Source organism: Excalfactoria chinensis, chromosome 20, assembly GCF_039878825.1.
Source record: "Excalfactoria chinensis isolate bCotChi1 chromosome 20, bCotChi1.hap2, whole genome shotgun sequence".
Lineage (NCBI taxonomy): Eukaryota > Metazoa > Chordata > Aves > Galliformes > Phasianidae > Excalfactoria > Excalfactoria chinensis.
The window spans coordinates 3940738-4060451 of NC_092844.1; the positions used below are offsets into that span (position 1 = coordinate 3940738).

Here is a 119714-nt window from a genome sequence, read left to right on the forward strand (position 1 = left end):
CCCGCTGGGTGATGGGGAGTGGGGGGGGGTTGAGTTGGGGTGTCGGTCAGTCCCATGGGGAGAGCCTGGTGGAGCGGGCAGCCTCCATAGGCTGCTCCTAACCCCCCTCCCACCCCCCAGGACAGATTGGGTTCTATGCACCTTTCCCAGCCCCCCCCCCCCGCTCCGTGCCGGGCCGGTTAGCTATTAACCTGCCGTGAGCCCCCGGGCCGGGGGAGGGCGTGCGCGCAGCTCCCAGCCCCTACAGCGGCGACTCCCCCCCACTCCGCTCCCCTACCCCCCTCTGCCTCCCTTATCAGCAATTCAGATTGCATGCAAATCTCGGGGCTTTCTTCCAGGGGCAAAGCAGGGGACACAGCGTTTCTCCCCGACCGCTGCTTGGGAGTGGGGAGAGAGAGGGAGAGAGGGAGAGATATCTCCTCCTTCTTCTCCACCTCCTCCTCCTCCTCTCGGGATTTTCCTCCCCGCCTCCCTCTCTCTCTCTCTCTCTTTCTTTCCTCCTTTTCACCTCCTGGAACAAAAGTAGCCCTTCTCTCCTCGCTCGGCCCGACCCGCTTTGTGCAGCGGGGACGCGGGGGGCTGCGAGCGATGGGGGGGTCGGGGGCGGCCGCGACCCTGGCGCTGGGTTTAGCGCTGGGGTTGGCCCTGGGCGGGTGGGCGAACTGCCCCGAACGGGAGCTGCAGCGCCGGGAGGAGGAGGCCAACGTGGTGCTTACCGGAACGGTGGAGGAGATCATGAACGTGGATCCCGTGCACCACACCTACTCGTGCAAGGTGAGGGGGTTTGGGCTATGGAGAGAGGGGGGCGGGGGGTTGTGTGGAGGAGGGGGTTTGTCCGTCGTCCTTCTCCCCCCCCCCCCCCCTTTCAATCCCTCCGACGAAGCTCGGGGGAAACTTTGGGCTCGTTCGCGTGCGGGAGCATGTGGTTTTTATTGTCTAAATGAGAGCTTTGGGGTGTAATTAGGTATTTTTAGACTGCGGGAGGCTCGCCCCGGCGCGGCCCCGCCAGCTGTTTCGAGGGGGGGAATCACTCAGGGTTGCTTTTTATGGGCATTTCCCTCCGTTCAGCGATGTGGAGCCCATTCCCAACTTCGTGCTGCGAGAAGGTGCCGGCGTTGGGAACGCGGCTCTCCGGCTGCTGCTGCAGCATCCCGAGTTCCTCCGGCTCCAGCTATTGTTTAACCACGGCTCTGGCCTCTGGCTACGGTTTTCCCCCCCCTCCCCTAAGCTGAGAGTCGGTGAAGTACTGAACAACCTGAAATACCATCCGCCTGCCTGTCAGAAAACGTGCTGCGTGGCTTAACCCTTCCTGGGGCAGAATGCTGCCTGCGAGGACTTGCCGCTGTGCTGCGTGGCTTTGCTCTCACCTCCCGGTCCCCTTTTCCCATCCTTAAACTGCGGTTCCTCCCCGCAGTCAAACCTATGGGGGGGGGGGAGGGGGGGGACTTGTGGGGCGATTCCCAGCTGTTGGGAGAGCTCCGGGCCGGGTTAACTTCAAAACACGGAATTAGCCTTTATTCTAGAGGGGCTCTCAGCTTTAGAAACTAGTTGAAAAGCTTCTCTCTCTGTCCAGCTGGTGCCTGCTGCTCGCTGCTTTGCTTGCACGGCTCTGCCCCTTGCCATGCTGCCGCAGGGGACAATCTGTACTCCTGTAAATCAGCTCACAGCACCTTCCCCCCCCCCCCCACCCTCCCCTCCTCAGGCTTGTTCAGGGACCGTATGTTTGCAAAGTGTCTGGCACATCCTGGGTGCTAGGTGGAAAATGAATAAGCTGCTGCTGTGAGCAGCTTGGGGCGCATATGGCCGGCTGGCTGCAGCCACCTGATGCTGGGCTGCCATGCATGGAGGCAGGAGGTGCTCAGCTGATAGGTTGCTCTCCTGCTCTGGGTCCATAGCAAGGTGTCTGCTTGGTGTGAAGTCCAGGCTTCATCTGGATGTGGGGAAACTGTTCTGCCTGTGCTCCTGTCCTGCTTTTGGGAGTAAAGCAGAAGGCAGGTGGGGGCTGCATGGGGAGAGGATGCTGCTGAGCTCTGTGCTATTCATCCAAGGTTAAGCATAGGGTTTTGTTGGGGTTGCAGCAATGTTGAAAGGCCAGAGCTCAACCCAACCAGCCTGAAAAAGAAACTGAAAGGAGAGAAGCCTTTTGCCAGCCGTGTGAAGGTGCCCATCCCATCGCGGTGGCAGCGCTCACCCGGTCACGCTGTGACGTTTGTGCTTCCCTTAAAGCAGTGGTTCCTCACTTAATGACAGCATTGCTCGTCCCTGTGCCTCGTTCGAATGATGTACTCACAAAGCTTTTTCCTTACGAATGCTCTGAAATGGGATTTGGGGTGGCACGAGGATCTGGCAAGCCGATCAATGGCCATCTCTCCAAGCGGTGTGCCTGGGGAGGACGTCACGCTGCTAACTGTTCTTCAGACCCCGAGGTTGCCTCCAAATACCACCGCTATCTGTTGTCAGGTTCTCCTTTATCTGCACAGGAAACACAAGGGCCAGGCGTGCGCTGGGATCCCACTGGGGCTGGGTGGTCTGTGAGCAGCAGGCGCAGCCCCTTGCAGCGGCATTAGAGCCTTGTTCTTCCTAGTCAAACTCGAAACCCTCCCAGCTCAAGCCTTTGATATACGAAGATAAGCACATTACGACTCGGAGGAGAAATGTGAGGCTAATGTTAGATAAACACCCCCAAAATAGCTACCAGCCATTCAGTTGCTAGCAGAGGAGATTAATAATTTGGAGTTCTGTTAGTCTCCTTTTCCTCCAACTGAAGCTTGCTAATGTGCCCCTTCACCCAGGGATGGGCTTGGCACGGCAGCAGAGCTTTGCTCCTCACTGCAGCCCTTGATATGATGTCTGTGAAGTTTGCTCCTATTTATGGGGCAAGCCTGGGTCCTCCACCTGCTATAGAAAGTGCTGGGGAGGATGTGGGTCCTGTTTGGGACAATGGAGCTTGTATATTGGGGGAGGATGGGTGGATGTGGGATGGGGGGGAGGCAGCCTCAGTGCTCTGTTAGCTCCTGCACAAAGCTGCTCGAGTTCCACCCTTTTGCTTTTGACCCAGGAGTGGCACTTCTCACCTTCCCAGCTTCCCTAGGAGCCCTTAGCTGGCATTTCTTAGCATTCACCTGTGCAGGTGGTCCCATGTCCTGCTGGGGAGATGGACCCCGTGGCTAATCTGCAAATCCTTTGACTCCTTGGTTCTGTCCCACACTCAAAACACACTCGTGCAAAGATCTGCCCGAATAAAGTCTTTGCTGTTCTCTCTCCACCTCCCTGCAGCTGCAAGGAGTCTCGTAAAACAGCCTTAATCCGCTGCTTTATGTGCTTTTTGGTGGGAAGGGTGAACAGGCTGCCATAGGGAAGGGACCTTCTGGAACCCAGCTCCTGCCTCCTCACTTCTCTCTCCCTTTTCTGACCCCCTTCCTTGATGTAGCCAGTGAGTCACTGGTATAACAAGGTCTTAATTGCATGTGATGATGAATGGGATGCCCTACAGGTAACCGCTCGGGCTTTGGTGCCTTCACATCCATTCATTACAGAGGATGAGGCTGCGGAGAGAGCTGGTGGACTCTGATGTTGCTTGCAATGCTGCAGCCTGGCTCTGTGAGCTCTGACTACAACAACCTCGCTAATTAACTCCAATTACCATCTGCTTCACGAGAGGGGCTCGGCTTCAGCCCTTCTTCCCCATAGACCCAGCTGTGAAAGCTCCCGGCTGTATGCAGGAGCCTCGGGGCGTGCTCTCCTCTTGCCTCTCTTTCAGTTTCTTCCTTTCTTTCCCTTTTTGTTTCCTTGGTGTTCCTGGCTTTTTCACCCTGGCTGCTTCTTTCTGCACCTCACCTTGTTGCAGCCTGAGCGTGCCCTGCGGCTGCTGCGGAGGAAGAGGAGGTGGGGCTGGGAGGAAGGTGTCTTGACTTGACTGTGGGGCGAAGAGCAACCACTGGGAGCTGAGCTGCTGTGGGCAGGCAGGAGGGGAGAGAGTGGCTTGCAAGCAAAGCTGTGCTCCCAGCACCCTGCATCACCTGGGGTGCTGTCATTGCAGGTGTCCCTGCAAGGGTTTCTTGGAGGTGTGCAATACAGTGACCCTTCTGCTCCTTGCCTTCTTTGTACGGTTGCTCTCTTCAAGTGCATGCCTGCATGTCTCCTCTGGAGAGAGGCTGGAGAGCCTCCTTAGCACGCAGCACCTCCCCTGCCCCGTGTCTGGCATGCTGTGCTGGGCTGAAGTGCTCTCTGGGCAGCTAAGGAATGCGGGGCCCAGGGATGCATGGATGGGAGGTGGTGGCTGTTACAGCATGCTACGAGCACCTGAGGCTTTCCTCCCCATTGGGAATGAATGGGGTCACATCTCTTGGTTGTTACATCAACCTTTTCCTGGTCAGGCACTGGCACAGGCTGCCAGGCCATGGTGTGGAGTTACTGTCCCTGGAGGTGTTCAGCAGATGTGGCACTGAGGGATGTGGTCAGTGGGCACAGTGGGGTGGGTTGGACTGTTTGATCTTAGTGGTCTTTTCCAGTCTTAATGGTCCTGTGACTTTCACATAGCACGTTATCTGTGATGTCCCTCAAGGGTTTGCTGGGAAGCAGCAGCTTATCTGGAGCCCTGATAAGGGAGGGGTATTGATACAGCCAGCCCTAAGGGAAGGGAACGGGCCAGCTCATGGTATCCTTTGTGCTGGGGTCCTTGGGTGTGTTTGCACTGAGTGGGGGGGGGGAGAAGGTGGGAAGAAGCTGGAGAACCCATGAGGGAGCCCTTGGGTGATGGAAAGGGTGATGCACTGGGTGTGATTTGGGCAGAAATAAGGTGTGCTTTAGCCTTGTCTACATATTGATGACGTTGGCTCTGCTGGAAGACTCAGCCAGCCTGAGTTGCCCCAGAGCATCCCATGGTGGCATGGTAAAAACCAACCAAGGAGGTGCCAGCTGTCCCTGGTTGTGTCCAAGGCGAGATCTCAAATGTTCTTTCTCCTTCTTCTTCAAGGTGAGAGTGTGGCGTTACCTGAAGGGCAAAGACATCGTCACCCACGAGATCCTCTTGGATGGTGGCAACAAAGTGGTCATCGGTGGCTTCGGGGACCCCTTAATCTGTGACAACCAAGTGTCTACTGGGGACACACGGATTTTCTTTGTCAACCCTGCCCCGCAGTACATGTGGCCTGCCCACCGCAACGAGCTGATGCTCAACTCCAGCCTGATGCGGATCACGCTGCGTAACCTGGAGGAGGTGGAGCACTGCGTGGAAGGTGAGGCTCTGCTGCAACCCCCAGCTGATGGGTCACGGTGCTGCTGGTGGCCATGTGGGTTGGCTGTGCTTTTTCTTGTTGAATCAGAGAATTCTTGGGTTGGAAGGGACCCTAAGAGGTCATCGGGTCCAACTCGTTGCCTTTGGGGTGTTGTGTGGTGTTGGCCTTGTTGCCAGAAGTTGATTCATGTTGCTTTAGCTCCAGATGAAATGTAGGTTATTGGTGTCCTTTGCAAAGGGATGTGAGGAGCCATCTGAGTTCTCCTGGGGCTGAAGCAAGGTCTCCTTGCTGCTTCCATGGTGAAGCCAAGTCATGGGCAAGCTGAGCAATCTGGGGTGTGAGTTGTACTTTGGAATTGTTGCTGTGTAGAATAAGGCTTTCATGGAGAGGGCATGCCCAACAACAGGAAAACACCTCTGCACCATCCCAACATCTGTTGGCTTATTGCTTCCTCCCCTTGTGCTCATCCTGTTCCAGCAATGAGCTCTGGGCTTCGAGGGGGAACAGAGTGCCCCAAAAGCCCTTTGGGGTCCGAGCACGTCCTGCAAGCAGATGAGTAAACAAGGGAAGGAATGCAGGAATTCTGCACGGACAACAAATAAACACAGGCAGGCTCCCTCCTCCTCTCGGGATGTGCAGAGCAGAGGCCATAACCCCTTCCTCCAGCTGTGAATGCATACAGAGGTGAACGACCGAGCTGGGGCTGGGAAGGAGCTGTTTCAGCAGAGGGGCTCTGAGAGGCACCGTCTCAAGTGGCTTTTGCAAGTGGTTGATATGCTGAGGGCTGTCTAGCTAGAGATGCATTTAGTGTTGCACTTAAAAGGCATCAGCTCTAGTGGAGGGAGTGGGAAGAGAAAGGAGAGCGTGTGTGTGGTGTGTTTTGTTGGCTTTTCTTTTTTGTTTAAACCTGAGCAAACTTTGGGAAGAATTCTGCCCTCACCTTGCTGTCTGTGTTCTTTGGCACGCTCTCTTTGCACACACTTGCATGCACGCCATGCTGGGCTGGCTGAGTTCGGTGCTTCCCATTTCTGTTGAAGGATGTTGTCCCTTCAGGCCCCTGGAAGATAAATGATCTGATTTCTCCTCTTAGTATATAAACTTCAACGCCAAATTTATCTGGGACCCGTGCCTGCTTCCTCCTTCTGTGGGGGAAGGCTCTGAGTTGCTCTGCATTGACGTAGTGCTGGTTGCATCCCCATCATGGAGACGCATCCCTCAGCCCTTCTTGTTGGATGCAGAGCTGCCCATTCCCCGCAGCCATGCAGGTGTCCCAGTGTTGGTGCTTCATGCTATGAGCGATGTGTCTGTCTGTAGCACGTCCTCTGATGCAACACCTTAGGAAGAATTTGCTCCATGACCTGTTGTGTCAGAGCTGGGCTTGTTTGAACTTTCTCCTTGCTGTGTGCCGAAATGACCGGTCCATGGCGTGAGAGGTGGGTTTGTTTTTCCTCCCTGTAATGTTGACAAACTGACCTAATGACAGGCCGAAATACCTCCTGGGAGTCCCCTTCTCTCTGAAGATGGCTTGACGTTTTGCTTCCTTTAATTAAGGATGATGGCTCAGTTGGGATGCTGTGGTAAGGGGATGGGTGAGGGCTGAACCACGGCCTATGGGCGTCTCACCATGCATGGTGAACCCAGTGCCCCAGCATGGTGGAGATCTGCTCAAAGTGCTTGTAGGAAGGGGCAATCCCAAAGCAACCTGGAGCTATTCATGGCTCAGGTTGGTCAAGATGAGAGGAGAGGCAGCAACTCTTGTGTATCAGTGCCTCAATGAAGCCACCATTCTGGTCATACCCATTCTCCAAGTCTTGGTCATTGTATGGGTGCCAACATCATGGCTGTAGACAGATCAACCCTTGCAATAACTTGGTTTTCTATAAGCTGTACCCAAACCTGTGACCCCTCTTGGTTTGTGAAAGTGATTCTTGACTTGATAGGTACAAAACCAGCCATGAGAACCTGTTCCCGTCACCCTGGGAACCATCTCAGAGCTCTCAAGCTGAGGATTTTAGCTCTGAGACTTGTTTCCCATCAACTCCCTATAGGAAGGTTCAAAGCAATGCTACTCTTGAGTCGAAAAAACAAACCTTGGAGTGCTTTTGCAGAAAGAATTGGAGGAATGGCAGCAGCTGAATGGAAAAAAACATGAATGTTTTGAGATTCTTCATCTCCTGTTGCTCCAGCCTGGAAAAATCTTTGAGATCAAAATCTTTCCTTAAGCTTAAAAAAAAGGGGAGTTCAAACTGGGCCACCTCTGGGCTGCAGCTCAAGTTGGAGTTAAGGCATTGCCGTATTGTGTGTTGCTTGTAATGCAGCTCCGCGTTGAGAAAATGAACATTGGTGTGCATGGTGTGGGAGGGGCAGCGCTGACTCCACGCTGAGCTGTCTGGGTGGAAGGAAGTGCAGATTAAAGTTGTGTTAGGGCCCTGGTTAATGAGAACCCAGGGCTGCTTTTAAATAGCGCCTTGCTCGCGGCACGGTTTGCATGAGCCTGGGTGCAATTGCCCCAGTGAGGATTGTTTTGTTTGGAGCTCTGGGTGGACCTTGAACCTCCTGGGAAAAGCCATGTGTGACGCACTGTGGGGTGGAAGCTGATAGCCTTGGGCACGGGGAGCCCACGTGGATGCAGGAGGACGTCCCATTGGTGGCACTGAATCCTCATTCCAGCCAGCACATGGACGAGAAACTCCTTGCCTTGTGCCTCAGATGTGAGAAAGGGTGCACAGAGTGGGGTTTTGTTGAGCATTGTGGTTGGGATGGATCCATTTCTCATGGTGAGGCAGCCCATTGGTGATGCTGGGCCTCCCAATGTTTGCCATCCCAGCAGTGGGCAATGCTGGGCCTCCCAATGGGTAACATCCCACCGATGGGCAATGCTGGCCCTTCCAATGGGAGATATCCCAACTCTGGTGACCCTCAGCATGTCCTATGTCCCACCTGGTTGTCCCAGTGCTGTTGTGTGATGTCTATGGGTTCATCCCTCTGTTTCCTCCCCTCCATGCAGATGCCTGTAATCACAGTAGCTGCTCTGGCACACGTTCAGGATGCAGTGTGCTGCAGATGCTCCATATGTTTAAAAGCGTCACTTAGCTCTTATTAAAATCCATATTACAGCCAGTCCAGAACTCTCCTGGCTTTTCATCTCTTTGGCAACCCCGTTAATTACTCTCATTCAAGAGCTGCATCCAGCCTCAGCTCGCCCATGTTTTCACCCTGTGATAACTTGATTTTGCTTTCCTTCCCCTCTTTGTTCCTGCAATACACTTGTGCTTTATGGAGTGGAATCCCACCGTGGTCTGGGGGGGACTCATAGCCTGCATGGAATTCTTCTCCTCTCTTCCAGCCCTCTTCTCTCCATGGCAATCCTCACAGTTGCTGCCCTTCTCCTTCACTTTATTCTATGCTCAGAGGTTTCTATTGGGCTGGGCAGCGGGGCTGCCTTGAAAGCCCCTCTCAAAGCATCGCTGCCCACTCCGTTTTGTCATCTTCCTGCTTGCTCCTATTCTGCCCTCCCTTTCTTTTTTAGCTCTGTGCAGAACTGAGACGTTTTGTTCTTGTAAAGCAACCCATGCAAAATTCCCTTTTCAGGCTCCTTCCAGGGGCTGTAAGCAGTGCGCAGTGGGGAGCTGCTGGCACAGCTCTGCCTTAGGTGATGCAGGCTGTGGTCGCTTCCCATGCTCTGGTCTCATTGCAACCCTTCCCCACCCTGTGCCTATTTCTTTTCAATGCATCCCTGGCACTGTTTGTGTGAGGAGAGGGAGCTGGGGAGGCTCAGTGTGTGGGTTTGTGCTTTTTATTTCCCCCTCCTCTCTTCTTGGTTCTGTTTTGAATTGAAGATAATGAGAACAGCATCAACACCTCTGTCTCGGGGCAAAGAAGTTCGCCAGCAGCTGTAAGAGTGCAAGAAACAGAGAGGGGGGAGAACACAGTGCTGTAAAACAGTGGGGCCTCTCCTGTCCCCTCTCCTTGGGATGCAGCAAGGGGTCAGCAGGATGGGCTGAGCCCTGATGATGGGAACATACGGAGCACGATGTCGTCCCCGTGCTTAAGAACAGGGAGCAGCTCCCCTCCTCTGATTGCATGGTAGTAATGCGAAACATCCCTTGGGTTTATGGCAGTAGCTGAGGGAGTCGATTTGTTTAGCAAATTCCTATGGAATTTTAATCTGGTGTGGGAGGCTACTGCTCTGGGAAGGCTCCGGCCCCGATCTGAGCACGTCCTGCTGCATTGCTCTGCGGGTGTCTGGGCAGCAGCACAGCCTGCATCTCCCAATCTGCACTTTGGGCTCTGGCTGTGTGCTCCTGGTGCTGTGCCATGGCTTGGAGTGGTTTGCTGCTCCTTACAGCTGGGAGCAGTCCTCTTGGATCCAAGCAAACAGCCCCTCCTGCACTTCCAGCTCCCCGGAATCACTTTTATTTTGATGAGCAAAAAGAAAATGGGGCTCGAGTGCTTTCGATGATTTATACCTAATTTCAGCTACTTTCAGTCTGGCTGCAGCACAGCCTTCCAAAGGCTTTTATTTGCTCCTAATTCATACTCCCTGTGAGTCCTGCATCTGCCTGGCTCCTGCTCATCCACCTTGCAGACCATGGCAAGCCTTAACCAGCGTGATGGGGTGGGCCCTGTTGCTTCTTCCCACCTCTTCTATGCTTCTATTCTACTTTTTCCTCCCCATTTTTCTCCCTGGATGTGGAGGCTGGGAGCAAACTCCACTCCCCAGAGGATGCAGTGCTGTCCTGATGGGCTCTGAGTGTTCTTTTGCTCCCTGATGTTGGAGCGCTGCTCTCTGGCTTTCAGGGATGTTAATTAGCTGATGTGAGCAGAGGGCTGGCTGTGCCACAGCCTCGTTGATTTGTGGGTGATAACCAATTAAAGCATGGGGAATGGAGATGCTGAGGAGCCAATCTCTCTCAGTTAGAGCGAGTTCACACCTCCAAGCATCAATCCTGCAGTGCAGCTCATCCCTTCTGGTGCTCAGGTGCAGTACCAAGCTGTCCTGCAGCACCCTGGTACTCCCAGCACTCTGCATCCCCAGGCAGCAGAGCAGCATCCCTAGGGCTGTGGGTTTAGGCACGGCGCTGCTTGCCAGCCCCATCCTCCTGCCAAGCTGCGATTGCCTTGGCTTTGGCACTGCATTCTGTGGCCAAGAAGAGCCCTATCTCTCTCTCGTCTCTGGGAGAAGACAACCCATGCTCTGGGGCCTTGAATGCAGGTACCTCTGTTAAACCAAGGGATGGCTGCTCTACTGGGGAAGCATCAGTGTGTAGGGTGGGATAGAAGAGATCAGGGTGGGCACCCTGAATGCCTTCCTGCTTGCACCTCCTCACCCTGCTGTGGGCTGCTTGCAATCCATTGGGCTGATCCTGCAGTTGATCACGGGCTGCAGGGAGCGTTTCTTCTACCAATGGGTGTTGTCAAAACACTTCCAGAGCTGTACTTTGCAGAAGGTGACCCAGGGTTACCTTTCGGTGTTGGGAACTGTGCTTCCCCAGGTGAGCAATCTCCCCCCAGATTTAATAAACAGCCCCAATTTGCATGGCTCAGGGAGCAGCTGGCAGGGGTGGGTACGGGCACTGACATTGAATCAGTGCTTTGGAGCTGCCAGCTTTGTGCTGTATCAGGATGGCAAAGCATGGAAGCTGCCCCAGGGCGCTGTGAGGAATGGGTCTTTCTGTGCCCCTTCCTATGGCACCTCTGTCCCAAAGCTGTCCCCTTGTCCCCTGTGTGTCTCCCCCCCTTGCCTTACACCTTTCTGCTCAATAAACCTTAATCCTCTCCCAGCCCTGGGCGGGTGGCCAGGGCCTGCATTCCGCTCATAGCTCAGCCAGGTACACCCGGATAAGCTGCTGAGTGCGGGGGGAGAAGCATAGGGATGGGGGCTTGGGAGCATGTGGGGTCACTGCCATGGGTTTGTGGTGCTGGGGGGCAGTGTTAGCATGGGGTGGTGGCTGTGGGTCCTCTGCTGGGTCCTTGCAGAGCTCAGTCTTCATGGTGGGGGTCTTGGGGCAAAACCACATCCTCAACTCTTGGATGCTGGGGGCGAGCTGGTGGCTTGACCCTATAGTGGTTTCTGATGCTGTAGGGTCAGAACTGGGTTCTTGGTTGTTGTCTATGCAAATGGTGTCAGTTGGGCTGTAGGAGCAATTTGGGTTTGGCGAGAGGCTGCATTTAGGGCAGCTGTGCTCTCGGGGAGTTATTTCTCTGCTTAATGTATCCATCTCCTGCTTCTCGCAGCCTCCCTTGTAGCTCTGGGCTGCCTGTTTATGCAGCAATAAAATCCCTGAGCAAATTGTTTGAACTGATGCTGTTTATCTAAGAGATAAAGTGGGATCAGCAGCAGCGCCTGGCAGTGGTGCAGGGAGGCTCAGCCCTAGGGAGCAGCTCCAGCCCCATGAAGGTGAGCATCCCGTCCCCGCTATTCCCAGCACCGCTGCATTCCTGGGCAATGAGGTTGACTGAAAGCAATGGCAAGGGGACACTTTGTCACTCGATGACGTAGCCCTGGCTAGGGAGAGACCTCTCCCCATAGGTTGCATCAGTCTCCGGGGCGTGTTCCTGTGCCCTTTGGGTAAGTCCCCATCCTGGGTGCCAAATTCCTGCATGGGGGATGCTTGGGATGGGGGAGGGAAATGTCTGCTCTCTGTATGGGGACACTGAAGTTTGGAGTGCTGGTGTGCAGACCAGGGGGAGGTGTGCTTGTGTTGGAGGCTCAGCCCTTGGTCAGCTCTGCCTCTCCTTAAACATCTGCTGTGGGCAGCAGGACGTGACCCAGGCAGACCTTGGTCTTCCAGCCTCATTCCCTAAGGCTTGCAAGGGGAAATTAAGCAGCAGCACCCACATTTGCATGCTCCAGGTTTGGTGAGAGGTGGGCACAAAGCTGGGTTCTTGCACCAGAGCTGCAAATATCCCCTTTTGGGATATCCTGGTGTGCAATGGGGAGTGCAACAGCTGCACAGCTGCCTGTGCTTGCAAGCTTCCTCCTTGCAGGGTGGGTGAATGGCTTCCCCAGTGCAGGGCTAGGCAGGCTGCTGTGCTGCACTAACTTGCCCAAGAAGCTGCTTTATTATTATTATTATTCATTTTTCCTGTTGTTTTTTCCTTCCCTTTTCCCCCTTTCAGTTGTGCCTGTGCTGCCCGGTGCCACTGGCCGTAGGTGCAGTGGTTGGGTAGGGTAAGGCCAGTTGCAAGGCCCTTTGTCAAAGCAGGTGGAGAGGTGTTGGGAAGCTTCATTCCTGCAAAGGAATTGGGGAGGGAAGGGCCAAATAGCAAGCGTGCATCTGTGCCTGGTCTCCTATTAGCTATCAGTTAGCTTTCACTGCCAGCCCTGCTCTGTCTCTGCCAATACGTCCCCCCCAGAAGCATGAGCTGTACCTTGAGCTATTGCTTAGTTGCAACACTCCTTTTTGGCCAAGACAGGAGCCACCAACGCGTGGTGCAGAGCTGGAGATCAGAGCCAAACCCTTTGCTGCCAGCTGTGGGGTTGCATTCTGCTTGATAGGTGCACAGCGCCCCAGGGCTGCTGGGTGCTCAGTTAAGGGAAGGGCCGTCCTGCCAAGAGGACAAGGCAGAATGCAGCAGGAGGATGGATTGCTTGGACCCCAACCTGGGTGGGGAGAGGGGGAGACATGAGGAATGCACGCAGGGCAAGTGCAGCTCCTCCTTCTCCTCTGTGTGTGCTGTATGCTTTCCATTTTGCAACCTGCCATGGCACGCGCCGTGGTCAGGTGGCTGCCGTGCGGCGGAGCTCTGCCAGGCTGGAATGCCAGCAATGCATCCCCGTGTGCATCAGGAGCTCTCGGACACCGCTGGAGCATGTCTGGGAGGGTGGGGAAGGGCCATGCAGGCAGCAGCTCTCCATGAGGGTGTGGGGAAGGCTGCTGGGGAGCAGCTGCCCGCCCTGCTGCACTGCTTGTGGGAACTTGCGCTGGGGTTGCAAAGCGCTCAGGCTTTGCAGTGGGGAAGGGTGGGGGGTTCCCAAGCAGGATTGCAGCAGTGCAGTGGAAAATTCAGCTCTGCTGTCCTGATTCTGCTGGTTTAGAGTTCCTTCTCCTTGTAGCTTGTGTGATAAGGTTTGAATCTCTTTCTAGTGTTATTTTCCACTGACAACCAGGTTGGGATGGCACCATGCACAGCGCCGTGCTGCTCCATAGGGAAGCAAGTGGTACAGCTGGGATGTTTTGCCTTGAAGGATGCTAAGGGATGCTCCATGTCCCTGGGGGCATTTCATTGCAAGCAGCACGATGCCAGCTCTGCTCACAGCTCATCCTCATAGGGCTGCACTGCTGGGACTGAATCTTTGGAGGTTTGGCAGCTCAGATGCTCGCCCTGTGATGGATGCAGTGTTGGTGGTACCTTCTATGTGTGCTCCCTGGGTGTTGTGGTTGCTGCTGGGAGATGGAGCCCAGCGTTTTCAGCTCCTGTGCTGGTTTGTTGTTGCTTCTGCTTTGTGGAAACCATGTGAGCAGTGGTGCTGGTTTCAAACTGGGGCAGCCTGTCCCACCCATCTGTAACGTGCTGGTGTGGTGCCATAAAGGGCAGTAGTGGAAAACATCATCTGTAATGTGCTGATTCCATGGACCCCATGCGATCCCTTCCATGGGTATGAAATGCTTTCCCTCTTTATCTCCCGGATGTATCCTGGCGTGAAGTTTGTTGCTTTTCTTTTATCTCCCATAGTCCATCTTAGGTGTGGAGATGCCCAGTGGAACATCAAAGCTTCTCCCACCCGTTTCTATGGGGAAGTACACATCAGAGCTGAGCCCAGGTGGGAGCTCCCAGCATCTCTGTCCTGCTCCAAACACAGCCAGCAGTGCTGGATGCAGGCAGACAGTGGCTGATGTGCTTCATGCTCATGAGAAACCTTGCTCGCTGCACTCAGGGTTGCTGGCTGGAACCCAGTTCCCAGGCACCGAAACAGGAGGGAATCTAAAGAAACCCAGGCTGGGATTGTTTTTCTAGACTGATAATTCCTCCCAGACAGCTCTGTCAGACTCTTAGCCAGCTGGACTTGCACTTTCTTTGCTCAAGGGAATTACTTTTAAGCTGCACAGCACTGCTGGAAGTACAGCCGGGCTGCAAGCGGTGCTTCTGCAACCTCCCTGCAGATCTATATGTTGGTGGCAGGGATATGCAGTTGGGTGCTCTGCTTGCAACATCTGCATTGAGATACAGAAAGAGCAGGGCGGGATGGTGGGAGAAAATGTGCCATACCCAGCCCAGGCGTGGGAACCTTTGGAACAGTCCCCGGAAATCCCATATACTCCTGCAGGCGGATGACGGGAAGCAGCAGCGTGGGCTGCAGTTCTGCCCTGTGAACCCAAGCAGTGAGTGCAGCCCTTGGGGAGCCCCCAGCCACTGTCACAATAAGGGAAAGTATTGCTCCAGGCTCCTTCAGGGTCCGGCTCCTTCACGCCTGTGTACTCAGATTCTCCCTACTCCATCCTGCATGCTTGGTGACCCCGTGGCAGCTGATGTTTACAGGAGGACAGGGTTGAAAGGAGCTGGCACTTGCTTGAAGCCTGCCTTGGATTAAAGGCTTTCCCTTCATGCTGAATCTGGCGTGTCTTATGTGTTAGCATGGTGCATTTTTGCCTTAGGAGAGGGGCTGGAAACTGGCCATTGGAATGCTGTCCTGTGAGAGGAGCTGTGCCCATGGACATCATTGAATCTATGATTAGTGCTATAGCAGCTCTGAGTCTAATAGGGTGATGGGAGAAGTGGGCATCTCTTGGTTCCGCAGTGTGGGAGTTTGGGAGCTGCCTGCTGAATACGTGGGTTCTGCGTGGTTCTTAATGACCATAAGGGATGGATAATTAGCTCTGTGAGCCCGTTATGACCGCGTCTTCAACCCATGGGTGCCTCGCAGGGGGTGGTGGAAGCTTCACACCCATCCTGGTGCCAACTCTGCTGCTGAGCTCATGGCAGCCCCCCCAGTTCAGACAGATGGTCTGCAACGCGCCGGGGGTGTCAGCACACAGCAGTCATTGTTTGCAGGCAGCAAGCTGCCTACGTGCGAATCAACACCCAAAATTCAACGGAGTTTGTACAGATGGAGCGCTGGGAATCCATCAGCAATGCAAGGATGTGCACAGAAGGGGATGGCTCCAATTGAGGACCTGCTGGTGCCGAGCCGTGCGGTCCTGCAGCTCTTGGCTTAGTGGGATGCTCTGTGCCTGCAGCTCACCCAGCACGCCGGTGGCCGTGTGCCCTGCCTTGGCCGAGCAGAGAGGGATGCATTCCTCTGCCCTGACTTCAAAGCTTGTTGCTGCATATACAGAGCCCAGCCGCCTTGGCAACCCCGGGCGGGTGGCAGCAGCTGCCTGCTGCAGCTCCATTGGGCACTCGCTGCCCTTTTGGCTGTGCCCATTTCATCCCCACCATGGCACGCACCCCTCTTCCTGCAGCCTGCTGCCCCAGATCCCTTTGTTTCTACCCACTTGGATGTCTCTCAGCATCCTCAGGGTTGCAGTGCCCCGCTGTGATTTCTCCCCTGGTTTAAGCAGTGTGATCTCAGGGCTGTGTGCTGGAGACCCTGCTGGAGAGCTTAGGATTTTCCAGCCCTGGCTGCTCAGCCCAGCCTTTTCTGAGCCATCCAGGTGACTTAGCCCCATGCTGGGAGTGGTGCTGCAGCTCTATTAGGAGATTAAAGCGTGCCATTAGGAAATGAGAGTGCTGCAGCATGGGCTGCTTGCTGGCTGCCAGCCCCTCCAGTTGGCTGCAGGGTCGACCCTCCCTTGGATCTCCTGAGCTCTCCCACCTGATCCCAGCCCTTAGCATGGGATTCTTGCCACAGTCATGGAGTTCTCTATGGGGAATTGTGGGTGCATCCCAGGGAGCTGAGCAGAAGTGATGCCATGGGGTTTGCAGAGGAAAAGGAAAGTGGAAAGCATTGCCCTTCAGTCCTGGCAGGGCTCCTGCTAAATGCCTCTGGGGGTTTCTTGGGCAGATGAATGCTTCCTTTCCCCTTGCAGCTTCATGCTGTGGCCCAACTGCTTCCTTGCCACCAGCTGTGTTGTTTGCATGGGTTGTGGTGGGCATCTCCCTGGGAAATAGATACAGAAGTGCTCCAGCCTCCCACCAGCAGCGGGGTTTTTGCTTTGCTTTGCTCTCACCAACTGCTTTTGCTCTGTTTTCTTTTGCATGTGCTGCCCTCCTCTCCCCCGTGGCTTCTGGATTATTCATTACTAGGTAAGAACAGCATTTATCTCTGTTCTCGGACTGAAAGTGGGGAAGGGGAGGCCGGGCCACACAGGGATGCTTTGTGTGATGGTGTGCTTGCAAAAGACAGGTCCCATTGGTTTGCTCCTCCTGGTCTGGGAGGTGGTGGCAGTGGGTGATCTCCTCTGGTGCAATACAGGTTGCTATTTCAGCATCTCCATTCAAGTGAGTTTTCTTTAGCCAGAAAGAAGGGAGTTAAATGCTGAGACCAGAGGCAGCTGCGTGTGCTGTCTGCCCAACGTGGGACTCCGGCAATGACAACTCTCCGAAGGGAGAGGGAATGAATTTTAATGCCGTCTTGAAAGACTTTAAATTTTCATGTTAACTTCAATTATTCAGGACAGTCTTGAAAACGACTTGAAAGAAAAGGAGGTTGAAGGGGGGGGGGGCGGGGGGTTGGAAAGTGGCCGGTTTGATGCATAAATATCTATCTATCTATATATTTAGATTAACTGATTGGCACTTTGTAGTAGAATACTGGCATCTTAAAGGCTGTGCTGTTGGCTATTGCACCTGACAGCAGTGCTGAAGAGGAGGGCTACCAGAATGAATGATGTACTGCCTAGAGCTACAATAAGAGCCCAGTGGGACGCAGTGCTGTGTTTGCAGCCTGTGTTGTGTTGCACCTGCTGGGCTGCATGGGGTGCTGCGAGCTGCCTGCTGCACCAGCAAAGAGATGGCCCCCAGTTGATGCAATGCCTTTGCTGGCAGCAGGAGGACAGGTGGCACTCAGCAGGCATCCCTCCACGTGGGGACATTGGTGCAGATGTCCCCAGCTCTAGCAGCTGGCACAGGGTGCTGTGCAACAGCCTGAAATCCTGCACTGGGTGCCCAGAGCATCCCCAGCTCCCAATGCTCTCTTGGCAGGGGATGCTGAGCATCTCTGAGCAAGCAGCTTGGAACAAGCTCTTTGCCCTGCTGCCTTTCTCCCTCTTGCTAAACCCAGGGCATCTGTCTGCCTTTCTATGCCTGCTCCCCAGCAGGCTGATGCCTTGCCTCCCTCCCTTTGAGGGTGCCCCACTGGTGCAGAGGGGCTGCGCGGCACAAATGCGCCTTTTATTCCCTGCTGTCGAGAGCTGCCAGCTCTGGCTGCCGGCCCAGAAAGCTGCGCTGCTTCAGAACATAAGCAGCCTATTGTCTCAGTCCTGGAGACGGAGATCCGAGCTCTGCTGGGGCCGGGAGGGAGCCAGGCTGCAGGAAGGAGCCTAAGGAAGGAGGGAGGGAAGTTTGTAGGGTCTGGTGTGCTCATCTGCCCTGAAATAAGGTGCCAGCTCCTTTGAATCACTGGGATGCCGGGGTTAGTTTCACTCCCTCGTCAAGCAGATCCTTTTGTGTTGTAGAGGATGGAAAGCAGATGGAAGGGTGGTCTTGCAGTGAGGGTCACCTCCAGGTGTACCCATTGGGACTGCAGGGACAGAGCAGCGGCAGCCAGCTGAGGGTTGTGCGCCTGCAGCATCCCCCTGTGCACAGCTCTGTCTCCTCGCTGGGATGGAAGAACAAATGCGAGAGCATGCAAGGATGCTGCCCTTGGCTTTGTGTCATCGTGTGTTCAGCCCTGTGACCCAGGGATAAAAGCACTCCCTGGGCAGCTTTAGGGGTGAGGAAGGAGGGATGGCCGCACTCTTCCCTTGGTGCTGCTTCCCAAACCATTTGGCTGCAAGGGGTGGTAGATGGAGAGTTTTTTTTGCCTAATCCACTGCAGCAGCTTGGACTGAATAAACTTCTACAGGCTTCAATGAAAATGTTAGTGTAGCCGAGGCTCTGCCCTCACTGTTTTTTCCTCTCCCCTCTCCCTACGGTGCCCAACACACGGCTGCTTCTGAATAGCGCGCTCGGTGGTGGCACGAAGGGGAAACCTCAAATCCTTGCAAAGCAATTACAGCTAATGAGACACTTCCTACACATCTGGTTTCAATTCTGGCTGTGTGTCGGGGACTGTTCTTCCCAGCTCGGGCAGTGGGGAAGGTGAGAAAGCTTCTGCTGCCCTCCTGCCCTGGTGCCACTCTTATCTCTCATGCCAAGATGAGACAATTAACGCTTCTGGGTGTTCTCCTGCCCAGGTGGCACCTGTCCTGCCCATCCCCTGCCCCACTGCTGGGTTTGGGCTTGGTACCAGCCCTGGAGCTCATCCAGAGATCCCACGCTGGCCTTACATCAATGGGGGGAAGCCAAGAGAAAGGGCTTCATCTCCACTGGCTGACCATTCAAATCGGGTCTTTGTTTGCATGCAGATCTGTGTGGATCATGGGCCCCTCTGGCTGCTGTTTTTGGCAGCGGAGCGCCTTGTTATCTCACTGCAGAGTGTGGCCTTGGAGCAGGATGCAGAGGAACAGTAGGGAGGGTCAGGGAGAGAGGGATTTCAGGAAGTCTGTGTCGCTTTTATGCTCTGAGCAGCAGGAAGGTGGCGTGGGAACCCTTGGCTGGTTTCCTTGGGAATGAGGCAGCACGACGTGGGCTCACCGGAGCCAGCACCACGTTGGTGGCTTCCTGGGATCCACCAGTGGCATGGCAATGCTCTGGGATGGGCATTGGTAAAGCAATAGGAGATGAGTTGTTGGAATGCACTTGAAAATTGGCTCTGCTTTGTTCCAGGTCTGGCTGCATGTTGGTCTGTGCTCTTTGGGTGCAGCATCAGCACCCGGTGTTGCCCCTTTCCAGAACTTGGGTACATTCCCCTGCTCATTCTGCGTGGGGAAACTTTCCAGAGCCAAGTGCCTGACCTTGGAACACAGCCTCCCACCCTCCCTTCCTTTCTGGTTTATTTAATATCGAGTGAAACAAACATGTTTTCCCCTTTTGATGCTAACAGCTGCTAAGCTTTGCCGCAAAATAACGAAGGGGAAATGAAAGCACGGTGGATTTAGTTGAGTTGGAAGGGCAGGCTGGGCCTTGGGGCTCCTTGTCTCAATCACACTTTGTTTCTAACTAAGGTGAAGACATGTGCCTTGGGGTGGGATTCAGACCCAGAGCAGCCCCTGCACCTCTGGTCCCAGTACCCCAATGGTGGCCCCAATGGTGGCCCCAATGGTGGCCCCAATGGTGGCCCCAATGGTGGCCCCAATGGTGGCCCCAATGGTGCCCCAATGGTGCCCCAATGCACCTCTTCCATGTTTTCTCTCCCAATCATCTCAGACAAATCCCTGCTCATCAGAAGCGTCCCAGAATGTGCAACACCCAACAGCCATCTGTGCTGTCAACTCTTCTTTCCCTTGGCAATGACAGTGGCCAACTTGAATCCCCTTTAAATACAACAGATAGACAGCTCTGTGGCAACCCCAGCCCAGCTCATCTCGAGGTTCCTATACCCAAATACTCCAGGGTCTGTTCCCTTCCACCACACTATCCAGGAGCACAGAAGAGCTTCCAAGTGCTGGGGATGGCACAGCCCCTGTCATTTGAATTGGGAGCCAGGGAAGGAAGCGCAGCAGCCAGGCGCTGATGTTTCATCTCCACCAGGGCCAGCCATAGAGCTTTGGCTTTCATTTCTGCCTCTGGTTTTTTCTGGTTGTTGTTCTTTAATAAATCAAAATCCCAAAATAACCACGCTGCCATGGGATATTTTTAAGCTGTTTTTTCCCCCCCCTTCTTCCTTTCTTCCCTGCATCAGCTCTGAACCGAGCAGGTTCCCGGTTGCCAATGGAAAAGGCTACACGTCACTTCCTTGGCATGGGGCCTTCTCCAGCCTTCAATGCTCACTTTGTCTTTTTTTTTTCCCCCCTCATAGTCTAGATGAGCTGTCAGGGCTCTTTGCAGGGTCACATTACTCATGTCCCACAGCTCATTGTGGGAGTTGATGCTGACGCTGCATTGGGGAGCCCTACAGGTTGGGATGAGCAGAGCTTTGGGGTTGTGTTGCTCATTGGGAGATTCCCCTCATCCTGGTGGGATGCAGACCTGCCAAGGAGACCTTTTTGTGCTCTGGTTTCCTGCAGTTCATGCCCAGGTGATGCGTTTAGGTAGGAGGAATCAGTACAGTGGTGTATGATGTGCTCCTTCAAAGTGAATGGGAAGCAGCAGGTCCTTGGTAGATGCATGGGGATGTTGGGGCGGCCTCCAGGCTGAGCTCCTGAATGCTTCCAAAGCATGACTTTGGTTTTGGATAATGTTTTGGAATACTGACAAGGCAATCTTACTGCTGCTTGCTGCCTTCTGGGTCTTTGGCTGCACTCGTTGCCCTCTGCAGGACCTTTGTTAGCCATTGCGTGCTGCGATGCCAATGGTTATCACTCAGAGCTGACATCTTCCCATGCTGCAGGATGAGGTGGGACTTGTGCACCCCATGGGAAAATGCCCCTGCTGCATGGCACCTTCTCTGTCTGCTTCCTCTGTGCAACACGGGGCTGCAGGGCCAGGAGTGCCCCTGCTAGGGGGGCAGGAGGAGGGGTCTGGGGGCAACTGGGTGAGCTGTCTGTTCTCTTGTTCTAACTGTTGTTCTCTCCTTTTTCTCTTCCCCTCGCTTTCTAAAGAACATAGGAAGCTTCTTGCTGGTAAGTGGTGGTGTGTCATGCAAAAAAAAAACCAACCCCAAACCATTTATTCTTCTTCCCATCCACTGTTGAACTCACTGATTAGTCCCCATCATATTTCCATCCACTCAGGACATGCTGGAGCAATAGGGCCCTTCCAGAGGTGGAGGCAGCAAACCCATCCCCATGGCTTGCTGGCTGCACTCACCTCAGGGGCATCTATTGCCATTAGATCACAGTTTGAAGAGCTGCCTTCCCAGGGCTGTTATTACTGTCACTATCCTCTCAGCCTGATGCTGGTGGGCTCAGCTGGATTGCCACTGTCCTTGCCAAACAAACTGTGATCTAAGGCCACCTCTCACCTAGTGCCTGTCTTAGTCCTGCTCCATCTTCAGCCCTTCATTGCCTTCCTGGGGAGGGGTGGGACGTGGGGTGGGATGGAGCACGGGCTCCATATAAAACACACTGAAGGGGGAATGGAGGGATATATAAGAGAGCTGCTTGCTCCTGGCCTGGACCCTGGGCCTCTCTGAGAGCAGCATAGCTGATATCAGTGCTAGCTGAGCCAACAGCATCCCCTGCCGGCGTCCTGCTCCTTAGCTGTAAGATGCTGCTGGTGGTGAGGGGATAAAGGGCTTCCTTAGGTGCTCCCTTCAGGCTCCTGGGCAGGATTTAGAGCATCCCAAGTTGGAAAGGACCCATTAAGGATCATCGAGTCCAGCTCTGATGGCTTTGCTCACGTGGCTGCTTCTTGCTGGCAGGATGTGTTTCCCCACTGATTGGTCTGTGAGGTTATTGAGCTGATCCTTTGCCTCGCTGTGTTGCTGTAGGATCATCCTGGCAGCCCATGGCTTGGGCACATGTACTCTTTTGGGGGGGTAAAAAACTGTCTGGACCAGAGAGTGGTGGTGAATAGAACTGCATCCAGCTGGTGGCCAGTTACTAATGGTGTTCCCCAGGGGTTGGTAGTGGGCCCAGTCCTGATTAATAGCTTTATGACAGTCTGGTTAAAGGGATCGAGTGCACCCTCAGTAAGTTTGCTGATGACACCAAGTTGGGTGGGTGTATTGATCTGCCTGAGGGTAGGAAGGCTTTACACAGGGACCTGGACAGGCTGCATTGCTGGGCTGAGGGACGTGGTTAGTGAGCATGATGGGGATGGGTAATCTTAGAGGTCTTTTCCAACCTGGCAGGTTCTGTGTTCCCTTCCATGCCATAATGCAGTGAGTGGCCCCAACGCAGTGTTTGCAGCCTGGCTGGAGCTCCTCACATCTGAATGTTTGAAGTGAGAGCAGCAGATGGCAGTGTGAGACCACAGGAGAAGCAGGCTGGGCTACGCTGTGTTGTGTTGGGGATGTTCGATGGGTGCGAATGGAGCTGGTTTTGGGGTGAGCTTCCAGACCTTTGTCCTGTCTTAGGCTTAGGGCAGGAGTGCTGCATCCTTGGGGTAATGGGGATGCCAAGAGAGGGATGGGCTTGAGGGTCTTTGTCTCATCAGTTGGCTTCAGCCCTGCTCTGTAGCCCTTGTCCTGCAGCAGGGAATTATCCTGGCAGCCCAACGAGCCAAAGGATAAGCAGTGTGACCTGGGGCTGCCACAGGTCCCCGGGCACAGCTGTGGGCATCTGCATGAATTTAACATCAAACTGCACCACCTCCCTCCATGGGTTGATTTTGGTTTGCTGTGTGACCACTTTGGGGCAGCAGCCTCATTCTTATAGCAGCGCACGGATCGCTTTGTGTGCAACTCTTGTTTTTAAAGCATTGCCTTTCTATGTATTTGCTTTTAATTAAGAGGGGTGGCAGAGGCATCAAACCCATTCACTGCTGCATAGTGGGACAAGGTAGATGAAGCATGGGCTCCATGCTGGGACTTTGGGACAGCAGAGGAGCAAGCTCCTGCCTACATGGAAGGGTGTGCATGGATGGGACTTGCACACAGCCAGCTTAGAGAGTGGCTGTGACCCTCTCTCTCCCCCCATCTCCCATTGGCAGGGTTTTAAAGCTCTTTACTTCCAGGCAGTGCTCAGCAGGAGTCGAGCTGGGTCCTGCCAAGTGTTAAATGAAATAATTAAAATCCCCACTTTCTCCCCCTCCTTCTCCTCTCGCTGTAATGCTGGTAATTAGCCTGTAAAACTGCAGGAGGGGATGGGGAAGGGAGAAACGTGTAAGCACCTCCTGCGGGCTCCCTCCTCCTCCTCCTCCCCAGGAGGGAGTGCGAAATGGCTCTCTAGGCACTGGGTGCTGTCACATAAATCCCAATTAGCTCCCTGCCAAACAGGATTAGTGAGAAGGGAGCCAGGTGGGGAATCAGCCTGGCAGCAGCAGGAGCTGGTGGGGGGGGGTTCTGCAGGGGGGCCTCTGTGTGGATGGACAGATTGACAGCTGTCAGTCCCACCCCCGGAGCATCACTGTGTTTTGGGCTCAGGTTGGTATGTTGCGTTTGGTAAAGGAGAAATGAAGAGGCAAAGGGAATGAAATGGGTGTCTGCTGGTGGTGTTTCATCCCAGTTGAGGTTGGTGTCCTGCAAAATGCATGCGTGCCTTCCCATATCTGTGGGACGTCTATGGACTATGATGCGCTGACCCAAGATACAGCCCATATCTGCAGCTATGGGCTTGGGGACCCCACCCCATCCAGCCCCTTCTGTCTATCAGCTGCATGCTGGTAGCAGCTGTGACATCCTGGTTGTGAAAGCCCAGGAAGAAATCCATTAACAGCACCAGCCTTTCCAGTGGCTGGTGACCACACGGAGGCCTTAATGTGTCGAATGCTTTCATTTGGAGATATGGGGATGGAAAAAAGGATGGATGTGCACAAAGATCATGTTTTCTTCCCTGTAATAGAGGAGTAGCATCTGTGAGCATCTTGTGAGCCAGGTTTGGGGAGCATGAGGTGGTTTGTCACCACAGTGGTTCTTCTGTATTCCCTCTGTCTGGTCCTTCATGGTTCCCAAAGCATGAAGGGTGTGCGTTGGGGGTAACAAACAAAACTGATGGCCCACGTGGAACTGGCAAATGCGATTTATCCCCAGTGCAGGTGGCTCCTCTGACCGTAAAACCTCATCTGAAATACACAGAGGGCAAAGGTGTGGGTGTTGTGCTCTTTGAGGATGCAGTGGGCTGGAGCTGGAACCTGCCTCCCCCAGGACATGCACAGGGAGCTCCTGCAGAGCTGCCCCTACAAGTGGCCCCCAATGGCCGGGGTAGTAGGAGGGGGGTCCCAGTCTTGCAGCCCCTGGAAGAAAGGGAAGACTGTGCCAGGCTGATTTGCATGTGTAAACATGCATCAGGGGGATGCAAATGGCCTCGCTTTGCTTTGGGGATTTTTGTTTTCTTCTTTATGGGAAGCCAAGCGTTGCTGGGGCTATGGGGGAGGAAGGGGGAACTGAGTTCCCAGTGGGACCCTGACCCAAGGCCATGGGCTGGGCATTGCCATGCTGCAGGCTCCGGGCACCTGCGTGTGTGGGAGATGCAGAAGGATGCCAAGGCTGGGTCAAGGACTTGGTCACCTACCTGGTGGTGACCAATAGGAGGAGAGGGCCGGAGCACTCCTCACCTCCAGAAATTCCCAGGGAGAATTTTCTGCTCCCATAGGGCAGCATTTTACCCTATGGCGTGGGTTTCTTCCTTACCTCCCCAGCTCCGAGCGTGTCAGGAGGTGTAATTACACCTCGTTCTCTCTTTCTAATATGTATCTTAAAAACGGTTGGTATGTATTTTTCCTTGTTGGTTTTCCTGTTCCGCTCCGTTTGGCTCCTGGGGGTCCTGGCCCAGGCGGGCGGAGCGGGGAGGGGGGCTCGGGCAGAGGCTCTGCCGGGGGAGGCATAATGAGTTTTGACAGTGCAGTCCCCGCCTCTCCCAACATCTTTAGTTCACGAATGAAAAGGCGAAGGGGGGTGGGGGGAAGAGGCGGAGGAGAGGGATTTTTTTTTCCCCTTCCCGTGCTCTCCCGAGGGAGCGGGGCGAGGAGGACCCCGCGCTCCGGATCTCGTCGGGATGCTGGCGGGGATGCTCGCAGGTGGCTACGGCGCGGGGATGAGGGGCGAGGAGCCGAGCTGAGCTCCCGCTGCCTTTGTGCTGCTCCTCGAGCGCTGGGGCAGAGCGCTGCCCGCTGCCTTTGTTCACAGCCGTTCCTGCTCCCATCACGGGCACGGGAGAAGCGGACGACCCGGCGTCCTTCCTCATCCTCCTTTCTCATCCCTATTGTCGGCAGCCGTCTCTCTCCGGAGGGACCGGGACACCGGAGCGGAGCGAGGCGGAGAAACTTCGGGGCGTGGGGCAGGCGGGGACACGCAGTTGCTTGGCTTTTTTTCTTTCTCCTCCTTTTTCCCTTGTCGTTTTATTGTCTCGTGCCGCTCAGCCCTCTGACCGCACGCGGGTGGATGAGGGCTGAGCGCTGTCACATCGCAAGCATCGCTCCCACTGTGGCTCTCTTGATGCCCGGCTCGGCGAAGGACGGGGATCGCTTTGGGACAGACTGGAATGTCACAGCAGTGTGAGAAGGGGAGCTGGCCCATCCCGGCCACCACGCAGGTGACAGCTGCCGACGTGCTCCCTGCTGGCGAAGTGACAGCTCGAGGAGGGGGACGAGCGAGGCTGTGGCCCCTTATTGCTGGCCCGAGGGCTGGGAGGGTGCCGGAGAGCTGGCGAGGCGGCGGGGGAGAGCTGCACACCAACAGATCGGGGATGGATTTGGATTTGAGGTCGCTGTGAGAGAGGCTGCAGCCTGCGGGGGTCCTCCCCAGCCTTGTCTGCGAGGTACGAGATTGGGAGGATTCATCCTAAGGAGCTGTGGCTGCAGGAGGTGTGAGGAGCGTGGAGGGAGCAGCTGCGTTCCCGGAGCCATTGGGAGGACGTGGAGGCTGAGAGTGGGGTCCCATGCTGGTCCCCTTCCTGCTGCCCCTCTGTCAGCCCTGCTCACAGGCACTGGAAGGTGGGAGTGCTACGGTGGCCCACCAGCATACTTATCACCATTCTGGTGGGCTTGGAGGCAGGAGTTGAGCTCTCAGCACTTTTACTCGTGGTTTCTTTGCCCATTCCCTACTGGCACGCACGGATTGATGTCTCCCTGACTGGAAGGGGCATTGCTGAGCACGGGGCTGTGGGGGTCTCTCCGGAGCAAACTCGGACCCACGATGGCAGATGTGGGGATGAACTCTTGGTCCTGAAGGTGCCACCAACCTCCTGTTCCCTTGAAGATGGGAACCTCTGGGAAAACTGGTGTCTTGCTGCTGCTGAAAAAAGGGGAACGGAAAGCATCCGTGTGAGCCTTGTGACCGCTCTGCTTTGGATGGGTCACCAGCAGGTTGAACTTTGAGCACAGCATGACGGCTTGTCAGTACCCCATGGCACCGGGAGCCTTGGAGCGGGACCGGCTGTACCAGCACAAGGTCTCCTTGGTGGTGCGTTACTTCATGATCCCGTGCAACATCTGTCTCATCCTCCTGGCCACTTCCACGCTGGGATTTGCTGTGCTGCTCTTCCTCAATAACTGTAGGTGCCCCCCGGCCGTGTGGGAGGAGCAGGGCAGGGGAGGGGAAGGAGAAGCAGGAGGAGGCTGGGGAGAGGTGGAAGCCCTTTCTTGGTGCTCAGGCTGCCGGTCCACTTCTGGTGTGGCTGAGCGCATTGAACACAGCCACGTGTTGCTGGCTGCTCTGTGGCCTCATCCTTGCATGGATGCTCACCTGCCTTTCTCTAGGTATGCTCCATGCAATGGTGTCATTGATCTCCTTGATGCTGGAATGCACCTGAAGGGAGGAAAGCCTTGAGAGGGCAGGCAGGTCCTCCAGCTTTGGGATGCACAGCTTCCCCGGGTGTGTGTGCTTGGGCAACTGGTAAAAGATGTGAATGCAATGCAAAAGTACTGCCCAGAGTAGGGCAGAGGCAATGGGAATGGGAATGCTTGGGCAGTAAGAAAGCAGCGTGTACCCTCTGCTGCCATGGGTGCATTGCTTACTAGGTGGCAGCTTGACACTGGCTTTGGGCTGCTCCTGAGTGAAACACTTCTGCTTTTCCAAATGCAAAGGACTGGCTGATGGCAGGGCTGTGCCTCACAGTCCTATCCATGGGATATTCTGTCTGCCTGTGTTCCTTTGTCCCTTCTGGGCTCCCCTGGTGCTGTCCCTTTCCCAAGCAATGGACCACATAGCGGGGTTTACACTGCAGCCATAGCCAAATGGCACAGAGGAGGGCTGCAGCCAGAGATGCTCAGTGGTGCCAGCAGGAGGGCCAGGCTCCTGCAGCTGCTCCTGCTGCTCACTGCAGGTGCTCCATGACCCCAAATCCACCAGGGAGAGAAGCTATGGGGGAGGACGAGTGTGTGCAATAACACTGCTGATAGCTCCTTGTTTTCTTTCTTTGCAGACAAGCCCAATAGTTATTTTACCCAGACCCCGCCGACCCCTCGAGATGGTAAGTACACCCCTGCTTCCTGCAGCTCGGTTCCCATGAAGGCAAATAGCTGGAGCCTACTCTGACCCAGTGATCTATTTTGTGATCTATCTGTACTCAGAGCAGAGCAGCTCGCTGCTTGCCCTCCCTGGGGATGCATTTATCCCCGGGTAAGGAGGGAGGGCAGAGCCTCTGCCCTTCTGCTGCTTGTGTGATGCGTTCTGGAAGTGGGGAAGGGCTGGAGGAGCAGATGGGGTCTCTGCTGTGCTCTGGCAGCGTTGCTGATTCGTCTGCTGAGGTTGCAGGGACTGGAGAAAGGGACCTTAGAAAGCAGCAGTGCTGAGTTCAGCGGCTGTGCTGGGTGGAAAAGGAACTGGGAAGGTGGAGGTGCAAGGAGCAAAAAGTAAAGCAAGTGGCACATGTACCTGTGGCGTGTGGGCCATGCCAGATCCACACATTAGTAGAACTGTGCTTTCTGGCAGTCAATGGGTTTAAAAGCTGCTGGCAGGCAAGCATGTGCTCGGATAATGTCATCATATGAGCTGTGTTTTCTTTGAAAATCAGGCTTCAACTGCCCTGCTTTCTGCTGGCAGGCTCCTTCCCCAGCCACCTTCCCCATCCTCCCTCATCTCATGTGCACAGAGAAGAACCCAGCAGAAAAACTGCAGCCAATTAATAACAACGTTTGTTTCTTTCTTTCCATCTCTGATGGGGGGTGGGGGAAGGAGGCGGGGGTGAAACGGATGCTAGATAAAATGTGATTAATCTATAATTGGACCAGAGAAGATATCTAAAGCAAAAAATAAAAACGAACGTAGGTGTAACTCTTAGCTTAGGGCTCCAAAATATGAGCAGCCCTGCCCATCCAGATGACATACACCCAAAGATCTCTGGTCCCCATGGGAGATGGAAAAGTACCACGGTTGGTGCTGCGCCAGGCAAGGTGCCTCCTCCTGCTGCTGCAAACACCTCCCACAGCCCCCCAGGGCAGCACTGCTTGGGCAGGTGCAGCACAGGGTGGGCTGCACCTTTCTGCACCCTCTGGAGCGAGATGAAGCGAGAGGGGAGGATTCAGTTGGTGTTCTTCCAGCGTCTGTGATGGGTGGTTGGAGCTCTGTTTGTTTGCAGCATCCTTTGGTGGAGTTGCATGCAGGAGATGCGGAGGTTTGTGTTGTTTGCTCTGCTCGCACCGTGCCCATGCAAGATCTGCTCCTGTTCCAGTGAGGAATGAGATGGAGCTGTTCTACTGAGCAGCCCTTGTAGATGGGAGAGCTGTGATGGCTTGCTTGGGTTGCCATCTCTTGTTGATAGTTGTGCTTATGGTACTGACCAGCTGTGGGAAAGGCTTAGGTCCCATCCCTGTAGGGCTTGGATACATCCCAGAGTTTGGAGAGGGTTGAACACCCATTCTGTTTTGGCGACTGAGGATGGAGTGATGTTGGTGCAACCTGCCAGGCCTAGGAGCAGCTCTTGATGCTTATTTATGGATGCATAAAAGCAGCAGTGACGCATTAGATGAGGATGTAAATATAGAGTTTGCAGAGCAAAGCTTGACTGGCCCCAGACATGGGGCTAAGCAGGGAAGTGCTGGTGCAGGTGGCTTTCTGTACCCTGGATATTGCCTTCTTCTGGCTCTGGAGAACAGATGTTGGGAAATAATTGCTTTTGGGCTTGGAAGTCGCATTAGGTGTTCACCTCCCCTTGATTACTCTTCATCACTGCCCCTTTCCAATGCTCAGCCCCTTTTTCCATGAGGTCCCTTCCTTATGTTCAGTCTAAACTGCCCTGCTGCAGCTTGAGACTGCTTCCTCATGTCCTATCACTTGTCACCTAGTGTCACCTCCACTGGAGCACCCTGGTGCAGGTGGGAGGCTGTGAAAGGAGGAGAGGTGGGGAGAGCCTTGGCTGTGGGCTGGCTTTGCTTTGCCCTAAGGAAGGGTCAGGCTTTGGGATAAAGCCTTGAGCACCTCTTTTCTCAGAGCCAGGTGGCTCTCCAGGCAGCTCTGCACCTGCTCAAGGGGAGAGGGGAGGAGATGCTCAGCTAGCCTGGGAGACAAGCCATACAAATATAACTTAAAATATAACAGTCTCTTCAATCCTATTCCCTTTGTGCCTGGCAGCACTGGAACACCCTGCTGGTTTTGGCTGCTCATCCTAGCCTAGTCCTTTTTTGACAGGAGCCAGTGTGAGACTTGGATCCTGCAAAATGAATTGGCAGTGGGGCTGATCCCAGCTGGGAGAAGGGAAAGGTCTTCCATCCTCGGTGTGATGGGGAGTAGGGAGAGGTTCGTGCCCCATGTTGGAGCATTGGTGCTCTTTACCTGCTCGGTGTGGAGGAGATGGAAGGGATGGGAAGAGAAGAGCTGAACCATCCCTTTGGAACAGCAGGGCTCTGCTGGTGGCTGAGCCAATTCAGAGCGGTGCAGGGTTGCTTTGGAGAGAGGAGAGAAGCTAAACATAGCTCTTCAAAAAAGCTGAGCAGTAGATAAGGTAGCAGCAGTTATTAGACACCACTTTTGATCTCTTGAGAGCATTTTCCTCTCCATTTACAGTGAGGTTTGAGCTTTCTCTTGGGGATCAATTTATGTGCTTTCATGTTATGTGGCTTAAGTGTTAGAGGAGAAGTAGATAGGGGACCTGCAAAGGTGTTCCCACTTTTCCTTGCATCAGGTCCTTGATAAGATTGCAGTCCTTGAGCCTTACTTACCTTGTTGCCCCCACATCCGTGCCCCATGTCTCTCAAGATACAGCATTTAGCCTTGGAGCCTTGTGACAAAGCAGCAGCACTGCAAAGGGCTTTATCTTTTCTTCCCGTTGGTCGTGCTGTGCTGAAGTTGTTGCATGAAGCTTGCATCACTACAAGCTTCCAAGTTAGCAAACACAGCCAGGCTCTGCGCTTTGCAAGTGCTTGTGCTGACCAGTGAATGCTGCTTTTGTAGGAGCGTGTCCTGAGGTCACGGTGGCACAGTGCAAGCCTTACTGTTTTGGTGATGGAGAGCTGTTTGCCAAGAGCAGGAGCTGCAGGTGTACAGGGGGATGCTTGTGGGCAGCCAGCTAAATGCCACACATGGGGTATGGCTGAGCTCCTGGCAGCCAGCATGAGCAAACCTTGCAGAAAGGCTTTGCTGGAGCCTGCAGCCTTGGGAAAGGGCAGCAAAGGGCAGTGTGCTGTGTTGGCCTGTCAGCATGGATGGGGATGGGCTATGGACCTGCTGCAGCTGGGGAGGAGCTGAGTTCCCTGAGGGCACCCAACTGTCTGCTCCTCATCTCCCTGCTTTGTAAACACCCTGCTCTGCAGTACACAGCTGGTGGGAGAAGCTTGGAATGGGAGCATCCCAGCCGGGTGCACACCCACTGCCATCAGGCTTTGGGTTTTGCTGCTGTGCTGGGGCAGAGCCTGCTCCCCAGGGGAGCTGATGTGCTCTCAGTGCATTGGGTCAGGCAGAACAACGCTGCTGGGGCTCCTTCCTATCCCACTCCCCTCTCTGATGAATCCTCCCAATGATTTGGAGCCGTGACATCTTGCTCTGAGCCACTGTCACAGCGGGGCTCTGACAGATTAATGAGAGAGCCTTTTAAGATGGTGTTTGATTCGCAAGAGCAGCTTTGATGTCTCAAAGCCCAAGGAGGTGATGCTTTCACCTCCCCCTGCCCTGCCCGCCCCCGGCACCACCTTCACCTTGCTCACCACCGCCTCCAGCACAGGATTTTGCTTTCAGATCTTCCAAACAATCAGCTTTTCCTCATCTTAATTACAGAAACACGAGGGCAGCCCTGCTCTGCCTTAGGGGCTGGGTTGTGTGCTCCAGGTAGAGCAGGGGCTGAGATGCTTTGCTCAGATTAGGGTTTTTGGAAGGGAGAAGTGCTTCAAGGGGCTCTCCATGGCTATGACTGGGGAAGGCTGGAGCTGCTGGGGTTGTTAGCTATAAGCATCACAGACATTCCCAAACAGGGTGGGTGATGCTGCCATCCAGCCTCATTTCAGAGGCCAGCCTGGCCGGGTGAAGCATGGCTGTACCAATTCTAGGTGGTGTGAGTGTTGTCATGCCGTGGTGATGGGGCAGGCGGCTCCCACTGTCTCGTCGAGCAACTAATTAATATTGATGGCAAAGAGGGTGGGCCCGGAGCAGGCGATGCGCGTAGACAGGCCTCGGCGGGAGCGCAGGCCTCGCGCGTCTCCATGGCAACGCGCATCAGGCTCATGCAGAATTCATGTCGGCCGTGCTGTCCTGATGCACTGCTGCTCCTCGGCCTGATGGTCCAGATTGAGAAGAGCCTCCAGGAGCACCAAGTCCTACCAGCAGCCTGGCTTGCTGAGTGCCATCGCTGAGCCGCATCCTTTTGTGCCACATCTATGTGTCTGAAAAGCCTCAGGGACGGGGACTGCACCACTTGCCTTGGGTAGACCATTCCAAGGCTCAGCCATCCTCTTCATGATGAAATTTCTTCATCCTTAACCTTTCCGTGAAGAAATTCACACGTCCTTATCCTTTCCGTGGAGAAATTTGCTCATCTGTACTATTTTGTGAAGGAATTTGCATGCCTGCTCCCGTGAAGAAAGGCCCGCCAATGGACCTTCCCGTCCTTGGGGACGAGGATGTGTTTCTTCACTTTAATAACAATGATCATAGATATAATGCGGATGCTTTGGGCTTATTAGGTAGAGCTTTTCACCTCGAGATCTCAAAGCATTTGACAAAGCCAGCTTGTTGTTTATCCCTACTGCTTATATTGAGCTGTTTACCTATTAACATCGGGGACCTGGTGGTTGCTATCATTCAGGGGTTTTTTTGCATATCGGTGAGCCAAAGCATATTCCTTTAGTGAGCTGGGGCATGGGCTGTGTGATTTCCCACTCTTACTCCTCTCACATCGGTTATGGTCACGCTTCTTGCATCCTCCCAGATAAAATTAGAGAGGTGCTTAGGAAGGAGGAGGCTGCCTCTGAATCTCAGTCTGTTCCACCTCCCTGCGTCTGGCAGGGGAATTAAGGCACTCGGGTTTTATTCTGATGGGTTCTGAGCTCGTATCATCCGAAGGCACCGCGGTGTGGGGTGGCTGAGGTTTAAATCTGTCTGCTGGGAACAAATAGGCTTCCTCACTGGTAGCACTGGTGGTGATTAGAAGTGATAGGAACTTAAACAGCCAATTTGCCTGTCACAATTTGTTTCTGGTTTGAAGTGTTTGTGTGTCTTGCTTTGCTTTTTGGCCTGATTAGTGATGCAGGGTCCTTATCCCGTGTGTGCCTGGCTGCCCATGGTGTGCACTGATGGAACTCGCTGGGGATAAGAATGGGAATTTACCTATGATATTTATCTATGATATGCTCTGCAAAACCCGTGGTCTGGGTCCAGGGGAAGGGGCCTCTTTGTGCTTGGGTGCTTTTCTGCTTTGCATACCCAGCACCACAGGGAGGGGACAGAGGAGACACCACTTGTCCTACTGCTCCTATTCCTTGCTTACCATCCTCCCATGCACCCTCTAATCTCAGAGCTCAACAGGCTTATCAGCAGTTGTAAGAACGGAAGAGGGAGAGAAAGAGCAGCAATGAAAGAGCAGGAGAGACTATCCAGAGCGCTTCGTAAAAGTGATAAATTGCTTTTAGATATTGGGCAGGAGAGAAAGAGAGTTCTTTTTTATTTGATGATATTAGTCTCTTAGTGGCGCATTGTTGCTGTGCATATGAGCTCGAAATCTCAAGGCAGTCCAAGGCAAACGCCCGGGAATTGAAGTGTAAATGAGCCACTGTCGAGCTCATTTTATTTTGCCTTTTATGATTTCTTGTTCTGCCATTATGTAGGTCAATCTCTATCTCTAATGTACGCTGTGTACGCGGTGGTGAGGCACACAGCCTGCCCTGCACTGGCAGAAAGCTCCAGCATCTCTTGCTCCCTCAGTCTCACCTGCGTCAGCTGAGTTTGGGGACATCCGTCCTGCCCATTCCTCCCCTGAATGTAAAATGTACATTCCTTCCTACATTAGCAATTCAGATGCTGAACTGGTGTGTGCTGGCTGCTCTGATTAGTGGATGTGATAAAGAGATTCGCACATCTCCTCCTGGAGGGCCTCCAGCCACGTGATTTGGCTGCTTTGCATAAATGACAAGGAATAAAGCAGCGTGTGCGGGACGACCTGTCCCACGCGGGGATGGTTCCTTGATTCTCCTTTCTCCTACCAGTTGGCAAGGTGACATCTGAACATGGCATCCTCCCCCTCCCTGTGCCATCATCCTCTACTGCTGCAGTCCCCCAAGCCAGGCTCTGTCCCCTATCTTGGGTGTCCCGTGGCTCAGGTGTCCCCTATATCTATCCCCAGCCTGCCGAGGGATGCTGTGTGGGTTTGGGGCTGTGTGTGAGCGCAGCCCCACCGACCCCTCCCAAGCCTCCTGTGTCTGCAAGAAGACAGCTTGCCCTGTGGTGGTGGCTCCTGTCTGCGGCTCCGACTATTCCACCTACAGCAACGAGTGTGAGCTGGAGAAAGCCCAGTGCAACCAGCAGAGGCGGATCAAGGTCATCAGCAAGGGACCATGCGGTGAGCACAAACCAGGGCTGCATCCCCTCCTGCAGAAGGCGAGGGGTCTGCGTGGATCTGCAAGGATAGGGGCTCTCCTTCAGATCCCACAGCATCATCTGGGGCTGGTGACGCTCTGAGGACAGAGCTGATGGGAAGGGACAAGGAGAGAACCGAACCACCAGCAGTGCTTAATAATAAGCAGGCAGGCTGATGGCCTGAGGGCTTTGTGGAGATGCAGGGCAGACCCGGGGGAGCAGCCCCCTCTCATCTATCTCCACTTCCCCACCATGACTCAGCCCTGCGGCTGCAAGCACAGGCAGGATGGGCTGATGAAAGCCCTTCCCCAGCCTGGCATTCACCAGCTGGGAGCAAGGAGCTGTGTAAATGAGACCCAGTCTCCTCATCTCAGAGTAAATTAACTTGACCTTTCTCGCATGCAGTGCGCTGGCTTGCAATAAATCTGCACCCGGCTCCCCTGCTGGGGCTCTCAGCAGAGTGGGGAGAGCGCCGAGTGACTTATTTAAAATAATCATCATAAAAAAGTGACAAATTAAGAAGGGGGAAAAAAAAAGAAAAAGAAAAAGCTGGCAAATACACCATAACCCTCCTCTGTCGGAGAGGAAATTGCTCCTTAAGTTCTTCCTCTAATTACAGCTTGCAGGAGGTGCCTTAAGGACCCTCGTTCTGCTTAAAGAGATGCTGGCAGTGAGGAGCTGGGGGTGCAGCCAAGCAGTGGGGGAGCTCCCCTTCCCCGTGCACTGTGGTTAAGGCTGAGTTTTGCACACTCTGAGTTGGATGCAACTGGCTGCTTCAGCGCTAGGAGTGGATGGGAGCACTCACCGAAGCCAAGGGCAGGATGGTGCTGGGTCACTGCTGCTGGTGAAGGCAACGCTTTCACTCTGCACCCTCTCCTCAGGCTCCAAGGACCCCTGTGCAGAGGTGACATGCAGCTTTGGCAGCACGTGCGTCCGTTCTGCAGACGGCCAGACGGCCAGGTGTGTTTGCCCTGCATCCTGCAGCGGTGTGGCTGAGAGCATCGTCTGCGGCAGCGACGGCAAGGACTACCGCAGTGAGTGTGACCTCAACAAGCACGCCTGTGACAAGCAGGAGAACGTCTTCAAGAAGTTCGATGGAGCCTGCGGTGAGTGCCTTGGTCCATACTGGGTGTTGCATGGCAAGCGTTTCTTGCATTGGGAGAGGGGAGGGCAGGTGAAAATGGGAGGGGTTGGGGGGAAAAGCTCAGCCGCTCTGAGGTTGTCTTGTGATGGCGGTGGATGCTTGTAATTAAAAGCAACTGTATTCATTAGGAAAGCCATGAGATCAGCCAGGACACGTGCCAGGCCCCTGTTTGTCCGTAGAGGTGGGAGTGTGCTTGGGAAGGCTGCAGAGCTAGAAGAGCATGAGCATTCACTCAGCCCCAAGCAGGGTGAGATGGGCACAGGTCAGGAGCATCACATTGGATGCTCCTCTTTTCTAGGGCAGAGGGGAGGCTTTGGGCCTCACAAATATCTGAAATACTATCATCGTGCAGTCCCCAGGATGATGTCTGTGTAGCTCCCCATCCCACTGTGTTGTCTCATCTCCTCAGCCAGCCCACATCCCTCACTTACCTACGGCATTTTAGATCCACACAAAGCATTCCGGTGTTTTTGATGGGTTTGTAGAGGTCTCAGCAGGGGTTACACATCCCTGCTGTGATTCAGAGCAGCAACGAGCCCTGGCAGCATTTGCCAGAAGGAAAACAGGAGATGGATAGGGCAGGTCCTACGGGAGCTCCTTCATTTCCATGATTGCTGCACGTGCTGAGATAGGCGAAGCAAAAGGAGGCTTCATCTGCAACCCTGTCCACTGCAGCCTCTTCCAGGAGGGTATGGCATCCTTCCTTCCCTTTGTCAGCCTGGGACTCTGATAAATGCAGGGATTTCAGATAGCAGGATTAAAGAGTGGAAATGCTTGGAAAAATAAAATGCTGCCCCTATCTGATGGTTGCCTTGGAAAGGGCAAGCAGCTCTGCAACATGAACTCCTACATATGTCGGTCCTAAAGGGGGGAACCAGATAGTGACACAAGGAGTGGGACGGGGTGGTTTGGAAGCACTGCCAAGGCAAGATATGAGCTGACCCTGTTCTCCTTCTCCCTTCACTCTGCGTAGACCCCTGTAAGGGCATCCTCAACGACATGAACCGTGTGTGCCGGGTGAATCCCCGCACCCGCCGCGTGGAGCTGCTCTCCCGCCCCGAGAACTGTCCCTCAAAGCGGGAGCCGGTGTGCGGTGACGATGGGGTGACTTACACCAATGAGTGTGTAATGGGGCGCACGGGGGCCATCCGTGGACTGGAGATCCAGAAGGTGCGCTCTGGGCAGTGCCAGCACCAAGGTGAGTACCTCTTAATTTACTCTAAGCTTTCATAAAGGAGAGCATCCCTTTTCTGACGGGGATGTCACGCATTTCTCTTCTCCTTTCCCAGATAAATGCAAGGATGAATGCAAGTTCAATGCTGTCTGCCTGAACCGCCGTGGTACAGCACGTTGCTCCTGCGACCGCATCACTTGTGATGGCACCTACCGGCCTGTCTGTGCCCGCGACAGCCGCACCTACAGCAACGACTGCGAGCGGCAGAAAGCCGAGTGCCACCAGAAAGCTGCCATCCCAGTGAAGCACAATGGACCCTGTGGTAAGCCTGCACCTCTCCTCCTCTTGCACCCAGCCTGTGTCCGTCCCATGCAGGCTCAGCTGGGAAGCCCGCAGGTAAGTGGCGGTTGGGTTCCCACTTTGCAGCAAGCCTCAGGGTCTCCTCAATTTTACAGCCAACCGAGTGTCTGCTCCTTGTGCCCTTTTTCCTTCCTGCAGTCAACAGTCTAATGTATGTCTGTGTCTTGTCTCTGTCTGACGTTCTCGCTAAAGTGGGGAGGAACCATCTGTGTTGAGCATATGACATATCTGAGATGCCCACCATCTCCTCTCCGTCGCCTCTCATTCCACTCCCAGGGTAGTGCCAGCCCCTGCTCCTGCCATGCTTCCCTTCCATGCCCACCTCTCTCAGCTCCAGGTCCTCCAGCAGGAACGCTCTCCCGAGGACTCGCCGTGGCTTTGTCTCATCTCTTGGAGAAGCTTTTATATGTGCTAGAAGGTGGTCTTTAGGATGTTGGGAACATTCCATCTTAAAATGATTGCATGGCACGTGAAGAAAGTTGAACGCGGTCATTGAATTGAGTTTGAAGGACCGGTTGTTTCAGCTTGGATTTGTTTTTACTGGTGGCATAGAACCGTGTCCCGTTTTAAGCTGAAGTTTTATATGGTGTTGGGTGCTTCAAACCTTCTGAAATGCTTGGAAATTCAGCCCGGTGTGTTGGGTTGGTTTTTGTGCTCCTGTCTTAGGTTTTAATCCTGCCAGGCTCAGCTGCTGGAAAATCGTTTGTCAGGCTCCCAAAATCACACTTAATATAATGACAACTGTTATTTTTAATCACCCACTTCAGTGTGCTTCTGGCTGCTGGATGATTACGAGTCAGATCCCCGAGTCCTTTCTGGGCAGGAAAAGCACTTCTCAGTCCTTCACCTCCTGCGTCCCTGGAAGCTGCTGGGGATGCCAGCTGCCCTGGATGTGGGAGGAACAGGAGGATGGGGACAAATGAGCTGCAAATTTCCTATGGCATCCCAAATTTCCAGGGCAAATGGAAAGCTATTGCTGGGAGCTGCCCTGCTGCCAGGCTGCTGTCCTTTCCATTGCATCCATGAAATGAGGACAGTGGGATACGCTCCCTGTGCACCTGTCCATCCCCTCTCCATCGTATTCTCTGTTATTTCATCCCTCCTCCCAGCTTCTCTCCCTCCGGGTGGGTGCTTTCCAGAGGGCAGATGTTGAACACAGCAGCGACGTTTTAATCTCACACACCCCCCTTTTCCAGCAGCAGGGCAAAGCCAAACAAAACAGCTCAGACCCTGTTTTTTAATCTTTTCTCTGCTTTCGTACCACAATGGGACAGCTGAGAAAGGAGGGCTGGGATGACATGCCAAGAGGTGGAGGGAAGGTGGCTGTAGTTGCATCTGTCTTTTCCTCCCTGCCTCTTTTTGCTCTCTTTTCTCTCCCCCTCCGCTCTCTCTCTTTCCCTTTTTGTCTGTGTCTTGTGTTTTACAGTGTTACCTGTTTGGAGGAAGGAGTTGTGTCCTCGCAGCACCCTTCTGCTCCCTACCCGGACATCTCTGCTAGGAGGTCGGCTTTCTCCCCTTCTCCATAGCCAGTGCCAACCTTGGCCTCTCCCCATTGCTCCCTTCCTCTCCAGTTTTCCTTAAGAGTCCTGGAACAGAGAGGTTCCCCTTGTTCTGCTCCCATCCCCTTGACCCGCACGCTTCCTGCCGGAACGGAGGATGCTGACTGTGCCTTGATCCTTAGAGGCAGATGAGAGTGGGAGCAGAGGTGGGTGGTGCGAGACCCCACTCCTCTGCGAGCCGATATCTCTGGATTGCTCCCAGTTGCTCTCACCTCTCCTTTCACCCCTGACTAACCCACTCCCTTCCCTGCCTCCTGCTTCCCCAGCCCTTGCATCAGCCAGGATGCATAACAAGCGGTGTGCTTCTTCCATGCCTCAGTTTCCCTGCCTTCAGGATGGAGAAGGGATGACAGCAGGGCTTGATTATAGCATAGCCAAAGGTCCTTGCTTGCTTTCTCCTCATTATATCCACCTACATCAAAATTGGTGCCAAAACCCCCTAATGACTTCTGCAGGTGCCCAGGGCTGCATTTTGGGTTTTTCTCTCTTCATACAAGCATGCTGCCTCTGTGTGTTTGGGGATATGGTTATGGTGTGTGTGTTGTGTTTTGTGTTGAACACAAGCAGGAGATGTGAGCAGCACCATGGGACAAAGCATCGTGGGGAGCAGTTCCTGCTCCTTGGGAGCTGCTTGTAAACCCTTCAAGCCACAGGGAAATTGAGGACAGAGTGGGAAGGGCTGGATGAGATCAGTAACCACGTGCCTCAGTTGTCCTCCTGTTCCTTTGCATCCCCTTGGCTCTGAGCTCTGATTTGGCAGGGACTTCCCAAAGAGCCAGACCCCAAATTCAGTCCTGTTCATGCCCATGTTTTGGGCTGTTCTCTCGCTGGTTCACAGTGTGCAGCCAAGCTCCTGAGGGCTCGTGCTTTGATCCTACTCTGCAGCTGCATCACATTGGCCCTTGCAGAGGAGGGAGGCAGAGCGTTGCCCTTTCCCACCCCCTGTGCTGCCCACTGGGGCTGTGCTGCATCCTCTGCTGCGTCCATCTCACCTCTGCCACCCTGTTTGTTCCCACATCCTTCTCGTTGGTGTGTCCTTGTCCGTGTCCAGCATGTGTTACAGTGACGTCCTTTCCTTGCTCTGAGTCCTCAGGGCTTTTGTGATGAATCACAGGAATGGGGCTCTGGGCAGTGCTGGGGCACTGCTGGCTTTTGGCTGCCCACAGTGGCTGGAGGGATGTGGGACATGGGGGAGCCGTGCAGAACTCTGACAGGAGGCTCAGCATTGCCTTTGTGCTGCCACCACCAGAAGGGCTGGCTGATCACCTTCTCACTACTGGGCATCTTGTGGGGAAGGATGCCAGCTGCTTGGCTGACTTTGATGGAATAGCTCTATTATGAGAGCAGAGAGCATGGCTGCCTCTCAGCCTGCAGCCCGTGCTGTGGGGCATCCTCAGGGCTCTGCTCCCCAAGCCTGGTGCCTGGGGACTGGGACGAAGCAAGGACAGTGACTCTCTTCGTCCTGCCCCACCAGGAGGGGAAGGCAGGGGCTGTGGTGAAGTCAGGTATCATTTCCAGTTGTCCCAGGCTGGTGGCATCGCTGCTGCATGGGATGAGAGGTGTGGGCTTCTGGCAAAGGCAAGTCTGCTGCTGTCCTCCATCAGTACGATGCCTTGTGGTGTTGGCTGGGAACCCAAAGGGGGCTTTTTGCAGTGTTCTGTACAAAAACGATGGAGCTGATTAGAGTCCCATGAGGTGCACAGGACGGAGGAATGAGAGTGCTGGGAAGAGATCCTGTGCCTGCTTCCCAACCCTAACCTCTGCTGAGCATGGGAGAGATGCTGTGCTGGGGGGGGGTGTAGGGGCTGGTGCAAGGCCAGGAGCTCTGTGCATTGCCATGGCTGGGGGAGGCAGGCTGCAGCCACCGGCATGCCTTGCTGTGCGCTGCGTCCGGGGATGCTGAGCAGGCAGCAGGCTCACCCTGCCACCCATTTCCTATGCTCCCTCTGCAGACCTGGGTACTCCCAGCCCCTGCCTGAGCGTGGAATGCACTTTTGGGGCCACCTGCGTGGTGAAGAACCAGGAGCCCGTGTGCGAGTGCCAGCAGGTGTGCCAGGGCCGCTACGACCCCGTCTGCGGCAGCGACAACCGCACTTATGGCAACCCCTGCGAGCTCAACGCCATGGCCTGCGTCCTCAAGAGAGAGATCAGGGTGAAGCACAAGGGGCCCTGCGGTAAGGAAACAGCCATCCTGGTGCTCGTGGTGGGGCTGCTCACATGCACTTGTGCTGTGCAAAGGGAGGGAGGGGAGCGTGGCACCACTGTGCGTCCTCACCCCAGAGGGATTATGCTGGCATGGATGTGGCGTTCTCTCCCGTGCAGGTCCTCTTTCCTAGCATGAGCCCTCCTTGCATACGCAACTCAGAGCCATGTGCAGCTCTCCCATCTGCAGGCTCTCTGCTTGTGCCAGCACAGCTTTGCCAGGCGGGGAGTGTTTGCACACAGGCAGAGCCCAAGCTGGTTGCTCGTGCTCCTTTGTGCAATCTGCTGGGCTCTTGCAGTTTTGTCCAAATAATGCTGTTCTGCCCCTTAAATCTTCAGGCTGGGCAGCAGGTGCTCTGCACCCAGGGCTGTGCTCCTCCTCCCGTGGCCGGCACTGATTTATTGCTCCCCATAACGACACTCAGCCTCATACTCTCTGCATCCCATTTAGCTGTAACAGCTCACAGCTCCAGTGACATTTCATTGCAATTACTCCTGGCCCTGATGGCTGTTACAAGCAGTTATTGCCATGCAGTCTCTCTCCTCCCTCCTGCAGCCTCACCTCTGCTGTAGCTCCGGTCCTGCAGGGTTTAGCACAGGGGATGAGGTTGCAGCAGGGTTTGATTTCAGCTCTGGCACTTCCATACAAAGCGACGCTCACCCTGATGATTTAACCCATTGCTTTTTTCTTCCTCACCCCTACAGACCGCTGTGGCAAGTGCCAGTTTGGGGCCATCTGTGAGGCAGAGACGGGGAGGTGCGTGTGCCCCACGGAGTGCGTGCCCTCCTCCCAGCCCGTCTGCGGCACAGATGGCAACACCTACGGCAGCGAGTGTGAGCTCCACGTCCGAGCATGCACGCAGCAGAAGAACATTTTGGTGGCTGCCCAAGGCGACTGCAGTGAGTCTGGCAAGGTCCCCTTCGTCCCTCTTCTTGCTCCTTTCAGTGGTGTTTTGAGGAGCGGATGCTCAGCATCCCCCCTTACTCACCCCGGGGCTGTCCGAAGCTCTGTGGGTGTTTGTGTGCTGGAGAAACCTGAGGGTGGGGGGATGTGTGGGGCCAAGCGAAGGAAGTGGGATGCCATCAAAATGGGAGGGGTTCCATCCCTAGGGGGTGATTCCTCTCTGCTTGTGTGTGTTCCCAGCACAGGAAGCAGTCTGTGCTGGTTTCTCAATGCATTAAAAGCCTTGCCTTGTTTTTTTTTCTTCTCATTAGAACAAATGACACTTGAGCTAAAGCAGCACATTGAGCCCCATAAAACCAGACCAGCTGGTCTGGTGTTCTAAGCAATGCATGGGTATACTCTCTAAAACTGGGAGAAAACAGTAATGGGGCGCGACTTCCAGGAGCTGGAATGAGAGTAAATGGGATTTCTTGCTTGGTGTCCTTGCAGAGTCCTGCGGCAGCACCGTGTGCTCCTTCGGCAGCACGTGTGTGGGTGGGCAGTGTGTGTGTCCCCGCTGTGAGCAGCAGCCCCTGGCCCAGGTTTGTGGCACTGATGGCCTCACCTATGACAACCGCTGTGAGCTCCGAGCAGCCTCCTGCCAGCAGCAGAAGAGCATCGAGGTGGCCAAGATGGGGCCGTGTGAGGACGGTGGGTTGCTGCTCTTCCCTTGGCTGATGCCACCTGGGCAGGGAGTTGTATTGCTGCATTAATTGCGTGCCTTATGTTCCACTTAGTCTGGAGGAAAGGGGAGTGGTTGAGGTGCCCAGGGGTTGCTCTGGGTGGAGATGCTCCCTGGGGGTGCCCAAGGTCCCTGATGGTTCCCACTTAGCTCTGTCAGCAGGAACAGCGCTGATAGGACTGGGCAGCACCAGGATGCTCTTCCTGATCCCTTTCACAGTAGGATAGTGCTCATCTGTAGGATGCAGCATCCCCCATTGCTAGCCATGATCCCACTCTCCTCAATAGCATCTTTTAATTATCTCTGGGTACTTGGGTAAAGCAGCTCAGCATCCCTCTGGAAACAGGCTGGGACCTCTCAGCCTTGCATTGATAGTGATCAGACACTGAGAGCCTCCTGAGCTCCCCTCTCTGTGAGGGGAAGCCATGGGTTAATGCAAGGTGAGAGCACAGACCTCCCCCAAACCTCACTGCTGTGATGCTGCCATTCCCCAGCTCACTGCGCTGGGAAGGATGTCAGTACGTGGCAGAGCTCAGGGATGGGGCAAGGCAGAACATGGTGTTTGATCACAGCCCTCCTTTGGGAATTTTCAGGTTGATGTCCCTCTGGGAAAAGATCTTAAATAATTCTCTGTGTAATGCCAACTCCCAGCCTTTGATCACTCAATAAAAAGGGGCAGGTTTTCCTTTTTTGCTTTGCTTTTCCCCCTCCCTCCCCCCATTTTTTTTTCCCCCCCTTTTAATTAAAGAAGCCTTTGAAATCAGCGACATCTCTATTCTTGCTGCTGGAGCTCTGGGCACCTTATGGAGAGGCAGCCAGGCAGAGCACAGCATTTATAGGTCAGGCAGGAAGGCCTTTGGTCAGCTCCTAAGGCATCCACATGGCATTTGCATTGCTTAACTTATTGTAATGATGGGAGAAGTTGCTTTCTGCAGGGTGGGGGGAGGTACAGGCAGGAGCATCCTAACATATGGGCAACCTGATGTAGTGATTGACAACCCTACCCTCAGCAGGGGGATGGAACTGGATGATCTTTAATGTCTCTTCCAACCCACGCCATTCTATGATTCTACATCATGTTGGCGCAGGAGATATTCATGCTGAAGATGTTAAGAAGCTGTCTGGACTCCTGGGCAAGGTGGCCCTGCTTGAGCCCTATGCTTTCCCCCTCTCACCACGCTTCTCTTCCATCCAGAATGTGGCTCGGGAGGCTCAGGCTCTGGTGATGGGACTGAGTGTGAGCAGGACCGGTGCCGGCACTACGGGGGTTGGTGGGATGAGGATGCAGAGGATGACCGTTGTGTGTGTGACTTCACCTGCCTGGCAGTGCCACGCAGCCCGGTAAGCACAGGAAGCATCCTTGGCCTGCTGTCCTTGCTCCCTTTAGCCTGGTGGCTTTGCCACATGCTTCCTGGGGCATCCCATGGGCAAGAAACCTGCTCTGAGAGCTTCCCTCACCATCCTGGCAGGTCTGTGGCTCTGATGATGTGACCTACGCCAATGAGTGTGAGCTGAAGAAGACAAGGTGTGAAAAACGCCAGGACCTCTATGTCACCAGCCAAGGAGCCTGCCGTGGTGAGCGAGTCCCCATGTGCCATCCCCATCCTGGTGCCCTGATGTTCCTGTTCCATGCCTGGCCAAAGCTAGGGCCTCACTCCATCACTTACCCCAGCATCTCTGCAAGGACCACCGTGGTTTTGAGAAATGCTGCTCAATTTCTGCATTGGCCATAATACCCCAAAGTAACCTGTGCCTTTCTACCTTGCTTCACAGCCCTCACCACGACCCCACCGCCTCTCCCAGTTGTGCACTGCAGTCAGACCATCTATGGGTGCTGCCCAGACAACATGACCCAGGCGCTCGGAGTGGGTGCAGCCGGATGCCCAAGTGAGTGATGGTCCCCACTTGGAAGGATGCTTGGGGTTCCACTCTAGGGAGAGAAAGGAAGGTCCCAGTTCCTCAGTTAGCTAGCTGGTTTCATTAATATTTATTAACTAATTGTCAGAGTCAGCACTTCAGCAGAAAGCACATTTTGAAAGGCATTAGCACGCTGTTAACAGCTGAGGCTGTGACTGCCTGCTAGGGAAAGCCATCACCCCATGGAGACGTGGGCTCACGCCATGCTTGGGCCTGGCTAATGCCCGTGTGATGAGTATGTAGTGCTGCTAAATGTACCATATCATTTAAAAAGCAGCAGCATTTAGCCAGTGTCTCTTCCTGGAGCTGGCTGAGATGGCAGGAGTGGGTCAGGGGGACACTAGGGAGGAGGTGGAGCATCTTGCTTCAGAATCACCCTGATGGTGATGGGTCAAAGTGATGTTCCACAGATCATCTAGCTATGGGAAGAGCTTCTTCCTCACTATGGAACCCCTTATCTCACTGGTTTCTGTCACATATGTGCTGGCAACAAGCATACACCAGGAGATAATCCCCACTTGAACCCCTAGTGCAGATTTCTCTCTTGCTGCCTGTCCTGTACACACCATCTCCCTGCCCCTATCTGCTCCCAAGATCTCCTTTGCTCTCCAGCTCTGTCCCACATCCCCTTCCCACTACTCCCTCAGGGCTAAGGGAGCATTTCACCATCTATCTTTGGATCTCTTCCCTCCATCAACTTCCTAATTAATGAATTAATAATAAACTCCTAATAGCTTCCTCCCTCTTTGATGTCAATGAGTGAGGAGCTGTAGATGAGAGCAGAGCAAGCAGGTTAATCCCTGGAGTTCAGCCCTGCCTTGTAGCTGGAGGAGGTGGTAGGCACGATGGTGATGGGTTGATGATTGCATTAGGTGATCTTAGAGGTCATTTCCAACCTTTATGATTCATCCTTAGCTTAGCCAGGACTTATGCTGTGCTCTTTCTTGTCTCGCAGGCACCTGCCAATGCAACCCCTATGGCTCCTATGGAGGAGCTTGCGACCCTGCCACGGGGCAGTGCTCCTGCAAGCCAGGTGTTGGGGGGCTCAAGTGTGACCGATGCGAGCCTGGCTTCTGGAACTTCCGTGGCATCGTCACCGACAGCAAGAGCGGCTGCACGCGTGAGTGCTGCCTACTGTGCCAACTTAGGCAACTATTTCCATCTAGGATCCCTAATGCTGCCCTTATTGTGAGCCAAATTCGGTGGCTGTTTCTTCAAAATTTGCAGGGCTGCACCAATTTAATGATTTCTTTTCTCCCCTCTTTGCTTAGCCTGTAACTGCGACCCGGTGGGCTCAGTGCGTGATGACTGCGAGCAGATGACTGGGCTCTGCTCCTGCAAGACTGGTATCACTGGCATGAAGTGCAACCAGTGTCCCAACGGCAGCAAGATGGGCATGGCTGGCTGTGAAAAAGGTGAGGGGGAGGTTGTGTGGGACCTAGAAATGCTGCTCTGCTGAGTCCCTGGGAGAGCTGAGACCCCTGGGAGGAGGGGGGGGTTTGGATTTGACGTAGGCTCTTGGGTCTTATTATTTCATTTATGCTTGGCATGTGTTTTGTTCATCTCTTCCCCCTTCTCTCCCTACCCTAGACCCATCAGCTCCAAAATCCTGTGAGGAAATGAGCTGCGAGTTCGGGGCCTCATGTGTGGAGGTCAACGACTTTGCCCACTGCGAGTGCCCGTCCCCACTCTGCTCAGAGGCCAACATGACCAAGGTCTGGGGGATCACCAGGGGCTGAGCTGGGCTGTGGGCACAGGGACATGTGGCCAGCTTGATCCTGCCAGGCTCGGCACTGGAGTTCAGCTCCTGTCTATCAGGTCACTGTCCTCAGTGCATGGGGAAGCAATGTGCCAGCCATGAGTGTCCCCAGTACAGGTTGTTGTGATGCCTCTGAGCTGCTCTGCTCAGTTTGAGGGCAGGTTTATTTTGCCTGAGGATTGTTGGAGGACAGGTACAACTCACACCTTGCACCATTTCTTCTCCCACCAGGTGTGTGGCTCTGATGGTGTTACCTATGGGGACCAGTGCCAGCTGAAGACCATTGCCTGCCGACAGGGACAGCTCATCACAGTGAAGCATGTGGGGCAATGCCACGGTGAGTGCCTCCTGCAGCTCCTCATGCTCTGCCTATGGCTTGCATTGTGCTTCCCAACACCATGGGCACCCTTTCCCAGACCAGCCCCTTCTTGACATCCCTCCCTTGCTGCTCCTTGTAGAGTCCATCACTCACACAAGCCACACGATGCCACCCACCCCTCTACCCACCTTGCCCTTGGACAAGCTCATCGTACCCCCACCGCTGCAGCTGACCACCCGGGCTCCAGAGCCCACTGAGCTGGCCACCACCTCCCTGCTGATGGAAGCCAGCCCCACTTCAAGAAGTCACCCTACAACAAGGCGAGTCACGACGACCCGACCTGCCACCACACCATGGATGACCCATGGAGTACTGAAGACCACCGTCCGCCCGCTCTCCACCTCTCCAGTGGTCCTGGCCACTACTCAGCCTGTCTATGCTGAATCAGGCAGTGCAGAAGGCAGTGGGGACCAGGAGATGAGCATCAGTGGGGACCAGGAATCCAGTGGGGCAGGCTCTGCTGGTGAGCATCGCTTCTGGGCCTTTGGAGGTCACCTGGGGTTTTAATGAAAGAGATGAGGTTGTGTCCGAGCCTCATGGTCTAACAGGAGTGAGGTCCTACCCCTGTTTATACTTCCTTGCAGGGGAAGAGGAGGTGGAGGAAAGCCAGGTAACCCCAACTCCAGCCATTGAGAGGGCAACGTGCTATAACACCCCACTCGGGTGCTGCTCTGATGGCAAGACTGCAGCTGCTGATGCAGAAGGGAGCAATTGTCCAGGTGAGTCTGTCCATTTTGGTGGCCAGGAGGTGAACAGAGCTCTTGCAGGGCACAGAACAGGGCAAGTGTTGGCAGTGAGCACTGCCTTGATCCCAGCCTGGGCCTGGACTCTCAGTGTATCATCCCCTCTTTGCTCTGGACACCACATTCCCCTTTTTAACACACAAAAGAATATAAGTTATGGACTCTCCACATGGCTACCCATAGCAGGGATCTCCATAGCTCCTATGGAGTTTTGGGTTCCCATTGCAGTTCCCGTTTTGGGTTCCCATTGCAGTTCCCATTTTGGGTTCCCATTGCAGTTTTGCCAGGCTGACCCCAGCCTACGCGTAGCATCTTTATTCAGCTCTCCCAGCACAGGTCTTCTTGCCCACAGCCACGTGTGGCCCTGCTGTGCCCCTGTTGCATGCCCATGTCTGATCCAACTGTGTTGACTGTGTTCTGCTCTGGCTAATGTCTTTCTCTTGTTACTCAGCCGGTGCAGGGGGGCTGCTCTCCAGGCCGGAACTCAGAGGAAACTGTATGGTAAAAGCTGCCATCTTCAGCCTGGTCTTTGCCATCTGCTCCAGCACCCTCTGATACTAATCCTCCATGGCTCTCTCCCATCCAGACTAACCCCAACACTGGCACTACCCGCACACTGCCATCACCCTTTCCCTCCCAGGGACTCGAACGCTCTTCCCGGGTCAGCCAGATGCCTGTCCCCCATCCCCATGAGGCAACTAAAAGAGTTTGTCTTGTCTGCCCTCCTTCCTGCAGCTACCAAAGTCTTCCAAGGAGTCCTCATCTTGGAGGAGGTGGAAGGCCAGGAGCTGTTCTACACGCCTGAGATGGCTGACCCCAAGTCAGAGCTCTTCGGGGAGACGGCCAGGAGCATCGAGAGCGCAGTGAGTCCTTTGCACTTGATTGGAAGTCCAGCTAGGGCATTTTTTTGCCTTGGAAAAAAGAAAAGAAGACCCTATGCAGCACTAGGACAGAAGCCAGGTGCTTTCCTAGAATCACAGAGTCATGAAGACTGGAAAAGATCATTTTGGTGATGGGGTTATTCAGACGAGAGTGTCTTCCTTCATTTCTTGGATTTCCCAAAGCATCTGAATCTCCTTGAAAAGCCTGTGGGCAAAAACGTGTCCCAGATCCCTTTGCTCCTCCACTTCAGCTATGCAGCTTTTGGAAATCCACTCTCCCACATTTAAAGAGAAGCCCCCCTGTGTTGCCAGCTCTTGGAGCAGGTGGGCTTTCATAGTAATGTGTACATATGGGCATGCCAAGGAAGTATTGGTGGGGTGAAAGCGCTGTAACGCAGCCTGCAGTGTGGCACAGCAAACACAAAGCATCTTTGCAAGGAGATTAGCATTTTTAGAGCTGCTTCCAAGCTGCACTTAGAAGCTGGCAAGCCCTTGGTACAGTCATATAAACAGATGTATGCCTGGCATATGGGCTGTATGGTTCATTCAGTTCTCCATCACAAAAGCAATATTTCCCGATACAATAGTGGCTTTTAGCTGAGGATCCAGACTTGCACACATAAGGCTTCATTCACTGGTTCTGATGATACAGGAGTCTTGACTGAGTTCTGTTCTCCTGGGGATGGGGGAGATGACAACACAGGGCTGGTCCATAGGACATCACATACCTGTTGTGCTCTCCTTTGCCCCTCTAAGACCGCTGTGCCCAAATTTATGGGGGTAACTATGGCATGGGTCCAGTTTTGAGTTATTTCTTCTGTCTTTGCCTTGAAGCCACAGTAAGGAGGTGGTGGCCACCAGCTGTAGTGGTACTGGTCCCACACAGGCTGGGCAGGCTGCTAGCAGGGTGATAAAGCCCTGCCTGTGTCTGAGTGGTTGGACTATCACTGTCTTCTTCGTGTGACTTCAGACAAATCCTGCAGCGTCTGAGAGGCAGGTTTTAAAAGGCATTCATGTGCTTAGAGATGCAGAATGGTGCCTTATGGGATTTTCCAAAGCGCATAAGCAGGTTTATCCAGATTTAGAAGAGATCAGTAAGACTTAGATGCCACACAATAGCAAATCCTTATATGAACTGCAAGGTGTCTCTGGTCTGCACACATCTCCTCCATGGAGACCTTCTCTGCACTTTCCCCATGCTGCCTTGGTCCTGTTCTAACCTTTGAATTCAGGCCATAACCAATAGGAACCTTCGCAAATTATCCCTACCCAAAGGAGCACTGTTTTCTGCATGCATCGATGGGATTTCTTGCAGAGGTTTTGATGCAAACCCAACTGGGTTGAAACCAATGAGACTCGCCGAGTCCTAAGACCTTTCACTAAAGGAACCTAACCCTATGCCTTCAGTCTCCCCACTGATCAGTTTGTTTGCCTTTCTTCCTCCTCCTCCAATCCATTAGCTGGATGAGCTTTTCCGGAATTCTGATGTTAAGAAGGATTTCAAGAGCATCCGTGTCCGAGATCTGGGGCAGAGCAGCGCTGTCCGTGTCATTGTGGAGTCCCACTTTGACCCAGGTAGGAATTGTTCCGGTGCTGAGAAACCATCTCACCTGTGAGCAAACGTTGTGATTATATCAGGGATGTGCCCTTTGTCCAGCAAAGTCAAGAGATGCTGGGAGGAGCTGCAAGCAGAGCTGGTGTATGGAAGGCTGGAAGCGTTCTTGTGGGGCTGGGAGCGATTTGGATGCATCAAAGGGAGGTTGTGAAGGGAAAACTTCTTGGTGGGGTTGTGTTTCACACTTGTCTTTCTCCTGTATGTGAACAGCCACTTCCTACACGGCAGCTGATGTCCAGGCGGCCCTGCTGAAGCAGATCAGAGCCTCCAAGAAGAGGACCATCCTGGTGAAGAAGCCCCAACAGGAGCACGTCAAATTCATGGACTTTGGTGAGCTCTCTGTCTGTCTATGGCCAATCCCCCATCCCTTGGGTTGGGCACTTGGGTTAGGGGAGAGGGCTCTCATGCTTTGGTGCACACAGCAATCTCGCTGTGCCTCCCTCCAAAACCCGGGCTCCTTTCCTCTTTGCAAAGAGACCTGCAAAACACCAGCCTCAATCCACGCATTGCTGCCTTCCAGACTGGATTCCCAGGCTCTTCACCACCACCATCACCACCACCACAGCCACCACCATGGCACCTGCCACCACACGGAGGCACACCACGGCTTCTGCTGCCACCACAGCCCACGTCCTGCACCAGGACATTTTCGGCCACCCCAGTGCCAAGCTGGCAGCACCTGGAAGCACCAGGAGGCCCACATCCACCTTGCCTACCACCACCACCCGGCGCAAGCCCACTCGCCTGCCCCCCAGCACCACCAAGAAGCCCTCGCGACCCTGCGACTCACATCCCTGCCTGCACGGTGGCACCTGTGAGGACGATGGGAGAGAGTTTACCTGCAGCTGCCCAGCGGGCAAAGGAGGGGCTGTGTGTGAGAAACGTAGGTGGCCTCTGGTTTGCCTAAGGGTGATGGAGCTCGTGGCCATGGGATGGCAAAGGGAGAAGGGAGTTAAGACCTTTAAAGGTCCTTTCCAACTCAAATGATTCTGTGAAAACTAGGGACAGCAAAGTCATGGGAAGGGCATCTCTTGGGGCTTTTGGTTCCAAATTCATGTTCCAACCAGGAATGCTGAGGGGAGACAAGTGGGAAAGTGACTTCCAGTCATCCATTCTGCTGCATGCTGTCCCCAGGCACTGTGATGTGCATTGGCTGAATGGGGATAGGGAGCAGACCCAGCCCTGTGCTGAATGCTAGTGCTGCAAGGGTCAGTGTAACCTCTGTACCCCAACCAGGAGCAGGATGTACAAGCACTGTAGGTAGTAAGAGGCAAAGCTGCAGGGGAAGAAGGTGCCAGCAGCAATTTCTTGCTGTCTGTGCTACATCAGTGCCCTGGAGCATGGGGATCGTGAGCTTCTGCTTTTGTATCTCATGGCATTGCCTGCGGCTCCTGAAGTTACTGAGCACAGAGAAACCGGTGCTGTCTTCTGGCACATTTGGGATGCGTGTGCTGATGATTCAGGTGCTATTCCCCAGAGCTGCTTAGCAAACAGCCGCGTGCACATCATGCTCACCCAGAGCTGCTGTTACGCACTGTGAGCTCCCACCGTCTCAGCAGAGCTCTGGGTGGCTCCTAGTGCTAATTCCTGGAAAGCTGTGTCCCTGAAGCTCTAAGCTGAAGCTCTCAGAGCTGCTTCTGGATGTGGATGCTGTGAATCCTGTTCCTTTTAACGGGGCTTGCCCTTCTCCCACCCTGCAGCCATCAGGTACTTCATCCCCAGTTTTGGTGGCAAGTCCTACCTGGCCTTCAAGATGATGAAGGCGTACCACACCGTGCGCATCGCCATGGAGTTCAGGGCCACGGAGCTCAGCGGGCTGCTGCTCTACAACGGGCAGAATCGTGGCAAGGACTTCATCTCCCTGGCGCTGGTGGGCGGCTTCGTGGAGCTCAGGTGGGTGCCCTGAGTGCAGGCTTCCACATGAGGGAATGGTAGGAGCAAATGGAGAAGAGGTGGAACGGTTTTTCTGCAATATATTTCCTTGTGGCAGTTTGATTAATTCACGTCGCTCCGTTTGAATGTTAAAAAGCTAGAAGGTGTGGGAGGTTGGTTTCTTTTCTGAGCTCTTTTTTTGGTGCTGTTCTTGCACTGTGAAAAGAAACGTAGGGGGAGTAGAAGGAGAGCAAAGCTCCAGAAACCCGAGGTGAAATTATTTTTACCTTTCCAAAAAGGCACAGATTCAAGTTCTCACTTTCTGCCTGGGGGTGCAGCTGCCCTTATGGTGCATGCAGCCTCGCTGCGAGGTGGCGTGGCTGTCAACCTTCCCCATCCTCTCCTCCAGGTTTAACACGGGCTCCGGCACGGGCGTCATCACCAGCAAGGTGCGCGTGGAGCCTGGCAAGTGGCACCAGTTGGTGGTGAACCGAAACCGCCGCAGTGGCATGCTGGCTGTGGATGGGGAGCCCCACGTCAGTGGGGAGAGCCCCACAGGCACCGATGGGCTCAACCTCGACACTGACCTCTTTGTTGGAGGAGCTCCCGAGGACCAAATGTCTGTGTGAGTAGAGGTGTTGCACCGTGCTGTGGCATCCCAATGGAGCATCCATTAAACCAAGTGCATAGAAAGTGCTGGTGTTTTTCTCCCCCACCCACCGTGTCCTTTGTCCCTTCAGGGTAGCAGAGCGTACTGCGACTACGGTTGGCCTGAAGGGCTGCATCCGCCTCCTGGATGTGAACAACCAGATGTACGACCTGAGGGAGAAAGGCAGTGATGTGCTGTATGGCAGTGGGGTGGGCGAGTGTGGCAACGACCCCTGCCACCCCAACCCCTGCCACCATGGGGGCATCTGCCACGTCAAGGAGGCTGAGATGTTCCACTGCGAGTGTCTCCACTCCTACACTGGTACGGGGCAAGGCATTGCTGGGGCTCATGGTCCTGCTGAGTGGTTCTGAGGGGTCCAAAAGCCTTTGGGGTGGCAGAGGGGAAGATGCAGTGGGGAGCTTTGGCAGTACCTCCAAGAAGTGTCGGGCGAAGCCATGCCCATAGGAGACAGTCAATTTCAGATCTCTCCATGCATGCATGAGACGAGGGACAGGATCTGAGTATTTGAGGGCAGAGCAGTGTGTGGGCATCACCTGTCCTTTTGTGGGGTCTATTTCTGGGGGTCCTTGGGCTGTGTAAACCCAACCTGAGGTGAGACAGAAGAGCTGGCAGGGCCATCAGGGGACATATGCCATCCTCTGCTCACTCCAGAGCAAGGCTGTCTCTGACAGAACTGTGCCTACTGGCTGTTAGAGATGCCGATGTGACCATCTAGCTCTTCTGCTGCAGGTCCAACATGTGCTGATGAGAGGAACCCATGCGACCCGACGCCGTGTCACATCTCTGCCACCTGCCTGGTGCTGCCAGAGGGAGGTGCCATGTGTGCCTGTCCCATGGGACGGGAAGGAGAGTTCTGTGAGCGAGGTGTGTTGGGATGGGGAGGGATGGAGCTGCAGATATCCTCAGCTTGCATGACTAGGTGCCCCTGTTTGATGCTGAAGCTGCTCTGGCTCCTCTTCCTCACTATTCCCTTGTTTGTTCCCAGTGACAGAACAGGACCACACCATGCCCTTCCTCCCAGAGTTCAATGGTTTTTCCTACCTGGAACTGAATGGGCTGCAGACCTTTGTTCCTGACCTGCAGTAAGTGCTTAAGAGCGTGTTGCCAATGGCAAAACCTTGGAGGTTTTATCTAGAGGGACTGGGATTGCTGGAATTGCTGTTGCCAGGCTGCTGCAGTGATGTGCCGAGGTGCCAGGTGCCACAGTGGGCTGGGTGAAAGTGGCATATGCCTCTCCTACTTGGCAGTTCTGCCTGTGGGATCAGTGGGTGACATCCATTAGAGATCTGTGGGACCAGGCAGGTGGCCCTTTGCACAGGGGTGGTGGAAGAAAGTCTGTGGGCAGCTGGTTTGGAGGGTATTCGTTGTCCTTCTCTCCTCAGGGACAAAATGTCCATGGAAGTGGTGTTCCTGGCCAAGAGTCCCAGCGGCATGATCTTCTACAATGGGCAGAAGACAGATGGCAAAGGAGACTTTGTGTCTCTGGCTTTGCACGATGGCTACCTGGAGTATCGATATGACCTGGGCAAAGGGGCAGCTGTGCTCAGGTAGGGCTGGGAAGCAGGGATGGTGGGATGCTTCCAATGCCCTGTGCTGGCTGGAGCTCCATCCCCAGGATGGATGCAGGGGTGGTGCCATACTGGCAGCAGTGACTCCTGTTGTCTGTGATTGAGGCCTGTCCCATAGGCACTATGCAAGCGGAGCAGGTTTTCATAGGGGCTCATTGCAGAGCTCTCACTGTATGTTTTCTCTCCCTTTCCCACCACTAGGAGCAAAGAGCCAGTTCCCCTCAACACCTGGATAAGCGTTTTGTTGGAGAGGAGTGGGCGCAAAGGGGTAATGAGGATCAACAATGGAGAGAGGGTGATGGGAGAGTCACCGGTACGTTGACAAGCAGAGAGAGATGCCCAGAGCTCTCTGGGCTTCCAACCCTGCTCCCTTCCTGTGTGAAACCAGCTGAGATCCCAGACCTGTGGGCTTTTATTCCTGGAGGTGCATGGAGGGTGGAGGAGGAGTGGGCGAGACCTGGGAGCTGAGGATGCTGTGGGGCAGCCGCTGCACATTCCTTGCTCTTACAGCCCTGCATGTTGTGATGTTACCCACTGATCTTCCATTTCTCTCTCTCTTTCTCTCTCTCTCTCTCCCTTTGATTTGCATTTGTATTTTTCCCTCCCCTGCTGTCTGGATCCCAGAAATCCCGTAAGGTACAGATAAGTATGACCCACTGCACCTCCATCTCATCTGCCATTGGCACGTTGTTCTTCTGTTTTCCATCCAGATCTCAGTGTCTCACCTGCTCCCCTTCCCATCTGAACAAGCAGCTTTAGGATCTCTGTAGATTAGAGACACTTGTTTCCTCTTCATTAATTTCCAGCCAGTTGTTGCATTGTTGTTTCAGAAGCATTATAATTAATCTGGTCATGTTTCTCGTGTTAACTCCACAAAGCATTAGCTAGTGACTCATATAACTGCATCCTGGTCCTGCTGCCACGGCCCAGGTTCCCAAATCATTTGAGTTAGAGGAGAGCCTCCTTTTTATCATTGAAGTGGCTGGTAGTGTCATGGAATGGCTTGGGCTGGAAGGGCAAGGATACCTCTCGCTAGATTGGATTTGCTGTAGAGAATCTGCAGCACCTGAGTGAATCTCCTTCCATCTCCCCTCCTTGCCAGGTGCCTCACGCCTTCCTGAACCTAAAGGAGCCATTCTATGTGGGGGGAGCCCCTGATTTCAGCAAGCTGGCTCGAGCTGCAGCCATCTCCACCAGCTTCAATGGAGCTGTGCAGAGGGTAAGCCTTGTGCCAAAGGTGCCAGTCTCCACAAGGGCATCCCCAGCACATGGGTCCACGTGCAGCAGGACGTGTCACAGGGACACATGTGGCTCAGGGCTCATAGTGATGAGTTACAAAGGCTGACTTTTGTCCTTTCCCATCTCCCAGATCTCCATCAAAGGAGTTCCCTTGCTGAAGGAGCAGCACATCCGCAGCGCCGTTGAAATCTCCCCCTTCCGTGCCCACCCCTGCACCCAAAAGCCCAACCCGTGCCAGAACGGAGGCACCTGCAGCCCCCGGATGGAGAGCTACGAGTGTGCCTGCCAGAGGGGCTTCTCTGGGGCTCACTGTGAGAAAGGTGAGGCTGTCATGGCAGGGATGCTCAACCAGTTCCATCTTCTCATTGTGCTGGGGAAGTGCAGGGTGTTGGACTGTTGGCAGTGTCCTGCAGATGGGAGGTCAGGACCATCACCAAGCATGGGTTCCTCCATGACTTGAGCCAAGATTTCATGTCAGTTGGCTGCAAAACTAGAAGCTGGGCCATGCTCACTGCCTGTGCCTGCCTCCCTCCTTTGTGAATGCCCTGGATAAAGGAGGATCTTCCTGATCCCCAAGGACAGACAGGCTGTGCTGTGTTGCCTGACAGCTCTTCTTTCTCCCACCTTCAGTGATCATTGAGAAAGCAGCTGGAGATGCAGAAGCCATTGCATTTGATGGTAGGACGTACATGGAGTACCACAATGCTGTGACAAAGAGGTAACCTGGCTGTGGAGCTGAGCTGTGATCAAAACAAGGAGTTGGGGAGATAGGGGCAAAGAAGCCTAAAACCAGTATCCAAAGAGGGGCTGTGAACCTTCATTTCCAGCCTGTACATCAAAAACTGCCTTGTTGATAGAGGGGTTCCCCACAATGCCAGCATCGGGTCTGGGTACAGGGGTGGAGTGACACTGATGTTATGCTCCATCTACTTCCTCTTTGCACCTTCTGACTCCTCTTGCACTAAATTCCTGCCTGAGGAGAGTGTCTGCGTTCTGTTTGTTGTCTGTCTCTCTGTCTGTCCGTCTCTTCTCAGTGTCGTTGTCTCTTTGTTTTCAAGCCACCTGAGCAATGAGATCCCTGCGTAAGTACAGCCCTTCCCTGCAAGCCCACCCGTGGGGCAGGATGGGGACAGGCATGGGGACATTTGCCTGGGGCTGCCACGGGTGGGCACTCCCAGCCCATGGCAAGGATGGCACAGCTCTGGTGACTCGCCAGGGCTGCTGTTTGGCTTTGCTGCAGGCAGATGTTGCTTGCTGCAACTTAGCTTTAGTTCAAAGGGATGAGCGCAGAGCAGGAAAGGTCCCAGTACCAGCTTCTTCCATCAGCAGCAAAGTATTAAATATGGAAATAAAATAAGTGGACAGGCAGCACTGATGAACCACATCCCTGCAGATGAGCAGGGAGCTGCTGCCTTCATGTCTTGCCTCTCCCAGCACCTGCAAGAGGAAAGTCACAACTCCTCAGCCACCTCCCCACCTGAGCCAGCCTGTGCCCGTTTGGGCTGTGCATGCCCCATCCTGCAAAGGGAGCTTAGCACTTCTCCCCAGATCCCTCAGCTGGGATTTGGCAGCGGCTCTCGCTCAAAGGCTCGTTGGGTTGCCCATAAAAAGTCACTTCTCCTTCCTGCGGACAGATATCGGGTGTGCCTCGGGCAGGACTGGCACTCCAGTTGCTTCTCTGGGCTCTGCTGGCCACGACATGCCCGTACATTTTGTTTTGAACATACCTTGTGATATGTACATATCTCTGGAGCCGGAGCCCCTAACGCACCCAGCAGTGCCAGCAAGACAGCTGGACTCCTGGGTTTCCCCTTCTCCGTGCACGCCCAAGTGCCCCAAGGCTGACTCAGAGCAGCCTTACGTGACCGTGCAGCTCCCATTCCCCATCCCAAAGGCTGGCAGGTGGCTAGCCATGAAGTGCTCCTTGTGTGGGGCCTTCCCCAGAAGGTCCCTTCCCCAAAACGTCCCATCCCCAGCAGTGCCCCACTATCCCATCCTAGCTGCCTAACTGCACACCCCAGCATTTTAGCATGAGGGATCAGCAGGAACACGAGCAATCCCAACCCAGGAGAGCATCGCTGTGATGGGACAGGGCTCTGGGACAGCGGCAACATGCACACTAGTCTTGTTGGCTTGAGGAAGCTCAGCCCAAGGACTGCTGAGGCTGGGCAGGGTGGGAGGGCAGGGTCTCCTCTGCTGCCTCGTGCTTATTGCATGCTCCCCTTTCTTCCTGCATCTAAGTCCTGACGCATTGGACTACCCCGCCGAGCCCAGGTGAGTCGTGCCAGGCTTCTCGTGCCCCGTGCTCTGCTCTCCCCGCCTCTGCTTGTCCATGTCTTTGTGCTCCTTCTGTATGCTGTATTCTGGGCTTTTTATTTGTAAGGGATGCAGCTCTGCAGGTGGTGAGGGCAAACACACAAAGGATGCTCCAGCAGACGAGCAGCAGATCTGTCCCTTGCTCCTTGGGGCCTTTTCTGCAATGGGTGAAAGGGAAACAGAGCTACAGGTTGGATATTAGGGAAAAACCTCTCCCAAATAGTGGTGAGACACAGGCACAAACTGCCCAGGGAGGTGGAAGAGTCCCTGTCCCTGTTGAGAACCATGGAGATGTGGCACTGAGGGACATGGTCAGTGGGCATGGTAAGGGTGGGTTGGGGCTGGAGTTGGGGATCTTAGAGGTCCTTCCCAACCTCAATGATTTTGTGGTTCTACCCTGAGAACACAATGGGCATTTTGCCCTTGTCCAGCCCTCTGAGTGTGGTGTCCCTTGGAAACAAAAGGCTGTCTGTGTTGTCCTGTCTGTGTGCACGTGTCTTGGAGCATCCCAGGAGGGTGGATGGTGACTCTATATGAGAAGGATGGAAACAGCAGTGTGGGGAAAACACTGTCCTACCAGCATTCCTCCCTTGGAAAAAAGGCTGTGTCTGGGATGGAGAGGGTTTTGCTGCCTCTATGGGCAAGCTCAGGTGCCAGAGCCCAGATGACCCCATCTATCTCTGGTGATGGCCTTGCTGGGAGCAGCAACTGGGTTGGGGACCAGTTGCTTTCATAGCCGCGTTTTAACACTTGCTCTGTGCTCTCCCGACGTAGCGAGAAGGCTTTGCAATCCAACCACTTTGAGCTGAGCATCAAAACAGAAGCCACCCAGGGCCTGATCCTGTGGAGTGGGAAGGGGCTGGAGCGATCCGACTACATTGCCCTCGCCATCGTGGATGGCTTCGTCCAGATGATGTATGACCTGGGCTCCAAGCCAGTCATCCTGCGGTCCACAGTCCCCATCAACACCAACCACTGGACCCACATCAAAGCATACAGGTGGGAAGGGGACAAGAGTGGGGTCGGGGTGGGCTACTTTGGGCTGGGCAAGCGGTGACGCGGGGTCAAGAGCAAGGTCCCCAAGGGTCACTCCCGTCCTTGGATAAGAATAGAGGAGAGGCATGTGGGCAATGGGGTGCGTACTGCGACACGCCTGGGAAATTCTCCATTCTGGGAAATGCCAAAGGGAAAGGCTAAAGGAAAGGTTCGTGCCTTTTAGTTTGGCCAGCAGAAGGTTTGACATTTGGGCGGTCAGGGAGTGGTGAGTGCGGCGTGGTTGGCGTGCCGCGGATTGCTGCCCGCGGTGAACTGGGGGCAGCCCTGGGTGTTTCTTTCAAGGGTTTTAATTCTGAGCCTTCCTTCCCTCCCTGTTGGAGCAGGGTACAGAGAGAAGGCTCCCTGCAGGTCGGCAATGAAGCTCCCATCACTGGCTCCTCTCCGCTGGGCGCCACACAGCTGGACACGGATGGGGCCCTGTGGCTGGGTAAGGGCTTGGGCAGGGTGAAAACCCCATGTTGGGTGTCTGCAGTGTCTTTGCATCCGGGTGCTTCAGACAAGTTTGGCCTCCTGGAAGCATCTCTTCGTTCTCTAAGCTGGTGGCTTCAAATCTAACCCATCCTACAAAGACTTCACATCCAAATAACGTCACTTTGCCTCTGAGAAGACACAGAGTCACAGAATGGTTTAGGTTAGAAGGGATCTTAAAGACCATTGAGTCCCAACCCCATGCCATGGAGTGGGTTGCTACCCACCAGCTCGGCCTGCCCAGTGCCCCCATCCAACCAGGCCTTGAACACCTCCAAGAATGGGGCAACCACGACTTATTCAAGCAACCTGTCCTGCTGCCTCTGTACCCTCTGAGTACATTTATCCTGAACATCTAACCTAACACAAAGTAAATTCTGGCCAGGAAAGATGTTTCTGAGTAAGGCATGTGTGTGCAGTGCTGGTGGGCAGGGTGCTGGAGCACAACACCGTGTCCTTTGACATCCCTGCTCTCTTTTGCAGGGGGAATGGAGCGGCTCAGCGTGGCTCACAAGCTGCCCAAGGCTTACAGCACTGGCTTTATTGGCTGCATAAGGGACGTGATTGTCGACCGCCAAGAACTGCATCTGGTGGAGGACGCTTTAAACAACCCCACGATATTACACTGCTCAGCCAAATAGACCCCCAGGGACCCTTCCTTATACCTTCCCTTCCTCCTGCCTATTGCTGTAATTATTTTCTATTTTTGTAAACTTATTGCTTTTTATATTTTGGGGGGAGGGAGGGAGGGAAAGGGAGGGGAGGAACCACCGTTTCTGTTGGGTTATTTTGTTCGGTTGCGGTATATATCCAGGTCAGTCAGACTCTTAATCGAGCAGCAGCAACAAAGAACAAACCTTGAACCAAGTCTCCAAGAAGTGACAGAAGAACTTCCCCATTTGCACCCGTGTTGTAAATCTCACTCATTACTTGAAGCTTCTTTTGGGGTTTGTTTATTTTCCCCTCCTTACTTGTGTTCTTGGGTTGTCGTTCACACCATGGGGGGAGATAAAGGATGCTGGTGCTGGCAAGCCCTGTGGCCTTTGTGGGTTCACCACTCACCTATCTCAGGCCCCTGTGTTCACCCCATCTCCCTCCTCCCCCCCCTTCCTTTCACTATAATTTATGTGTGTAAGGATCTCAAGTGCTTTTCTCCTTTGTGCTCTGTTAAATCAGGGATGCCATGCACTGGAAGAGAGACCAAGGTCTGCTCTGAGCAGGCAGAAAAGCATTGCTCTTTCGTTGTCTTAATGCCTGTTTGCTGGACTGAGAGGGACTGGGGGGGGGGGAAGTGTTGGTGTCTCTGTTGGCTTTCCTCCTCCTCCTCCTCCTCTTGGACACATGCAGAAGCAGCTGTGAAACCTCATTTCCATGCTTTGTGTTGACCCAGACTTGTCCTCACCACCTGCTTGCCCTGGCTGCTCTTCCGAGAGCTTCTGTGCCCCAAACACCAACGACAACTTGCAACACATCCTCGGGAGATGGGGGTCCCCTCCTTCCAGCACCGGCTGGGAGAGTATGGGACTGTGTCCTCTTCTGCTCTAAAGAAACCTCTTGGAACTCTCCAGACCTGACCTACATCCATTTTCCAGCCTCCTGGCACAACTTACCCTCTGCCTCCCATGAGGACGGTTGCAGCGCATCTCTTTAAACTGGTGTTTTACCTTTGTCTTCAAGCTTTTGCAACACCCGGTGCAACACGGGAGGGGGGCTTCCATGCTGTGATCAGAGCTCCTCCAGTGTCACCAGCGATGGCTCCAGCAGGATGGGGGCAGGGCTGGGAGCCAAGTGCCTGGATGGGAGAGCTGGGGAGGGGCGGTGGGGGTTTAAAGTATTATCTTTACTGTCTATGAGGTGTTGCCTTCCTCCATTCAAGTCTTGAAAGCAAAGTGCCAGCTGCACAGCCAGAGTGTGCGAGTGTGTGTGGTTGTGTGCAAACACTGGGTCTCCCCGAAGCAAAAAACAAAGGGATTGCAGCTCTGAGCGCCGTCACTCACTCAGGTTCCTTCTCCATGGGAAGAGCTCCCTGCTGCCACGTGGCATCTGTCCCTACTGGGCCACCATGGTGTCCCCATCCCACCCTGTGAATGCAGCTGGCAGAGCTTTGTGGCCAGTTGCCTTATGGAGCATGAAGAATGGGTTGGAAGGGTCCAGCTGGCTGTTGGGCATTCCCTGATATCCCAGGTGCTGTCAGTTTGCAGTTTTGCACCGATTCCTTTCTCTCCTTCTGCTATATCCATCCAAAATGCTCTTTCTGAGCACTGAGCTTCCAGCCGCAAGAAGGGCGAGCTCTAAACGTGGACCTAATGAATGGGGAGAGCACCGTGGCAAACAACTCGGGCTGCTTTTTGCTTCTGGCCCAGGCAAGGAAGAATCCCATTGCCTACCCCAACCCCTGGAATTCAATGCTTGGTCTGTTGTCATGTCTCTATAAAGCCAATAGTTACATATTTCAGGGAAGACTGTGGGAAGCTGAGGCTCCAGTGTTAGTGTGCGTGGCAACAATGTGCGTTGAGTGGCTGCTGTATGTAATGTGTGGGTCGTGGGGGTGATGGCTGTGTTGGGGTACGGGCTTCCAATGGGGGGAGCATGCCAGCTCCAATGGGAAAGAGCACCATGGAGGAAGCTGCTTAATTTCCAGAACAACACTGAAATGAAGCCGGGGTCACTGCAAAAAATAAAGGAAAGAAAGAAAGAAGAAAAAAGAAATGCAACAAGAACTCTGTCTGCTTTCGCTGGGGCTTGGAAATGCCTTAAAACAGGACGTTGTGTCCTCATTGTCAAGCCTGGGTCAGGTTCTGCAGTGCCCCCCAAGGGGCCATGCACTCAACCTTGGCTTTCTTTTTAATAGCGTTTATAACACGCGTACAAGGACAAAAAATGATGACGTTGAGGTTTGGATTTTCTTTTTCTTTTTTTCTTTTTGAATAAATAATGTCCACGTGGCTTCATTTATAGGGTGAATTAACTGACAGTTGTGAACTGCTGTATGGATTCTGAAGGGCAATGCACAGTAGAGGAGCAGCATGATGTAACCATTACTAACTTGTGTCTTTCGTCGATCACCATGAAATAAAGTTTGAAAACGATGAAGTATGTTCTTAAGGGGCCTGATGCTTTCTTATTCTTTCTGCTGCTCACTTGCCCACTGGTTTCCATTTATCTCCTGGGTGGAATCCAACCGAGCTCTCCCGTATTGGCTCATGTGGGTATGTATGTCTTCCTATGGATGCCAACCTCATACTTGGAGCAGGAAGACTTGGTGTCTTTGTTTCACCTCTTCTCAGGGCAATCCATTTCTTTGCTATCGCCTCCTGTCGGGCAGCAGTTTCAGCAGTGGCTTTGCATCCCATTGGCACCATACTGGCACAATGTGGTGCCCCACGCCCTGCATCTCACCTGGGGCAACAGTTCCTCATCTCCAAAGTAGGAGCCATGGAAGGTCAGGATGTGGTTGGAGATGTTGCAGAGACTGATTTCCTGCTCCAAATGGGTCTTCCTCCCAAAGCCTTTCTACGTTGAGCTGTTCTACAAGACAAGAATGCCAGTAGGGAAGAATTCAATTCAGCCAAGAGCTCATCAGAGCATTGTGAAGTGAGAACACTGTGTTGTGCCATTCAGGAGGCAGCTCACTCAGCACGTCCCATCCTTCTGACACCCAGCAACGCTGCGTGATGGAGCAGGGTCTGCACCAGCCCTGCATGAGCCAGCTCTGCACTGGATAACGAGACGCCTCAGCCTCACAATAGGAAACAATGGGGCCACTGTTGGAGCAGCCACAGGGGTTGCACAACGCACAACTGGGGCCATGTTTTGCTCAAGATCAGCCTCCCAGTGCCGCGTCTTCTTGACAATGACCTTATTATGCTACAACAGGCATGGGCTTGCAAAGTCACTACCTCTTTCACGGGCTCTCCGCCAGCTCGCTGCAAAGCAATAGGAGAAAAAGCTGTCATTGTCTTGGCCAGAATGAAAAGCTGAGCTCTGACAGCTGGATGTGTTGGGGTTTTTTTTGTTGTTGTTGTTCTTCTTCTTTTTTATTCTTTTTTAAACTACATGCTGGAAAAAAAAAACAAAAACCCACCCCTTTGTGAGTGGAAAGAGGAAAGGAAAGAAGGGGAAGAGCCGCGTTGGGGGCACGCTTGGGCAGGCAGCAGGCGTGACTCAGGGGAAGGGCTTGGTTGTGCCTCTGGCAGCCCCCCAGCCAACCCTCAGCCTGTACTGGGAGTGAGGGGACTTGGGTGCCAATGGGTACCTGGGGTCAGCTGGGAAGTGCAGATGGCTTTGAGCAGCACTGGGTGCTCCTCCGGTTGACTGTTGTGGTTGGAAAGGGTTTTTTGTTCCCAGGATAAACCCGGGCACTGGGTACCTTTAAGCTCCCTTCCATAGAGTTATAGGATGGCTAGGGTGGAAGGGGCCTTACAGCCCACCCAGTCCCAACCCCTGCTGTGGGCTGAGTGCTCACCACCGCACCATGCTGCCCTATCCAGCCTGGGCTTGGGCACCTCCAGGGTTGGGGCACCCATGCTATTCTAGACAGCTTAAGTCACACTCTTATTTCTATGACACAGAGCTCCAAGAGAGCTTTCTCCTGCCCTACAGGACTGATCCCCACTCCAGCAGCACCCACGTTTTGGTTGAACCTTGCAGAGCCAGCATGAAAACCTCCGACTGAGACAGAGCAGGGGATGGAGCAAGGGGGGGGGGGATGATGGGGGTCACAGCCATCTCACACGCACAGAAGCCACAGTGTGGTCCCTCACAGTGCACTCTCAGTGCTGTGGCAGCCACTGCATCCTGGTGGGGGGGGGAGAGGGGATGAGGAAGGAGAGCATAGGGCTTATTGTTACTGGGATTGCTGCTTGGCCCCTGTTGCCCTGCAGCGCATCTGTGTGACCCCGCTGAGCCCTGAGCTGCTGCTCTGCCAGCCGCCGGGTATTCCCCGAATAGACACAGAATTTGCTGAGTCTTATTATAGTTATAAAAGTGCTATTTTTGCCACCGTTGAGAGGGCTGAGGGGGGCAGGGGGGGTGCGGGGAGCGGGAGGGGACAGCTGGCTTTGTTTCCTCACCCTGCATTCATGGGAGGTGCCAGATTCAGGGCATTCGTTTGGGTTGGTCGTTGGCTTTTGTGAGACAGGATGCCAAGTTATTTGACGCGAGCTCCTCCAAGACCCTCCAAATGGGATTTTTTCTTTTCCGATGGCAAAACGGGGCAACAACCCCACGAAAATTGGTGATGTTGTGATGTGCGCATCGCCGCGGACACGGGGCTGTGGGGGGAAAGGGGAGGGAAGGGGGTGGTGGGCCGACCCATTGAACTGCTGGGGAGCAGCGCAGCGCTGGCGCTCAGTGGGGATAATAAATATGGCCAGCGATTCTTTATCATGATGGGTCCGGCCCCAAACCAGAGCGGAGCTGAGATTGCGGCTCAAGGGGACTCTCAAGGGGGCGTGGTCAAATAAAAAGGGGGGTTGGGGGGTTGGGGGGGGGGGTGGGGGTGGAGGCCTGTTTAAAATGGGGGCGGGGACACCGTGATGTCACTGGGAGGGGTTTCCCCGCTCGCGGGGCTCACCGCCCGCCGGGTGCGGTGGCAGCTCGGCAGTCGGTGCGGAGCAGTGCGGAGCCATGACCTCCCGCAGGTAAGGGCTGCGGCTGCTCCTCGCCCTCCGCTTTAGCCCCCCATCCCCCTCGTTGCTGGGTGGGTTATGGGTCGGTGCTGGACGGTGAGACCCGGGTTCCCCATATGAAGCTTTTTCTCCCTTTTCTCAGCCCCTGTCCCGCATGCCGTTGCCTTGTAATGCGCGGTGCTGCAGGGCTGGAGCTGCGGGATGGTGGGAACGAACTTGCCGACTGACTTTGAGGCTGTTTTGCGGGTAGGAAGTTTACAATGAGGCACTCGGATCATCCGGAGCGCTGCCGGCTCCTTTTCTGTTTCGCAGCTTCGCTCCCCTTTCTGCGGTGGCAGCAGGAGCCCGTATAGCACGAGGGCATCACTCCCCGCTTCCTCCTTCCCTGCTCCCCCTTTGGGATGGGCACCCACCCTCTGCTTCGTCTCCTCCATTGCCCCTTTGCCATAAGAGCTGAGAGCAGCTGGTCGTGGTTCCCCATTGCTGCTATGGGGCCGGTCCTTCTCGTCCGCCCTTATGGCGCAGGGTGACCTGCAGGGGTCGGTTCTGCTGTCAGAAGTCAGTTGTGTTTTGGAGAGCCCCGGTCGAGGGGAGGTGGTGGAATGGGAGTAAAGCTGATGGGCACCTCGCAATGAGGGTCGGTTACAGGCAGGGAGTGCTCGTTTGGAGGTGGGATGGGATGTGGGCAGGTCATGAGCTGAGAGTCTTTGGTGCATCTGATAACCCCAGGTTCTCTTCATACACATCTATACCATGCTGTGATTCAGGGTCTTGGCTGATTTATGGGATTTTGGGGTCTCTCTGCCATCCAGCTCTGGATGCAACAGGTGCTGAGTGGTGTTTTGTGAGCATCCCTGATCTATTGATGGGTTGAAGCTGTGTGGAGCAGCTCCTGTGCTGTTGCTATCATCTGTTGCCCCTGTTCCTCCCACCCACATGCTGAATGTGCTGCCCCCTGGGTCTGCAGCACTGCTCGGGTCCTTTCTCCCAGCAGCATCATGTATTGTACCATCCTTATTGGGATGGAATCTTTCTGCATCTGGATGATGACCTCCTCACTCTGGTTGAACCCAGGTGCACCCTCTGAGCTCCTACCTGTCCTGCTGGGCAGCTGGGAGTGGCTCCTGGAAAGGAATGCTCACTACAAGGCCCAGCCAAAGTGCTGGCATCGATCCTTTGTGCACTGTCAGTGTTGCACCTCCATCCTTTCCTCCAGGCTCACATTGGGATCCCTTGGAATGAAAGGCACTTTGGCATTAGTAAAGTGATGGATGGTGCGGAGCTGCTGTGAGCCTGGGTGCCCAGTTTGCTGTGACTATCCCCCTCCTTATGGCCTTCTCAGGGCCTTGCTGTGATGTGTCAGTGCTGGTGGGTGACGTGAGGGATAACCAAGCCCTTCTGCAGCGATGCCATCGGCAACACAGCATCTGGAGCATGGGCTGGATGGCAGCTGGTGAGTGCCTTGTCTGCAGGGCCTGGTTTGCTGGGATGCTGTGGCTGGGAAGAAGGAAATGTCTGGAGGAAATGAAGAAATGCCACTGTCTGGCATCTGCTTCCAAAGCAGGGGTTGCCCTGGGTTGGCTGCTCGGTGTTGCCTATGCTGTGAGCTGTGGAGGTCCCTGCTCCTCAGTCCTGATGCTGTGGTTCCAGTGTTGCGCATCAGCTGCATCCCCAAAACCTTTAATACTGCCCAGCCTCCATCATCTGCTGCCATTACCAGTGAGAAAACACAATGCTTCCTGCCCTGACTGCAAATGTCAATATTAAGCTGAAGTATTTGCAAGAGCTGCTTACTTTGGCCTTTGGGTGCAGGAGGGAGGTGGTGATTCCCGGTGCAGGAAGCACAAACATTCTGATTTCCCCATCCCTTTTCCAGCGAGGGAATAAGAACGGTTAATGGCTCAGCTCAGAGAAGCAGAGCTGCCATTGCCAAGGAGAGGGCTTTGGATCAGGCCCTGGGTGATTTTCCAGCATCCCGTGGCTTCCCCAGGGCAGCGAGCTGTTCTTGTTACGGTCCCAAGATAAACGTGGTGCTCTCGACCCTGGAACACGTTCCTGGGATGCAGCTGTATCTCCTGTGGCCTGCCAAGCAGAATTCCTCGCCGTCTGCAGTGGGGAAGCCAGTGTTCCAGCTCCTAAAGGCTCACGGTGAGCTTCCTCTGCGGTTCTGGAGCTGCTCACAGCTCCTTCCAATGAGGTTTGAATTACTGGGTTCCTTGGAGGTGGCTCTTCCCAGGGATGGGATGAATGGCAGCTTTGTGCACCAGGAGCTGCTGGGCATTCCAGGTGTGCACACGTGTGGCTCTGTAAGCATTGCTTCAGCTCTTTCCCTGCTGTCAGCATGGAATTGTCCCATTGCTTTGGCAGCATTGTGGGCAGAAGCAGCACTCGGGCACCTCTGCCCCATGGGATGCATTGGAAGGGATGAACACAGCTCCCATAGCCCCGTGCTGTGCTCCAGGAAGCACGCGTAGGACGGGGCCGAATCAGATGATGGGGTTGCTGTGCTCACAGGCTTCCTGCACAGGGCTGAGGGGAAGGAGGAAATTCTTCACATTAACCCAAGCTGGAAAGCAGGAACTGTGCCTTTCCTGTATATGCATTCAGCTTGTGCAAATAGCTCCTGCTGCTGTTGTATCCACTGTGCTTTCCAAAGGTCTCCGCTGCTTGCAGTGGTGCTTGAGAATCTCCTCCTGAGCTGGTGCTGCACCCACGTCCCCACGTGCAGGGGGAGCTGCTGTGCTCCAGTTTGCAGCAGGTGGTCTGCCATGGTGTGGCTGTGAGTTTGGGATCTGGCGGAGGAGGTTTTCTGCATCCACCTGCAGATGTTCCCATGCAAAGAGGTGCGGATGGGACTCATCCCCTGCTGCGTCTCTGAGGTGCTGCTGGGATGGGATGGCCTTGGTGCCTCCATCCTGGAGCAGAACATCCCCTGGTGCAGCAGCATGCATGCAAGGCAAACTTCAGCAGTGAACCCTGCTGTCCCTATGCAGGAGCTGAGGGCTGGGTTAGCTCAGCAAGGAGCGATTCTGCTTATCTCAGTGGTGAAAGCAGCAGAGGGGGAGGAAGGGGTGAGCTGAGCTTTCTGATGGGCTGGGCCTCGCTGTGGCTGTCCTGATTGCATTATCAGGCAATGAGCCCATGTCATGGCAAGTGTCTGCCCAAGGCTTCCTGCACACCAGCTGGCTGCGTGCTGCCAGGCCTCTGTTCTTCATCTTCCCCAGTGAAATGCAAGCTGATCTGCAGGCTGCTGGCTGACCTGGGAGAAAAAGCACCGAGCAATGGGGAAAGGCACGCAGCCTTGCACACCTCCTGCACAACCTCAGCAGGGTCAGAGCTGCTGCCATCACCGTGCCCGTGCTGCCCATTGGGTTTCCTGTCAGGGCTGCAAGCTGCAGCTCTCGCCTGCAGTGCCACAGTGAGCGTGTTGGGGTTTTCTATTTGTTTTATTTTTCCTTCCTCTCTCCAAAACAATAGGTTTGAAAGTTCCCTTTTTGGTCCCTTTTTGGTTCCAGATGGCAATCAAGGGGAACTGCTGCTTCATCCATCCTGGGGCTGAGGGCTGGTGGAGGTGGTTGGTCCCCTTCCTTTGCTGGGTGACAAGGCTTTGGTCCCTACTCATATCCCCCCTTCTACCCCTCCTGGCGTGGAGCTGGTGGAAGAGCTGTGAGCTAATGGGGGCTGAGCAGACTGATTCCCCTTCATACCTCTGAACCACATCCTTTCCATGTCAGGGGGATTCCAGGGTTGGTTTTGGCCTTGGTTTGTTTATTAATTGTTTGGTTTTCTTGGAAGTGGGGGCTGTTTTGTTGTTGTTGTTGTTCTCCCCCATCCTTCCTCCCACCCTCCTGAACTATTTCCATCGGTCTCCTCTCTAAGAAGTGTAACGAGCCCCGCCACTGATTAAACTCTAAATATAAGCCCGGTGTTTTTTTTCCTCCCTTCAATTCTTCATGATGTATCAAGGTAAAAAATAGCCTTGGCGACTCTTCAAAGGGGACGTGGGCCTGTTATGGGCTATATTTTCATCTTGACACCCTGCCCGGGTCCGAAATAGACCTCCTCGTTTTTAATTAGCTCGCCAGGTTATATAATCCTGAAAGCTGAGGATTTCTGGGCTCAGCAAAAGCACGCGTGATGTCGTGGTGGGAATGGAGCAGCCTTGGTGCCAAGTGGGGAAGCCAGGATGAAGCTGTCACCTGGTTCTTCTTTCCCTAAGCTCTGCTCTTGCCTTTCTTCCTCATTGCCTTGACTTTCTTTTTGGTACCTGGGGAGGGACCTGTTGAATGAGGAGTGAGAACTCCTTGGGTTGCCTTGGAGGTTGAACTGAGCCATGTAATGGGGCACTGAGGGATGTGGTCAGTGGGCATGGTTGGGTGGGTTGGGCTTGGGCGATCTTAGAGTCTTTTCCAATTGTAATGATCCAAACAAGGAACCTTTTCTCACTCCTGGCTGAATGGAGGCATGTTGGTTTTCCCATAGCTTGGGTCTGGGTGCTTGATGTTAGGAAAGCATCACCCTCCTCCCATCGTGCAGTGGGTGCTGGACCCCAAAACATGCACTACACGGAGGCAGAGCATCACAAAGCTTCTAAAAACCTTCTTACCACCAGATGGAGCAAAGGACCTTGGAACAACTTGGCCAACACTTTGGCCAGGGTGTGCCATGGGGCCAGCACTGTTGTGCAGTCCCCGTGCCTCACATTGTGTTGCTTCCTTCCCCCAACCTCCTTATGCAGGGCAGGGCGTGGGGTTGTCCTGTTGCATCTTGGTGAGAAGGGGCTGTAACCATGCATTCCCCATGAGCCTACTCCTCACCCATTGGCCATTGAGTGCCCAACAGATTGCAGTTTTCCTCTTTTTCAATTGGAGCTTTCTGCAACTCGTGCAAGGAAAGGTGGTGCTGCACCAGCAATGGGGTTTGAGCTGCACCTGTAGCTCAGCCAGGAGTTTCAGTCATGCTCCCATGGGGGTTGGGGCCAAGAGCTTGTTGCTGTTGAAGCAGTGGAAACTTTCGGTGTTGTCACCTTGATATTCAAAGCTAATAGAAACCGACTCGCTTTGAGAATCACAATTAGTGAGGAAGTCATGATTTTGAAGCGTTCAGGGTTGGAAATCAGTGGGTTTCAGTGTCCCTCTTGAAGAAAGAAAGAAGAGAGATGTGATGCATCTGCAATTTGAAGAGGCTTCTCCAAATCTTAGACCTCTGGTTTGGTTGATGCTCCTAACCATGCTTAGGGATGGCCCTAAGGGAAGGCCCAGCTCCAAGGAGGGCTGACACAACCTCCTGCTCCCCCCTTTTTTTTGCAGTATCATCACAGCTTTTATCTTCAGCATCTCTGGTTCTCACCCATGCTGCTGTCCGCCCACCTGCAGCGCTGAGCACGGTGCATGAGTGCAAGTAGGGATGTGGTGGTTATTGCAAAGCACAGGTTTGCACAGAAGTGCTGATAGCAACCAAAGGAAAGCCCTGTTCTGGAGGCGGAGGTGCCTGGGTTGTTAGGCACCAGTTCAGCCCTTCTCTGGTAGAGTGTGACTGGATCTCCATCGTTGCTTTCAGCCATGGAATGATGCCTCTGATACTTTGGTCTGGGTACCCCTGTGTTGGCCATCACAACAGATGGGGCAAGGGCTGAGCTGGGTGAAGGGAAGGCAGCGCTCCACGCTGAGCCTGCTGCTGATCCCTAATCTCCTCCGTGCCTCAGCTGCTCTGCTGGCACATTAAGGGCTAGCCACAAAGCAACCATAATTGTGCTAAGTGTCTGCGGGATAATGGACTAAATACTCCGGATTGCAGCAGCAGCCGCATTCACAGCCATTTAATGCCTTGATTGATGCGTGTGCAGTTTTGTGCCAGACCACAGCCTTCTGAGGTCTCGTTCCTCCTGCTGTAGGAAGCTGCTGGTGCAGGGATGCCACGGCCTGCTGTCCAGCTGTAGGGCTGTTGTGGTCCTGGGTTTGCTGGGATTGGGCTTGTGTTCTTCCTCCTGCAGTCAGTGGGGAGAGTTAGGCTCTGCTCTGCACCACCCTCAGGAAGTGCCTGTTTCTCTCCATGGAGAAGCGTGCAGGACTCCAGCTGGTGTGCAGGGATGGGGTTTCCATGTCCTTCCAGCCATCCAAGAGTTGGGTTGGGTTGTGCTCCTGGTGGAGGCTCAGCCATCTTTGGTTGCAATCAGGATGTGTTGCATGGTGAGGGACCAGGACAGAAATGGGATGCACCAGCGTTGTGAATCCCACTTTCAATTGCAGAACCAACCTGGGGGTGACTGTTCAAGCATACATTAGAAAACCCCAAAAGCAAAAGATGCTTTGGGTGCTACTTGAAAACCTCACTCTTCCCAAAGTCAGAGCTGCTTCAGTTCTTGCCCAGCTCTGGAGCAGAAGTCTGGAGGAGGGAGACTTACTGGGAAGTGTGGTTTGGATGCAGGAGCCCCATGGCATGTAACGTTACCATGAGCCAGATGGCTTTGCTGTCCCTGGCAGCACACACTGCGCCGTGCTTACCCTGCTGGTCCCCTTCTCTACACTCAGCTCACAGCTGCTGGGGCTGTGCTGATAAGAGGATGAGATGACTTCCTTTTCTTCTCTCCACCCCCTCTCCAGTCCACAATAACTGTGCTTTTTGGTACAGAACCAGCTGTCATCTCTCGGAGCATCCCGTGCTCCACCACTTTGGGTAGGGGATGTTCCTACTGGGCACCACGCTGCCTGCTGCATCCTAGAGCAAGCTCCCACCTCCTGTATCCTACAGACCTTGCTGCCTTCGAGCTCTCCTGTGGTTTCTGTGGACTAACGAACCTCTCTGCACACCCAGGAGCCCCGAGCAGTGATGGTGAGGTAGGATGTCTGCTCTGCCTTTGACGAAGGGGAGAAGAGACCAAGAAAGGTTCTGTTGCTGCGACGGGGTGTGAGCTACAAAGGTGTGGGTGCTGTTGGAGTGGGAATAATGATTAATGGTGCTCACTAGCTGTATTTCTGCAGAAGCGTAACATTCTCCAGTGGAAATTACCCCTCACCTGCCTCTGCAGCACACCAGTGATGACGGTGACTTTCTCCTTGCACTGGGAAACACTGTGTTGGCAGTTTCATTAATGTGATTATTAAAGCGGCCACGATGAGGCTGGCGGTGCTGAGAACAGCCCAGGAGGGGTTATCCCTGCTGGGAACAGAGTGTTATTTATGGCTTGTTATTAGATCTCTATCTTGCTTTACCTTGTTAGCAATGCTGTGTTAATGGCTGCTTATCTCTCCGTTTGCTGTGGCAGAGCATGCTTTGCTTTGCTGATAACGAGCATCCCAAGGCCTTTCTGCTTGCTTTCCTTCCAGTGCTGCTCCATCCCATCTTACAGGTGGGATGCTTTCTCCTTCCCTTGCCTCTGCCCTCAATGCGTGTGCCCTCTCCTGCTCCAGGAGGAAGCCCATTGCTCAGACACCAGCTGGGCTGCTTTCATTCCTGCCTGCTGTGATGTATTTATTTGTAATGCCCCAACAGCCTGGTAGGTGGGCTGCAGTGTAATTTTAGCTTGTTTAATGTGAACAAAAAAGACACATCTGCAATAGACAGCAGAAAACTCTCATAGACTCTTGGAGACCAATAGGAAGTGCCCTATGGTTTTTCTGGTGGTCCCAACAGCAGGTTGCACACTTGAGGCTGATTCAACCATCAGTTCAGTTTGGAGAGTTAATTCAGATAGCATGGAAACTGCAGCTTGGAATAATACCCTCCCACACCTTTGGGACTGATGGATTCAAAGGAGCTCCAGGCACTCGTTACACCTTTTTTAATTAAGGGAACATGGGTGTAAGTCCTCTGGGTAAGTTGGAAGAGTCCCAGCTTCCTGCAGGGAGCAGAGCTGGGTGTGGGAATGAGAGCTGGCCAGATGGAGCCAGGTCTGCCTCTCCCACTCTGGAAATGGGGAAGAGGCACAATTTGTACCTTTTTTTACCCAGCAGTTTCAGTCCCGTGTTGTGATTCCTCTCTCACCGTGTGTATCCTTGTAAGGGGTTTTTCTGCTTTCCTTCTAGACAAACCCAAACTATCTCAGTGTCCTCAGGGCGTTGGGCCTTCATCCCATAGCAAGATCAGTGGGCTGATGGGAAGGGGATGGCAAGGTGGGAAGGTGCTTGGTGCACACAAATTCCCATGCTTTGGCCTGATGCTCACCATGCAATAAATATCCCCGAGCTCAAAGCAGTGCATGCACTCAGATCTGTGCAAGCTGCTGTGCTCGGGGTCATTGCTGCTCGCTTCAATGAGGCAAGGAGAAGGCAGCAGGTGCTGGTGTGTCTCACATCCCCTATGCAGCCATGCAGTGCCGAGGCAACCCTGCTTCTGGCTGCAGGGGAAGGCCGTGTCACGGGCTCATGCACTCTCACTCTGCAGAGCAAACCCTCATCTTTGTCTGCAGAGGATGTATTGTTGTGCCACGGGTCTTAATTTTGTCTGTGGTTTCCTCTCCTGGTCACTGTCAGCTTTTATCTGCAGGGTGCCAGGCTGGATGTTGAAGGATGTTTTCCATGTGTGGGAGGGGCTGTGCTGCTCCACGTCTCATCCTCTGCTTGGGTCAGTGGGAAGAGCGTGACTCTTCCTTTTCGTTCTCAGTCCTTGTAGCAATGCTGTCACACTTTGCTTCCAGGAGCAGAGCAAGGCCTTTGGTCCATAAGGATCACCCAGTGATGGGCATTGCATCCATCCCACAAGGAGGGTCTGCATTTATAGGGTTTTGTTTGGTTGGTTTTCTTCTGGAAGCTGCAATTTCTGAGCTGTTGTGCTGAGCAGCAGCCTTGGATTTCCCCCAGAGAGTGAACAGGTGACCACGTAATTGCATTTGGACCCTTCTATAAGCTTTGAAGGTAGCATTTAAAAGGAGCCCAAAGCGCTGGGCGGACGTCAGCAGCCCACCCTGCCCTGGGTCCTCTCCCACGTTCTCCTTTCCAGATGTCACATCATGAGCTCTTGGTTCTGGGCTCACCCTCTGGGACCTTCTTGTGAATATCTGTGCCTCAGCTGCATGGTGTGATGTCTCTGTGTCGTGGTGTTAGGCAGATTCATGTTGCTGTTGGGTTGCTTCGGGCACCTAACCAACCAACCTGAAACTCTTTGTTGAGGGGCTGTTGCAGCTGGCGAGTGTGTTGCTGCTGCTTTTAGCAGGTGAGGTGGATGGATCAGAAGGGGAAAGAATGGGATGGCGTGTGTGGGGTGGGGGGGGATTAGGGTGGGGAAGGAGGATGTGCCAACAGCAAGCATGGACTGGAATAATGGGGACTGAATAATGCAGATAAAGGGATTGAATCAGACGGAGTAGATGAGCACAGACTCCTGCATGTGTCAGGGAGATAGGACAGATGTGGATTTATATTAATTAACACTTAATGAGGCTCCAGCGCCAGTCAATTTCTTTGCCTGAAACCACTCTGCCCTGTGTTCTGTCTTGCGATGACGTCTATGGAAACCATTGCCAGGCTTTTGTTGCAGTGCCCAGCACAAAGCTGTGGGTTCATTGCTGGGCTGCTGCACAGGGGTGGGATGAGACCTCCTCTGACTTGAAGGTGGTCAGAGCAATCAGCACCCCATCCTTATAGTGGCAAAGCCATTCGTGCCCATTGCTGAACCCCTATTGGGTTGCTTTGCCCCCCCCCCCTCCTTCTCTTCCAGCTCAGAGCCTGCGTTGTTCTGCTGGGGTTTTCTCTGGGGAAGTCCCTGTGTGTGCACACTCTCACTGACTGCATGCCTTGAAATTGAATGGAAAGAAAAGAATAATAATAAAAGCTACAAAATGCTGAACAAAAGCCAAGCTCTTTGCACAGGGCATCAGTGGAAAGCTGGTCTTTTTCAAGGAGGTTTTGCCTGGGGATGTGCATCCTCAGCCTGGCTGCCTGCTGTGCGCACTGGGGTTGCTGGTGGTTGGTGATCTGCTCCTTCTGAAACAGAGCCTGACTTCTGCTTTGTACCGGAAAGGTGTTTGTCTTCTTCCAAAGCAGCACATCTTGTCTTCTTGGTTTCTTCATGTTTGGCTTTTTTTGGTCATTCAACCATTGTCCATGTTATGGGGTAAGGATGCGGGGAGCTGGGTGCCTGTGTCAAAACCCCATGGCAGGGTTTATCTTGCTTATCCAGTTATCCAAAGGTCCAGTTGTTCCTCTGTTGTTGGTGCCAAAGGGTTCGTTAGGAACCTCAGTGACATCCCATGAAGATGCCTGGCTGCTTCTGTGCTTCTCCAATCAGGTCTACTGGAGGTTACCTTTGAGGTGGCATCCAAACCTGTGGGCAAAGGGGCATGGAAGAGCTCAAGAGTGCCCTGTCCTGCCCACATGAGTGGTGGAATTTAGCCACGTTTGTGTATGTGCCCACTCAGAGAGAGTAAGAAACCATTAGGGCTTGGGAATGGGTGAACCCAGCCATTCATTCTATGATTCCCACCTAAGCATGAGATGGACAGCAAACGGGATCCTATAGAAGTGACTGATGCACCCCAGAAAACTCAAGGCAGGTTGTGTACCTCCTTTGGGGAATGGCTGTGCTGCTTTTGTTTTATTCTGTAATAAGTTTTGGGGAGTTGTTTTCCAGTTGTTAACAGGAGTCCTGGGGGATATTAGATGTTGGGCACAGTCGCTGTGAGCTGTCACGGTGCTAATTGCTTTAGAAGAAAAGGAAATATTTACCTGTATGTAGAGCTGAGGAGGTTTGCGCTGTATGTTTATTTAGCACGCTCCCTTGAGGCTGTGCCTGCTGTAATGACTCTTCTGATGGGATTTGCATCGAACCAGCCTAGAGACAACAAAGGATGCTGCTGTGGGTTTGAGATGCTCTACGTGCAGGCGTGCCTGTGTAGAGCAGCTTTCAATGAAGACGTAAACACTAATGATTTTTAGCATGGAAGCATCATGGAAACAAAAGCAGTTTTGCTGTAGCACACCTTGCTTACGTCTCTACTGGAAGAAGCCTCTGTTGTTTGTTTGCTTGGCTGCTGAGAGTGCGCCCTGCTCTGGATGTGGGCTGGGAGGTGGGTGGCTTTGGCAGGTGCCCAGGGTTGGTGGCCTTTGTCCCCTTGTCCCCCTTTTCCATCTCCTTGAACCGAGCCGTTCTCACCGCACACGATGTGCGTAGGCGTTGTCTCTTGAGTCAGATTAGCTCTGATCTTCTCCAAGCCTGACAAAGGCAAGTTTACCATTAAAACACTCCACCTTCTCCTGCTCACATTGGCATAACTGCCCCTCACACCCAATGTGCACCAGAGGTGCCTTCCCTGGGGCTGCCCCAAAATGAGCACGTTGGGATCCTGAGCGCATCCCAGCTCTATGGCAATGGCTTTAAGGTGGTGGGCAGTGCTGGGGAAGAGCCCTGTGTGGCACCTTGGGCATTTGCAGTGACCCATCTGCTGATGGAGCAGAATGCTGGCACCGAGCATCCCCACTTCCACGCTCCATTCTATCCCAAGGATGCATTTCCAGCAGAAAAAGCATAGCAGTAAATGGGAGCGAGCATGAAACAACAGCATGATTTTAATAATAAGTATCTTTTTTCCTCTCTCCTAGGCTAAGGATCTAGTCTGGATCCTCTTGATTTGCTTTCCTCCTATGAATACTGTAGACCTCCCTATAAACATCTGTGAGCACGAGGTGCTGCTCCTCCAGGCGTGGTTTGCGGGAGGCAGTTTTGCAGGCTGTGATGCCCTCGTGCAATGAGGGATGTGTGGGTGGGTGCTTTCTTCTCCCCTGCTGTGTTGTGGGTTGGTTCTGCTTACCAACAAATGTACTTCAGTAAAAGCCTGGCGTGAAAAAACAGCTCTGAAGATGCTTTGTGCAAGCGCAGCTTGCTGCAAGTCAGAGTGAAGTCTGTTGTGCTGGCGAAGGTCCGCCAGCTGTGATGGTCGTGACCTCCCTTGTAGTCCAAGCCCAATGTGCTGAGCTTTGTTTTGGTGTAGGAATCCACGGGAGAGGTGCAAACTTCTGTTTGCAAAGGGCTTTTTCTCTTATCCCCCCACCCCCCCCTTCTTATTTCACTTCTGAGTTTGGCAGTTGCCTGCCTGCTTTCTCCTGCTTGTGAGGGCTGAGGAGGTTTCCTCCCCAGCTCGTTGTTTGTGCTTTTTTTTTTTGCAAGCTAAATAACAAGCAGCCTGTGTGTGCTTGCGTGAATTGGTTTGTGTCCAAGCAGTGGGAGTGATGAGGGAAAAGGCACTTAGCGTTTGGGTTTCTGTTGGGCGGCACAAACAGAACAGCAGAGTCGATGGGCCCTCAGATGTGACCCTTGTAGGCTCTTTCCCTGCCTCTCATCGGGCTGTTCTGTCCCACTCCTTGGTGTGTCTGTCGGGGTGGGAATCCTGCTTATTTCCATGCAGTGTTTTGCAGTTAAAAAGATGCTGGATGGGGTTGGTGCAAGTTGATTTAGCAGCTCTGCTCACAGCAGCTGCGAGGGAGAAAGAAGAGTGTGCTGTGGGTCTCTTCCCTCTGTTCCCAACCACCCATTTGGAGAGGCATGGGATGCACCACCCCGCTGCTCCTGGTCCCCAAGTTGTTGTCTTTGTTTTCTCCCGCTGCCTTCTGAGCTGTTTTCATTGCCATTAGGCATTCAGAACAAACCACGACGCGTGGCCCTTGGCAGTTTCGCCTTGTCCCTGAGCTCCATTAAGCTCCATTAGAGGCTCCATCCTCGTGCCAGGAGGAGTTCTGCAGAACAGCTAAGTGCTGGCCCTGCACAGGGTGGGTTTATAAAAGGGTGTCACTGGTGATGTCAGGAATACGAGGCTTGGAAACGTCGCGATTCCTGTTTACCATCTGTTTGCGTGGCCCTTTCCTAATAGAGCCGCCTTCCTGCGGTACTTTAAACAAAACTGTTTGGGTTGTGGTGTCAGGGAGGAAATCTCAAATTGTGGAGGAGACTTGGTGACATTTCTTGACCTTTTCTATGTGTATCTCTGAGACAAACAGGCTCTCATGAGCGCAGTGTTTGTAGGTTCGGTCTTTGGGTGTGTTTCCCAAGTCTGGGCTGTTAGTGAGATGCTGGGTTGTGAAGTTTCGGGCCGTGATGTCTGCTGGTTCTTGAGCTAAAACGGGAGGGTGTTTTCCATGGCTCTCACTTGGGGTGCTCTATGTGTGATGCGTGTGATTACTCAAAGGAGCCTGGCATTTAGAAAGCGGGTTTTCAGTGGCTTTTGATAGCGGTGGTGCCACAAGGGGAAATCGTTAGCCTGGTATGTATATTTAGCACATGTGAAAGCCTGGAGAAACACCAGGGCTTGTGATTTCATCAAAAGCTCTTGATCAAAAGTGGTAGCGTCAGAAATGAGGTCAATGGGTAGTTTGATGTCACTTAAAACACAAAGATCGCATTGAAGCGCTGTGTTAGATGATGAAACATCTTTCCCTGTGGGTCAGCTGCTTCTCTTTCCCTGTCTTTGTACATCCCATTACGTTAGTATACTAATTGCCACGTGTTGCAAACCAGTGCGTGGCTTTCCCTCTTGATGGGGCTTGTAAGGGACATCTTCCTGCAATCCAGCCAGGGCAGGACCCTCTCTGAGAGAGGAGTTAAATGGAAAGAGTGAAGGGCTGAGACTTGTGTCCTTGCTTGGGAGAATGAGAGGCTCGGTGCTTTGAGAGTGGAGCTTTCCTTTTGCCACCATAACATATGGGTTGGGGCTTCTGGGTGAGAGCTGCCCCTTCAGCGTGCTGGGTGGGGGTCAGGGCTGGCACCCGGGGGCTTTCATTGCCCTTTCACATGTCACATTTGTACTTTGCAGGTGGTTTCATCCCAACATCAGCGGCATCGAGGCAGAGAAGCTGCTCCTGACCAGGGGGGTCCACGGCAGCTTTCTGGCTCGACCCAGCAAGAGCAACCCTGGAGACTTCACTCTTTCTGTTAGGTAAGGAGCCAGAAGGTGTGGGGAAGGGGCTGTCCATCCCGCTCCCATTGGCAGGGGGATGGCTTTGCACAGAGCTGACCCCTCTGGTTACAACTCAAGGCACATCCTGCTGGAGCCATTGGTGAGGAAGAGGAAAATGATGTGATCACTCAAGTTTTTGGGGAGAGCATCTTCCATCCCAGCCTGAATGAGTCATCTCATCTCTACTTCATTGAGAGATCACTAAGCTGCCTTTGGGAGGGATTCGGTTCATGTCCATAGGGCAAGAAGAGGCAAAGAGTGACACTGACCCAGCAAGTCCCCATGGTAAAAGGATAAGGGGAGAGGAGGATGTGCTGTGACCCTGTCCCATGAGAACCACACAACTGGTGCCTTGCAGGGGGAGAGCTCAGCCGAGCTTCATGCAGGCACTTATAACGCAGAAATGGGGATTTCTGTTTAGTTTAAACAACTCTCATTTTGTTTAGGAAACTCCAGTGACTTTATACATCCTTGCATCACCGCTGTGTTTAGAGAAACTTTGTGCAAACAACAGAAGGGATGAGAATTTCTTTATTTCTTCCCCCTTGCAGTCCTCTCTATGCTTGAACCTGAGTTCTTCCTCCTGCAGGAGTTTGCAGCTGCCTTGCTTTGTACATGCTGCCTTTTGTGGCAGGGAGTGCTGCCTGTTTCTCCCAGCTCTAGCCGTTGGGGTATGGAGCTATGCAGCTCTTATGGTGTTCTGGGAGGGCAGGGATCCAACTCCACTAGCTAATCTGTCCTCTTGCAATAAGAAGTGGCTGAGAGTTAATGAGGGAGGTGGAAGTGCTGCCTAATTAGAACTGGAAATAAACCCAGAGAGCTGCCTGGAGCGAGCAATGACAGCGAGGGGATGCATATGAGACAGGGTTGGGCTTCACGTGAGCTCTGTGTCTCTGTTCATGTAATGCTGTGAGTCAGGGTGTTGCCTGACCATACAGCAAAGTCCTGGCAGCACCTGCTGAGCCAGGCACTGTGCAAGCAGACTCAGGTCGTGTCTGTGCAGCAGTGTCGTGACGTGCAAAGATACCCAACCTGCAGTGTCATCTCCCTGAATTAGCAGGGAGTTGCTTTGCTCTGAGAGTCGTGCCCACACCTGCATTACTGCACTTGGGCTGCGGAGTCATGCTGCAATTTGGTGTCATTTTCCTCCCTTGGCAATGCCTTCCTCTCTGCTGCCGTTGGAGTTTGGTGCCTTTGCTGAGTCCCCTGTGTGGTCCCAATGCTGTTTTGTCATTGCTGTTACCTCTGTGCCCCCTCTGTGGCAGGCTATTGGAGGGGGCTGGACCGCTGCCTCCAGCATCAAGTGCTGTCATTAAGCATTATTTTGCTCATAAGATCTGGAAATGCCCTTCCATCGTGAGCAGTATGTCAAGAGCAGAGCAGCACGGCATGCCTTGGTGTGATGGTGCTGAGCAGCACCACGCAGCAGCCCGCTCAGTGGAAAGTCTGACCAAAAGGAAACCAAGGCTGTGACACGTACCATGTTTCCAGGAAAGCACGTGAACCGTGACACACCAGCATAGAGGCATCTCGAACCGAAGACAAGGGAAGAATCCTCTGCATGGACTGCTTTTACCTACCGGTCCTCATCTCTGCCTGGTCCGTCCCATCTATCTGTCTCTATAGGATTGTTCCATAGTCCTGAGCATGGAATGAGCACCTCAAAACGTGCACGTAAATGGTTTTGGCAATTCAAGTACAAAATGAATGGGTTCCTTTAGAACAAGAGAGACCTGTCTCTCTTCTCTTGCCCTCTTTCCAGGGTTTCTGAGAGACAGTGATGGGAAAGGCAGCTCTGTTTAATTACAGAGAGGATGTGGGCTGCAAGGAAAGCAGGCTGTGGAGTTCTGGCTGACCAGACCACACACCAGGTGACCCACGTGCTGGTTTGCATCCAGTTCCATATCCCTGAAGAGGAGCTAGGGAAATAACACTGCAGAAGTTACAGGTTTTCCATGAAGTTCTGTGTCTGTTCTCCATTCCTTCCTTTACCTCTGCGCATCCTTTCAGCCTCTGTTTCAAAACCTTGCGTCTCATTGTAATAACACCTCCCAACCCCTAACTCTAAGTTATCTCTGTCTGATGCAACTGAGAAGAGTGGGTTGCATTAGCACTGGCTGTCAGTGCAGCGTGAACTGAAAACATTGGGCTGAGATTCATGAGTTGAGTTATTTTGGATCAGGAAACTCTGCTGTATGTGGAAATAAGAACAGTTTTTCACAGCGACAGGAATAACTGCTCCAATGCTTACCGTAAATGAAAAGCAACAATTCAACAAATGTCCTCATTTTGTATTTAAATTGTGTGCTGGATGGGGTTTGGGGATCCGTATTCATTGTAGAGATCGTGGTGTTGGCTGACAGCAAATTGCTTTCTCTGAATTAGCTTGAAAGCAATGCAAAGTTGCTCTTGAATACTCAACTTTCCGGGTCTTTCCAGGTTCCATCTTTTCTTGCTGCTCACTGGGACCTTGCATGAGCCCTCCTGTCTCTCTCGGGGTCAGAGATTCCTTTTTGCATGCAGAGTGAAGCTGTTGGAGCAGCCAAGCCCTCAGGCATGGGGCTACGGAGCCTCTTTGGGTGTCTCTTTGTGCTTTATATCAGCAGCCAGCATGCTGAGGGCACAGCTCCATGGATGGGTTCGCATGGAACCCAGCTCTGCCCCAGCAATGCGCTGCCGAGGTGACGCAAGCTCAGTGAGAAGAAAAGGAGGAAGAAGGGAATGGATCAATGCCCTTTGTGTTCAGCCTGACCTTGGGGGCTGAGGGGATGAATGATCCCCATTATTTCCCTGCTTTTCATCCCCGAAGCGCTCGATGGGATGGCGGTGGCTCCGTGAACGGAGCCTTTTGTAGGCTTTACAGACTGAGTTATGTGGGGAGATGGGAACTTTGGAGCCTTGAGCCAAATGGCCAAAGCATGGCTTCATCCTCTGCCTTCCCTGGGGTGGGGAGGGCTCCTCATGTCCAACTGCTGGCCTGGAAGGCTGGAGCCAAGCAAGCACCAGCTTGGAGGGGCACAGCTGTCGGGGCACAGCTTTCCTCGCAGCCCCCTCTGGTTTCCATCTTGTAAGCCCCCAGAATGAACACTGCCCATAGGGTGGCTGGAATGGCAGCAGCAGGTTATCACAGCTCAGGCCTGGCTCTCAGCCTCTTGCTCCCATGTTGGTGCAGGGGGATGGCAATGGATGCCATGGTTGTTTCCGCTGGGTTGGCTCTGATAGGAAATCACCTCAGTGCCCAACCCAAGCCAGACGGAGCATCCGAGAAGAGCTGTGTGAGCACAACCTGCAATTATGGATCCTGCCTTGACGAGCTCCATGCCCAGCAGCAGGGATGGAGCATGCAGGGTTGCAGCCATCTGTCGGTGCAGCGTTTTGGCCAGCACCTCATGGCATGCAGGGACCTAGGCTGAGTCTCTGCCTAAAGGAGGCCCAGAAGAGCACACACAAGGCTATTAGCACACTGCTTAGGGCCGTACCCTGCTGCAGGAATGGAGCAGCACTGCAAGCTGAGAGCTCTTTCTCCCATTTAACCTCATGCACAGAGCAATGTAGCATTTCTAATTTCACGCTCTGTGAAATGGCTTTTTGGTCTGACCTGATATGCAGCTTTTTACAGCACCTTGAGTATATCCTGCATCTCGCTGTCGTGGTTGCTTTAGCAACAAATTGAGAGAGGCTGGGAGCAGCTCAGTACATAGGTAAAAAATAACAAAAAAAAACAACAACACAGGAAGGAAAGAAAAAAAATGAGAGAAATTTGCCCAGATTTACAAATCTGTCTGACCCAGTTTGTCCATCAAGCCTTGGACTTCCAGCCACATCTGCTGGGCTTGGTGGAGTTACTGCTGAGTGCATTTAAAATGCCATTAAATTACCCTGCCTCTTAGAAAGGCGTCCTGGGTAGGGAGGTTAAGTGAGTGCCCGTTCTGTCCCGCTGACAGTCCCATCTGCCTTCCTTCCCCAGGAGGAACGATGAGGTGACGCACATTAAGATCCAGAATACAGGGGATTACTATGACCTGTATGGAGGGGAGAAGTTTGCCACCCTCGCGGAGCTGGTGCAGTACTACACTGAGCAGCAAGGGCTGCTGCGGGAGAAGAACAGCAATGTCATCGAGCTGAAGTACCCCTTGAACTGCCAGGACCCGACCTCGGAGAGGTAAGCTGAGCCCAATGGGAGCTGCTGTGCCAGCTGCAGCCCTGGGAAGCCCCTCCAGCTCATGGTCTGCATTGCTGCCAGCGAGGCTTTGCCACTCGTACCATAGCAGAGCATGGGATGAGTGGCCGCTCCTGTTAGTGGAAAGCCCCTTCAGCTGGGTTTCCCCCTGCTCTGCGGCCAAGAACAGCCTGGCTTGGCAGAGGAGTTCTGTTAGAGCCTGTGTTCCAGGCCACACATCGAGCTGTACCAGGGAGAGGAGAGGGAGAAGGGGCTGTGTTCTCTAAATATAAGAAGTGACGGTGGTGTCAGAATATAGCAGGGTGCGTCAGGATCGCAGCATTCCCAGGGCCTGGCCTTGATCAGCAGCAATGATGTGAGCGGTGCTGAGCTTCTCCATTCTGCCCTGTCCTGCTTTCTACTGTGGCTCACACAGACCTGTGATGCTGATTTCTTTTCCTACCTGCAGGAAGGGATTTGGCTCTTTTGAGGCACTCCCGGACAGGCTTGGAGTGGGATTTAAAAGCCTCAGCCGTGGTTCTCTTGCCTAAAAATGATGCTCTGTGCTTTCTTCTGCAGATGGTACCATGGGCACCTCACTGGCAAGGAGGCAGAGAAGCTCCTGACGGAGAAGGGGAAGCCGGGCAGCTTTTTGGTGCGGGAGAGCCAGAGCAAACCAGGAGACTTCGTGCTGTCAGTGCTGACAAACGAGGATAAGATGGAAACAGGGGACCGCAAACCACACGTGACCCATGTGATGATCCACTACCAGGTGGGCAACGTGCTGCCCTCGCTCACCTGCCGTGCTGCCCCAGATGGGAGCCGTGCATTGAGCCTCACCGTGCCTCTGTTGCTCTCCTGCAGCCAGATGGGAAGTACGACGTGGGGGGAGGAGAGAGGTTTGACACGCTCACAGACCTGGTGGAGCACTACAAGAAGAACCCCATGGTGGAGAAATCTGGAGCTGTGGTCCACCTGAAGCAGGTAAGATCTGCCATATAGCGCACAGCTGTTGGTTCAGGCCTCCGAAGTGGATCCAGCTTCTTCCAGTACCCCACCCAGGAACCCATTCTTCAAGGGAAAAGGAAGCCTGAAAGTGATTTCTGCTCTGTCTCCATCTGTCCTTCAGCCATTCAATGCCACGCGCATCAACGCGGCCAACATTGAGAACAGAGTGAGGGAGCTGAACAAAATGGCGGATCACAGCGAGAAGGCCAAGCAAGGGTTCTGGGAAGAGTTTGAGGTATGGGAGGCTGCCCTGCTCTGTCCCACTTGTGTTTGCAAGTGAACAATATCAACCCTGAACGAGATTGCTGTGGTCTCCTTGCAATGCCATAGGTCCTTTCCCTGCTTTCTGTGTTGGTCACCTTTCATTGTCTTTTCTCATAGTTCTCCTTCATCCTCCAGCCTGTTCTGTGCCTGTTGTTCCCTGCAGGGCTCTTTGCCTTTACCTCTAATTAGTCACCAATTAGGTCCCTCACCACGCTGTATCGCAGCCCTCTTCCCCTCCTGCCAGCACTCCCTCAGCCTTGGGAAGCTAAGCAGTTTGTTATAAGATCCTCCGTGTCCTCTTGTGCGCCCAAAACAATTTGTTCTTGTGTGCTTTGCCCACAGATGCTGCAACAGCAGGAGTGCAAGCTCCTGTACCCCAGGAAGGAGGGGCAGCGACCTGAGAACAAGGCGAAGAATCGCTACAAGAACATCCTTCCTTGTAAGGAGACGCTGAATATTGTGGGCTTTTTTTTTTCCTCACTATGACTTCTACAGCCTTGTATGAGGTTGGGTAACCCCGAAGAGCTCTCTGATTGTAGCTGAGTTGTAGAGAGGAGTATTCTGTCCTGTTGGAGTGATCCAGTTCATTCATGGCCTCCTCCGTTCCCTTTTTAACCTGGTCCTTCCCCATCTGTGCTCATTCCATGCTCCTCTCCCCCAGTTGACACCACGCGGGTGGCACTCCGAGACGTGGACGAGAGCGTGCCTGGCTCAGACTACATCAATGCCAACTACATCAAGGTACTTGGGAATGGAAGGCAACACGTGGGGCTGTGTTTATGGTGGGGTTATGTGCACTAATGGGACCAGCCTTGAGGGAACAGCAGTTGAGGAGCCATTCTGTTTCTGGGTCCAGACCAAGCACTGCGTTTTTCTACTGTATCCTCAGGGACCTCATCATTCTGACACGTTCCCTTTGCCCTGATCTAAGAGTTTATCTCAACCTCCTGCTTTCCTTGCCTGTTCAGGGAGTCCCAGGGGACTGACCTAGGCTCTCCGTCGCTGCCCATTATCTCAGGGCTCAAGTTATAATTGCCATCTGTAAGCTGAGAGCTGCTTGAAGCCAGCAGTGCTGCTCTGGCATTTACACACCAGCCCCTAGAAAACCCTCAGGGTCACTTCTGTGCAAGCAGGTTTTGCTGGTGACGTTGGCTTCTGTTGAAGCTGCTGATGGGGAGCAATTCACATCCATGGGTGATGAGTAGAAGAAAATTGGCTGGCTTCAGCAAGACTTTGGGTGCACAAAAGCAATTCTCAGTCCCTCGCTCTCCTCCCCTCAGAGCATCCCTGAGGATGGAAGGAACTCGGAGCACTGCAAGATCTACATAGCCACCCAGGGCTGCCTGCAGACAACAGTGAACGACTTCTGGACCATGGTGTACCAGGAGAACAGTCACGTCATTGTCATGACAACCAAGGAAGTGGAGCGGGGCAGGGTGAGAGCTGCTGCCAAGCCCCCGTGTCACCTGCATCCTGTGCCAACCTGGGAGGCTGGATGCAAACCGGTTCCAAAAGCCTTCAGAAGTGAAAGGCTGGGTAGTTGGTAGGGGGCTTGTGTTAAAATGTGGCGTGGAATCAGTGATGAATTAATCTGGGCAGCAAACCTAACTGTGTTATCCTGCTTGGACAACTGCAGGTCCTTGCCCATGATGGCAGGGGCTTCTTGTAGCAAGCTGGGAAGCAGAGCAGGAGGTTGCAAGCTGTTGGGAGGCAGGAAAGTAATTGCAAAAACTACCTGAACCCCAGCTCAAGGAAATGCTCTGCACATGTGGTTCTCCTTAAATTTTTTTGCACTGTTGCTGCTCATCCTTTGACCACAGAGCATCCCTGGGTGATACATCTGGGGTCTGTCCTCCATCTCCCCTCTCTTGGCTCACCAGCAGCTCTCCTGTGTCGCTGCAGAACAAGTGTTTCCGCTACTGGCCAGACAAGGGCTGTGCCAAGGAGTATGGGTGCATCTGCGTGCGAAACATCAGCGAGCGCGAGGCGCAGGGCTACTACCTCCGGGAGCTGGAGATCCTGCATACAGATAGGGTGAGCTCTCTGCTGCCAGCCAGCCCTGGGGATGGGATCTGGAGCATCTCTTGGTTTTTATCTTATGGTCCTGATGGTGAAGTTCTGGGCTGTTCTGCCCCGGTTTTGTTGATGGGAAAGGAATGGAAGCGTGGCGGCGCTGAGGGATGTGGTACACCGGGTGATGGGTTGGCAGTTGGACTTGGTCTTAGTGGTCTTTTCCAACCTTAATGGTTTAATGTATGAAGGGGAAGCCTTCTGGTGCTCCTTCTGATGGGTCTGTGCTCCACACAGGATGAGCGTCCCAGGGTGGTGAAGCACTACCAGTATTTCAGCTGGCCAGACCACGGGGTGCCCAATGAACCAGGAGGGGTTCTCAGCTTTCTGGACCAAGTGAACCGGACACAGCGAAGCATTCCAGACACGGGGCCCATCATAGTGCACTGCAGGTAGGAACCAGCTCCGCCATGGGGATAGGGAACAAAAAGAGGGAGTCTCTTCCCTTTGTTACCTATAACTGGCCCATCGCATGAGCTGGTGGTGGACAGTTGGGAAACAGAGGTGATACAGGTATGCGTGTAGGGAAATACAGCCTTTGTTTTCTCTTTCCAGTGCTGGAATAGGACGCACAGGCACCATCATAGTGATAGACATTCTGGTGGATATAATTCACAGGCAAGGTATGTCTCTGTGTCAGTCTTGTGCCTCTCACTGTTTGCCTTGTAATGGGATAAGCCTGCTCAGGTGCAAGCAGTGGTCCATGATCTCCCAGCAGCGGGTTTGGCTCATTTTGTGTTCAGGTTTGACCTAAACCTGGGGTGAGAGGGACTTTTGTTTCATTGCCACTTCTCACTTTCTGGCTCTTGAGCAGGTTTGGACTGCGATATTGACATCCCCAAGACCATCCAGATGGTACGCAGGCAGCGCTCGGGCATGGTGCAGACAGAGGCCCAGTACAAGTTTGTTTACATGGCTGTCCAGCAGTTCATTGAGGCAGAGCAGAAGAGGCTGGAGGAAGAGCAGGTGAGTCCTGTTCAGCTTGGTTGGGGGAGCAAGGACACATCTTGCCCCACACCAGGCACCGCAGCCACTTCCTTCATTCTGGAGCCCAAATGATGCCCTGAACAAATGGGAATAAACCCACAGCCATTGCTCCCTGCTGGCATACGGGATCCTGCAAGGCTTCCTTCTGGGTCGGTTCTGAGCGGGATTTGAATGCGTTTGCTTCTTCTTTCAGAGAAGTAAAAGGAAAGAGCGAGACTACTTGAATATTGGATACTCTCCTGTGGAAAAAGGCAGAGCCAAAGGGCAGCCCCCTTCACCACGAGCCCAGCCTGTGTAAGTCTGTCTGCTGGGAGCAGGACTTTCTGTAGCAGCAGGAGAATGGCTGGAGCCTGGTCCCCAGCATTTATCCTTCCTCCCCCGTTAGTGAAACCTCACCAACTCCTGGTTGTTGGATGGGAATGGCTCAAAACAAGCAGGTGATCCCACCACGCTGTCAGCACTGTGACGGCAGCCCGCCTTCCTCTTGTGGGAAGGGGAAATAGACCCTGGGTTGCGGTATCTCGAGCCCTACAGGCTATGGGGAGGGGTAAAGGGAACTTGGCCAGGCCACTGCCTGCTTCCGACCAGCCACCTGCCTCTGGGAACGCATCCAGAGCAGCGAGGCTGTTCACAACAAGGCTTTGTTTCTTGACAGGGCTGATGATGAGTCAGCTTCCGTCTATGAGAACCTCAACATCAAAAGCCCAAAGGTTTCAGGGATGAGTAACACGGGGCGATAGAGGAGCCGGAGGTGAGGCTGTGCAGGTAGGAATGCTTCCTTCGGTTAGGCTGAGTGTCACCGCTGTCTGTTTACGTTGCATTAATCCCGTGTGCTTCAGTGCATGCAGATCTCCACGGCTCTGCTTGCATCACGGGATCTCAGTAAGGAAGCATGCTTGTTTTAAAGCACGCCCGGTGCTTTAGGGGAGAGGCTACCTAAAGAAGGAGAGGTTTTGGATGCTGGGAGTATCTCAGCTCTGTGTCTCGTCAATGCACTTTTCTCCCAGTTGTAAGCCTTGCCCTCTTTCTTCCTTCTTGCTGCAGGATTTACCGTGTTTACGTCCACCCTTTTCACATGCTGCAACTGTGGACAATGCTTTATTGCCCATTTTGCCTTCCCCGAGCACCTTGGATTCAGCGAGGAGCTAAGAAGCAAGCAGAGCCTTAAGAACACGCCTTGAGTTAACTTATTCTTGAGAAGGACCTTCCCCTGGTCTCCCCTGTATCAGTAGGTTGATATTTACGTGGAAGTGCCTCTGGACATTCATCGGGCATCAAAGCTGTTTTCATTGTTGTTTTGGTGATTGTTTTGTTTAATTTAAGATTGTTGTTTTTTACATGTAAAATGTTAAGAATGGAAATGCCTGTTTCCTTTAGGAGCCTTCCCAGGGTTGCCCACTTCAGGGCATCAGTCAAGTATTAGCGTACTTCAATGTATTCATTAGGTCAATCATTTCCGAGCTAGAAGTGTTTGCTTCTAGGCTAATTTTCAGGCTAACTTTGCTGCCTTGAAGGTGGGAAGTAGCACTGCCTGGAGTCCAGGTGTCTGTGCCTCTGTTGACTCTTCTCCTCGCACTTCTGGCTGTTGCAGTTATAGCTTTCTATGCAACCCTGCCATACAGCAGGTGAGTGTGTGTGCCTAAAGCTGTGAGTGCCATGGCAGGACTGGGAGGCAGAGGTGAGCACCTTCACCTTGGTGTGTGTGTGTTGAGGCCTGAAAGCCCACTTAGCTGGAGCGTGCTGATGAGCAGGAAAGCAGCTTTGACTGTGCACTGTGCTTTTAGCCCCCCTTGGGTGAATAAAACACCCTGGGATGCTGGGCTGAGCTGAACTTGTAGAGCTGGATCCCCCTAAGCTTGACGCAGCTCTGCTGTTTCCTTGCTGTATGACCTCTCCTTCCCCCTGCAACTGTATGACAAGGCAAGTGCTGCGTCTGCTGGGTTGAGTGCTGTAGGAGCACTTAGGATATGGCCAGTGCCACAAAGATGAGTGTGTTACTGAGTGCAGTGTTCCAGCTCTGTTGATGAATCTTGACTTGTGACTGCCGGGTCTTCCTGCTGTTCCAGCCCTACAGTCTGCAAATAGAATAGAATAGGATGCATTGGGGGTCAGAGTGCCGGTGTTGACTTCTGGAGCATGCAGGGTGCTGAATGTGCTCCTGGTTCACTGCCCCTCTGCCTGCACACAGGGACCTTGGTGCCCAAGTGTCAGCAGTGAGCAGGAAGGGCTGAACGAAAGCACGATGGCATCCCTTGGCTGTATTTCCTGGCTGGTCTTCTTGGTCCCTTCTCACAGGACAAGAAAACTGTTTTATTTTTATTGCACTTTTAATAAATGTTGAATATTCTCAAAGCTTTCCTTATTCTTTCCCCCCCACCCCCTCTTGTTTTTAAGTGGTTTGGGAAAGCGACTGACAATCAATGCGGGTAAGGGGCCTCCTGAACATCTGTGTGCTGTGAGATCTCTGTGCTCACTCTTTCCCACCCGTAACAATGGGTGTGATGAGGCTGAAGGTGCTGTTTCCCTCCCCTTAGCCCTTAGGTCTCATCAGTGGGATTGAGCAGTAATGTAGTTGCACGTGACGGAAGGTTTCATCTCCGCTAGTGCCAGTTTGCTGGGCTTTAATCTCAAATGCAGCTTTTACAGTCAAAGTGCCTTCTCTGCCCTAAGTCTCAGTCAGCCACTTAAGCTGGTGCTGTGAAGATATCTTTCCAGCAGCAAGAGGATGGGACGATGCAAGGGAGAATCCCTGTCGAGCTCAGGGCCTTTGGCAGAAGTTGTTTGCAGTGCCTGGAGTAATTTCTGCAGCTGTGTGGCTTGCACAGATAATAGCAGCCAGCAGCTGAACAACAAAGGTGTTGCAGATACAGGATGCACTCAGCAGCTTGACAGAAGTTTTGCATAGCAACAGACTCGGGGCACTTTTGCTGCTGCTTCGGCCTTTTATATTTCAGATCAGATTTGCTGCAAAGAGAGATGGAAAACAGCTTTGATCCAGCTGGGAGGAAGCAAAAGATGAGCAGTGCTTGCAGCTTCTCCTTTTGCAGGGTTGGTTGTGACTGGGACAGCACAAGTGGGACTGCAGTAAGTGTGCAGGTAGGGGTTAAAGGCAGAGTACAGCTGTGCTGCTGCTGCATCCAGTAAGGAGTAGGGGGGGAGCAGGGAGTAAATGTTACACACCGACACCTTGCGTTGTATAAAACATAATTTAATACATACATGGTACTTGTGTACAATCCTGTCTCACGTCCGTGTGCTTGAATAAATGGGATTTAATTGTAAGCCGCCTTCGTCACGAAGGCCGTTGTTAACCACTGTCAGAAGATCACTGGGTTAAATAAAAAGAGAGTGTGAGCAACTGGCCTGTGTCTTAATACTGACACCTGGGAAGATGAGGAGGGTAGAGCTGTTAGAAGGTGGAACTTCTGCCACTTCAGCCACAGTTGGCCTGGGAGCAGTGGGAAGGAAGCTCATGGAGGGCAGCATCGTGATGCTGCACTTGGGGTGAGTTTGCTCTCCTTTCCAGGTGAAGGTTGAGCGATTGGGGTTTTCTTTTAAGCGCCTTCTTGGAGAGGAAAACCAAACGGCAATAGGATGGCTTTTATTTCCTGTTGAAAGTTCAGCAATGCTCAGCTCAGGTGAGGAGCGGGGGGTGGATGGATGTGCTGTCAGCAGGAGGCAGCATTTCACACCTTCCGTGCTGAATCCGCAACCAAAATGTTTCGAGCAGGTGGAATAAGGTTAGTTTTCATCTGCTTCTGCAGCTCTGATATGTCCCTACTCTCCCAAGCCCAGCTCCTCTTTGGCATAACCATGAAGAGAACCCTTTATTCCCCAAAGGAGCTGGAAGGAGCTACAGCCACTGTCACCAGGTATCCAGCCTGTGGGCAAACAGTCCAAGAAGCTTAGCAGTCACCCATCACACCTTTGCAACAGCTTTGAAGGCTCAGATTTCCATGGAGTTTGGCAGCAGGAAACTGAGGCAGCTCCTGGGAGCATAACTGGGCCACTGGAAGTGAGTGCATGCATTCAAGTGTGGGCACAGAATGGGAGTGGGGACCACGGGGTCTGCAAGCACACCGAGGGATGTTCTTGGGGGGTGTGCCAATGTTATGCTACAGGTACGGGAGCTGTGTCACAGGTGTGGCTGTTGTGGTGTGTTTTGAGGGGAGATATTCTGGCCTGCTCATTGCAACAGTCCTCGTGAAGCAGCGGAGGTTCCCCGTCTTCAGCGCGCACTGCACCGGCCACAGGATGATGCAGAAGAGGATGATGATGAGAGCAGAGAGCAGGACGATGCGCTTCCAATCGTCGCACATGTCACAGCGGGACAGCCTCCCCACCAGCCCCGTCGGGGGGACCTCTGGGCTTTCGGGTTTGCTCATGGCAACGTCAATGGAGATGCATGAGTCTGGGTTCTCAGGGTCGTCTGAGGCCTGCCGGCAGCATAGCTTGGTGCCTTCCATCCAGAGCACCTTCTCCTGTTGGAGCTCGGGGGGCAGAGTGGCCATCAGCTCCTTGCTGGTCTCCAGGGCTGGGGCACCTTCCAGTGGGATGCTGGTCAGCTGCCTGCAGAAGGGGCAGGGGAGCTGGTCCTCGGGGTGGTTGGGGGGCAGGCCTTTGCTCAGGCGGGCCACGCACTCCAGGCAGAAAACATGTGAGCATTGGAGCAGTTTGGGGGTCTTAAAGGTGTTGTCGTATGTGTTGAAGCAGATGGAGCATTCGACGGGGGAGGCCGGCTTTGGGGATGTTGGGTTTGGAGAGCCCGGTTTGTCGGTTGGGGACCTCGCTTTCCTCTTGCTGTCCACTGGTGAGGTGATAACGATAGGGCTGATGGGAATGGGGATTTCATGTGGAGATGCAGGGACCGGGCTGGTGGGAGAGTCCGGTGTGCTGGAGTGCCATAGGTGGGTGAAGCACGACATGATGGAGCCCGAGGAGATGAATAGAGCCCTGGGAGACTCTGCAAGAGAAGGACAACCACAGCTTTAGTATTAAACAGTGCGAAGATATCCATCACCAGACCTATCTTTAACCCCACAAGAGAACTGAAGAGCAAGCTCACGGCTTGCGATGCCTCCAGAGGCTGGAAGACCACTGCTAGAGCTGCCTGTTAGAAGCTGCGTGACGGAGATGAAGATAACCAACCTGCAAAGCAAGCAGCCACCAGAGATTCACCATCCAGAGATCCGCCATCCAGCCAAAGCCTTTCCACCACAGTCACCCTGGCACTAAAGATGGCTTCAGCCTTTCCCCAGACCTCGCTCTGGGCAGAGAAAACGTAAAGGACCTACCCTGGGTGGTGCTGCCCAATACCTGAGCAGGGAGCAGAGCAGAGGATTCCATGAGGTCAAGCGTGGACCTCCCTATAGCAGTCTATTGGGCTGGGAGGTACTCAGATACTATGGTGAGGCCTAAGAGACAGATAACACTGTTCAGTGGTGGAGCAGCAGCGGGGTGAAACTCTTCTGGGGCTGCCAGGCTGCACCAATGGGGCTGTGGGTGCACAGTGGGATCTGAACGCTTCCATGCAGCAGCTGGACCGAGGGAGGGAAGAAATGCTCCTATCTCACCGAGTTTATTCTATCTTGTCACCGTGACACAGCAAGAACCCAACTGTTGGAGGAAATGGCTTTTGTGCCAGAGTGAGGGGGAATTTGCCAGCGTTTCCTTATTGCTCTGCTTTCCCCAGGAAAGCACAGCTCTTCCCTATTCTCAGCACTGGAGGAGAGCCAGCGCAGCCCAAGCCTTGCAGTGTGCTGCCATCTGCTTTCTCTCCGTGTGCAAGAAGAGCCCTGAGCTAAGCGGCTGATACGGCAGCTCCAGTAAATTGATTTACAACCGAGTTCCTCCAGCCTTCCAGCAATCTGGGTATTACCTTGAATTCCAGTTATCTGGGGCTGGAAACACAGCTCTGAGCACACTCTGATACCAGGTGCGTGGCTTTCTAGATACAGAGTGCTTATCCCCGAAAGCAAGTGTTTGGCTGGAGGAAGTTCTCAGCGCTGGCCACGCTGCTGTGTGCCCGGGGAACATTTTTGGAGGGCGTATCACTGAACTGGCTGGGCTTGATTCTTTGTGCTGGGAGATTTACCAGTGACAAGTCAGAAATGTTCTGTAATTATAGGCCTGCAGTCCATCCTGCAGTGGCTCAGCAACTCGGGCTGCAGCAGACTCCGTGTCTTAGCGAGAAGGCTGATGTAAGGGATCGGAACTGCCTATTCCTAAGGTTGCACAGGAACATCTCCATTATGCATGAACATAATCTCCATAATCGTGGCTAGCACTGCCACAACCAAGACCAATGTTAAGCTCCCGGACTGCGCCTATGGGGGGAAACTTTGCTGTCGATGCAAAGTGTTGGCTTAAATACTTCCTTTATTGCTTCTCTCGCGCTCTCCGGAGCCTCTCCTCGAGTTAATCTTTACTCCACGCTTTTTTATCTGAGCTTTTCAGCAAGTTGTAATATTTGTTGTCTGTCTCTTTCCCTGGCTGCAGCTCAGCCTGCATATTTTAGCACTATCTGGCAGATGCTGATGAGTTACAGAGTTAGAAATCCAAGCCCGGCTGGCACAAAGGCACAGGAAAGCCCTCGCTCCATTGTTTTCTTTTTGGTGTTCATTTTCTTTTTCATCCTCTTTTTGCTTTTACCAAATCCTGTTTTGCAGACCCCTACGCCGCCACGAATGTCCGTTCCATAACCTATCTGAAGAAGACCACGCAATGGCAGACTGGCTGAGGCTGGCGGATGCTACCGTTGCATTGCCCAACCTTGCTTTTGTTTTGGTAGCAAATTTCTCTCACTACGTGTGGTTATTTTAACACAAACAATTCAGTCCCCTGCGGTCACAGCGCTCTTCCTCAGCCCGTGCATCTGTTTCCACCACTGCCAACCAGAACTTTGGAGCACCACAACTAAACCATCCCATAACAGAGCCCAGCCGTCCCGCTGGCACGTGTCCACCCAGCATCAAATCTACTAAGGTAAGTACTTTTTGCTTCCCTCTAATGCACCGAGTAAAGTTACTTTTTGCTTCCCAATGACTTCTAGAAAGCTTCTTCCCACCCCCATAAAACCAGACGTGGAAGCCCCTGCAGCTCAGCACCAGCCCTATAACACTGCTACCATTGTAGCTGTGCCCTGGAGCAGACATCAAGGAGGTGAACAGCAGGTTAAACGCTATAAATACCTGTTCAAAGAGCAGCGTAGAAGGAGAAAAGCATGTTCTGGGCTCTTGATTGCTACCCCGAAGAGTCTTCTCTCCGGCTAGGCTCTGTATCTCCCAACCTTCTCCTGTTGCATGGGCTCCCTTTGGGTTTGAGCTGCTCTGCACCAGTGGCCGCGCGGCCGCACGCCGCAGCCTTTTATACCTTCCTGGCTGCAGGTGAGTTCCCTGCTCCGCCCGCCCTGCCCACAGCCATGCGTCACCCATTGGCTCCCAGCACTCTTCCACTGCAGCCAGCTCCTGGGAAGCCCTGATAAGAGGTGACGGCACACGGAGGGCGAGTGGGAGGTGTCGGTTTGGTCATCTCTTCTGTATGGGGGAACACCTTCCTCTTCCCACTGAGTTCTTATAGTTCTTTACCCAGATTGGACCTTTTAAAATAGTTCTTTGTAATGTCATCTTGTTTTCGGTGCCTTGTTTAACTCTGTCTGCTTCCATCTCCTATAGCCTTCTTTGAAATAACATTGCATGGGATGCAAGAGGAGGGATTTCATTCTTTGCGGCTTTCGGCAATAATTGACACAGAGAAATGCTGTTCGGAGCGCAAAGCCTTTGTGGTTCAAAGGGCACTGGTTTGTGGCTCGGAGTAACAAGCCAACAACTTCAAATTCACATGCAGATAAGGAAACAGATGGAGGGATGGGAAAACCTTCACGGTTTGGTTTCGTTCTCATTTGTAGCAAATAATTATTTTCTTGGCTCAATTCCTTAAAAAAGGGGGAAAATAAAGTGAAACTGTAGGTTGTTTTCTCAGGGAGGTATTTAGGGAGTCCCTTATAAAATGGTTGAGAAACAGAGATCAGTTGAAGATGAAGCTCTCCCAGATCTGCCCCTCAGAGGGGTCTGCACAGCAGGAGGATCACAGCCCCTCGTGGTGTCCCTCTGTTTGCACGGCTGCCATGCTGGCAGCACGGTGTGTGGCTGCCTGGCAGGATGCAGGGGAGGGCTGTGTGTCAGGCTCATGGAGGGCTTGCCCACTGAGTCACATCCAATAGGCACCTTGGTAAACTGGGCTCGAGGTTAGTGGTGTTCAGCACTGCTGTATGCACATAGGTGCTTTGCATTCAGCACTGTGCGTTGGGTATAGCCGAGATCTCTCCTTATGCACTCAGTGCAGCTACAGCAATTCCCTCTTTGATCATCAGGAGGATGATCAGTGCTCTTTCATGCTCTAAAGGCAGCCCCAAGCCCGCTTTAAGCCCTTTATCCTTCTGCCTGTGTCAGCCTCATTTTCTCTGCCTTTGCTTTCCCATCACCCTCCATGTGCGTGACGTGCCACAGTCCAACCCTGCAGCCCCTCCCTGGGCTGGGACACACAATGTGCCCTGTCACATTGGATCACGGTGGCCACAACCGGAGGCCTAGCCATGCAGTCCCCCAATAGTACTGATTGAAACACTGCAGCTTGCAGTTATTGGCTCTCCTCCATTTACCATCCCTTCTCATCCCAGGTGAAGTGCTGAGTTTCCTTGGCTTGTTGTAATCGATGCTTTAGATAAATCAAAGCCACTCAATAATGATGGCTGAGAAACCATTGGGCTCAGCCTTGCAGGACACAGCTCTGAAGTGTGCAGCGTTCTTCCTGCCTACAAACCCATCCTTGTGATGTTCTCTCTGTGTTCCTACAGTTATTGCTGCAGAGTGGTAAACAGCATGAAGAAGCACTGTTTCTCTGGCTCCACGTGCAACCAGCTGCTTGGCCAGGCATTCGATGGAGCCTCATCAACAGCAGGTTGTACCTGTGGCTATTGGAATTCCAAAGCACGTCGTCCATCCCGTCAGGAGCGAGCCGGGTGAGTCACCAGATAAGTGAGACGGGACCTCACCGTGGGATAGTTCTGATGTCATTCTATTTTGTCCTCCTGTAACAGCTTCTATCAGGCTGTCTCAAGGTGCTTTAGGGATGTAACTAAGCCTTCCAGTAACTATGGTTATCAGGGACGTTATCTGCAGGGGAAGCTTTCTGGTGCAGAGGAGCCCAGAAGGCGCTGAGCAATGCACTTGGGGGAAGCCATGCTCCTTAGCGTGGCAGAGCACAGGGAGAAGCCTTTAAAAAGGAGCTGAAATAGAAAACATCATCAGAGTCCTATAAGCAGTGCCCTTTTTGAGTTGCCCAGCTCTGGAACCAGCTGCCCCATAGTTTATCTCACTCAAACACTCCAACACTGGATCCACCTGGCACCTACCTTAGCACCGTCCTTCACTTCCTGTAGTCACCAGGAAAGCGCCACGATTAGATAATCATTACAAGGCATACAGGCAATGTGGTAATTTTCCTGATAGCCCACACCTCATGTGACCATTAGTGCTCAACAGCTCGGAGCTGTGTGATTCAGGCACTCATGGCCACTCTCGAATAGCAGGAATAACAACCATTCCCTGCATATGACGTCAGGTCCTCTGTTCCAGCCCCTTAATTCTAAAGGGGTAAGTGACTGGGAACAATGGGTAAACTGTGGTTTAAGGATCACCAGTGATCCACCGTACCGTGAAGTCTGTGGCTGTCCCAAATGTCTGCGTGCTTCTACAGGGGTTTGTATGGAGAGCCTGGCCGAGCTGCTGCAGGTTTCAGCCCGCTGTTGGAGAAGGTGAAAGGGATCAACCCATGAGCGTGGATGCTGTTGCAAGCCTAGGGGCAGCCACAGTCCCTGTGCAGCAGAGGAGAGGGACCACTGCAGGACGAGAGGGGTGCTTTGAGGGGAAGAAGGTGAGGAACAGCCCCAATGGGCTCTCACTGCTGCACTGTGAGTCACTCTGGTGTTGTCCCACAGAGGTCATGTTGCTGCGGTTACTCACTTCCCACCTTGCACAGGGACGTGCTGAATTTGGGAAACGGGGTGTGATGTCAGAGTGTTGGTGGGGATATCTTGATTCACTGATGAACTTTTGTTTAGGTAACAAACCTCCTGCCCTCTCCTGCCTGGATCCTTCCCTTCCACACCGCAGACTTGCATGCACACAGCAGAAGAGATGCCTCTGTCAGATGGTTGATGCACCTGAGCAGGGACATCCCACCATGCCCGAGTTGAGTTTCAGCGTGTTGGACCCCAGCAGGCCACTGTGGAAAGGGAACGATGGTGGTGAGGGAAAGGTTCCTCTATGGTAAGTGCTGTCAACCTCAGAGCAATCTGCTGATATCCCCGCAGGTAGAATCCCACAGTCCCTACGTGTGGCCTGAAAAGTCAATAGAACTTCTCCATAGGGCTCAGCAAGGCAGGCAGAACGACAGATGTGGCAATCTGCGACTCCCCACCAGGGTTGGGCATCAGCACTCTTTGGCCTCAATGACACTCTGTTTCTTCTGCACTGAACAGGCATAGGACTCCACCTGCCGTCCCCTTTCCCATCCCAGAAGCTTAATTACTCCACCCTGAGCCTTATCGTAATCCTGCAACAGCAGAAGTGAAATGTCTCTAAAGCCCTAGAAAGAAATAGTCCCTTATCTTCCACTTATCCACCCAACGTAGGAATGCTGGGTGCAATGGTTGCATTTAGGACGTGGTATCGCAGCTGTCCTTTTCAAAGAGTGATCATTTTGTATCCGTGTTTGATAGATGGGGTCTGTATTTCCTTTGCACTCCTTTAGTTTCTCAGGTATTGATGGAGAATTAATAGCTCCACACGGTGGCTGAATGCATTTTTGCACATCTGCAACAGCCAGGATGTCACTCAGAAGGATCCACAGGTTTAGTTCTCTCAATGATATTTCCAGTTGGATATTTATTTGTTTTATTACTGTATGCAGTTAATCATTCAACTGCTTAAGGGAGGATAGGAGGAGTGTAGGACCGTGTCCCAGGTGTGCAGCTGATGAGAAGCACTGTAAGCAAAACAGCTCTGTGTTTTGCCCAGGCCAAACAGAGCGATTTGTACTTTGATCCCAAAGAATGTGGTGGGGCAAGAATGCAAAACGTGCCCTCGACGAATTTGTAAATGCATTAGTAGATGTGGAGATGTGTGCCGAGTCCCAGCGAGATAAGGCAAAGCTGGCACAAGGGTAAAACGCCCTTCTGGTGTATCAGATAAGTTATCGCCGTTACCTGCCTATGGAGATATATAAAGAACATCAGGGTGTTCTTTATGACTTCGTAAAAGTTTAATGTATACTTTCATTTCTAGGCCTGACTGCCCCCAAATCCTTTCCGACGTATGGATTTGCGGCTCTCCTATGTTTAACACTCCAGCGAGAGATACCAGTTGAGTTCCTGATCCGAAGGTAAGGGCCCATCACGAGCGATGTCCTTTATTACACCACCACCATTTCCCACATACATATTCATTCTTCTATTTTAGCAAAGTAGGACATCTGAGCATTTTGCAGCTCTCTCCTTGGGCCTGGAGTCTGTTGGTGTTTCCTCTGGGGACGTGTGGAACACAAGAGCTGCTGTTTCATAATAGTAGGTCTGGAAAGACCAAACCTGGGCGGTATCTCCCCAGATGTGCAGTGGGCACAAGTTGGTTTCGTCGCTCTATCAAGGAGGATCCAAAATTCCAAGGGGCTGCCTTTGGTGTGCAGTGTCCCCGTGCTTTTACTGGATAGGAGCTTTGTCCCAGCACAGTGTGAGCAGGAACTCTGACAAGCATTGTAGGATTTGGCCCACTCCGCAGAATGGAATCAAGGAATCCTTTATGCATGCGAAAGCACAGAATCCTTTACAGTGTTTGTATTCTCGGTGCAAACCGCTTTCCATCTGTCAATACAGATACTGCCTCTAGTTTACATAGAAAATGCAAATTATCTTTTTACACTCGCTTTCTTCAAGCCTAATCCTGTGCTATGCAGCGCTACTTATGTTGACTTCAGAAGAAGCTGAGGATGCTCTCCAGCTTCCAGGAGGAGACCCTTGGCTCTATGAAGAATTCGACATCTCATGCTGTGCCTATCGTTCTTTGCAAACTACGCTCCAACAGAAGAAAGAAATCTTTTAAAGTAAGGAAGTAAAGGAATGTAATTGCTGCGTATTCTCCATAGAAAACCTCCAGCTAGTTAGAGGGATGAGAGATTGAGTTCTAGATCGAGGTAGCAGCCCCCAAAGACCTGATTCTGAATTCATGGGCAGTGCTCAGTTTGCAGGGATGTCGTGTGGACACGCGTTGCTGAAGATGCCGATGGAGCTGCGTGCCCCAGAGATTCCTTCCGTCACCACTCTGTCTCTCTGAAAGACATCACTGAATATATCTGAACTCTTCCATGGACCTTTCATGCATGGAAACTCTCGGCGCAGAGATGCTGATTGAGCTTCTGTCTCCAGCCTCGCTTCTTTGCCCTCTTCTGCCGTCAAAGTAAGCTACAACAAAACTTACAGGGACAAATGTTTGTGATATTCTTCTTACTTTCTGCATCGTTTACATTTATTTTAAGTGTTCTCGACACAGTGCAGATGACAGACACCCATATTCCTCACCTCCTCCTTCGCGTTTCAAAGCTGTGCAATCACAGCATTGGAGAACTTCAGTCCTGGAAACAGGCTGCCGGGTCGTAAAGATGAGATCCCGCTGCCTGGCTGCGTTGCTTAGGAAAGGAGGGACGAGGCTGTGACAGAAGAGGCAGGTCATCTCCATGGTTTTCCTTTAAAGTATGGAACATCCTACTTAGTCTTATTATTAGTAACAGAGAGAAAGTGCAGTAGTTTTACCTTAGTAGTGCTCAGGGGGGTGAGATAGAAGACATGCAGAAATTCTCTGTTTGTCCCTGCAGCATTTGAAAGAAGGGAAAAAAAAAGCCATCCGGGGTATAAACAGAGAGATCAAACACCACGGCTCCGCACATCTTTAGTTTCGGAAATCCCTTTTTGCATCAGCACCTGGGTTTGGAGATTTCAACCCTGTGTTCGCTCTCCCCAAAACACCCAACCCCAGGAAACGTAAACCCAGCTCACTTCATCTTGAGAGTTAAATACACCCCTTTGCAGGAGGTCCCAGTGAGCCAGTGTCAAGGCAGCATGCTACTGCTCCAGACGTGCCTCCAGCAAGCGGGAGCTCACAAACACCCCCCTCCAGGCCTACGGAGTAAAGATTTTACAGCCATGAGTGGATGGTGGGGAAAATTGCTGGTTCCTCTGCTGACTTCCTGTACGTTATGAAGCCCTGGGTAAACACGGTGCCTCACTCCACCCTCACCCCAGGCACTGATGAAGCAGGGTGCCAGGAGCGCATCAGGCACAGTGGCGGTCCATGAGGTTCTGAGGTCCTGGAGGTGCTGAGGTCCACCTGGGAACCTGATGGCCTTGGGCACAGAAGAACCTTGGGCACAGCTGTGATTAGAGCTTGCATTCCGGGTCACTCATACGCCGCACGCAGAATGCTGACAATTACACCGTGGTAGGCAATCTGCTTATTGTCTGAAGGGCTTAAACCTGTTTTCGTAAGCAGGCAGATGAATTCCTTAAATTGTTGTTGCTTTATGCTGATGTGCCATCTTCTTGTCTATTCTTTTGACTGGGTCTGGTGCTTGACTTTTCATCGTATAACCTTTATGAAGAGGACACCTTTTTGATTTCATTCCCTTGTTCATTTGTCTTTACTGTGAACTAAGTCCAACTAAAAGACTGATGCACTTGAGGATAGAATCGTAAGGTAATTAAGGTTGGAAAAGACCACTAAGATCATCTAGTCTGACCATTAACCTATTAACGACAGCATATTGCTTCTGGACTCTGAAAGGATCACAGCACCGTAGGATGGCTTAGTTTGGAGGGATCCTTAAAGATCACCCACTTCCAACCTCGCTGCCATAGGCAGGTTTGCCAGCCGCTAAATCAGGCTGCCCAGGATCCCATCCAACCTGGCCTTGGGACGCCTCCATGTGTTGGACGACACATTGCTACTGGATCCAGAAAACCAGAGGCAGAGAATGACACGAATTAGCTGTTAAATAAAAGTGAAGGAGGGAAAAGGGAAGAAGTTCTTCTATCTTTTGCTAAATATAAGGCAAGCATAGAGTTAAAACCGCTCCAGATCAGAGCTCTGATTAACATGCTGCTGGAGCCCTGCCCGCTGTGTAGGTGTTGATCTGGGAGGACTGCAGTATAAATAGGCAAGCCCAATGCTAGCAAGGGTTTTTTTTGCTTCTTTCTTCATGCTTTTTTCTTGGCGAGATGGAGATATGCCAGTGATATTGTGGAAGCTGGGCGGAAGGCAGTTGGGATTGCAATTTGGGTGCCCTCAGATGTGTTACCTGGCAGGCTGGTACGCGTGTTGTGAGGCCGAACCTGGCGTGCAGGTCGTTTCCTATGAGCCTCTCTTGCCATAAACTGAACTCATTTAAAATCAAACTATAAGTTTTTAAGTCACCAATGGATTTCCCCTGTTATTCGAGATGACAGCTTGAAGTTGAATTGGTGGGGAACACAAAAGCAAGGCTTTGTACAAAAGTGGTAATAGCTTTTACTAAGCGAGTTCTGCCTAAGCTTTCAGCTGTGAGAACAGCCAAGAGAAAATTGCCCTCAGCGTTCATGGAGAGATCCAGAGATAGAGACGTGAGGCTGCGGGTCATGCGCTGCCAGTCTCCCAAACTATGGCAGCTATTTACTTTCATAAAAGCAATAAAAAAACCGCACCGGGCTCCTTCCTCCTCCTGCAGCTCCATGCGTGCCTTTGGAAGCACGCCGTGAATTTCCTGAGCATGAGAAAGATATGTACAAATTACCAACCTGAGCCCCCGGGGACAGCCCCATAAGTGGTAGAAACCCCACAGTCAGCAAGCAGGGAGCCTTCAGACCACTCCATCCAGTGGCTGTGACCCGAAGGTCCCGGCAGGAAATCCTGTTGCGCAAAGCTTGTTTCCTTGTTGCTTCCTTTGCTGTAATTTATTTTTCTTTTTCCCCTTCTTTCAGAAACAATCCATCTCTTGGACGGAGGGCTGAGGAAGCAGGATCGGGGGGGGTTTGTTGTTTCTCGCTTTATTCTTTGCTCGGCTTTTCTCTTGAGTGCTGGTGATGAATGCCAGAGCCACGCTTGCTTGGTGCTCTCCTTGCACGCTCTGTAAGTACTGAGCTGGGAGCTGATAATTCAGTAGCTCAGCAATCCTTCTGTGCACAGAGAACCTGAAAAAGGCCCCGATAAAGGAGGATTGCAGTGAGCCGTGGCCACACGCACGGCAGCGAGGAAACGCAGCCGCTCACATCTCCCAGATAAAGAAGCTCTCCAGGTGAGAAGAGCGGATTTCCCTCAGTACTTCTTAGGTTGTGCCTCTGCGATAAAGGCTCAGATGTGCCCGGGCTGCCCGCCACCTCGTTCAGCGGCGCGAAAGGAAAGATGATTTTCCACATGTGTGTGACCACACACTTCACATACTGGAAGGGCTGTTTTTTCTGTCCTTTATAGATATGTTTTTACAACTGTGTATTGCTAAAAAGGGAGGGTTGCTCAGGAATACGATGCTCTGCATTGCGGAATGCAATTCACTTTTTAATAAAGCTGGAGCAGAAGTCAATCCATCGCTGAGATTTTCTTTTGTGTGTGATAGTAATTAAAGCTATATATTACTAGAGCCATTACCACTTTCGTACGCTCTCATGTTTATTTATACAGTTGATGCCAGATCTTTGTTCTCACCCCAACAGCCTCGGGAGTCAATTTGGTTTCTCCCTCCTCACCTCTTTGCCCTCCCTCCCTTTCTCTCTGCTGAGAAATGCATGGAAAACGTTGTGTAAGCCTCAGAAACTGAACAAGATTTAAACCTTATTAGGACTAATTCATTTAGCTATGCATATTTGGTAAATTTACCTTCGACTAAGAGTGCGGAAATAAATGGTTCATTAAGAATGATGAATATTTATGTTTTCCCACTTCCCGCTTCTCGCATAGCAAGGCTTTGTTACATAACAAAAGAGGAACACCTAAGGAGAGAAGAACCACATCCACAACATCACAGATGCGATTTGCAGAGCGTGGAAAGGTTTAGCTGGAGTAGAAACATCACAAAAAATCATCCCAATTCACTTTTAAATCGCACATCTAAGGTACTTTTGAGACAGCATAGTAATATGGGGGGAATGTGGAGATGAGTTTTTCCATCACAATTGGTAGCAACCTTGGTCAGAAGAACCATCCCATCCTCTGCAATGTCTCTGGTTCCTCCTTTTTGTATTCCTCAATTAATGAACGGCTGGCTATGCTCAGGGTGCTAACTATAAAACCTACCCAATCCATCCAGTGCCAGCGGTAACACAGCTCAAAGCCCAAAGGGCTTCCCTATGTGGCAATGATAAGTCAAGCTGTTTCCCCCACTTAACAGATATATTGCCACTGGATTAGCAGACCGTAAAACTGTGTCAATTGCTGGCTGTGATTCTCCCAACAAGACAACTGATGTTTCTACTTCTGCGATGTAGGTCAGATCCGTTCCGGAGCTATAACCTTCTGCTTGAGTGCCTTGCTGTGTCTCACCCAGGTAATATGCCAGGAAAAGTACAGACGAGCGAATGTATTTGTGGAACGGGGTATTGTTTGCCATCTGGTACGCATTGTTTGAATCCTGTTAAATTTTTTACCAAGAACATGTATATTCTTCTGAAAGGCAGAAAGCTTTTAAGCCTGTCCTTAATATTAATGCAAATCTAGCCGTAGACTTCCATGCTGTAAAGCTGACGTGACAGCGAAAACGCTTAAGCCTTCCTGTTACCGCTTTGATCAGAACCAGACCTTCGAAACCATCACTGTGAGACGAGCGCTTCTTGCTTAGTAAAGAGAAACCCCGATACGTGGGACGGCATCGTTCAGAGGCAAGCAGCCGAGGGGTGACATTGCAGGGAAGGAGATTAAAGATCACAACTAATTTGAGGATGTTTGAATAGGAGCGAGTGCATTGAAGAAGCGATGCTTTGATTTACTAGGAGTAGATCTGGGTAAAGTCGTCAGTATGGGCACAGATTGCGTTCTGCTCCATACGATTCCATTGCCCAAGCTTCTCCTTAAGGATACCGTATTGACTGAGAAATGTCACGGGTCAAAGAAATGAGAAATAGACCGTGTTCTAAGGACTGCAGCTTTCTACAGCAACCTTTAGTCTCGTCGCCATTACCAAAGCTATCAGAGCATCCTTCCTTGAGCAGCTGGGCCAGCTTGTTTCCTTTGTCCATTGGGGGAAATCTCGGTGGCTGCCTCAATCATTGGTGACACTGGATTAAAATAAGGAGGAACTGGGATGTTTTGTGCATCCGTTTCTTTTGCAGCACCTACAATTCTCCTCCGGCAATCGCATTTCACAGCAGAGCTACCCTCTAGTAACAGTAATGCCTATCAGAGGGCAGATTTTTCCCCTGCCTTGTGAACCGAGGTGTTTCTTGACCCTAATATTCATATCCACATGCTGTAAAGCAGAATACCTTCACCTGCACGGGTGTGAGGGGAGGCCTGGATTGCAAACACAGCTTCTACATCGCTACCTGTTTCAAGTCTCATCTTCACGTGGAGCCTCTGCCCTTGGAGCCACATTGTGGCAGTAATTAGGGCAAATTGGGATGATGTCACGTCTGCTCCGTGGGCGCCGTCCTTCTGGGATTGCTCTCAGGCCTTCTTTGGCTTCCCGAAACCCCAGTGCTTATCACGAGCGTCTCATCGGGATGGTGCAAGCCGACATTAAATCACCCCTATCAGGTGGGGAGGAGTGCGGCCTATACGCATCCTACTGTCATCCCCTATCCGGGGTGATTCTTTCCTACCCCATCTAATCATTTTGTCCCAATAACTCCCGTGTAGCAGGAAGCTCGTGTGGACGTGCGCCCCTATCCACCCCTTCAGTGCTTTCCCCTCACTGCTCGCCTCAGCCCCCTCCCCTCCCCGTTCCTCCTGGGGCGTCCGCGTCGCCCAGCAACGCCCAAAATGGCGTCTTCCGCGCGGTGCATACTGGGAGTTGTAGTGCCGGAAGCCGGCCTTTCCTCAGCGTGACGCGAGGCGCGGGACTCGCTTTCCCACGAGGCACCGCGCGCAGCAGAGCGGCGCCGGCGAAGGCACTGCGGGCTGAGGGAGGGGATCTACCTGAGGGGAGGAGGGCTCAGGTAGGGCGAGGCGCGGTGCATGCTGGGATCTGTAGTTCGCTGCGGCGGCGCGTTCGACACACTCTACGTCCGGCGAGCGACGGGAGAACTACAAGTCCCAGAGCGCCGCGGGAAGGAGCGGGCAGGGCGCCGCCTGAGGGCGGGGGGTACGAACGGGAACCTGGCGGCGGTGCTGCCGGAGGGCGCTTCCTAAGGTGGGGAGAGGATTGCCGAGGGTGAAGGGGACCCTCCGGCGGAGGGAGGGTGAGGGCCGTCGGCTGAGGAGGCGGAGGGGGAGGCGAGGCCGAGGGAGGAGCCGCGTTGTGCGGGCAGGTGTGGGGGGAGAGGCCCCGGGGCGCGGCCCAGGCCGGCCCTGCCTCTTGGGCCGCTGTGTGAGCTGCTTGCCGGGGGCTGCGGGGCCGAATGGAGCCGGTTCTCGTTGCTTTTCGCTGTGAGACCGTAAAGCTCGCTGTAATAACAGGCTGAGAGCCTGGCTGCCGGCCGGACGGCCGTAAACAACGGTGTTGGCCGTGAACAATGCTCGTGGAGGTGTAAGTGCTTCGGAGCTAAGCCTGGAGCGGAGAGCTGCCTCCTGCAGCCTGTGTTGTTAATTGCCGGGTGCCGGCCCGTGATAAAGTCATTCGGGCGTAAGGGTAGGGACGGTGGGTCTCTTTGCAGGTGTATGCTAAGAGAGCTGGAAAAACGAGTCTCGCTTCAGCTCTCGTTTCCACAAGGTATTTTCTAAGCGTGACTCGCGGCTCTTCTACCGCTCAGGTTCTTTGTGAGACGGTGTCAACGAGCCGCATACCGGCTGCCTCCAGCGTGGCCCCGGGGAGCTGCAGTGCCGCCGAGAGGAGCCCAGGACTCTGCAGGCTGTGCTCCGTGAGTCTGCCTTTTAGCTTGTCTGATATCACTTTGATTGCGGCCAAATCGAGGTCCTGGCAGAGCGTAGCGAGCAGTGGGATGAGGGTGACGTTGTTTTTCCGCTCCCATCTGTTAATCCGATTGCAAAACCACCTGAAATGTAGCAACGCTTTGCTGCTTTTTCCACGTACCTGAAGGAATATCCTCACCCGGTGCTCCAGCAGCACTTTTGAAGCGAGAGAGATACTCGCAGGGCAGCAGAGGAGAGAGATGCCCAGCTGTATGTATGCAGAATGTAGACTTAGAGTTCAATTAAAGGGCGCTCGGTTCCAAGAGTGGGAGGAAAGCATTCAAGTGCGTGGTATTTATCATGAGTTGCTTCCCTTTTCTTGTTATAAAGGCAGCGAGAGGAAGAATTTACTCAGTGAATGTTGACGTGTTCAGCTTATGTGTGTTGTGTCACTTGAGATCCGAGCTGACAGCGACTCGAGATCTCTTTCAAACGTGGAGTTCTGGTGTGAAATACTAGTTTTAATTAAAACGTCTGTGTTCTCCTAACTGTGTTGGCGTCTCAAGCATAAATACATTCTAATTCGGGCTCCAGCTTGCGTGCGACATTATCTTTCTTTTTTTTCCCCCCTTACTCCAAAGAGAAGATGCTGCCAAACGTAGAACGTATTCCTGGAGCTTGTAAATTGTTTTGCTGTGGGTGTCACATCCTGATCGAGCTCTCGTATTTAATTTAGATAGGCAAGACTCGGCTACCTCATCCTGAGACACGGTTAGTCATAGTGCGAGCTGGGAATCTTAAAACTCTGCAGGGCTTTCCCCTTTCTGAAGTTTAAGTTGTGGCATAAAAAGCTGCTCGGGTCGCTGATGGAGCAGTTCTGATTGACTGGAGGCTGGAAAGCAATAAAATGAGCGAGTGCTCCTGCAGTTTTGCAAGTGGGAGACCAACGGTCGGTCCAAATCCCTGCTTAGCGTCGCCGTCTCGATTGGAAGTGCTGCACTTCATTTGTTCTTTAAAAAAGCTGTATGTTTTTCTTCATATTATCACAAATAATGAATAAGGATGCTCAGTACTGTCGGTAGGTGCAAACCTCAATGAACAAGTAGATATCTAGTATTGCCTTAATGGTTCTGGGACTGGGAGCGAGACGTGAATTGAGTAAATACAAGTCTGATGTGTTTGGGAGTTTGAAAGCAATTTGTTTGTCTGTTTTCACGCATCCCAAATTGGTTCAACGATGCATGCGTGAAGATCAAATAGCGTGTGTCTCTCTCATAGAAATATAAGGAAATGAATTAATTTGCCGATGATTTGAGAGCGAATAGATCTAGTGACCCAATTCTACTGGAACAGCTGCAGGACTTATGTTCTAGTTTGTTACATTCGGTAGCGGCTGGGAGTGACTGCCCATCGATGCAACAGTGTTGTCGATTACGATCTTAATTTATTGCAGGAGCGGAAGTGCAGCCTGTGTTGGGCTTTTGTAAAGAGGAGGATCGGGCTCTTAGCAGTGGCTGGTTTTCCAAATGTTTTCTTGTTTAGCGCAACTCGTTCCTGAACTGCAGTGTTTTTCATTAACAAGAATATACTTGTTTAAACAAATGCCTCGTTCATTTCTATTTCTCCAGTGCTTACAGATCTAACAGCAATGATCAGGTATTGACAGAAATATCCGGGTGCAGTTTCCAAAGCAGTGAAGAATTGATCAGCGAACGTCTTTACCGACTGCGATGGTTTTCCCCAGAGGAGAAGCAGCAATATCTAATATTTGAAGAGAGGCAATAAGTCAAGCTTTGTGAGCGTGCTTGTTTAAAATACGCCCATCCACACGCACGTCCTCGAGACTGGTTTAATGTTAGGCTTTGCTGGGCTGCTGTGACAAACCCCGAAGTTGTACTGCGAGTGCAGTAGGGGAGTATGTGCAGTACCCTGTTTTTAAAAGGTTAAGTGCACAAATTCAAGTTGTACCCACGTAATCTGTAGCAGAATTCTTCATAGCGTTCGTATAACTACTCTTATACTGTCATGCACAAGTGGAAGGCTCCCCACCAAACTAGGTAAACGCAGTGCCTGCCTCAGCGGCCCTTTGCTGGGTCACGAGGAGCACCTGTTTAGCTGAAATGTGCTGAGGAAGAGAACGTTCCCTTCCGAGCTGCGAGCAAGGCGTTCTTGGCTTCTGGAGCTCCGTGCTGCGCTGTAGAAAGCTTCTTCTTTCATCCTCTGAGATGCATTCACCTTTTTTGTTAAGGGTGTCGGTGTGAGGTGTTTTGTCACTGCAGGAACTGCTTTAAAAAGGCACATCTGTGCTTCGGGGCACTGATATGGGCATCATATCTCCATCCTTGTTATGCTTGAATGGAAAAGGATCTGTGGCAGCACGAGCTCTTCCCGCTCCGTCCAAATCCTCATTAGCCATACGAACCACTTGCAGCAATCACGCTGGATTGCGGTTTTCGGGATCGTCAGCCCTCGGTCTTGGAGCCTTGAGCCGATAACAGAGGGCAGCAATATGTTTTCCCTCTAATTTTGTTTTGAAGCAGGTTTTGTGCACGCTCTGTTTTCAGGAAGCAGAGTGGAAGTTAATCATATGAACCGTGCAGCGATTTTGTTGTTCAGAGAAGCAGCTTGCCAAGGGTTGTGGTACGTGTTTTAGAGTAATTTGAAATTCATCCACTGGAGTTTTATTTAGCAAAAATAGTTTGGGAAATGACTCACCAGAGAGCTTTTCCCTACAGCCGACGGCTTTCTCTCTTCATTTTACGCTCTAGCTAGAGGAGCTCGTCTGCTTCCATGTATTATTTATAATAGGAAAGACTCTTTCCGTAGCCATCAGGCTGCAGGTAGGCTGGCTGTGAGGTTTGGGTGTGGCTTCCCACACTAGTGAGCGAAAACCAGGCGGATTCTGTAGCACCGACAAAGGAAGCGTGTGAACAATGCAGACGGAGCGTGACGCAGCTCAGCCAAACAATCCAACCTAAGAAGTGTGGACTTTGCTGAGGTGGTGTGGATTTTGATGCGGAGAACGGAAGGGGGAAAGGAAAGCTCATAGCTGACAGTACAGTCTGCTCACTGGGGAGGTCTGATTTTAGGCAGCTGAGAAATAGGAGTTATTAGCAGCTAGACTTCGGTAACGCTTCGTGATTGTGCTGTCACGGGAAAAATTAATTGCGGCGTTGCCTTTTCCAAGTGGCGCGTGCTCTCTGCCCCGATACAGATCCATCACAGCTCAGCGCTGCAGGCAGAGGAGCCCGTGACCGCGGGGAGGCTTATCAGCAGCGGTGCCAGGCAGTAACCGTTCTATTGCATTCGCATTGATTTTCAGATGCTGGGTGTGGAACAGCCTCTGCATGGCCCAGTTTGGAGCAGACCGATAAGGCTCCTTGTTTCTTAGCAACCACGGTCTGCCAAAGCCAGCAACCTGCCCTTCTGCAGCTGGAGGGGAAATTCTGAATGTCTCAGATCTGTGTGTTGAACCAAGGTAAGTCATTCCCCTTGGCGTATTTAATTTAAAGACCTTTGTATTTGAATGAAAGGAACGCGTTGGCAAAAGTTCCTTAAGCAAAGGGAAAGTCTAAGCTCTGTCATTAACAATCCATTTCCTCGTTCTTCTTTAGACTTCTGTCTTTCCTGGGCATGGAGGTGCCGTACGTCCTTCTCTTAACCAGGCTCGTAGCAGAAGTTGCCAGCAAATCTACTGAGAGTTCGGTAGGTACTTTGCGGTTGCGTCACGCCGGGTACTGTAAAACCTAGAAGAAATGGCGCGTTTTCCTCTCCCGTTGTGGTTTATTGAAGGCGTTGTAATTAAACAAAAATGAATGATGCCGAAGGTCATTAACTGAAGCATTTCCAGTGGGTCCGAGTGCCCGCTAAAGCACTGAATTCATGGTAGTCACGTGCCCGTAGGCTAGCAGGAACGCAACCGGCGAAGCTTTGCGCTCCACGATTGAGACAACACTTCTCAAGCTGCTCGGTAGGTAGTTCTACTACAGAAATTCCAAACTATGGATAACAAAAAGTTAACTTTTCTAACGACTGCGCAGCTGTGAAGCCAGTTCTGCTTCACAGGAAAAGGTCAGAAACAAAAAAGAACCTGGTAAGAAAGTGGTCTCCAGCACGTTATCTCTAGGTTTTCTGGCTCTTCGCCTCCCTCGTGACGCGCTGAGAGTTTTAAGTCAGCCTTCTAATTTCAGTTTCGCGTCCCAGCCGTTTCTCCTGACAGCTTTGATCTTCGCCGCCCCTGGATTTGATGGATTTTTGCCAATTAGCAGAACAATACTGACTGTTCTACGTGAGGTATATCCGCGTTATGTGTCTGTGTGAATACAGATCAGATCTTGTTACTTTTGACCAAGAATAATTAATCTCTTCTTAAGGGAAGAGACTTGCTGTATGCTGTAGGGGAAGGTATCTACACAACTCGAAGGGGCGTTGGAGACTTTGGTCTTATTTTCCTTGCACAGGCTCAGAGGACGGATGTGCCCGAGTCTATAGGGAACGTCGGTAACGTTCCGCCAAAAGAACTGCAGAGCTGATAGCAACCATCTACCTCTAAGCTTATGTCACAGCTTGTTGTAATTTGTAAATCATTTTGAAATTGGCTTTTATTTAAAGCAACAGGGAAGAGAAATAAGCTTTTCTTGCCTTCGGGATACGTGAAGTTACTCTTATGTTAAATGTTGAGGAGGAAGCTTTTGCATCTCTGCCGATTGCTTTGCCATATGTAGATGTTATCTTCAGCTGAGATATGGGCGTTCAATGAAAACTGTTTTTTGCCAGTCGTTTCGCTGATAGCGAGTCTCTATTTTGAGTTCTTTTTGGGATTTCCCACGTGTGTGAGAATGCCTTTGCCTGCTGCTTTCCCGATAGTATCGGCAGCCTGACTTTAACACGTCGTGTTTCTCTACTGTAGTTACAAACGGTGGCAATATCCTGAGGAAATTTGGTGAAAGGTTTCAACGTAAAACGCTTTGAGATCAAGGGAGAGGAGGCGCAGCATTGCCGCTCAGACCTCGTTTGGGTCTCTGGTCAACAAAGGGAGGACTTAAGAACTGTCGCTCAAAATGATTTCTGTGGTCTCAGCTTTTAGCAACGTCGTTCCCTCTGTTTTCAGAACAGGGGCAACTCAGTGGGTGATCGTGATCTGGGAAGTACTTAGAATAGTGTATCTTCAACACTTGCGTTACCAGAAGTTATAACAGCCTCGTGTGATCAGCTACTACGGAAGCAGTCACTGAATATTTCTCTTGTTCTGCCACTGTGTCCTCACGGCTGGTTTGACACTCGTGTAACAACCGCTACGTCCTGAGAGAAATGGCTTCTTAATGCAAAAGGAAACAAGTTGCTGTTTGGCCGCCTGTGTTCTCTGTAGATGCTGACCGCAGTATTTTTGTAAACTTGAGAACTGTGGGGGAAACATGTTGTAATTCTGTTTTTTTTTTTCCCTAGGTTTCAGAAACAGAATGTTGTGTGGATACGTTGGAGTCAAACAGTTCGTGTCCAGTAGCCAACCAGTGCAGCCCAGGTATAGCGTGGTGTTCTTTGATTAAATTCCAGATTATTTTTGACTGTTAACACCAAAATACAGCATCTGATTTAGCGGGGAATGGAAAGAGGATAAACAACTAGGTGAACTTTCTCCTTATGTGTACAGGATATGAGTCATAAGAAGCAATAAACGTCCTTGCACGGTAAGTAAAATAGGCGACTGTAAGGTTTTATGCTTTCTTTTTTATTTAGCTTGTGATTGGATTATGTAAGGGCTATTTTGGATACCTGGAAGTCCAGAAAAGGGGCATAAAAAGAAAAAACGCCGCAGGGTAGTGTAGCGTTTAAGAACGGATTTGGTGTTGTCTTGTTAGCACGAAGCGCCTCGTTCTGCCTCGTTCTTCCTCGTCCCATTGGAGCTGATGTTTTTTCCCTAATTGAGTTTTGCTTTTTATTAATACTGCCTGCTGCCTGTTTAAGATCAGAGTAAAAGATGGAAAATGGCTTCAGAGCCCACGGTAACGAGAGAGTTGGTGATTTAAAAATTGGGACGCCTTTCTGGGTTGTTCTGATGGTTGTTAAAGCTCTAGAAGCCTATATAATTTTACTGCCTCGTTAGGTTCTTAGAAGCGTCGCTTCGCTGCGACGTTCATTTCTGCTCCTAGATGATTTTAGACGCGGTACGAGCGCAGCCTCCTAGTTATGGGATTGCGGTCTCTCAAGTCTTACTGTATACTGATAAGCTACCAAAATCTTTGGCGTCAGATAAAGACTTTGATGCTTCCTTCCTATTACTGTAGAAAGACCCTTACTTTGGGTCTGTTTGTATTTAGATGAAACGTCAGATGTAATTTATTGCTGTGGGCATCAAACGTGCCGTTTCCCTCTAAGGGAACCTTAGTAGCAAAGCTGTTTCCAAATCAGCACCGTACTAATGGTTTGCTTTATGGGATAATTGATACCGGTTTGGCTCAAGGCTCTAGAGAGCTGGATTTTCGCCAGCCTAGTAAGTTTTTTGCTTGAAAATGGAGGCCGTAATAGGATATAGAAGGAATATCTTTCTAATCTTTACGTCTAGAGTCTAAGCCTCGAGTGAAACCGCCGCAGCTTTATTGTATTAAATGAAGTTGCTGTTGAAGATAGCAGCGCTTGTGTTTAAACATCAGTTGAGAGACCGGAACGCTGAAGTCGTAGAAGATGAAAGTTTAATCGGTTTCCAGCCCGCGTGGTGGGGTGACCGATATAAAACACTCGCCATCTGTCGCAGAAGAGTTGAAACAGCCTTGGGTTCTTCTTAAAGCGAATCAAATAGCGCAATAGCTGAGAACGCCGGGGCGTGGAAAAAGACTAAGTCGCGGCGGCGCTCGTACCTCGAGCTTGTCGCTCTTCAGTCAATCGACTACGGAAACTCCAACATCTGCTTGTATGTAACTTTCTCCTTTTTGCCTCCTTAAGAGGACGTATCTTTTCTGGAAGAAGCGCTCTGAAATGAAACCTATGCTAGGCAGGGCGCGTGGGATTTGTCACCTCTACCTCTTTCCGTAGATCAGGAAATATCTGTGTTGCTGCGTTTGTTGTTTTCACATCGCTGTGCATCTTCTTACGCAGGTTGTTACAGACGGTGGAACGAGGATGGGAGTAGCAGCTGCATTAAGTGCAAAAATGAAACTCTTCCCGTCGCTTCCGTTTACAATCTGACCGATTGCAGAAACAGTGAGTCATTTATCATACTGCTATTTTAAGTAACGAGGTTTCTCCTTGCTTATGTGGTCCGACAAAGACCGAGAAGACGCGGGGCGCTGCAAATTCCTTTTCACCCCTCGTGAAACTTCATCCTTTTCCGAAGCTCTCACGTGCCTCAGAGGCTTTGAACGTGACTAAAACCTGTAGAAGCTTTGGAATTTAGTTAACAGAAACTATGCAGTGCCGTGGAACCGTTCCAGAATCGAGAAGGGAAAAGAATTCAAAGTCTCGTATCGGAGTACCTAATTTGTGAAACCAAGCACGACGCTTAGAGGAAGAAAAAAAGATATTTGGGCCCAAAGTAAGACCTTTAAAAAATGTTTGTAACGTGAAAATGATTAATGGTACAGGCTAGGACCTGTATCAAACGAGCACAGTTGATGCTGAATGTTGCGCTTGCTTTAATCTCTCCCGTCCAAAAAGACGTTCGCTAGGGGCTTTTCCAGGGGACAAAGCGGCTCAGACAGCGCTTGAGCTCCCGCAGATCTGTACTGAGAACAGATTGATTTTGTGCGTGTGGCTTTTGAGACTCATTTGAGTCCTTGCAAATACCTTAGTGAAGGAGATAAGAAACTTGATCTGAGGTTCTGAGAAAGGTGCTAGCGAATGGTCTTTGCTTCCTTTCTGGGAATTCTTATAGGCGGTGTTAAGGATGTTTTTTAAAAGTTATTTACCTGTTGGAGAAACCAGGATTCTCGTCTCAGTTCAAATAAGCAGTGATAAATGCATTCTCCCTAAGTTTTTCAACAAATGCATCGTCAGATTTTCATTGGAAAAGCTTTTTATGTTTTCTATTTATTTCAGCTGGTATCAGAGGGATGAATTTCCAGATGAATCTAAGCACTGTAACTCCTCTCATACAGAACATAGGTGAGTAGATAGGAATAACGATGGGACGTAGGCCTTACCGAAGCCCTTCAAAACGTGGCATTTGGTACAAGTTGTGTTTTTTTTTTATTTTGTTTTGTTTTTTGTTTTGTTTTTTTCCTGTAAGACAGATTTAATTCCAAAGGTGGCAGCTCCATTTACTTGTTCTGCCTAGCTTTCATCAGGAATCTTTTGTAAGCCCTAGAGCTGAATTTAGAGGTAACTGTATCTTCCTGAACGGTTCTTTCATCTTGTCCTATCTTATGTTTAACCCTTACGTTAGAAGAGATTTGTAGTAAATATCGGGCTCGCCTCTGACGGATCGTTTTTGTTGTCGCCTTTGTGTTTTACAGGGGGTCCGGAAGTGGCGGCTTCTCTCATCTTAGGGACGTTTTTCATCAGCTTATTCCTGATTCTGTCCGTCGCTTCTTTCTTCTACCTCAAACGTGCCAATAAACTTCCTAATGTTTTCTACAGAAGGAACAAAGGTAAAATAGTTGTAAGTAATTGTCTCAAGACACGTCGCAAAAGATTTGTTCCTCCAAGACAAGGAAAAATAGCGACTTCTCCCCGCCGTGTGCTTACGGCATCGTTTTTTCCACCGCAGAGCAGAGGATGTCTGCTCACGGTTCTAAAGTTTAAGCGTGCTTAGGTGCGGGTTACGCAGTGTCTCTCACTAACCCAGCTGTTCCTTTCTGTAGCTGGCAAAGTCTCAGCGTGCTACTGGACGTTAGCTGTCACTGATTGTTAGGAGTCCGACGGGGACTTTTTGCACACAGAGCGCTTTAGCACAGCGCGTACATTGCAATATACAAACAGACAGGTGCTCAAAGCCATACAAAAAGCAGTTGTTTGTTCTTGAACTGTAGCGCTGAAGGGTATCCTGTTTACCGAGGATGCGTCAGCAGCGGGAGAAAGGGAACGGCGTTAGAGGTTTCTTGTTATTGTGCTTCTCGGCTGCCCGTTTGCCCTCTGAACAGGATCTACTGGCACTCAAAAGGGGCGTCTCCATCTCGCCTCTTCTGCACAAACTCTTTGAATCTGCCCTACGACAACCCCCAGCGCCGCATTTGCTATGTTAGAGCTCCTTCTGTTGAACAGAAAGACGGTTTCTGGTTTAGGTCAGCTAAGCAAGCAGACTTCCTCTTATGTGTAAAAAGAGGAAAAAAGAGAGGGGCGACCGGGTCAGTCCGTTCAGTTATTTGGCTAAGAATGTCACACCCAGCCGTATTGAGTTAGCGAAGCGTCACTGTGCCGGTCTCTTCTGTTTTCTGGCTGAAGGCATTGTTATCTTATTTGAACTTCTTTATAATAAAGAGATACTGCTGTGGCTGCCTTCCTAGAAAGGAGAATGAGTTGTTCTCGGAGACCTTTGCAGCCCTTTATCCCTAGTTTTGGAAAGAGTACTACTATGTGTCGTACTAATGGGTGTTCTGAACGTTCTAATCTGTTCTGGGGGGTCTTTCTGACAGAAGCGTTCCTAGCAATGAAACTGTTGTGTTGCACGCACGTATTACATTAGACAAATATTTAAACAACTAGCAGGTCCGGATTAATGACGGTCTGTCTCTTTTTCTCTCTCTCTCTCCTAGCATCTGTTCTCCAGCCTAGTGAAACAGTAAGTATGATTTGTTCTTCCACTAAGAGTATCAAGACAAAAGCATCAAGTAATCGGTGATGTGAAGTTTCAGCAAGTTGTTAGGGAGCTACTTCATCTGAGATGGGAAACAATGGAAAGTGAAATGCTTTGGGTTCTTTGTCTGAGCTATAAAAAACCGTAACAGGCAAATACTGACCGTACGGATTATGAGTTGCTTTCTCTAAGACAGCGCTCGCGGTAAATATTACTGGAACCCTGAAAGGTTCCCGTGTTTGTTTTAATAAGACTAAAGAAACAAGGTGCTGTCTTTGACGCAGTTGTTCTCCTGTTATGCAGGCATCCATGATACCTCCCCCGGCTACTTCAGGTAAGAAACATTTTGCCCGTTATTTTCCCTCTTGCGCGTTTTATTGCCGGAAAGCAGGGCGCCTGTCTCGAAGCGGTGATGCGAAGCATACGCAGCCAGTGAAAACAATTTGTTTTAGGTCCAATATAGAACTGTGGAATCTGTCGAGAGCACAGAAATCTGATAAAGTACGTCCAGAATGCCTTTTGGGTGGGATTTATGGCTTTAATTGTTGTAGCCATACAGTCTACAGCGAGCCAGTGAGATCCTAATAAAGCTTGAAGCGTCTAAATATGAGTTTATCCAAACATAATAAATGGGACAGTAGAGTACGCATGCTGTATGCGTGGACTCTATGTAGGAACGTGGGGGCTTTTTGCTTACATGAAAGGCAGAATGCCCTAAGTCGCTTGGGGATGGTTGGAGGGCGTGTGTCGATGGGAACGAATGGCAAAGCACACTTCTGCAGCAGTTGCTAACGATGTTTCTGCGCCCGCCGTTTCAGTTCGGAAGCCGCGATACGTCAGACGAGAACGGTCGCTAACGACATCTGCCTCTGCTGCTATGATATCATCTTCCGAAACCAGGGTCAGCAACGTTTAGCCTTCGTTCCTGATTGAGGGCTCTGTAGCCGTACGCGGCGTCGTAGAATCTTGTTCCCACTCCACGGAAGTGCCGGGCAACGAGCGGCTGACCTGAACGGAAGCCAAATGACTTTGTCAAAGAGTTAGTGCCAAATGTTAACCGAGAATCGAACTCGTGCAAAGACGCCGGTGGCGGGCGACGTCCAGTTCCGTGAACTGCTTTGGTGATCTCGAAATGCACTATTCCAGCTCTGTGGTTTCCTTTGTCTTCCGCAGAGACCACGTTTAATCTCGAAAGAATCTGTTTTTCTTTGGTACGCTTTCAGTTTTGTCATCTTCTTTGTGTGTTGTGGCGCGTTCGGCGTCCCCAGAGCGGAACGTATCGTTGCCACGTGCCAACAGAAATTATGGGGAGAGACCGAGGATACAGAGTTGTTTGAAGGACCGGTTTGTAACAGCAAACACTAAGTGCCACTGCTTTAATGTTATGGGACAATGTAACAATACTGAAATTGTAATATTAAAAAACAAACACAGAAACACCTCCTCAAACATCCCCTTCAGTTTCTGAAGTAGTTGACCGTAGTGTATGACTCTAATTACAGACCCGCCGTTGAGAAAACCGGCTGCTAGGGGTCGGATCCCAACAGATTCATTCGCTTAGGAAGCTTTTCAGCTAGGTTCAGCTCAGGCCTCGAAAGAAGAACCCTTCGCTTCGGTTTTGTGGTTGGTATGCTGCTACGTCTGTCCTGCAGAGGCAGTCTCTGCTATTTTCCTTCCCTGTACACGGCAGGTGAAAAGAAACCGAAATTCCTGCAGGGTCTGCGTGCATCTGTTAGGTGCGCTAGTGAGCGTCAAGATGAGCTCGAGAGGTCAGGTCCTTTCCGAAAGCAGCAGGCCAAAAAGCCCACGGGCTCAGACGCACCCTCTCGCCTATCTGATGCCAGGCAAGTAGTAGCTGGGGAAATGGAAGTCGCTATAAAATCTTGGCTAGGCTAGGCTACCTTTCATCAAATTGGCTCCCGGCACGGCTGGCCGTTGCCATGTGAACGTTTAAAGTGTCACGATGGGCACGACGGTACGGGGCGTGAGAGCGGGCGACGGGGAAATGACTGGAAAACTTGAGGTCGCTAAATTGGCGGAAGCGTCACCGTCACCATATGTGAAATAATTTGTGAGCAGCTTGCGCGTTCCCACCTACCTGTGTCGCCATCGCCTGTCTTAGTTTAGCTGGAGCCGAGTTACGGGTCTGCGCTCCTAAAATAAATTTCTTTGAAGCGTTTTATCATCAGCCACTGCCACGAACATAACGGTCGGGAACCGGAACAGTCAGTTCTCTTCAGAAAATGGCAATGTAGGTGTCATAAACTGATGCCATCCCCATATGGAGAGCGCGGACCTTTCTATGCGGATTCCTGTTTGTTGAGGTTAAAAGCTTATCCGAAGCGATAGGAACGAGAGCTGGGATGAGCAGGAATATGTGACAGAACAGGCCACTTTTTATACAAGTTTGAGTGCTGTTGTATGCACCGTCATCTCTCTCCTTGCAAGGTAATCCAGATTTGTCATAGCATCCAAACAAGCCAGGGAGAAGATTGGGGATAAAGAAAACCCCTGGAAGAAGCACTCAGCCCCCGAGCGAGGGGGAAAAAAAAACCAAAAATAAAACCCTTGCGTTGCTACACATCTTTATGGCAAAAGGCTCTTATGTTCCCTGTTCGGGAAGCATCAGTTCTGGCTGTGATTTCCATGTCTTTTCGGGTGTGCTGCCGGGACTTCTGTTTTTTTTCTCCCCACAGTAAGTAGTTTTTGGGAGGTTAGAGGTTTTTCCTGCCCTCAGTCGCTGAATATTTTTTTAACGTTTTTGAGGAAAAGGTGTAACTATGCAACTAATGTAACGCCGAGAAATGGCGCCTCGTGAAAGCAGGGAGTTTCTGCTCGCAAGTCTGTCAGCGATAACGCATCCGTGTATTGCTTAGCTACAAGATGTGTTATTTCTGTACTGAAATGACTGAGGGATCGTCCATGTCGTAGCATCGTCTTATCCTCATTGTGACTTTGGTCGCTTCTAACCTCGGTGCCATCAAGTCCTTCTTCAGACATGGCGTCTCTTCTCCTTTCTGTGCCAACCCCCCCTCCTCCCAGCATGCTCTGTAAGTGCAGGGAATACATGTTCCTGTCTTTATTTCTCTGTCAGGATCTATGCAGCTTTTGTTATCTCCCTGTCACGCAGCGGACTCTCGCTCTAAATGGTCCTTTATTCATTTGCACTGTCAGCGTAAGCATAGAACGCGTGTTGTTTTCTGTCTCCCTCCTTCACGATACCAGATGGAATATATGAAATGTGCTTTAACAAACTGTGATATTTAATGTATTTGTGTATTTTTCTAACTGTGCCAAAATAAACGTCTCTGAGCTTTTTTAATGTCTCTGGAGGTCGTTCGTACCTTTCCTTTTCAAATACAGAACGAAGGGAGCACCCAAAGCAGAGCCACGTTTCAGCTTGAACGTCAACTTACCTCCGCTAGGACTGGAGTCGGAAGGGAAGAAAGAAGTCCAAATGGCACTGCCCGCTTCACAGGTTATGGCCTCGGATGTCAGGTATTTGTGGGTTCATCCCCTTGGAGAAAGCGTTATTCCCATCCCTTATGACAAGAGCCGAGCAGAATGAATTCGCGGTGCTGACCTGTGCGAGCCTGTAGTCCCGGTGGTAACTTTTGGCGTCTCCCCTTACAGAACAAGCTCCGTAGTCTCCCGCATGAGATGGTGTCTTGAATTAAACACGCTGATGAGGAAGTTGAAGCCAAATGCCTTAAGGTGTACTGCACGTGCGATGGGAAGAGCCAAAGCTCAGTTCTCAAAGCCAAGGCGACAGTGTTAAATACAAGGAGAAAGTGGCCTGGAAAATTATCCCGGTGGAAGAAGACTTTAAATTGTTTTTATCAGTCAAATGGACTCAGGCTGCCATCAAACCCTAAGTACAGCAGGTTCAGGGATGAGGAAGTGCCAGGCGTTCTTTCCCCCTTGCCGTCGACCACCTGACTGAATGCAGACAGAAGTGGCAGCAGGTGAAGCTGGGAGGACTGTAAGCCGGCACAGAACGACAGGGGACAATTTGAGATGCATTTTGGACACTCGCGAGGAGCCGTCTCCCGTACTGATGTGACACCGTCTGAAGGTGAGTGCACCGTAGATGAAAGGCTCTGACAGTCATTTCTGATCAGCCCAAAACCTTGTTTTTGACTAAAACCTGACATGCAGTCGTAGCGGCAATGCTAAGTCACAGGTCGCACTAACGATCGAGCAGCCGGTGGGCAGGCAGGTCCGGCCCAGGCGAGCTCAGGTGCAAGCAATGTGCCTGAGCGGGTGGGAGGGGTGGAGAAGGAACCTCCCCTTCCCAGGCCTCATTTAAGGGCCGGCAGTGGAAGCGAAAGCATCTCCCTCCATATCCCTGCTTGCCTGAGGCCTTCTGAAGGCAAGCGGCTTCTTTCCTTTGTTTCTGTGCCTTATGGCTGTTATATTTGAGCGAGTCCTCGTTTGCTGTAGCGTGGGATTTTGCTGCTCTGCTGTCATTGCCGTGCTTTGCATTGCATTGCAGCATTG

The 119714-nt window shown here is 52.3% G+C and overlaps 4 protein-coding genes across 13 annotated transcripts; 3 read left to right on the plus strand and 1 right to left on the minus strand.

The window, feature by feature from the left end:
- The first annotated feature begins 307 nt into the window (after positions 1-307).
- On the plus strand, positions 308-61513 carry AGRN (agrin). Of its 5 annotated transcripts, XM_072354052.1 has the most exons (38): positions 308-774; positions 4976-5237; positions 20924-20944; positions 27287-27334; positions 33629-33844; positions 34743-34967; positions 35979-36203; positions 36295-36501; positions 40051-40272; positions 41006-41200; positions 41694-41894; positions 43121-43266; positions 43395-43500; positions 43699-43812; positions 44798-44962; positions 45114-45257; positions 45433-45557; positions 45833-45938; positions 46060-46443; positions 46565-46699; positions 47459-47586; positions 49065-49179; positions 49430-49549; positions 49740-50102; positions 50920-51112; positions 51501-51716; positions 51832-52061; positions 52491-52625; positions 52747-52843; positions 53144-53308; positions 53531-53642; positions 53954-53965; positions 54432-54548; positions 54699-54888; positions 55199-55286; positions 57659-57883; positions 58264-58367; positions 58892-61513. In XM_072354052.1, exons 1-38 carry the CDS (start codon positions 313-315, stop codon positions 59047-59049), a joined length of 6477 nt encoding a protein of 2158 aa, XP_072210153.1. In that variant the 5' UTR covers positions 308-312; the 3' UTR covers positions 59050-61513. The 5 variants fall into 5 exon arrangements, with proteins under 5 accessions (XP_072210153.1, XP_072210154.1, XP_072210155.1 ...); XM_072354053.1 differs by lacking the exon at positions 53954-53965; XM_072354054.1 differs by lacking the exon at positions 20924-20944.
- A 2443-nt stretch (positions 61514-63956) lies between these two features.
- LOC140261121 (tyrosine-protein phosphatase non-receptor type 11-like) lies at positions 63957-89764 on the plus strand. The gene is made up of 16 exons (XM_072354226.1): positions 63957-64050; positions 77777-77899; positions 81888-82082; positions 82659-82851; positions 82944-83063; positions 83209-83322; positions 83694-83790; positions 84013-84092; positions 84632-84787; positions 85254-85385; positions 85659-85813; positions 85977-86044; positions 86236-86387; positions 86602-86702; positions 87064-87173; positions 87453-89764. The coding sequence occupies exons 1-15, from the start codon at positions 64037-64039 to the stop codon at positions 87146-87148; spliced, it is 1785 nt and encodes a 594-aa protein (XP_072210327.1). The 5' UTR covers positions 63957-64036; the 3' UTR covers positions 87149-87173; positions 87453-89764.
- A 759-nt stretch (positions 89765-90523) lies between these two features.
- On the minus strand, positions 90524-91754 carry RNF223 (ring finger protein 223). Its single transcript, XM_072354571.1, has 2 exons — positions 91703-91754; positions 90524-91371 (listed from the first exon to the last, which is right to left on the minus strand). Exons 1-2 carry the CDS (start codon positions 91752-91754, stop codon positions 90524-90526), a joined length of 900 nt encoding a protein of 299 aa, XP_072210672.1.
- Positions 91755-104590: 12836 nt separating this feature from the next.
- C20H1orf159 (chromosome 20 C1orf159 homolog) lies at positions 104591-118531 on the plus strand. Of its 6 annotated transcripts, XM_072354274.1 has the most exons (12): positions 104648-104828; positions 105388-105495; positions 107116-107282; positions 108810-108965; positions 109102-109192; positions 110933-111008; positions 112580-112684; positions 113519-113584; positions 113935-114069; positions 115174-115199; positions 115518-115548; positions 116033-118531. In XM_072354274.1, the coding sequence occupies exons 5-12, from the start codon at positions 109121-109123 to the stop codon at positions 116128-116130; spliced, it is 609 nt and encodes a 202-aa protein (XP_072210375.1). In that variant the 5' UTR covers positions 104648-104828; positions 105388-105495; positions 107116-107282; positions 108810-108965; positions 109102-109120; the 3' UTR covers positions 116131-118531. The 6 variants fall into 6 exon arrangements, with proteins under 6 accessions (XP_072210377.1, XP_072210375.1, XP_072210376.1 ...); XM_072354276.1 differs by lacking the exons at positions 104648-104828; positions 107116-107282 and adding an exon at positions 104591-104634; XM_072354275.1 differs by lacking the exon at positions 107116-107282 and having other exon boundaries at positions 104648-104877.
- Positions 118532-119714: the final 1183 nt, after the last annotated feature.

Excerpts from the sequence above, each read along its gene's own strand:
- LOC140261121 (XM_072354226.1), top strand. Across the intron at positions 83,791-84,012 it reads CTACAAGAACATCCTTCCTT|TTGACACCACGCGGGTGGCA; the intron begins GTAAGGAGACGC and ends CCTCTCCCCCAG. Across the intron at positions 86,045-86,235 it reads GGATATAATTCACAGGCAAG|GTTTGGACTGCGATATTGAC; the intron begins GTATGTCTCTGT and ends GCTCTTGAGCAG.
- C20H1orf159 (XM_072354276.1), top strand. The coding sequence starts at position 109,121 with ATGGAGGTGCCGTACGTCCTTCTCTTAACCAGGCTCGTAGCAGAAGTT. Across the intron at positions 111,009-112,579 it reads AGCCAACCAGTGCAGCCCAG|GTTGTTACAGACGGTGGAAC; the intron begins GTATAGCGTGGT and ends CTTCTTACGCAG. Across the intron at positions 115,200-115,517 it reads TTCTCCAGCCTAGTGAAACA|GCATCCATGATACCTCCCCC; the intron begins GTAAGTATGATT and ends CCTGTTATGCAG.
- RNF223 (XM_072354571.1), bottom strand. The coding sequence starts at position 91,754 with ATGGAATCCTCTGCTCTGCTCCCTGCTCAGGTATTGGGCAGCACCACC. Across the intron at positions 91,372-91,702 it reads ATTGGGCAGCACCACCCAGG|AGTCTCCCAGGGCTCTATTC; the intron begins GTAGGTCCTTTA and ends CTTCTCTTGCAG.
- AGRN (XM_072354052.1), top strand. The coding sequence starts at position 313 with ATGCAAATCTCGGGGCTTTCTTCCAGGGGCAAAGCAGGGGACACAGCG. Across the intron at positions 52,626-52,746 it reads AGGAGAGTTCTGTGAGCGAG|TGACAGAACAGGACCACACC; the intron begins GTGTGTTGGGAT and ends GTTTGTTCCCAG. Across the intron at positions 54,549-54,698 it reads TCAATGGAGCTGTGCAGAGG|ATCTCCATCAAAGGAGTTCC; the intron begins GTAAGCCTTGTG and ends CCCATCTCCCAG.